The 144,179-nt window shown below is 41.0% G+C and overlaps 6 protein-coding genes across 14 annotated transcripts in view; 4 read left to right on the top strand and 2 right to left on the bottom strand.

Annotated features, from left to right (window-relative positions):
- ankrd50l (ankyrin repeat domain 50-like) overlaps positions 1 to 17,997 on the top strand; it is an 18,593-nt gene extending 596 nt beyond the window's left edge. The window contains exons 1-4 of one of the 7 annotated variants that reach the window (XM_036139014.1): positions 4,962 to 5,343; positions 5,435 to 6,157; positions 12,985 to 13,206; positions 13,672 to 13,813. In XM_036139014.1, coding sequence (XP_035994907.1) covers positions 5,709 to 6,157; positions 12,985 to 13,206; positions 13,672 to 13,723 — 723 coding nt within the window. In that variant the 5' untranslated portion in view covers positions 4,962 to 5,343; positions 5,435 to 5,708 and the 3' untranslated portion in view covers positions 13,724 to 13,813. Of the gene's footprint in view, positions 1 to 4,961; positions 5,344 to 5,434; positions 6,158 to 12,984; positions 13,207 to 13,671 lie in introns of those variants that run through there. The other 6 variants (XM_021319475.2, XM_036139013.1, XM_012868527.3 and 3 more) reach the window with 6 other exon arrangements.
- A 9,572-nt stretch (positions 17,998 to 27,569) lies between these two features.
- On the bottom strand, positions 27,570 to 34,957 carry LOC105930332. 2 transcript variants are annotated; one of them, XM_036139010.1, is made up of 3 exons: positions 34,879 to 34,957; positions 28,599 to 30,576; positions 27,570 to 28,525 (listed from the first exon to the last, which is right to left on the bottom strand). In XM_036139010.1, the coding sequence occupies exon 2, from the start codon at positions 30,544 to 30,546 to the stop codon at positions 29,503 to 29,505; it is 1,044 nt and encodes a 347-aa protein (XP_035994903.1). In that variant the 5' UTR covers positions 30,547 to 30,576; positions 34,879 to 34,957; the 3' UTR covers positions 27,570 to 28,525; positions 28,599 to 29,502. The 2 variants fall into 2 exon arrangements, with proteins under 2 accessions (XP_035994903.1, XP_012723959.3); XM_012868505.3 differs by lacking the exon at positions 34,879 to 34,957 and having other exon boundaries at positions 28,599 to 31,056.
- Positions 34,958 to 37,240: 2,283 nt separating this feature from the next.
- On the bottom strand, positions 37,241 to 66,723 carry fam160a2 (family with sequence similarity 160 member A2). 2 transcript variants are annotated; one of them, XM_036139008.1, is made up of 13 exons: positions 66,382 to 66,723; positions 59,767 to 60,301; positions 55,077 to 55,481; positions 54,734 to 54,964; positions 50,775 to 51,020; positions 50,636 to 50,662; positions 50,270 to 50,437; positions 49,649 to 49,728; positions 48,755 to 48,924; positions 47,113 to 48,465; positions 44,105 to 44,283; positions 43,571 to 43,733; positions 37,241 to 42,088 (listed from the first exon to the last, which is right to left on the bottom strand). In XM_036139008.1, the coding sequence occupies exons 2-13, from the start codon at positions 59,890 to 59,892 to the stop codon at positions 41,784 to 41,786; spliced, it is 3,453 nt and encodes a 1,150-aa protein (XP_035994901.1). In that variant the 5' UTR covers positions 59,893 to 60,301; positions 66,382 to 66,723; the 3' UTR covers positions 37,241 to 41,783. The 2 variants fall into 2 exon arrangements, with proteins under 2 accessions (XP_035994901.1, XP_035994902.1); XM_036139009.1 differs by lacking the exon at positions 50,636 to 50,662.
- Positions 66,724 to 70,220: 3,497 nt separating this feature from the next.
- On the top strand, positions 70,221 to 79,580 carry cnga4 (cyclic nucleotide gated channel subunit alpha 4). The gene is made up of 7 exons (XM_012868464.3): positions 70,221 to 70,487; positions 72,117 to 72,218; positions 72,321 to 72,427; positions 73,354 to 73,937; positions 75,473 to 75,718; positions 77,612 to 77,777; positions 78,506 to 79,580. Exons 1-7 carry the CDS (start codon positions 70,339 to 70,341, stop codon positions 79,288 to 79,290), a joined length of 2,139 nt encoding a protein of 712 aa, XP_012723918.3. The 5' UTR covers positions 70,221 to 70,338; the 3' UTR covers positions 79,291 to 79,580.
- A 1,225-nt stretch (positions 79,581 to 80,805) lies between these two features.
- trappc10 (trafficking protein particle complex 10) lies at positions 80,806 to 113,484 on the top strand. The gene is made up of 23 exons (XM_012868522.3): positions 80,806 to 80,866; positions 88,204 to 88,285; positions 90,759 to 90,894; positions 97,354 to 97,553; positions 99,342 to 99,537; positions 99,627 to 99,738; positions 99,864 to 100,111; positions 100,206 to 100,352; positions 100,881 to 100,995; positions 101,845 to 101,921; positions 102,101 to 102,192; positions 103,738 to 103,878; positions 104,175 to 104,284; positions 105,359 to 105,891; positions 106,023 to 106,164; positions 106,506 to 106,664; positions 106,849 to 107,078; positions 108,494 to 108,594; positions 108,758 to 108,881; positions 109,060 to 109,224; positions 109,334 to 109,514; positions 111,363 to 111,557; positions 111,754 to 113,484. The coding sequence occupies exons 1-23, from the start codon at positions 80,806 to 80,808 to the stop codon at positions 111,999 to 112,001; spliced, it is 3,795 nt and encodes a 1,264-aa protein (XP_012723976.2). The 3' UTR covers positions 112,002 to 113,484.
- Positions 113,485 to 116,139: 2,655 nt separating this feature from the next.
- On the top strand, positions 116,140 to 120,033 carry gdf3 (growth differentiation factor 3). The gene is made up of 2 exons (XM_012868466.3): positions 116,140 to 116,526; positions 119,002 to 120,033. Exons 1-2 carry the CDS (start codon positions 116,163 to 116,165, stop codon positions 119,853 to 119,855), a joined length of 1,218 nt encoding a protein of 405 aa, XP_012723920.2. The 5' UTR covers positions 116,140 to 116,162; the 3' UTR covers positions 119,856 to 120,033.
- The last annotated feature ends 24,146 nt before the right edge of the window (positions 120,034 to 144,179 follow it).

Below are 144,179 nucleotides of genomic sequence, written 5' to 3'. Positions count from 1 at the left end.
AATAACGCTGGGGTAAATGAACAGAAGGGGACATGCTTGCTGATTATAGAGCCTTCTGCACAGACTGCCTATTAAAATTCCAATATTTCCATAAACATGCATTAAAAAAAATGAATAGTTCCAGTGCTGTTTAAAATATGCTCAGTTTCTATATTCGTAGTTTTTGCTATGACAACAGGAGTCTGGAAATAGTTTCTGGTATGTTTTCAACAAACAACCATAAAAAAAAATCAAAAATTCTTTTGTTGTTTTAATTTAATTACCCAGTATAACTGTTGACATATTATGTAATAAATGCTTCTTTTAAAATGTTGTTTGTCTAAAGCAAATGTTTACCAGCGAGCTTTAGCTCTGTTGGGTGTAACTTTAGACAGAGTCACTGGCTGACTTCCTGCATCACCGTCGGCTGATCCTGGTTTGAGGTCCAAGGCAGAGGGGGTCTGAGGGTCTGAGGGCCCTCCACTTCCCTTTTTGTTGCTATTTTCTAAACAATATTTGTTTCAAACCTATTTGGCTGACTCAGTGTGATTGCTTGATTCACTTTTTGTTTAACTGAAATTCTATAAAAATATATATATATATCCATAATAGTTTCCTAACCTGTATTATACAAATGTCATTATTGCGGTGTACAATGCTATTTTAGCAGGTATTACATTTCTGCACTTTCACAAAAGATTGTTAAGTTTGTCGCTGTTTTCCCAGCTAAAAAAGATGTCCATGTTTTAACTCACAGCATAAACCTTCAGAGTTAAACCTTTGGGTTTTGCATCAAACTGTCATTTGTGCAACAGCATAGAAGGTGATCGGTTCCTGTCTATATTCGATGCACCTTAAAATTTCCTTTTTACCTTTACATTTTCTGCAACTTCATAGGTTAAATGTGGGTAAGGCAATTATCACAGATAATTTATTCTCAGGAACTCACTTTTAAAAATTGAAACTATCCCTTTAAGAGCATTGAGATCTCAGCCTACTTGATCACGGTGGATGCTTGTTGTCTCAGGGAGTTTATAGAGTGGACTGAAACTGATAAATTGTTTGATTTGAAGCTTGACAGGAAATGTGTCCTGTGTACATAGGTTCTGTGTAATGAAATTGTAATTTAGATAATTACCTTATTAAAGGTGCTATAACATTTCCTCATAATTGAGTGTCACAGAGATTACTGCTTTTAAATGCACTTCCTGTTTGACAAGTTGTTTTAAGATAATCAAACCACATTCCTTTCTCTAACCTTTACTTGGAGAAAACCAAGTCATTTATGAGTATGCGTTAATCCATATTGACGCCCGATTAAATACATGGTGAAAGTTAGTAAAATATGTTCCACAACATGCTTAAAAAGGCATTAGCCATAACAGGCGACTAACAAACCGTTTTGACATTGATGCGGACGTTGATGAAGAGCCATGATGAGATGAGGAGATTTGTTAAAGAAAACTGAAAGTTGCAAAATACGGAGGAAGCACAGGAGCCATGAAGGAATCAGGAACAATGGAGAACAATGGGGCGTAACGCAAAGAATCTAGAGGAACTGTAGTTATGTGTCGAGGAAGCTATATCTTTAGACACAAAAGGTTGTCTAGCAAAAAAAACATTTTAGACCTAAATATCTGCCATGGACAGGGGGGAAAAAACAAGCAACGTTTATACATATAGAGTTGATTTTATTAAAGGATGGGACCTGGGAATTGGCATCAGCAAACTGTGATTCTTTAATCAGCTGGATCAGTATGTGGTACAGAAAAAAAAATTGTGATTGGAACATCCCTGGTCAAATTTTAGCTCTACTGCTTGTTTGCGTAGCAGCAACTTAGTATAAGTTAAATTTCATGGTTTATGTGGGTGTTTGGTGTTAAGTAATGCTCAATAAGACATTGCATTATCTTTGCTGGTTGCCTAGCAATGTGATTTATTTACACGGACTTATAGTTTAATTGTTCCGTTTTGTAAGCCAGTTTCTTTGATGTCACTTGGCTGAAAAACAAGGTTTCTCCATTAAGAAGTTTTAGTTTCCAGGCACATTGCCAGTGTTCCTGTTTCTTTACAATCTGCACATATATATTTATAATATATATATATATATATATATATATATATATATATATATATATATATATATATATATATATATATATATATATATATATATACACGTTAAACAAACATAAAGTGTTACATGATGCCTCACTGTCCGTCACTGCAGTTGGTACACATATATTCACGTCCCAACTGAAAGTGAGGCAAATAATTTGACTATATTTAACTTCCGCATTGACAGCATGTCAGTGAAAATGTTGGCTTGTTTTTCATAGAGGCTGCATGCAAGCTTTACAAGGCTTTAACACAAGCTATGACAAGAATGTAGACATCTTCACAGCGTGGTGCCAGTTCGCCTCAGTACTGTCATCAGTTTCCTGCTAGAACACATTTCTTTTTTTCTTTTTTTTTTTTTTTCTTGGGAATTATCAGGAATTTGCTCTTGCAATCTGACAGCAGAAGTGTCCAACATATGTGCGTCATCTTTCTCTGACAGGGTGTGCTTGGCTGTACAAGCGGCTGTTGTTAACTTACTTAGCACTTTTCAATCAAATTGACGCCCGGCTGTCATTTTGTGCCTCACATGGCCAGCAGTGTGTTTGTTTTTCCTGTGCAGTTTTATCAAGTGTGAAATCATGGCTGTAAGGTGACAGATTTAGCTCAGCACTGCTGATTTCTGATCAGTCGGTGACTTGAAATGAGGTCCAGTGTGCATTCCCATCGGTGTGTTAATGCTGCCACATAGACCTTAAACATTCTTTGACTGGATTCTTTAAATTCTAGTCATGTTGTCTGTAGTTTACTGTGCCATACCATTACAGAGGTATCTCTAGAATTTAGCGGAAGTTACCTTGCAATTCATACGTCTGCAAATTTATAATTTACAAGCTGCTGTTCTCTCAAGTTAAGAAAAGATTAAAGTATTTAATCAACCATGAATGCAAGTTATCAGACACTCTTTGTGACCCTATTCATCTAAAGCTGCAGTAGAACTGTGGAGTTTTAATATCAGCTCTTGCTGATTGTGAATGTGTTATGTGCATCGAGCTTCAATAATCCTGTGAGATGTGCTTACAGAACAGTTTGTAGCTCATTGTATAAAAAATAGTATGTGTTAAAATCCCCAGAGACTGAGCCTTGCAAAAGTATTCATATCCATTATGCAAGCACATGCTAAAGAGCATACAGAACTTTTTTTAACAATGTTTATTTCAAGCATGATAACGTCACTCAAGGTATACGGTTTATTCATTCAACAGTAGTATCGGTATCGGGTATAGACTGATACGCTTACCTCAGGTATCGGTATCGGATCGGAAAAAAGCTCAAGATTGCCAAAGTGCTGCAACTGTGCTTTCTTTCATTCCTTATCCTTTTTCCATTTGAGCTGACTGACTTCTAGAACTTAAAAATAAGGTAAGGGGAGAGCTTGAAAAGCCCGTCTGACCCATATTACCTGTTTTAAGTGTAAAGGAACAAAATAGGCAGTTAAAGTTCTTTAAATAGCTGATTTAAGACTACCACATACTTGTGCGTACTGTACACTTACTGTGAATCACAAAGACTGCCAGTGGACGTTTTATACTTCGTTGTCGAGCGTACCCGTTGTCTGATATGAACGTCTTCTTTCTCCCGAGCAGTTTATAGTGTGACACCAATAATGCAGTCGTAAAAATTGAGCTCTGCGCGTACCCATCCGCACGGAGTCCGCCTCGAGTCTGTGCAGACTTCGCATGGATATCCTCGGACTCAGTTCCGAGCAAGTATGTGGGAGCTTTTAGTGTCACTTAAGCTGTGCTTATTGCCTATTTTATATGTAAAGGAACAGACAACGCAGTTAAAGCTCATTAAAAAGCTAAATGTGGCCTAAGCCATGCTCAATGGCTATTTTAACTGTAAGAAACTGAAAATGTAGTTTTGTGAATGGAATGATTCGGTGAATGAATCTTTTGAACAAATCATTTTTATGAACTGACTAGTGACTCAGTACACTCAAAAGAACTGCAGTTCCCATCAAAATGTGACGAAAGGCTCCACTATGGGTAAGGAGATGTGGAGGAGGGACTGTAGCACAGCAGAGAGCAGGGGGTGGGGGGGACTGGTAATGTGTGCTTGTTCAGATTTTCAGGCCAAATCCATGGATTTCTCAGAACTCCCGATAGCAACTTTAAAGTAGATAGTCGATTTCTGTCGGATGGATTTATGTCAGGACTTTGACTGGGCCTTTCTAAAAAATTGATATGCTTCGATCTAAACCCTTCCAAAGTAGCTTTGGCTTTGTGTTTTGGGTCGTTTTCAAGTCGGAAGGTGAACCTCTGCCCCAGTCTCAAGAGTTTTGCCATCTCTAATTGTTTTTTCTTCCAGGATTGACACTTATATAGCAAGTTCATTCTTTAAATCAACTCCTTATTATATATTCTATTCTGTTCTAATATCCCGCTGAGGAAAAATGTGCCCACGGCATGATGCTGCCATTGCCATATTTCACTGCAGGGATGGTGTGCTTAAGGTGATGCACGGTGTTAGTTCTCTACAGGAGAAAGAAAAACAACACATCTGGTAACATCAACAGCATCTACCAAGAATAGTCTGTGTTTGAAAAAAAATAAGACATGATGTCATTATTATATTGTTCTGTGGCTTTGTGTGCATATTTCTACATTGATGAAATGTTGTTCTCAAGTTTTCTTTTTGAGTCGCAGCAGGATGCTTTAAACATCAGACGCTTCTTGCGTTTTTGTTTGGCACATTATCACAAATCCATTTCTCTGACTTATATGACGCCAAACTTGTGAAAAGAATCCCTTCCTTTTAAAAAAAAAAGCTTTAACTTTGAAATTCCCAGACAAAAACACAGCTCCGCCTAATATGGGCTTTGCATAAATGTGACACAAAAAAAGCATGGAGTAAAGTGTGGAGTAATATTGTCCTTGACTGAACCTTGACCCCAGGTAACTCCTCCCTCCTGTCAGCTGCAGAGAGAGCTCGCTGCCACAAGAGTCCTCCTCCCTCACTTCTTCTCCCCCTCAGAGGCTTCTCCTGTGCGTGTCTGAACATGCCGAGACACACCGGGAGAGGGTGGAGACAAAAAAGCAAAAAAAAAAGAAAACAAGAAAAACCAGAGAGCCTGAGAGCCAGAGAGACAGAGGGAGAGAGAAGGGAGGAGAAAGAGTGGAGGGGGTGAGAAAGCAAAAAGGAAATTACCTGCAGAAGCTGACAGGAAGGTTCGATGTTTAAAGGACAAGAGCTGAAGGAAGAGGGTAAAAAGTGGCTTTAATTTGGAAACAGAAGACAACACAGGTTGGGTGAGATACAGTGTGTGATAAAAAGTGTGAAAAACGCTTGTTCGGTTTACTGAGCCTTTTCTTTCTCTTTCTGATTTCTGCCTCAGCAGCTCCTCTGCCTTCTAGGGAGGCGTGATGAACGCCTGTGAGCACGCCGTTCGGCACCCGGCAGGAAAAAGATCAGAATGAACGCAGAGGATGATGAGCCGCGACTGAAGCTCACTCGTAGTATTGCTTTCCTATCCGTGCGACCCATCGAGACCTGCAGGAAGGATATCCAGCGGTAGAATTCCCCTGATGCAACACACTTCCTGAAAGTCAGAGTGAAAACGTTGAAGCAAGCATGGGATGTGAAGCTGAGAGCACCGACTTGTCTCCTGGATGTCAGAAGCCCGGGAGCAAATGAGCGGCTCAGCACACGGATGCAGCAGCAGCCTGCTCCGGGGCCGGCGGTTCTACTGCCGGGAATGGGCCCTGGACAAGCTGAGGCGCTGCCTGGACGCCCGCCCGGCGTCTGGCCAAGCGCCGGGGCTGCTGGTGACCGGGGGGCCCGGCGCTGGGAAGACCGCCCTGTGCACTGAACTGGTGTGGCCCACCTCCCAGGCAGGCCTGGCTGCGGGGCTTTGGCAGCGCTGCCTGGCTTCCCACTTCTGCCTCAGGGAGGACCAAAGGAGTACGGTGCTGTGGAGGTTCGTCCTGGGCTTGGTGGAACAGTTGAGGGCCTCCCCTCTTCTTCCTCCTGGGTATGAGGAGATCCTCAAAAGTCCATCTGTTTCCTCTGCTTTGGAGCCTCTCAACTGTCAAAAAGACCCCGAGGCCACCTTCAAGAGGTTTGTATTACTTTACCGTAATTAATGATGACCCTTTGATGTCGCATACATGATATATAGCAAAGCAGCGCTTGTTTAACCCCAGCTCTTGAGAAATTTCCCATAGATTTAAACCTGTCAAATAAAAAGGGGGCCGGTAAGTTGCTGGAAGGTGCACCAACACTCCTGAAACAGAAGCTAAGCGTGCAACAGCATGCGCGTGGCTTGTTTTTTTCAGCCCTGCACAGCATAAATTATGTGTTATCGCCACTCATTCTGATGGAGCCGCTGATGATGCCAACACGTGTCCCAGAGAAAAACGGCTTATCTGATTCAACCCTGGGAAACAAAACCTGTTCCGCAACTTCTGTGTACGTGCCCCGTTCGAGTGGTCCGATTGTTTTTACCTCAAACTTTGTTACACCCTCCTCTCACTTAAACCAGACAACCTTTCATTTAATATCAGAGATGTATTGACTTTGGTTATAGACTTTTTTTGCTGCCTGATATGGATGTGTTGAGGTTTGATCTGTAGCCTGGTACTCAGCAGACTACTGCATGACCCTGTTATCACCAGCGTTACATTTTTTATATTTATATATATATATATATATATATATATATATATATATATATATATATATACCACCTGGATTTATTCGATTTTATGGCTGTGGTGAGTTAGTGCTCCTTCCACTTTTCAAAGGCAACTTAAACTGTTAGTATCTGGTGGTTATTTAGTGTTGCTATGAGTTTAAAAGCTAAGGAAAGATCACACTCTTTAAGCCAAAAAAGAAATTGCAAAAAAAACAACAATCTATTGTCTGGCTTATTGCAATGTTTGCCACGCAACCTGAAAGAAGCACAAGCTATTATCAGCACATACTCTGTTCTGATTGGTTAATATGTTCACCTATATCTGCATGGTATACCTTAATCAATCACTCTTTTTTTGTGTGTGTGTGTGAAACACACAGCAACAGCTTTTGCTGCAAAAAAAGATCCATAATATTTTTTATTTCTATTTTCTCTTCCAAACAGAACTGACTCTTTGAGTGTTTTAATTGCCAGTGGTCTCACAGCATGTAAACGTGAAAGCTTTTGACCGTGGGTAATAGAAGGCAGGACAGTCGCGGGAAAAGAAAAGAGCGCAGTAGCCATTCTTTCCCCGGACTTATATTTATTTCATGTCCCATAATGCAGCCTATTCACAGCGCCCACAATGGCCCTCCAGTATGAATGAATGCCGCAGTGTTATTTACGACGCCACATCCTTCCAGTGAGAGTCGGGGGGGGGACAAAGAGGTGAAAAATGCTTCCCCTACCCCAGTGGCCATCTCGGCACCAGTCGGCGAGGTCACCCTCCTCTCGGGGACTTTTCAGCTCTCTCTCCCCCGGTGTGTTTGTTCTGCGCTCAGTCCGAGCCCTTTCATGCTCCCGTTGGTGTTTGCTCTCCTCTGGTGTGAAGTACCGAACTGGATTCCACATTCCCCCACAGACTGGCTCGCAGCCAGCAGCTGGTTTGTGTTTGGAGCCCACAGAAAGTGGCTCTGGGCATTAAGAGGAAAACAAAAACCTGCACTGTTTGAGGACAGCCATCAATAAACTGATGAGATGGGGGGGGGCTTAAATTTGCTGCAAGGAAGCAAACACCGCGTGGGACATGTGTCTTAAAGCAGCAGGTAGCTCTCTGCAGCCAGCGGGCCATAAACGCGGCTCAGACCGAACGCTCCCTCTGCGTTAAACTCTGCAGACCTCAAGTTCAATGAGTTCGCCTCTTTTGTGTGAAACAAAGTCAGAGCCATAGAGGCAGCAGGATGTCGACTCTTACTGTCAGCAGTTTCAAAAACACATTTAAAGGCGCAAACATAGCATATAGGTCATGTAGACTAACAAGATAGTCATTAAACAACAAAGCATGCTCCTCTGTTACATCCTAGCTTTGGGGAAATAGGAGTTTTAAAAAGTTAGTCTCACACATTTCAGATCTTTATATGTAGTGCCGAAAGGTGTTATGCTTCTTAAACTTTTCAACGTGTCACATTATAAGATTTCATTGTATTTTAGTAGGGTTTTATTTGATAAACTAACACGAGGTAGTGCATAATTGAGAACGGTAGGAAAATGATGTATGGTCCTTGAAAAAGAATGACAGAAAATCAACAAAAATAAATCAAAATAGTTTGGGGTAGATTTGTATTTAGCTTCTGGATCAATGAAACACCATTCTTCTTTGCAGAATAACTTAAGTGCAATAAGAAAGGGTAGTTTGAACGTCAGGCTTCAAGTCTTGCCACAGATTCTCAATTGGATTCAGGTTTGGACTTTGACTGGGCCTTTTGAAAAACATGAAAATGCTTTGATCCAAACCGCTGCGTTGTACCTCCGACTGTATGTTTAGGCTTGTGTTCCTGTTGGAAGCAGGTGAACTTCCAATCCAGTGTCAAGCACTTTTTTAGAGGTTGCAAAAGGCTAATGCTGCCACCACTTTTAACCGAGGCCAAACATTTTAGACTCATGTACTGTGTCAGTTAACTTTTTCTTTTTAGAGAAAACTGGGAATTTTTTGGTGGGGATTTTAATATTTTTTCTAAGCACTGTAAAGAGCTTCTGCAGAATATCTCTACTCGGGGCAAGGCCATTTCTTTTTCAACTCTCTGTCAGTTCTAGATATGCAGATTCATCAAGGAGCAACGGGACTAATGCTAAAATCTCAAATATGCGATTCAACCCCATGACCCACTTTGCTTTTCCATTAGAAGTTTCAGTAATGTTTAATTCTGATCTTGCAAAATGTTCTTTAATCTAGTAGGACATCCGTTAATAGTTAATACCGCACGTCATCCTGAAATATTATGAACTTTCTAACTGAGCTTGGTGCAGAGGGGCCATACGTATTCTCCCAAGGGAGCTCAAAATGTTTAAAAATCCGTCCAACAAGTAGGCGGGATCCACCAGAGACCTGAATAACAGTCATTTTCTTGCGCTGGTGGTCTTGTTGCAGTTTAAGAGCAGTCACTAATTAAGATCTCATTCTAATTATAGTTACAAAAAAACAATACCTGCAGCCCTGCGAGCTCAGGAATGCAGTTTACTAGGGGTCTGAACACACATGAAGTGATTTACACCCTGCCTTCGTAAGTGCATCTGTCACCAACTCTGCCCTCTAATTACCGCAGGTGTCACACTGACACGCGCCCCTTCAATAAGGCCCATTATATCACCGCTTCAAAGTTCACCCACAGATCTGTGTCCAGCGCCGGTCTAACCTGAATGAGGTGGAAAAACATTAGCAGCTATAAAAGGTTAATTGCACTTCCTGCTCCGTTCGTGTGTGCATGCGCTCGGTCGGGGAGTGTTGCTTTGCTCAGATGACTAAAGAGCATGGCGGCTTGATAAGCTCGTCGGGAACTTAGATGTGGCAGGATGGGGTTTAAAAATCTACTTTTAATTGCAGGATATGGCCAATAATAAAAGAGGTAGTCGGATGAGTCAAACGCTTAGGCAGTCTGTAATACTGTTGAGATCTCTCTTGTGAAATGTCGCCCTTGTTAATCAGAGAAATTAGGACAAGAACACTGATAAACATTTTATAAGCTAAACGAAACTATAGTCAGCTTCAAGGATGACAAATAATTTGATCTGAGCTGTTTTCTATCGATCAGCTCAATTTCATGTAGCAAACTTGTATCAAAAGCACATGATAACATAAGTGAGGGCTCTGTTTGAAATTATTAACAGACTATAAACGAGTATATTGGGGCTTTTCTTTCATCTTTTCAGTCCATGAAGTGCAACAAAAGTGAAAGTGCAAAAAGAAAAAGCTTCTTCCCAGCAGTCATCAGTGTCAATCTCCTTGTCTGCTTTGGCTTCGTTTTCTGTCAGTAGGCAAGGCAAGGTTATGTGTAAAGCACAGGAAGTATGGCAGCCAGACACTTCAAAATGCTTTACATGAAAACATGAGTACATTGCAGTGGTTTACTAAAGGAAAGGAAAGAAAAGTTGGACTACAGTGGGTGGCTCCATTAATTTTTACATGTAGCTTGTGGCTGCATCATAGATTTTGCAGCTGATATATATATTAAAAAAAAAACAGCTGACATAGGTGAATTTTTGGGCTATACTAATTTGGGAATCACAAATAAACAATAGTCTAAATTGTTTCAGACCAACTTTCATGTTTGTTGCCAGGCTTTCTTTTCCCCGATAGAGGCTTGAAGTTGTCCTCTTGGCTGCTGGGGACTTGGTTGTCTTTTTTTACAATTTGAACCAGTCTGTCTAAGTGAGCAAACAGTTTTAAAAACCCATTAATGAAATATTGGTTGAGTGATCATGAGAAGATGTAGACGCAATACAAAAGTGATGTTCTTTCATTCATATGTTTCCAGTCACCAAACTTATTTTAGTATCAGACAGATATAACCACACAAGAAGCAGTTTTGAAATGATACAGTTTCATTAAGAGGAATAAAAATCTCTCCTAAGCAGCATTACCCTAATTAAATATGGTAATTGCACCACTTTTTAAGTCAAATATTAACTGTGGCTAAACCACATTTCTGGGACATTTGATTTCACTAACTCACACCTGGATTCGAATACTTGCACACTTGTAGAATCAAGAAATCCCTTTAAAAAAACAGTCTGACTGCATGAACTTGGTTAAAAAAATATCTAAAAGGCACCATGATTTGAAGCACACCAGGAAGTCCATCTTTAAATGGCACAAAAAAAGAATTGAGGTTTTGGAGCGGCCTGCGTACCTGTGTTAATGTGCTGAGACAAAGCCAATAATGACTCATTTGTTTGATGTTGAAATGCCTCACATCAGGGTTTGCTCACCTCAATGTCATCCTTTAACAATCTGTCTGTCGTTAGTTGCTTATTCTCTCGGGTTGATTAACACTTTGGATGTCCCCTTACAATAACTATATGAATACGTCTGAGGCTTTTTTTCCTTCTTGCATTATTATGCTTAGTCTTGACTGTTGGATTAATCTCTCAATAAGCCGTTTCAGACTAACTGAAACATATGCCGAAGATCTTGGGAAAAGCCTTTGTTGTTTTTTTAGAATGTTTTCATTGAATCAGCTGTAAAGAAAATCACTTTGATAACTGAAGATTAGTGGACCTTGTAGGCCTACTTAAACACAGACATTAAGGCTAATAACAGCACGCAGACACAAGCACACACCCTGTATTTGTGGCTGAATAAACTCCCTGAGCTTAGCCTCATTGTGACCTGTCTAAATCAGGCTGGTGTCCTGGTTTAATTGCTGATTGTTCGCCTCTCAGACATGTGAGAACGTGTATTGTTCCAAGTCAGATCTGTAACTTTCATTACAGTTTATTCACTGGTTATTAAGACATTTTGTCTGAATCAAAGATGTAGGAGATGAATACATCTACATTTACTGGAACGTAAATGTGGCGTTGCCACGCAAATCTATGGGTGATGATCCTGAAGTGGGCATCATTGGCTATTACACGTTAGGACACTAATCCAGTAACTACCGTTTATCTCCCTACTCTAGAGGGGGAGGAATCACATATCTCGCTGTTCCCTGCTTTGTTGCAACACCATGAATGTGATATGTCTAAAGCCAACACATGTAAAATAACTACTATTATTTTGTACTAACAGTTGCATGCGCTTAGCCTCAGTAGTGATCTAAATGAGCAGTTTTCTCCTCCAGACTCCCTGCATACTTAATTCAGCTTGCGATTTTAGTTGTTACTATTGATAAGTCAATCTGCTGATCAATATGTTATTTGTTTCTAATGTACAAAACTCTTGCTGTAATTTTGAAGAGAGGAAAATGTGTTAATGCAACACGGCTCTTTAACCCGAAAAAAGTAATTTCCCTCTGGGATTATTAAGCAATTTCCTTCTGGGATTATTAAGCAATTTCCCTCTGGGATTATTAAAGTATGTCTGATTCTGATTCTGAAAAGGTTTGCTGCAGCTTCCTGGATTGGGAAATCCATGCAGGTGAAGAGCCGCTAACGACTGAAACCATTCTGTGCACGTCCTTTTGACATGCCCATATAGTGATCTGCTTGTGTGTGAGTGCGCCCGGGGCAGAGCAAGAAAAAAGTAAAAAATCCCCCGGAGTTCCACATACCTGAGTCACCTCCAGCCCAAGGCAGGGTGTGGGTGTTGACTGTGCTCCTTGAAGGCCAAATCCTCTTTTGGTTTTTGCCAAGTTTTGAATTGTTTTACAGCTCTGTGAGTTGTTCCGTCTTAATTACTGTAGAGTATAAAGTACTTTCTTTGTAGAAATGACTGTCTCAAATAAACGTTCAATGCAACTCATGTTAGCTAGTTATTGTTGTTCAACTATTTGAAAGAAACAACTCTCAATGAGGGATTGAGTTTTGAAGTTAGAATTCATTAATCAAAGGATTTTATTTATTTAAAACAACCATGACTTTAAAAGTTCCATAACTATGGTTAGATGATACTAATGTAAGATACAGTGTATTAATATTAATGTAAGACATAGAAAACAAAGAGACCTCAGTAAAATTCAGTAAAACATTTTGCAGCCTTAAACAGAAATTTTAATGGAGCATAAGATAGTGCGGTCCTCACTTTGTACTTTACACAAGAATGCGTGTGTGTGTGTGTGTGTGTGTGTGTGTGTGTGTGTGTGTGTGTGTGTGTGTGTGTGTGTGTGTGTGTGTGTGTGTGTGTGTGTGTGAATGTATGTAACAAAATTCTCACATTTCTTCTGTTCCTTTTTTACTCTCTTCTCCGCCCACAGTTCCTGCTGTTTTTACATTGCTTTCTTGTCATTCATCTTTTCTCTCTCTCTGTTGTCTTACCGGTCCTCGTGCTCCCTTAGAGCGGTGTTGGAGCCGCTGTTGAACCTCCCTCCTCCTGCCCAGACTCTGATGGTAGTGGTCGATGCCCTGGATGTTCACTGGATGCCAGGGGGAAGAGTTGACAAGAGTGGCTCGATTGCAGAACTCTTGTCTACCAATCGGCATCTCCTGCCCAACTGGCTGCTGTTGGTGTGCTCTATCCGCCGTAATAACAAAGATGTGTGCAAGATGTTCTCAAGTAGGTACATATTCATGTTGTTTTTGTCACTAGACTGTATGTTAGAAAATTGTGAGACTGGTGTCCCTGCCGCACTAATAGATTATTGGTTCCTAAAAGGTCAAGATAGTTATAGAACAGAACCCATATGCCATATACAAAGCTGTAAAGATGTTTGCCCCTTTTAGTTCTTTTGTGTCTCGTTAGATGAGTATTTTAGGCACTCTTGGAGTAATTTTGGTAGGTCAGCCACTCCTGGGAAGGGTTCACCATTGTTCCATGTTTTCTCCCATTCGTGGCTCTCATTGTGAAATGACTTGTGTGATAAAAACCCAAAAATAGAAGAAAGTCTATAAAAGGGAAAATACTTTTTTCCAGGCACTGGATTGACTATGATTATCATAGGTGTGTATATTACTCAATGTAATGAAACTAGGATTAAACAAAAACAAAACTGTTGAAGTTATAATCAACAATTAATTTTTTTTAGGCTTTCGCAGACTCTGCCTGGACGATTTACGAAAGCCACCAACAGTCCGTGACGTTCAGCAATACATCCTCTGTCGTCTGGATGAAGATTCTGCGCTACGGCGTCAGCTCACCCCCGACACTGCCGATATGCTCAATCTCCTGCACATCAAGAGTGGAGGCTGCTTTCTCTTTCTTGAGCGAGTGTTGGATGGTGTGGCAGCTGGGCTCGTGGGTCTGCGAGAGATCCGAGACATCCCTGGGACACTCAATGGACTCTATCTCTGGCTCTGCCAGAGACTTTTCCCTCGACGCCTCTTTGTCTTTGTCAGACCTCTCCTCAATGTGCTTTTGGCTGCTCCAACTCCACTCACAACTCAGCAGCTATTTACAGCAGCCTGGACTCAGGACACCACACTTAGCTCACAGGACTTCCAGAGCAAACTCCGTACACTGTCTCCCCTCTTGATTGACGGCCCTGAGAGCACCAAACTACTTTTTCATGCCAGCTTTACAGAATGGCTGACCGACGTTAAGTACTGCACACAGAAGTACCTCTGTAACAGGACTGAGGGTCATAGCATGCTCGCCATGTCTTTGACTCTACAAGGACCCCACCTGGACCCAGAGGGCACGTGTCAATTAGCTACACACTTAGTTTGCTCAGGTCACCATAAAGAAAACCCTTCATTGTTGGCACTCTGGATGCTGTGGACAGGGCTTCCTCCTCTTACTTACAACTGCCGTGAAACTCTCTCCAAATCCTTAGCACAGCTTCCTCCTCTGGTCAGTCAGGAAGTCCCACAGCTGTTAATGAAAAGTGGACTTCTTTCGCCAGGCTGTTTTTCCAACAAGGATGACACTGCTGCAATGCACCGCACCGCTGAGCAAGGAGACACATTACACATGCTGGAGATGGAAGTGTCTATAAAGAAGCTGCTAGAAAGTGGGCGCTCTGTAAACCAGCCTGAATGTTCTGGACAGACCTTGCTTGCTAAAGCGGCTCATGAGGGTTCTGCAAATGTTGCTAAATGTCTCCTAGCACACGAGGCCGATCCACTCATAAGTGACCATCACGGTCAGACTCCTCTGACTTTGGCATCCAGACAGGGTCATGTAAAAGTGCTATCTGTCTTACTAGAATGGACTAAAAGCCAGAGCAAAGAGACTGCAGTGGCAATGATGGAGCACGTTGACAATGAAGGTTGGACCGCGCTGCGTTCTGCCGCTTGGGGAGGACACTGTGAGGCTGTCCGCTTACTCCTGGATGCAGGGGCAGATGTAAATGGATGCGACAGCGAGGGCCGTACTGCCCTCAGAGCTGCCGCATGGGGCGGTCATGAGGAAATCATCCTCACCCTGCTGGACTATGGAGCAAACATTAATAAAGCTGACAGCAGGGGTCAAACACCGCTTATTGCAGCTGCCTACATGGGGCATCATGAAACCGTGGAAATATTGCTCAACCATAATGCAGAAGTTGATCTAGCCGATGGCGATGGACGAACTGCTCTTTCAGTTGCTGCTCTGTGTGTCCCAACAGCAGCGGCGATTAAAGGTTATGGAGCTGTAGCAAGTCTGTTACTTGAACGTGGAGCAGATCCAGGCCACAGAGACAATGATGGAATGACACCACTGCTTCTTGCAGCCTATGAAGGCAATGAAGATGTAGTTGAGCTTTTGCTGGAAGCTGGTGCTGATGTAGACGAATCCGCGGGCCCTGATGGAAGCATTTCTGCTGCAGCTGCTGTTACCCCCTTGTTGGCATCTGCAGCCATGGGTCACATGAAAACAGTGTCCAGGCTGCTCTTCTGGGGGGCAGATGTGGATGCCATTGACTGCGAAGGCAGGACAGCACTCTGCCTAGCAGCAGCAAGGGGCAGCTTGGAAGTAGTCCGTGCCCTACTGGATCGAGGGCTGGATGAGAACCACAAGGACGACCTTGGCTGGACCCCACTGCATGCTGCTGCCTGTGAAGGCCACCGTGCCGTGTGTGCTGCTTTGACAGATCAAGGCAGCATGGCACGTGTAGGAGAGATGGACATTGAAGGACGCACACCTCTTATACTGGCGGCCCAAGAAGGTCACCTGAGCACCGTCAAACTACTACTCGACAGGCGTTCTCCAATCGATCACAGGGCATACGATGGACACTCTGCATTGAGTGCCGCTTTTCTGGAGGGCCATACTGAGGTTGCAGAACTTCTCATGAAGAGAGGGGCAGATACTGATGTGCGTGATGCTGAAGGACGGCCCCTGCTTTACCTCCTGGTGCTTGAAGGTCGTCTTAATATGGCGACTCTTGTCATAGAAAAAGGAGGTGTGCCACTGGAGTCCCGAGACCCTGAGGGCCGCACAGCTCTTCATGTGGCTTCCTGGCAGGGTTGTGTGGAGATTGTAGATTTACTTTTAAAACATGGGGCAAACCCCAATGCACAAGACACTGAAGGGAGACCACCAGTGCATTCTGTTGCCTGGACAGGACATCGAAAAGTAGGACATCGTCTCCTGGCAGCAAATAGTGTAAATATAGACCTGGCTTGCCATCAAGGAGCAACAGCTCTGAGCATCGCAGCTCAAGAAGGACATGTTGACATTGTGAAAATGCTTCTAGAAAAAGGTGCAAATCCTAATCATATAGATAAATATGGACGGAGTCCAGTCAAAGTGGCTGGAAAACATGGGCATGTTACAATCGTACAACTCTTGGAGAACTATGGAGCTAAGCCATACCTGGGCCCATTGCCTATTTCTAGCACTGTATCCCCTTCGAAACCCAATAAGATCCTCTCATTGTTGGAGAGTAATGTAGTCGAAGTGACAGCCGCTACCACCTCCTCTTCACTATCTTCTCCCGGCTCCACTGGAGAACGGTTTCACTCCATGCAAAGCTCCCAGACCTCATCTACCTGCCACTCATTTGCCACTGTACAGACAGTGCCAGCTGACAGCCTTAGTTTTATCCAGCAGATCCAACAGCATTCACTTCCTCGCAGCCGGAGTCGACACTCCACCCTCCCTCCACCGGGGAGCTCAGTAATCGGAAGCCTCCATGGAAGTAGCCAAAGGCCTCCAAAATGCATCCCTTCTCCTACTGTTTGCACAGTTAGGGCTATGGTACACAACTATGAACCCCCTCAGAAAGGTTTGTCTTCTGGGCTTGAATACCACGACAACAAGAACAACAAACAAAGCTCAAACATGATTAAAGCAGAAAGGGTTGCAGGTGGTAAATGGAAGTCAGTCATGGCTTCTCTTGGTATAATGCCAAGCCAGGACAGCCCTCTGAGTGCCAAAAACAGAGAGATTCCTTCGTTGGACTACCCATACAGGCTACAGAGTCCATCTCAAGTGGAAGCTTGGGATTCCCTAACCCAGAACATTTTATCACCTGTTTGTTACAGTTTTACCCCCACCCCACCTTGCAGTGCCTTGACAGATGATCTTATGGTCACTACAGACCCACATCTTAATCTAAAACAGGCCATCAAACTACAATTTGAGGGCCCCACCAGTGCAGCCTTACACAAGAGGGAGACACCCCTGTAAAAAGGCAGCGAGGAAGGCTACTCAAGCTTGGTCTTTTTCCAAAAATCTTTAGGATTTCATCTATTTAAGTAAGGGCTCAACAGTTGAAAGGATAGCTAAACGCATTTCAGGTGAGGATCTTTTGTGGTTCAAAGAGAAGAAATCTGAACTTTTATAATTCAAAGACAAGTGTATGGAATACCCTATTTTCACCTCCTTCACAAAACTTGGAAAAGACCAAGTACAATAAACACATATCTGCATATTTTTTGCTAGCTTTGGTTGCTAAGTAAAGCTTGTTTTTTGTCATACTGTCATGACTGTGGATGTTTTTTGTTTTTTTTACCTGGAAGACATTTGGCCATTTTAGTTTAATTTATTTTCTTCTTCAGATCCAAGAACCATTCCACTCATTTCATAGCCGTCAGAAGAAAAGTCTATTCTTTTAAAAACCAAATGGCGTCTGGTCCTGATTTTTCTTTGACGTAGTTGATATTTTTAAGAACCTGGTCTACATCCTTCATTATTACAATGAAAATGGCGAAAGCATACCTGCCAAAGCCTGCCCTTGTGTGGGCTTCTGATTCAGAACCCATGCAGGCAAATCCACAGACTACAACCTGGCCTGCCCACAGTTTGTCTGTGAGCACGCAGGAAGGATGGCTAAATTTGGATCAATACAACTAGGTTGTAACGTGGGAGGATTGTTGTGAAATTTGTATGTTGCTTAAAGAATTTTTTTGTTTTGATCTTTTTCTAACTCTGTTAATATTCATTACACCCCAACAATTAAAATTGCAACCAGTGCTTTAAAGTTTTATGCATGTGCCTAGTGTGGTTATTTTTTGCTTGTTTTGTGTGGACTGTAACTGTGTTCGCCACTCAAACTAAATGTCAAAGGAAACTTCTGAAGTGGTAGCGTCATGCAGAGATGAAAGTCTGGCAGGGGGCAGATGGCGCCCACCCGGGAAAACAAAACCAAAAGGTTTCTGAACCGTTTTGATTCTGGAGAAGGGCGCTTTTCACACACAGGGATGTTTTTAGTTCATCGAAGAATAGCAATGAGAGTTGTATTTCTGAAAAAAACATTTTGATGAGATCTTTGCCACACAGGCTGCACAGTCACATTGCTGCAAGAAGTTAAAATCCCGGCCTGGGGCTTTCTGTACGGAGTTTGCATGTTCTCCCTGTGCATGCGTGGGTTCTCTCCGGGTACTCCAGCTTCCTCCCACAGTCCAAAAACATGACTGTTGGGGTAACTGGTCTCTCTAAATTTCCCTTAGGTGTGTGTGTGTGTGTGTGTGTGTGTGTGTGTGTGTGTGTGTGTGTGTGTGTGTGTGTGTGTATGTGTGTGTGTGTGTGTGTGTGTGTCCAGGGTGTACCTCACCTCTCACCCAATGACCGCTGGAGATAGGCACCAGCCCCATCTGCAACCCTGCATGGATATGGGAGTAGACAGTGGGTGGATGGATAGTTCTTTGCCATTTTAAGTTTATCTTCAATATCTACAAATCTAGTTCTATGTATGTCCGTATGTGCAAAACTTTCTATTTTTGAAACAGCGTTTAGAATCCTTGCACCGTTCCACATGTAAACTACCACAATGCTGGTATCATCAACCTCTTTTATTATGATTTATTATAATCATAATTATTTCAGTTCTAACCGCTAATGAAAACTCAAAATTAATTTTCTGAGAAAATCTTTATGTTATTTAAAACCCACAATAACATTTTTTATTAATACAGAAATATTATGGCCTACACATTCAAAAAAACTGCTGACTTGACACGTTTGACAGCCTCCACAATCAAGGTAAGCTACAAAAGGTCATTGCTGGCTGGTCAAAAGAGCTGTATCAAAACATATCAACAGAAAGTGGAGTGCAAGGAAAACTTGTATAACATAAGCACTAGAAACATCAGAAACAGGTTTATAGGCCACATTTGTGCATACAAGCAAGGACTTTGATTTCAGAGACAATGTCACAAGCATCTTACCTGGGCGAAGGAGAAAAGAACAGGATTGTTGCTTAAAGCCCTTTTCTCAATTGGAAATCAAATCCCCATATTCTATTATGGAAGAAGAGTAAAAGGCAAGGAATCCAAGCTACTTGTGGTCTGGTTTGAAGTTTTCAAAGTCAGAGATTTGAGCATCCGTGTCAGCTTCTAGACTTGGTCCACTGTTGCTCTACCAGGATGCTTCCTTCTGCAAGCAAAATGTATGGAGATGCTGATTTCATTTCCCAGTAGTACTGGGTCCTGACCAAACTGTCAAAAGTACCAATATCCACCTTGCCCATCGTATTGTTGTGCTTCATAGCAAGGAAACTGGCCTTGAACTAAATACCTTAGATCTATGGGCTATTGTCAAAACCAAGATAAGAGATTTCTGACCCACCGATTTAGAAGAGCTGCTGGCCATCATTAAAGCAACCTGGACTTCCTTACAATCCAACTTCTCAATAACATTTTAACAATTAACTTTCAGTTTGTCCCTGTATAAACGCTGAGTGTTGCTTGCTAAACCTCATTTTTACACACAATGATACCCAACTTGATGTTTGTGTCTTTTATTACTATGGTGAACCGGTTTCTTTTGGTGTTTGGTTTGAAGTGTACCAGGATATTTGGAGAACAGTCCTTTTAAAAAAGATTTATTAGACATTTCACATGCTCATAGGTTCTTATGTTTTCTTGTATTTTTCCAGATTCGTTTGTTTTGTTGATCACTAGCACACAAAGTGTAAGGTTCTCAAAGGCCAAGAAAATCATTCTAATCCTCTTATTGAAGCACTTGAAATTGGCCTTTGTTCTCAAGAGCATCTAGGAGAGCCGCCAATAATTCATGATGCAATAAACCAATCCCGTCTCATCACATATGGTGCTTTATCAGAAAACATGTCTCATAGATCAAAACCAGTGTTCATGTTGTTGTCAAAAAATATTTAGTTATTTTTTTTGTGCTAGCAATATCTCTTTTTCTGGATAAAAGAAAATTAGAAAACTAAATTAAACTGCAGAATCAGGATAACTATGACAAAAGATATTTTATTAATATATATTAAAAAAAGACAAAATATTGTAGGGAATTTACATCAAATCTAATTTAAGTAATGTTGAAGGAAAAAGAAAAGCAAAGGAGACTTTGAATAGTGTGCACAAACTGGAATGAAGAGCGTAGAGTATACGGATTTCCACTCTGAATGGGATATGGTACGTTTGCATTTCATTTGAATTTCTTTATTCCTAATTCATGGATTAAATGTATATCTTATTGATTTAAGTTCAATGCTATAAATCCAGTTGAGAATCTGTAGCAAAACCTAAATGTTGACGTTCAAACATGCTCCCCATTCAGTCTGACTGAGTTTGAGCTATTTTGCAAAGTGGTTTGGGATCATTTTTAGTTTCTTGTAGTGTAACCCTGGTGGAGACATACCAAAACACTTGCAAACCTATTTGCAGCAAAAGGTGGTTTTACATATATCTCCTTGTCCACAGGCTCTTCTCCATGTGAATACAGATGTATGCTTATGCTATTTAGGTTTTCATTTAAGAACATTTAATCAAAAAATTAAATCATGTACCGTGTTTTTCCACTTTACAATCATGTTCTAATTCCTGGTAACAATCTCAAAAAAAAAAATACAGCTTGGTTTGTAGCTATAATGTGACACAATGAAAAGGGATAGGTTTTTAAACACTTACTCAAGACCCAATGACAATCTTAAACAAGATAATGTATCAACAACTGTACTGTTGTTCCTTTAATGTATTCTCCAAGAATGGAGGAGTTATAGAAATGAGTCAGCTCTTGTGTACATGACAGCAACATAAAATGATTGTTAAACACATCAATACAGTATAAAAAATTTACCTTTTTCCCAGTGTAGCTTTTATTTGATCTAAGTCCAAAATATTCCTGACAGCTTGAATCTAGATAGACTCTGTACACAATCAATAACACCCATTCATCCGCTGTCCACACACTCTTATACATACAGGGTCATGGGTGGCACAGGTTCCCATCCCCAGCAGTCATTGGATAAGAGGCAAAATCCACCCTTGAAAGACAGCACAAGGCCACACATTACAGTTAAATATAAGGAAGTTTTGTCCCAGAGGTATGAATATTTGGCAAGTCAGTGGATGATTGGGTTGCAGTTAATACGACACATTCTTTTAAAGTCATTGCATCTTTTCCTGCGTATCGTTATTGTCTACTTTGTTCCCTGTGTTTCTGGAGCTGCGGTGAGTCATGGTCCGACACCGCTGCACTGTAAATAAAACATAACAAGCTGACTGCAGAGTTTGGTAAGGAAAATGAGCGGGCCAAGAGAGGAACAGGAAAGCTCGATGACAAGACGAACAACAGGGTCTGGAATCAGGGAGGCTGGTGACTGCAGAACAATGGAGGAACAGGATAGATCATCAGTTCGGAAGCAGCTGAGAGGGAAATAGGTGGAGCTGGAGGGTGGGGGTGGTGGGGGGGCAGGAAGAGTCAATCTTCAGAGACAGAGATGCAGCTTAAACAGAACGGACAGGAAATTTGAATCTGCACATATCCCTCTTTAGTAGCATCTAGTGGCAATGGCAATAAAGCATAAATCTACACCATAACCATCTGCAATTTAGCTTCGAACTCATGTAGCTGGATCCATTTTTCCTTCTTGCTTATAATACATAACAAAATGCCTTTATTGGGAAAAGTCTTTGTGGTGAACTATTGTTTAGCTAAAACGAGCAATTCAGGATTCTGTATATGTTTAGCTCACCATTGTGTTTTTACCATTCTATATATGAAATCATTTTATTGGTAAAAAGAATAAAATGGCACCATGAGTCTCCTACCTATCATAGTAAAGCTAACTAGTCCTGCCTAAAGGTAATTGTGCACTAATAAAACAAACTGTTAGAACTGAAAGAAGAAAGCTCTTAACAATTTGCTTTCATTTTGCTCGGGTTGCATTTGATCAATATTTGTCAGTAAAAATGATGTGGCGGCAAAAAGAAATCCACACAAATTAGTTTAATTTCTATTAATTTCTAAAGCGCATTTACTAAATAGCGTTACGCCCTAACCAATTTTTAGATAGTTTGTCGAAAATTAGTCAATTTATTGAAGGAGTTATATTCTACCTGTTCTGTGTTATATAGTGACTTAAACGTTAGACACAAACTGCAATATGTGTAAGTTATATCTTACAAATGTATGTATTAATATTAAAGGTTCTAGGATTTTTGCAGATTTCTGCCCCCTCTGGTGACAAGTTGAAATGACACGAGTGTTTTGCATGTGCATGGAAGAAGAGGAAAAGCATCTGCCGCTGCAACTGCACAGGTTTTTTGTTTAGAGGTGGAATCTTTGCTGAGGTAAAGAAAAAGCTATATATATTGAAGTTAGCTTGTGTTCTCTTGCTAATGCATCGATTTCGTCAGGGCCTCAACAAAGTAACCAGGTGAATGAGAGAGCGCAGCATGTCACACCCACACCCAGAGGATTCGGCCTGAATCCCGACTGCGGGATAAGTCATTTTACACATATGGCAATTGTAAAGGCATGTATTGGAAAGAAAATAAATAACATTTAACTTTAAAACTTCACAATGCACCTTTAATATTATTATAAGGTTCTATGTAATCATTTCCTTGTACAACCCCGGCTAAATCTACAGCTAAGTGGCAATACCTGCCTCAACTCAGAAGCTCAGCTTCTAAACAGTCTGACTTGCTGACACTTGCTAGCAGGTACACTCTTTCTGTCTTTTATGGAGTGGATGTGAATACAAACGTATATTTTTGCTTGAACACGAAGGCTCTTTTTGATCGCAAGTCTTTTGATGGTTCTCAACAGACACTCCTTCGCAGGAGTGGTCGGTAACCAAAAGTACTCACAGAGCACATCACCAACTTATTCAGGTCACAAAAGAACCCAGAACAACATCTGACACACTGCAGGCCTCACTTAGTTAAAGGCAGCGTTGGATCAACAATCAGAAAAAGACTGGGGCAAAAAAAATGCATCCAAGGAAGACTTCCACAGCCTAAAACCCCTACTGACCAAAAAGAACAAAATAAAATTTTCACACCTGACAAAAAATACATTGATGATGCCAGAAACGGATGGGAAAATATTCTGTGGCCTGATGACAAAAAAAATTAAACAAAACTTCAGGAAAAGATCCTCATACAGCCAAACATGGTGGTGGAGTGGTGATCTTTGGATGCTTTGATGTTAGACACAGGGGAAGATCTGAAGCACACTGGCAAATACGCCTCCGAATGGCTCTTAAGACAACAAAGCAAGGTTTTGAGATAGCCAAATAAACGTCTGGATTTAAATCTGATTTAAATGCTGTGAGCAAGAGCGTAAAACAAGCAGACCAAAGTTCCTCCACAGTGCAGCACACTGCAAAAACGGAACTAAAAATAAATAAATATTTCTTAAAATGAGTGTATCTGTCCTTGGTTTGAGCAGGTAAATAAGATTACCTGTCCATGGTGTTAGAGCTAACACCATGGAGTTTTGCACTTAAAATAGGAACAACTCATCTCTATCATCTTATCTCAAGTGCAGTATGTCTAATTATCTTATTTTAGGGGTCAAAATATTATTTACCTGCTCAAATCAAGGACAAAAACACAAATTTTAATAACATTTTATTTATTTTTAGATCCATTTTTGCAGTGCAACTACAAAACTAGTGACGGGTCGCACAGAGGATGCCAGAAATCCACACTTCAGGTGGCAACAACTTGGACCACATTTTGTGTGTCCTTCATACTTGTTCGTACACCAACCAGAGGAAGTAATTTCAAGGTAGGCTACTATTAAACTATTGTCTGTGTCTGTGGAAAGTGCAGACATTGATTTAGAAAATCAGTAACCCTATAATTATATAGTGAGAGTACTATATTTATTATTTTTAATAAATTAATAAAGATTTTCATGGGCTGGGGCCTAATCCTGTTCTCAAGAAAGAATGTAAACCAGACACAAGAAACTCACTCCTAATGTCCATTTAGATTAACTTAACATGTATGTAGTTGTACCACAAGAGGAAGTACCTGGAGAAAACCTACTTATGTAGCACGTGAAGATGTAAACTGGACACATTTGAAGTGAGGACCTTCAGGCTGAGAGGGGGCAGCCCTCACCCCCACATCACCCTGTGAGGAAGCAGATAAGCCGTTCGACAAAATATCTGATCATTTTACTTCAAAGTACGACTCTTCCTCAAAACATTTTTTTGACAAATACATCCTTGCCACTGCGCTGCATAATTTTTGAACACTTTGTCAGCATTTGAGCACACACAAAAAAAAATTGCTTTGTTTTGTTGAGAGTACGGAGATATAGCTTGGTACTTTAAATCAAAAGGGGGGCTGAAATGTTTAGAACATTTGAAATTAATGTTGAGTACAGGTTTTTACATAAGCACACTGTTTGGTGTTCTGTGCAGCTAAATGTGGCAGCAGTGACCCTGTTTTCAACGAAGATGTGTGAGCTTCTCTTTATAGGGCCAGGTTGGCCTGGATAGCTGTTTTTCCCCCTAATAAATGAAATCTTCACTGGAAAGCTGCTTTTTGTATTTATTTAGGTTATCTTTGTCTGATTCCAAAATGTGTTTGGAGATCTGAAACATTAAATGCGATAGAGAAGTATACTTTAGACCAACGCATGTGACCCTTGAAAATGATGCAATAGGGATATGGAAGTCCTCCTGAATGAAATAACTCAGTGATAAAGTGCAGAGAGTGAAGATTCAGCTGATTCATGATAGCAGCCTCTGACCATAGCCAAAGCCTTACCTAATACCCCGATCATACCTCATTAGTCCTTCCTTATAACGGTGACACCTTTGTGACTCTTTCCAGTGTGACCAAAAACTGAAAAAAACTGTGAAACCGGGGAAAAAAAATGCGTCCTCTCAAAATCATATTTTGTTCACAGGGTTTTGCAGCACATACTGTTAGGAGCAGATATGCAGTCAGAAGACATTCACAGACTGTGACCAGAGACTGCTTAACTACCGATGAACAGCTGGCAGGGAATAAGGAGGTGTTTGATGTGTGGAGAGGTTTCTGTGTGGTGTGATTCTCTCAGATTTGCAGAAAATTTACTTAAAATGCAAATAAAGTCCTCATGTTACACATCACTTGGCAACGGATTCAAGTGAGTGGGAGTCGGACCGAAGCGGTTCTTGAGCAAGTTCATTCTCTGGTTTTCATTTATCACACTACCAATGTAAAAATAGGATCATTGTTAGTCTACTGCGGGATTTAACTTTGTTTTTTGTTTTTTCAGTTTAGAACAATGAGATGTTCTCATTTGAACTTGCGTTTTAGATATATTTAAATTCAAATGTTTAGACAAAAAGAAAACAGATTTCAAACATAGTTGTACTGAAAGAAATATTCACCATATTGAAAACCAAACTATGTTTTAACCACTTTAATATTATAAATCCAGTTTCATCTTTTAACACTTACAGTTGTTGGTTGTGATGATAAGATCTGATCATGTCTGGACAAACTAGACTCATGATGTGATATTTAGTAAAGCAAGGCCTTGGATCAGAAAACAATACAACAAAGAGAATATTTTTCATGACGTTTTTTATTAGTTTTAGGATGAAAGACATATAAGCTGTAGATGTTTCCAAAAAGCTTAGTGTGCACAATTATTGATTTACGTTTCTTAAAATAAATGCATCTTTTGTTAAAGCCTGTGAGCTGAGCTGAAGAGAACAAAAATCTCAAAGTGGCAATTCCCCCAACCCACTGAATAAATGTTTACATGTTAGAAGTTTGAGTTCTAAGATTGAGATTAGTGCAATAAAACATTGAGTCATAGATCGATTGAAGCCTTATTTCAACAAAAATGATAACCTATGGAAGTTTTGTTATTAAGTCAACATCTTCCAAGCTAATGTGTCTGTCTTAATGACCAAATACATGACACTGAAGGTCTGAAAAGGTTTTTATGGTATAGAACAGGGATCCTCAATTTCAGTCCTCGAAGTTCGGTGTCCTTCAACTTTTATGTGTGTCCCTGCTCCAACACACCTGAGTCAAATAACCAAGTCATTAGCAGGACTATGGAGAACTTGACTGAATGTGATATGAAATGAATGATTACACAAAATTGAGTGGTCTTTTTTTTTTTTTTAGATTAACACAGCTATGAGACACCTTGTCATCCTTACACTTCCTGAAAGAGAGTAAAGTTGAAACGCACCAAACCGTCCGATCTATCTGATCAGACTTAAAATTGTGTCGTAGTAATTAGACCTGGTTGAAGTGAAATGGGCCAAAACAGATCAGTTTGTGGTTTTCTGCAGCCGTCCTGCGTCGCTCCGGCCAAGGTAGACCCCTGCTCTATCTTGTTTGGAGTTACACAGCAATTTGATGGGAAAGCCATGAATAAGACAGGAAAAGGGGCACTTTAGCAAGGTATAAATTGGAACAAAATCTTTAAATTATCTATTTTTGGCCAGTTTAAGTGCTGATTCACTGTTTTTGATTTCATTTTTGAACTTTTTTTTTTTTTTTTTTGTATTTTAAAACACTTGTAATCTTTACAGTGGCAGCTTGTTAAAAGAGGGTGCAAAGACCTCGCCCTCATCGAAACTGCAGGAAGAAATGTAGACAGAACACGTAAATTCCAAAATAAAAAGTAGTAAACATCTGTTCCCTCGTAAAATGTTTTCTGATATTTGATTTTCAGGTAGCTCATTCCATTTTCAGTTGAGGTAACTTTTTTTGTGTAAGTCTAATTACATTCCTTCTATGACTAGGGGCACCGGCCAAGTAAGTGTGTATGTATGTTCTTAAACTAGTGGCTTCCATGTGACTTTATCTCTAATTGATGTGACGCCACCTGTCAATCAATCTTGTAGGCTTGTCAGTAACTGACCAATTAGCTATCTCAATTTGTCCCAAAGTGAAAGGCCCTTTACCTGCAGAACAGGTACCGAGCAGACATAAACTTCCAGCAGCAGGAAAGTGACAGTGGACCAAATCATGTTCATGTAGAGTTTGTTGAGTTGTAATCCCTGTAATTGTGTGCCTTCCAAACAAATAATTTGTATTACCAACTGCCACTGAATCCTAACAAAACATTACAATTACACACATTGCAATTACACACATTGCAAACCCCAACTCTAAAATCTACAGCACAAACAGACAGCAGACATGCTTGATAAGCAAAAACAAACTGAAATACTACAAAACAATAGGGCAGAGTAGATTAACTCTAAACAGTGGTTTGTATCTTAGGTTTACATTGCTTCTTTTTTAAGGACACCCTTGGCCTTATCAAAGTAGACACAGGAGTCTTATAATAATAATAATAATAATAATAATAATAATAATAATAATAATAATAATAATAATTTTTCAGTAAACACCTAATTATACTGTATCATCCGTCAAACTGTACAGGCACAGTTTCATCCTTACAGATGCATCCAACTCTACTCGCATGTCCACAGTAACATGAACCAAACTGTAATTCTTACTAAACACACTTTTTAGATGTAATTGTTCAACCACACAGTTTGCTAAACCCACTTTTAAAATGTCAACAAAGCTGATTTAGTCATGTGACCCTTTATACTTGTAAATCTTAATGCAGTGATGCATGCTGTCTGACACGGCCAGTTGCCCGTCCGGTAGCAAGGTCAAGCCACGTGGACTACTCAAGCCCTGGTTCACAATGGGCCAGCCGACGCCCTGAGTGGGGTACAACACAATTCTGTGCTGCTCTCCCCAGTCTGCAACTAAGATATTGCTGTCTTTATCTATGCATATGCCCCAGGGACATGTAAGGACTGGTCCCATACCAGCACATACACCAAGAACTCTCACTGTGTTCCACCCTGGCTCCAGCACTTTGATGCAAGGCACGCGTCCTGTTTCGTTGCCCCTTTCAGACACGACTACCATGCCTGAGTTTAAACAGGCTGCCACTAAGTAAGGCCTGTGGAATCCGGTCACCACTGTACGTTCCAGCCTGGAGCCTGTTTTTGGATCAAGCTTCAGAGCAATGAGTGTACCTTTTCTTATATCTGCAACCAAAAATTCATCTAGTCTGGTTACAGTCACCCCTCTGGGAGCTTCCAGTTCATCTTTCGCAGAGGCCAACCCTGATCCCCCAAAGGTCTGAAGCAGACGACCGTGTCGGCTGAACACAAGCAAAGCTCTTTCTGCGGCACAGCTTAAGGCAATCAGACCCTTGGCATTGACAGCAATGTCAAAGTAGTTTCGACATCGTCTGGAGGAGCCGCTGATGTTCGGAGAGGTCACTTGCTGAAGGACGTTTCCTTGAGGATCAGTCACCTGTTTGAAAGTTTAAATTTAGTTTAATGTTCAATAGTAGTTATTTTTAAAATACGAGAAAAATAATACAAACCTGGACACGTGCATTTCCACAGTCAACTATAAAGAGTTGCCCTTGTGGTGTGGCATGGATACCACTTGGCAGAGTAAGGTCAGCCCGGCCTGAACCCTGCCTCCCAAACTGCCGAGTGAGATGAACACCGCTCGCGTTGAACTCCATAAACAATGGATCAACCTCTTCCTCTAACTCCACCAGGGTAGGTTCTCCTAATTCCCCCCTACCTCTCTTTTGCTCTTGAGAGGAACCATCTATGACTGACAAGGACAGTGACCTAACTACAGAGCCTTGTTTCAGTCCAGTTGTTGTGGCGTTTTTCTTTGACTGTGGCAGGACGTTACGGCCTACGTCGTTAGGGTATGAGAGGATCTGACTCCTTTCAAAAACCCTGAATCCTCTACTCGGAGCTGGGGAAGCTGAGGTGGAGCTCATCATGGAGCTGAGGTTACCACTCTTTACTCTGCACAATTCTTGCTTATTTGTAGCGCTACTAATCAACGGCCTTGTCTTATGTGTTAAGTCTACTGCCGACTTGGATAGGTGAAAACTATGTTTCAAAGAGCCTTTGTTCAAACTGAGGTCATTTGATGGGCTTACAATAAAAGTATAGGTTGAGTCAAGGCTATCTGCTGGAGATGGTGCACGGCCAGAATCCCCCAGCGTCCCTAAAGAGTGTTCATCAGAAGACTGGCTGAGACGGGAGTGAGATCTCACTTTTGAGGTGACATCTAGACAGCTTTGACTGACCAAATGATCTCTTGAAGTCATCTTTGGAGATGTTAGGGTACTGCTACCATATTGCAAAGGTCTACTACTGGAATCAAGACTCCCTTTTCCTTTAGGTCCACCCCAGCTTTCTAGACTCAAGCAATGACTCATCTTAGCAGACTCTTGTCTTCGTTCAGGAGATGATTTTCTACTAGTGGCCACAGAAAGCATTTTTCTCTGATTTAATGGGAGAGCAATGATCCCCATCAATGTTCATCCTGGATACTGTGTCCTTTGCTTTGATGTCCCTACTTTTAAGAGCAGAAGGGACAGCCAGAAATACGTCTTCACCTTGTAACTCAAAGCAACTTGTATCCATCTTATCAACTTGGGAAGTTTCCCAGTCAAACTCTTCACATTTAGGGAGCCAGTGATGTATCTTTGTAGAAGAGAGATTCTGGCCTTCCTCTGACTCTAGAGCATTTTGGTTTAAGAGGTTGATTCTTCTGACCACCCTGCCTGTTGGGGATGTCCAGCCCTGTCCTCGTGTGCCGTTTTCTTCTCTACAACTTTGATCGTTTGTGTCTTCGCAATGTATCTCCTTTGAATGTAGAGCACACAGCTTTCCATGAGGCCCACAGCCTCCAACATTCAGACACAGATTTTGCTCTTGCACTCGAATGTCTCCAAAGGTTACGGCATTAGGTTGGGAGCTCGGCTTGAAATTCACTTTCTTAAGTGAAACAGAGATTTCCCAAGGTTGTAGAAAGTCTGAAATTTCATTTAGTAAGGGGTTTTTGCTTGTTCCATTTTTAGATAGAACAGACTGACCCACTGTCTGGAGTCGTTGTTGAAGCTGAACCATTTTCTCAAGCCGTTGCTCCAAAAGAGACTGGCTGACCCTTGCAGCTGCTATATTCTCCCTCTGGACTTGCTCCAAGCGTTGCTGAGTGTCTCGATGGTCCTGCTCCACCCTCTCCAGTAGGCGCCGCTCCTCTCTACGTGCTCCAAGGATTGCTCGTTCCACACCTCGATTAACTGTTTCAATCTCGGTTGCATGACGGACCTGAATCTGACGTAACTCTTCCTTGGCCTGGGCGAGATCACTATGTGCCTGGGTTGCCCAGCAGGGAAGTGAATGATGTGGAAGAGAAGATGAAGGACAATCTGACTCAGAAACTGGACTTTTAGGCTCTGGACTGTTTGCTTGGATGGGAGAGGGTGAACTGCTATCATGAGGTGTTCCCATAAACATCTTGAAAGAATGGATCTTTGTTCTCAGTATCTAGGAAAAATCAAAACAAAGAAGTTTAGGGGATTCATAGGTATACAGTAACTTTATTGTACTTGGGCCCCATTCTTTGGATTTGTATCATTCTTTGGTGGATCATCAACTTGACATCCTTCATTTATATGTTTTAAAGATCATGAGGGAAACCTTCGGTCAAGTGTCTCTCAAATGTAAACAAAAAAAAAATCATAGTATATAATAAACAGGCACAATATTATGACCTATGGACCAGCTAGCTGGTCTCTAGCTATCCAGACTCACATACACAACAAACTGCAACGCACTGTGGCTTCTGACAGTTTTCTATCAACACCAGCATGAAGTTTTAAAATACTAATGATTTCTTTGTCTTTTATTTGCAACCAAGCAAAAAATCGCTTGTAAATCTTTAATAAAGTAATTTGCAATCATTGGAAAAAGTCCTTTATATTCAATATATTCCTTTATATTCAAGGATTGTTATCCATTTTGTATGTAACTCCTATTTGTAGGGTGTTTTGAATTGTTTGCTTACTTTTGTTCTTTGTTTAATAAGCAGCATTGTTGAATTTGCCGTTGGGTTTTGTACACTTTAATTTCATACTTCACAACCCTGCTATGGAGACAGGGTGTTTATTTATACTTTTTACCATGACTGCTGAAGTTCTGGGGGGCAAAAACACAGAACATGGACAAGAAACAGTTTTGCATCTAACATTGAAGATTTTAATTGTTTTTAAAGCAGTGATAGACAAGAAAAATAATTCAGAGAGAGGGCAAGAGTAGGAGGTACTGACTGTCAACACCACTTCTCAGCTCCTCAGGGGTGAGAGTAGATTTTCGTTTGATATTTTATTTATGAGTGAACAAAATTATGTAGAGGAACAGTGGTCAAAGAAGTTAGTCCTCTATAATAAAAACACAAGAACATTTCTACCTAGGAAGGCTTATGAAAAGTTTCAGAAATATTTTAATATTTAAAGTGTAACTCACCACACAATTAACTGTTTTTTTTTTTTTTTTGCAGGTAGCCTATAAACTGGGCCTAAGGGTCCAACTTAAATGTTACTGTGCAGTTCTTTACAGTTTCACGTGAACTTGATTAGTTTTGCGTCTTAAAAGCGTGTTGGTGCTGCCCTCTTGGGGTGGAACAGTGGCTTTTGCAGTTAAATTTTCCTATTGGTTCAAACAGTACATGCTTCCGTCATCATAGCTGCTTGGGTATGAAGCATCTCAATCAGGGGGTTATTGACAGCGCTTCAGTGACAGGCTTTGTGGGAGGTGACGGCGCGCTCTGATCCTCTGTAAAGCCAACAGCAGCACATCTAGGTCACTTAATAGCTCTTGTTGCACCCAACTTTTTTCCTCATTCATGAAATGCTAAAATCGGGGGCATTTGCGGGGACAGCTTTTGCTAGGGACAGGTCATCCAAAGCGGAGACTGTCCCCGGGAATCAGGGATGTCTGGTCACTCTACCGAAAATTTGTCTCAGGGCGGGGTTTTGCTTTTACATTAATCTGCACATTCACACTGAATCCAATACCAGTGTTATGCTCAAACATAACAACTTTCAGAGAAAATGACTACATTACAACTACTCAACAATATAAGCTTAGAAGAAATTATACATCAGTTAATCTCCTCCTCCTGTTGTCTTGATATCCTACCTACAACCTTCCATTAAAAAGTTCAGCCAATCATTGCATCTGACTTGATTCAAATAAATTAATCTCTTTCATCGCCTGTTTTCCCTAGATTTTAAAAACAGCGGTTACTAAACTATTGATAAAAAAGAGCAATCTAGACAAATCACATCTGCAGAATTACAGGCTAGTCTCCAACCTCCCATTTATCACTAAAATATTTGAAAAAGCTGCTTCAGCAGCTAAATAGCTTCCTTACAATGATCAACCCTTTGATGTTTTTCAGTCCGGTTTCCGTGCTCACCACAGTACTGAGGCCGCCCTAGTCAAAGTGTTCAATGACATCCACATAAATACAGACTGTAGAGTCTACAGTGTGCTAGTTCTGTTGGATCTCAGTGCAGCATTTGACACGGTTGACCATGATATATTATTAAAGCAACTGGAGAGCCGGGTCGGACTCTCTGGTACAGCACTCAATTGGTTCAAATCCTGCCTAACGAACAGGGACTTATTTTTGTCAATAGGTAACTTCTCATCAGAGCAGACAAAAGTCTCATGTGGGGTACTCCTAGGTTCAATCTTGGGACCCCTTCTAATTAGTATCTATATGCTTCCACTAGCTGAGGTTACAACAAGAAACAAGATTAGTTACCATAACTATGCAGATGATACACAGCTCTACATCACAATGTCATCAGGTGACTCTGAATCCATGTGCTGAACAGATGCTTAGAACAAATCAATGCATGAATGTGCCAAAACTTTCTCCAGCTGAACAGAAACAAAACTAAAGTTATCTTTGTACATGAAGAGAAACAAACTAGAGTCAGCACGCGACTTCCAGAAAACTGCAAAAACGCTGAAATACTGAGTTCCTTTAAATCAAGACTGAAAACCTTCCTGTTTAGAGTTGCTCCTGACCCATAATAACAGGAACATTGACCATCAAATGTGACGTGTATTGATTTTTTCACTTGATAAAAATAAATGTTTGTGACCATTTCGATGTTTATGATGTGTTTATGTTGTAAAGCACTTTGAACCGCCTTGCTGATGAAATGTGCTATACAAATAAACTTGACTTTGCTACATTGGGGTGAGTTACACTTTGCGCTGTTGTCGCACCTTATCGTATTTTGCCGTGTATTTTGGCATATGATAAACATGCTACATTGGTCTAAATGTGAGGGTATGAGGTGCTTTTTGTGGAACATCAAGCTTTTATCATCTCTTCAAAAATAGGTCTCCTTTGAGTCACCCCCACTGTGTATCGTGTATATGTTTTGGGATAAATGGTGTAGAATAGACAATGTTCAGGATGAGTTACGATACTTTTCCTCTGACAACACCATCTTGTTTTTCCATTAAAAGATCAACCAACACTATGAGCTACACCCAGTGGTCTAAAAATGATTACCCTAATTATTCAGAAAACAGGTCATGCTGCTTGTAGAGGTAAGTAAATCTATATCTCTGCAACTGAACGTCTGCATGGCATATCCTGAGCTTAATAAAAATTTTAGGGGGTCATTGCTGGGAGATTTGCATTGAACCTACATACATTTTGTTGCAGTGAGCATACCTTTGTGCAAGATGTATTGCAAATCTGTAAAAGATTTGTTATGCTCATGTACACATTTTTTTTTCTTGTCCAAAAAATCTCTAGCAGCCTGGTTTAGCTGGAGATGTTATTGTGCATGCTGCAATTAGAAATGCTTAGAAGACGATGATATAGTTTGTTTGACTTAAAGCTGCACATCTTCCCACAGCTTTGAAATAAAAGGCAGATATGCCACAGTGTGAGGGAGGTATGAGTGGAAATAGGCTGTTATAGCATGTAACAAAACTGTACAGTAGTATATTAACGGTATACTATGAATAATTTTGTGGAATTCTCCAAGAAGTTCAAAAGAAATAGACTTTAAAATCAAATAAGAATACACAAGATTTTAATCAGGATCTTACATTTTTATTTTCTTAGTTGATTTCTGGTTAACCTTGCAGAGCTGATAACTTTTTAAGAGATTCAGCAGTGTGCAAATCTTTTCATGATGTGAGAAAGGTAAGAAACATTAACAAGATTTAACTTATTCAGCTTATAGAGCCATCGATGAGTATTAAATGAACATTGTGACAGCATCAATTTTCAAAAAGCTTTTAATGATGTATGTTTTGAAAAAAAGGTTTGACATGGCCAATTAAAATATTCCATCTTTGCCTTGTACTGCTGTATATTGGACATCGGTAATGAGAGGACGAATTTTGTTATTCCATCAGTGGCACAAGTTACTTGTAAATTATGTATGTTGGACAGTGACAGGAGTAACTGAGGCACTGGGTCAGTACTGGCCCTTTGTTTTCATGTTCCTGCTCGTGTTACAGAACTACATTATACATGACAGAGGTCCAGTTTCTCATCTCGTGACCCACATATGAACGAGCTAAAAAGATACTGCTATTAAGACAAAACAGAAAAGTCAAATGTAATAAGATTTTAATTTAGCTGTGTTCCAAAATGAAATGGACTGCAACTTAGTGGAACAATTCTACCCGAAGACATTGAATCGTAAAAACTTACAAAAATATCAAGAAACTTTAAAGTACGTGTATATTTTTTTTTTAAAAGAAGAAAAAAACAACTTAAAAACCAAATCTATCATTTTGTCTTACCTGTTGTCCTGTCAAGGTGCTGCGGTGACTGTTCGCTCTGCTTCACCACATCTCTCACCCTCTTCACTTTCACCATCGAACACCCCCCCCCCACCCCAAGCTGTTTTGGCTGTTGCTAGGATACCGCCAAGCTGACTCCGGTTTCCTCCGTGTGCATACTCTGAACCGTGAGCATTCAATATTCACATTTATGTTGCTCTTAACAGCTGTATACTTTTTGATTTACTCTGTCGGTAATGTTTTAGCCATGCATTTAGATTGAAGCATGGGGATTAACTTTAGCCATTTACATTAGGATGATGTTAAGGGGCCAAGACGTACACCTTGAGTTTTTCGGACAATGGTTTGAGTCTGTGATCCTTCTTTCTGCATTTAATTAATATACACTCAGGTGGGACCCAAAGGTAGCTGTAAATAATTGCTAATATCCATTCATCCATTTTCCAACACGCTTATCCCTGCTGGGGTCGCGATGGGTGCTGGTTCCTATCTGCAGCTGTCAATGGGTCAGAGGCGGGATTCACCCTGGACAGGTCCCCAGTCTATGGCAGGGCAACACAGAGACAAACAATCATACACACACTCTTACACCAAAGGAGAATTAAGAGAGGCCAATTAACCTAACAGTCATGTTTTTGGACTGTGGGAGGAAGCCGGGAGAACATGCAAACTCCATGCAGAAAGATGCAAGGGACTCAAATCCAGGACCTTCGTGCAACAGCGCTACCCACTGCGCCACTGTGCAGCATCGCATCAAAAAATACTCTGAACTCCACACTAAAATCAGGAATTCTGTTGAAAAGTTTGAACTCCTGCTAATTCCTTTACAACTGGCTGTCAGTAAGGCAAACTTACCTATAACGTCTTCATATTTTTTGTTTGGATGATGTCTGTCTTTTTTTTCTGCCTGACCATGACAGCATATTGTACGGTTTAAGACTTAAAAAGAAAAACAAAAACAGAAAAGTGGAGGAAAAAAATGTGTGTTTCAGGCCTACACAACTATCTACAACATCTGACCAAGTTATGAAAGCCTTATTTTTAGGAAAAGGAAAAAATATACTTATAAAGTAGAAATACTTCTGGGTATTTAAAATAGATTTGGTCAAAGAAATGGGAACAATCTTGATCTTTGTGGTAGGTTTCTATTAATAGTGTTTAATTTAAAACTTTTTCCCCAGCTTATTTTATGAGACAACACTGGTGAGTGCTGGTCCTTTTCCTTATTTATCCAGTTGAGCTGCTGTTTTGGTTGTTTCATTCTTGACCTTTGTCTGGGTACTTCATACCATCCATGCCTCAAATACTGAGAAATTTCCTACTTGCTTTGACCCCTGAATAAAAAAAAACAAACACTTTTTTATAATTTACTCATTCTACTGTGACGAAATGCAGCTACATGGCTGCAATAAATAATATCTAAGAAGGAGGTTGTTCTGCCTTATTCTTGGATTAATCTGGGGTCAGAAGCTCCTTTTTCATAAGAATTAAGTGGAATAAAAAGGCACTGGAACAAGAACCAGTGGAAAAAGGGTGTGTTATAAAACCTGGGGAAAACAACAGATACATTTAGTAACCTTGAGAGTTGGGAATTTTTGTTTATTTATAATCAATTAAACATTTAAGGTTCAAAATAGAGATAAGGTGGGATAATACAGCTGTATGGAAGAGACCCACAGCGCAGCTGGTTAACCCTTTGAGTTTATGGAGCCTATCTCTATGGATGATTCATACCTAGCTTTAAGAAAAAAAAAAAAAAAAAAAAAACTCAATAGTCAAGTAGAGCTGAGGAAATATCAACCTAACCCAAAAGATTACAAGAAAGTCATTGGAAACAATAGATTTCTGAATCAGAATCAATCTGAAATGTCTTCAATGACTTCCTAGTAGTCTGATGTAAATTAGACACTTTCTATAAAAAAAAACTTAATATAACTTGTAAAATGGTTGCAATGTGCTCCTTTCTTCTGAAAGCAGGCTAGTTCCTCCATAAGTAAAAAACAAAATGCTAGACTGTCCATAAGGTGGCAAAGGCCCTCAGATGAAGTCAGGATATATCTGAAGTGCTAAGCAGCCTCCACATATTTATCATTTCCTGTAAAAGCAGAAGCTGTAAAGGCTGAACCCACTTCCTAAAACACAAGGTCCAATCTGCTCTGAATGGTCCAAGTCCAGCTACCGGACCAGAAAGCATGCTCACGCTGCTGCAGTTGTTCTAAAATAATCAGAATAATCAGGAAAAATAAACTAAAAAACTATGAGACTACTTCACAGCTGTGTGATTAATGTAGGATGTACATGTTTGCATTGAAGAATAATTTATTTCAAAAGTCAACAAAAAGAAATGACACCAACACGAATGTGATATTGCTAAGCAATGAATTTATAAATTAATAAAAACTTCCCTTTGTAGTGTTCTTCTGACAGCTTTCCCACTATGATTTTTTTGTTTGTTTTTTTTATTTCTCCTAGCGATTTCCCGTTATAAAAAAGTATTTACGACAACATTCATCATTACATCATTTAAAAACAATTTCCATTCTGTCCCAATGTTTAACACATCTCATTTAGACCGACTGATCTGATTGAGCTATTCTTTTTTTTTTTTTAAACACAGTATTTACACGTTAAATTCTTTCCACGTCATCATTCAGCTATAAAAGCAGGGATACCAGAGCGACTGTTGCATAGATTGCACAGGAGATGAAAAGTTGGATCAAGAAAGGATACAGAAGACAGTGGACATCCCATGATGGAAAAATCAAACATGGTACAGTACGAGCAGACCATAAAACAAATACACTTCAGGTACATTTTCCATCTGCTAGAAACGAACAATCTAAATAGAAGTGAAGCTAAAATTCAACCAGACAGGAAAAGCTTGCATGTTTGCAGAGAAGCCAAAATGTTCTAAATTTAGACTAAACTCCAGAAACTGTGATGAACAGATCATCTGTAGTGTATAAATGTGTAACAATCTGCAACATGGCACGTAATGTGCTGATCGCTAACTTTGAGTTCACTAATCATCATCATCTTTGTCAGTTAATCAAAAGGAAAAAAAAAATCTGATAAAATAAACAAAAAAAAACAGATAAAGCTTCTTATTTAAATCTTTGAAGTCTAAATGTGGGGAAAGAAGTCCACAAAAACCTAAGAACCTTCAGCTAAATGAGGGAAAGGCTCAGCTGGAGTGGTCAGAGTTCTGCACTCTCTGCAGTGAGTATTTGACCCCTAAAATAAGATAATCAGCTAAACAGCACATCAAATAAGATGGAGATGAATTGTTCCTATTTTAAGTGCGAAGATCTTATGCCATTGGTAGATCATCTTATTTACCTGCTCAAATCAAGGGCAAATAAACTAATTTCAAGAAATATTTCACTTATTTTTAGTTCCCTTTTTGCGGCGCTCCACTACCAATGCGAGTTCACAATATTGGGCTTTTCTATTTTTACACACTGATAGCTGGGAGTCCTTAGAATGAGAGGCAATGATTGGAAATCTGAATAATGAATCACAGGAACAATGAAGCTTTGATTAAATTTGCCATTTCTTATTTCTACTTTGTTCTGCTTGAGTTTTTCATAGGCTAGTTAAAATAAAAAAAAAAAAAAAAACAGATCCAGATTAGGAAGACATCAAAGTCCCTGATGGGATTTATCCTTTTATCAAAGGTCTCCTTTATAAACCAACATCTTTATTTTATAACTAGTTTAAACAAAAAATAAAGTAAAAAGAGGGATTTGACTCTGGGAGTGTATACAAAACTCAAAAAGGTAACTTAAAGAAAATCATACATGATTGGCGGTCTGGTTTATTTTATACCTGAAAACTTAAAATTGGCACTTTCTTTAAAAAAAAAAAAAAAAAAAAAAAAAAAAAAAAGAGGTTAACGTAAAAGTTGAATTATTCCTGCATGGAAAATCTTGATTACAGTGTATGGATTCAACCGTCTGAGGGTAGACGTGGGGGGGCTGTGGGTTTCAGGCGATTGTCTTTGGTGTCCATGAATGCATCAAAGAGAAACAGATCGTCGATGGTAAATAGGCGCTCGGTCGACATCGAGCCTGATCCAGTGACACTACGGCGAGTCCACTGAGAATCTTTACAATCATATTTACAATCGGGTCAATGTGGTAAAAAAAAAGTCAGTTAAAAAAAAAAAAACACAATCTTGAGTGCAAATGGAGGAACCTGATGAGGGCCGACGGCGCTGGCCGCAGAGCAGAACCAATGAAGCGATGGGCGGACGGGTGGCAGTGGGTAAACTTTCTACGTGAAGAGAAACATTCAGAGTAAAAACCTGCCTGTGTTCTCTCCGCCCACTTCCGCGGGTAAAGGGATGGACCTCCATCACAGAAGCTCGTTGTTACTGCACAAACACGGATTAACTTACATTTCTCTAAACCAGGCCGAGTGGCATGCAGAAACTTTTTTAGTATCAGTTCGATAAAAAACTAAGAGCTGGTGTGAAATGGACCTAGAAAGTCAGTAGAAAAGTGGCGTAACGATGTATCAAATTTACAAACATAATAAAAGACGTGGCTTTATCGAGCTGAAAAAGCCTCCGTTTTAGGGTAAAGATGAAAGATGAATTCAGAGAAAAAGACTTTACAGAACATTAGGCAGTTTCTCTGCTGCTAGGAGTTTAGAGAAAGAGAACGCTAGTATGTGCAAAGAAACATGTTCCACGGTAAAAAGTTGAGACAAATGATCGTGTCACTCTGTTCTCTAAAGGCAATTTAAAATAAATCGATAATTTAAAATAGAGATGCACCGGGAATATTTGGCCATTTTCAGAATCAGTGGGGCGTTGAACACTAACGTAGAGAAGCAGAGAGTTTTAAGAAGCTACGATGCTAAATCAAAACACAGACATGCCTGTGGTGTTCATTCAGGCTGCAGGAGAGCACAAGATGTAACCAAAAAAAAACAGGAAGGCTTAACGGATTATGCTAAGTTGCTCCGTTATTATTCACTTGAGCCTTCAGCTTCAGAATGAAACATTTTGGATTTGAAAATATTTTCAGCATTTCAGAAATCTCAGTTTCTAAGGCTCTACATCCACAAACGTATAAACACAGTGACGGCAGTTTTAGCCATGCTAAACATGCTAGCTGCTAAAATAGGACGCGGAAAACATTTAAAATGTCAGGTTTTCTTTTGGAGGCGATTAGAAAATATTAGTAAAATGCTGCTGTACAGCATCTGCTCTGTTACGCCATGTGACGCCGCCTCGGCAACTATCTTTTTCTATAATTAACACCTATTCGATAGGAACAAAATTGATGGATAGGCTTCACAAAAACCAGAGGTCAAAAATTAGCCAAAAAGTTCAGATAGGTGCATCTCTATTTAAAAAAACAAAAAAACAATGTATCATTTTCTTAATAAAAGTGCAAAAAACACCAGATATTTAATAAAAAACAACCGAGAAATTAACAGATTTTGGGTAAATGTAGGGAAAACTTGGCAAAAGCTTTTAACACTGAAAACCTGCAACTTAATTCAACCTTGGATGTCTCATGAAAAAAAATAGATGCTGATCACTCGTGGCTACAGCAATTCAACATCCTTACATGCACATTTATATCTGGTACCTAACAACAAACCAAAGAAACAGTAGCTATGACACGAATTAAACCAATGTTAGTGTTGAAATTAAACATATATAGCAGCATGTTAATTTTCAAGACAAAACCTTCAATCAGTCCAGCCTTTTTAACAAGAAACACAAAGAAAAAAAAAAGTTAAAAATGAATAGAGATGGCTTCTTCAAACCTTAATTTGCAGCTCGCTTATAAAAAAAAAAAAAAAAAAATAAAAAAAAACACTGAGAACGTTGAATGCCTCAAGAGATTTTTTTAACCAATTCCAAGTGGATTGAAAATATGCCCAGCTTCCTTAGAAAATAAACAATGCTAACTGGCAGATCTCTTAAAAATTAAGGAAAAAAATTGACTTCACACAGTGCCGTCTTTTTTTCCGTCCCAGCTTCTTTTATGGCTACGGCCTGATGACTCACTAATAGCCCCAAGAACTGGCGTCCCCCTTTGGAAAGGAGGCCTTCATTAAAATAAACTTACACAATGGCACATGCCTACGCCCACATGCTGCTGATATGTCAAGTAAATGGTGCAAATTAGAAGAAAAAAAAAAACAAAAAAAAAAACATTACAAAAATTTTAAAATGGCATTAATTATCTAATACTTTCCAGTACATTTTGTAATTCCGTTACAGAAAAGAAATCTCTTCCAATCTTTGTTTTTCCAGTTTATAATTTTGCTTTTCAAAACCACGGACTGACTTTTTTCCACAAAGACGGACCTGGCCTTTTGTTGGCCCGGTCCTAAATAAAAAGATAAAAACAAAAAGGATGAAAGCTAAGACGAGCTTGACGCACGGATGTCGACTCTCATTTACCTTCAATGCTTCCCCGGGCCAAGAAATATTTGGTGTCGTCTTGTTTGAGGAGGTGACCTTCGTGTCGGTGCTACCTGAGAGCACCCTTACAAACCAAAACACGAGGAGTATGAACTAGCACCAATGTGTGCACCTACTCTTTTTAATCTGTGGTCTACTGACACCACGGCATGGTATGTGTATTTACAAGCTCCCAAGTGTTTACTGAGACTTCCTGTGTACAGAATGTAAATACATGATATGCACAAGGTCTTCAGGTAAAGGACTGGAATAGCTGATTCAGTATCTTCTAATCATTTTGGTAGAAAAATGCCACTGCTTCCCTCCTGTTTTCCTGCCTACGCCGTTGACAGATGATTATTTCAGCGACTGAAAGTCTGATGAGGGGGGAGAAACACATTTTACAGCTTCAAAAAAAAAAAAGAAAGAAAAAAAAGTGGAAGCCAGAGCCAGGTTTCAAGGGTTTGCGTTTAGCCATCTATTCCTCCGCCTTCTGGCTCCGAGGGAAAGGTAAAGTGACGGCGTGCTCTTGAGCCATGGCTGCCAGCTCTTTGAGGAACTCGCAGAAAATCACCGCGCAGTAGACGGCGTTTTTCACCCGCAGCGCCTCGGCCTGCTTCTCCAGCCCGGACGAGCCGCCGCCACCCCGGAACAGAGCGCTGTGCAGTGATTGGCCGCCGTCCCGGACGTGGGCCAGCGCCAGCTGAGCCGCGTGCCGCGCCCGGGTGGGACTGTTGGTGTGTCGGAGGATCAGGTCTCCAAGAGACGGCTTTCGGCTTTTTACTGGAATGTAAAAACGTGAGAGAGGAACCGTCATGAACCAAATTTTAAAGCGTTCATAAACCTTTAGCAATTACTTTTACCTGAAACTTTCTCTCTAGGTTCCTCGTATCACAAAACAAGACTGAAAACCTTTTTCTATTTTAACAGTGGGGTAAAAACTCATTTCACTGCTATTTTTAGCATTTGAACATTATATTCATTTTAAAAAAAGAAATCTATTTAAGTAAGCTTTCATTTCATGCTGTCTTAGCCTGTAACACGTTGAGGTTTGTCTTGTTTTTGAATAAATGAAAAACCTATTTAACACCTTGTCCTTAACCACAGACAATGTTCACAGTTTGTTTTGTTGCCGTTTTACAAGTCGCCGATTCATACGTGGCATTTAGCAAATAATTACTTTAAAGGTGCGTTCACATTGAGCAGTATTGCAATTTTGGCAATTAAAGCGAAGCCAGAATGAAACAAAGCCTGTGAGGGATATGAAGAGAGTTGCTGGAGTTGAAAAATCTGAACTTTTGTTTCTTGTCGCGCCGCAACAACCAATCAGGAACTGGATGTGGCTGTGACGTGTGACTGTGGCGCAGATGCTGCAATTTTCATTCAACACAGAAGGAAAGCTGATAACGGCGGTCTGCGGTCAGCCTGAGCTCTGTGGCTCAACCAATTATTACTACTGAGACAAGTCCAGAAAGGAGCAATTTGCAATCATCTATATTGGGGATGGGCCAAAACAATAGGATTAAGGTTGTGTTCATTTTATTATTAAATGATTGAAATCAAAGTCCTGATACCTGTTTTTGGTGTACCATCTCTGGTTTTATATCTGCCACATCCCTAGCGAGCCATGCGGCATCAATTTTTCAGTTAATTTTATTTTTGATTTTTGACAAGTCGTATCAAAACAGAGAATGAACTTGCTAGCATTAGCCAAACACTCCAACCTGCTCTGCAGCAGGAGCAAATATGCGATTATAGAGGGTAGCTGAATACGTCCAATCAGACGTGTCTTTAGAAACAGGAGGAAAATATCTGTCACTATTGAGGAAAAACCGAAACTGCAGCGTCCTGACTGTCACTGGTGAGTTACATGAGGAAAGTTCAGATAAATACCATGACAAACTGATGAAATGTTTGCTTTACTGCAACTTAGAGTTACTCAGATTTCAAGCATATAAATCCCACTGATTTTATTAAATGTAATTTAGTTTCAGACTTGCTCTTGGCTTTGGCAAATCTATATTCTTAAATGATTTGCACCGATATCGGGGACTAAAACGACAGAGCATGATGTTAACCTTGACATGCGTGTTTGAAATAAATTATTAATAACAAAAAAGGTTTTAGACCAAATCTGCTTTTTTCAGATGCATTACATTAATCTAAACAGCGATGACTGGTTCAGCCCCTGAAAGTGAACAAATCTGTTGAAAAGAGATGGATAATAAAAGAGATGGATAATAAAATTGATTAGGTCAAACTCACTCAGCGAATCAGAGCGCCGCAGCGGGGGAACTGCTGCAGACATGTCCGTCCAGTCCACTTTCCCTCGAGCCACCAGGTACTGCTGGGCTTTCCTCAGCATGGCGGGGAAGTCTTCGTGAGAAGCTGCAAACGCCTCAATGCGGTTCTTCACAGAACCTAAAACCTGAGGCCAGGAACAGAACAAAGGGTTTGTTTTGAAATGGATCCTTTAAAGTCAGTTTGGCAGATTACGTTTGTTTGGTCAGTGACTTTCCACCTGAAGTCTGCCAATAGCTAATGTTTACAGATGTCAGCTAAGATTGGAGTTTGAGTCCAATTAAAGTTGCAACGAGGAGAACCACTTTGAATACTTTAGTAAACTGAATGTTTTTAAAAATCTGGCTTCAAAGAGAACAAGGTAGGAGTTGGAAAACAAGGTCTCTTGAGAACAAACAGAACCGGTCCTTCAATCAGCCAGGACTAAGCAGACCCAGGGCCCAATTCAGGCCATAGTGGGCCCTCAAGGCGTTTCAGGTGTTGTCGGAATCGGTGTACCTGGATCAGTGACTTGACGCTGGGCTGGAAGACCATGTTGGTGTTGAGCAGGAAGGAGCGGAGGAGGGGTTGAGGATAACAGGCCAGCTGGGCTACGATGCCAGTGAGCAGGATGTTGACGTACAAAGAGTTTTGGAGCATGTTTTCAAGCTTGGCAAACAGAACCACCATAAACGGGCCTGCAGAGAGAAGAACGGGAACACTGCCGATTGGAAAGATGGAACGCAGGGAAGCAACTTGAAAAACAAACAATTTTATTTTTTCTTTCACATTAGTTTTCCAGTTTTTGTTTCTCAATATAAAATACAAACTAGAGGTTCCTTCATTCAGGTGAACATCTTAAGACCTAACAGGCTGTTATAATGTGTCCCTGCCGGATGTCCAAGTCCTTAAGGAGAGGATTATGTGTAATCTGTTGGCTTCTGTAGCTAGGCAACCCTATAAGAAACTGGCAGACATGAGCCTATCTCGATGTATATTCAGTTTTCTATTAGTAGCCTGTTCTGCCTCTGAAGGATGTGGGGATGCTTTTCATCGGCAGAGACAGAGAAGCCGGTCAGCATTGATGTGAAGATGGGGAGAGGCTGTAGAAGAGTTGAGACTGAGGCTGAAGTTCACCTTCCAGCAGGACAACACAAACCAACACAAGCAGAGCTACACTAGAACCGTTTAGATCAGAGTCCATTCATATATCACAGCAGCCCAGTCAAAGTCACAACATACGTCCAATCGGTACATTGGCCTCACGGATATACTGAAACAGATGTTCACAGATTTGCAGCTTGAGCTACTCTGTCAAAAATAATAAAATAAATAAAAGTCTGTTCCTCTTAGGGTGCGTTTCTAAAGGGTTCCAGTTCAAACCCTTCAGACACACACACCCTAAAGGCCTTACAGCTGTGACTGCAGCAAAAGGCGGTTTAACAAAAAACTGAGGAGGCTGAATACAAATATATGCCACAAATTCAGATTTGTGTTTGTACAATTTTTACAAAGCTGTTGTTAGATATTACATGAAGCGACAGGTTGTTAGCGCTGTTGAAAGCAGTTATTGGGAAAATACCAGATGACTCCTACAGACACTCAGATAAGACACAGATAGATATGGACAAAGGGATTGATAAAGAGAGTGACTAGTCATCTCGGGGAAGCATGGTCCCTTAGACAGTCTTAGACACAATAATCTAGCAGATAAAACCCAAATGGTGAACAGTTTCTACTGACGACAATGGGGAGGAGCCTGGAGCAACTGCTTGGCTTTATAGAAGCTAATTCGCTCTTTCTCATCCCTTTTTCCACATGTCAATACCCGTCAAGAGCCTTAGTGCTGATCTGTCACCATTTCGCTGTCTTGTTTAGAATAAAAGTGTTAAAATAGAGTTTCTGTTATGAATCATTCCTTCAAAAGAAGTTGTTCTATGTGTGATTGCTGCTCCGGGGTAAAGAATGGAAAAGGGTGCAGAGGCCTCTAATCGCCGACAGGGGGCAGTAGCTTTTAGAGACGAGAGAAGGAGGAGACGGTTTGAGGTCTAACCTGCAGTGCTTCAGGTATTCTGGTCTGTTTTAGCTGAAGAAAGAGCCAAGCAAAGAAATAAGCTCCCAATTTAACGGTCTATGTTCTGCCCCCCACCTACGGTCATGAGATATGGATCCTGAACGAAATAAGATCCCAGATAGAAGCGGGTGAAATGAGCTTCCTCTGCTGAATGACCCCACTGACACTCTGAGACAGCTGCTGCTCCTCCCATACACTCTGACCAGCTTTCCTGTCCCTTCCCTCCATGTCCTGCTCAAGAGAGGCATACATGATGCCATCGTCACTATGTCTCTTCCATAAGACCAGATTTGATGAGCGCACAACTAGAAGCTGTCCTGCAGACAACTCTGCAGCTTTTCCTGAGCCTCCCTGACTGATGCTCTCCTTGGCCTGCCAGTCCATACCAAGTCTTGGTAGGTTTGAAGCTGTACTATTTTTTAAATAATTTCCAGAGGAGGGAATGAACTGTGCTCTGAGAGCTGTTTGAAGCTTGGAAAAGTGTTTCAAGGTTTCCCCCTGCGTATTATAAGCCACCAGGCTTAACTGGCCCCTCCGCCAGGCTAAGCGTCATCTGTTTATTTTAAATGCGTCGGTGTTTGAGAGCGACATAAAACTGTGAGTAAAGTTCCCGTCCAGGAGAAAACCCCCCGGCCGAAATAGCGAACACACCAGCTGTTATTAGCGTAGGGTTAGCCCATTATCTGGGAGAAACCCTGTGTTTTATGCACTGCAAAAACGGATCTAAAAATAAGTAAAATGTTCTTAAAATTAGTGTATTTATCCTTGATTTGAGCAGGTAAATAAGATTATCTGCCAATGGAATGAGTATTTTGATCCCTAAAATAAGATAATTAGACATACGGCACTTGAAATAAGATGATGGAGATGAATTGTTCCTATTTTAAGTGCAAAATTCTTATTCCATTGGCAAATCATCTTATTTACCTGCTCAAATCAAGGACAAATACACAGATTTTAAGAACATTTTACTTATTTCTAGTTCCGTTTTTGCAGTGTGGACACCATTTACCATTAGTTGACTTCTGAAGACTCTGGTCTCAAGAGTAAAAAAAATAAAACCTTTGTAAAACATGGATCATTTTCTATCCACTTCATAATTTTGCACTACTATCAGTGTCATAAAATCTTATGTGATGCTTTTTGCAATGGGACAAACTTGTGTGAATACCTTTGCAAAGCACTGGAAAGGCCTCCTAAATACTACTTCTCTTTGTTTTTGCCATTTATTACTTTATAGTCATGGCTCTAACACAACATAATTAAACATACCAGATTCAGGAAGTGGACGCAGACGTAGGAAGATGAACAACAACAAATCAGATGCAATATTGCTAGAGGGGATAAAGCCTTTTCTGGTGATATGGACAACTAAGACAAGACTCAGGGTGGTATGAATCAAAAATACAACCACAGAGCATAGAAAAATGCCTCCGCCGACAGAATAACTCACCTGTGTATGGTTGCGAGGCAGGCTGGTTAAGCGATCTGGCAGGACTACAGACTCCCACCTCAGATCCCTCCCCCTTGACGTCACCGGCTAGTTTTGCATTGAGGGTTGCGGATAGCTGCTCCTCCTCCTGTTGCTCCGCGGACAGGGAGTCGGTAGCTGCGTCGGACTGCTGGCAGGCGGCTTGGCTCCGCTCCTTCACCCGGTCTTCAAGCTCCCTCAGCTCCTGGGTGAAGGCCTCGATGCTGATGCCCTGACCGTTGGCATCGGCGGGGAGCTGGGGGTCGTCCGGAGCCTGTTCCAGCAGCTCTTCGATGAGCCGCTCCACCGATTTCTGTGACTGGGTGGTTTCTGGAAGATCTGAGGATGTGCTGTGTGGGCCTGAGGTGTTGTTGGTCAGCTGTTTGGTGTCAGGGGTGGAGGCCTGGGCAGGAAACTGGAGAGATTTCACGTCGCCGCTGTTCCTGGTGCTGAAAATAGACTGGGGGGCGGGGTAGGGGACGGGAGATCCGTTTTGATTGGCGTTCTCGTCTAAGAGCTGCTGCTCCCCCAAGTCTCTTTTGACTTTCTTCACTTCTAGCCCTCGATCCCGGCTGTCTGAACAGCCGTCCCCCTGCCTGATTGTTCCATTGTACAGCGGCTGGTAGCTCACAGTGATGTTGGACGTGGAAATGTGCTGACTTGGGGAAGAGGCGGAGTGTGAAGCTGACAAAGAGGAGGCCGCAGATGAGGACGGGACAAGAGGGGGCACGGATTTAGGAAGGAGCTCCTCCGTCTGGAGGGTGCGCTTCTTGGAGCGTGGCGTGAGGCTGATGCAGCTGTTCTTGCCTATCGTGACGTCCCACTCGCCGCTGTCCCGGTCCGAACTGCTCCATTCGGACCGCGCTGCCGCCACGATGGCAGCCCTCTGCTGGGCGGGAGGAGTGCTACTGCTTCCGCCGTGCTGGAAAGAAAAGTGCTCAGGGAACATTGCCATGGAGGGGTTGGAGGTGGGAGGAGGCGGAGGCGGAGGGGCTGTGCTCGGGGAGGGGTTTTCCCCATCGTAAGGTGCGGACCAATCGCGGCAGGCCCAGGAGCAATGCTCGATACCCCGACGCGCATCCTTGAGGTACTCCAGGTAGCCCGCGTCCCACTCCAGACAGTCTGTGTGGGTGTGCTGCTGGTGCATGGGACTGTCGGGGGACAAAGGGTGGGAGGCGGAGGGACCCGAGTGCAACGGGTCCGTGGTGGTGGGGTTAGAGGAGCCCCCTCCTCCTGGTCCCCCACCGCTGCTCTGCTGCCGCATGAAGAACGATAAGCGGGAAGGGGTGCTAGGTCTGGCTGGAGCTGGAGCTTCAGTGCTCGGATTGCTCAGTACTGTGGAAAACACAGGAAACCCCCCCCAAAAAATAACATCAAATAAAAAATATTATTTAAAAAAATGCATTAAAATGAGGCAGAATCTGATACTAGAGTTTGGGTGTCCAGGCTAGTTTTTTGCAATATTGTTCACCGGATGTCATCAATGTGTAAACAAACTAAATACAACATTCTTAACCTATAAATGTTTCATTATTCAAGAAAAGTCAATCCATATGAGAGAGTTTGAAATCGTTTTCCTGCTGATGTGTGACCCTTTCCTGTCCCCCGGGTGTTTGGTGCTCACCTTTGCCCCAGAATGGATTGTCGTCGTCCCGGTCGGCGGAGCTCGCTGCATTCAGGCGACAGCACTCGGGGATCAGCGACAGGAACTTGTTCGCCGACTTCCCGTACATGTCTGTCTCCCTGATAGCCCGACGCTGACTCAGCATTACATGGGTACAGGGCAGAAGATACCTGCGAGCAAAACAGACACAGAGCTTGTAATGATTTTTTTTTTTTTTTTTGTAGTTCTTGATCCATACAATAAAAATATACAGCACATATACACGGCATATATGGTGCCTTCCCAAAGTCTTCACAGCCCTTTGCTTTTTACCCATTGTGTTACATTCCCCACAATAAGCTTTACGCTCCATAGAGCTGCGCTTTATGGAGGAGTGGCCAAAAAAAAGCCACTACTTGGTGTTAACAATAAGAAGGCACGTTTTCATTTTGCCAAAAGGCACATGGGCGACTTTAACCTTTGGCCACCAAGAAAAATGCTATATGTGGTGCAAACCCAACACATTCCATCACCCCAATAACACCATTCCCACAGTGAAAGATGGTGGAGGCAGCATCATGCTGTGGGGATGTCTTTTAGCAGAAGGGGCTGGGAAAACTGATCTGAGACCAGAAAAAGGGGGAAATACGAGGGTTTTCTTGAGCAAAACCTATGATTTGAAGTCAAACATGGACTGGATTTTCTACGCTGATAACAGATCCTTTAAAAACACTGTTTTTAATTTGTGAAACATTTATTTTTTCGTGTTTGTATAAAAGAGAATTCTTAGTTCTCTTAAAACTACTAAAAATCTCATCTTGTCTTAGAGAACCCAATATCACACATCCTCTCATCTAATGAGCTGAAGGCGTCAATGTTCCCCTTACATTAATGCTTAGGAAAACTCAGATATACCTGAGAACGAGCTGCAGCATGATGTCTTCACAATGCAGGGACAGGAGAGTCCTGAAGAGACTCAATGAGACCATGCAGAGCTACAAAAAATAAGGAAACCGATGAGCACAGAGTCATAAACGGAGATCATCTACATACACAGGTCCGTTTACTTTGGTCTTAAGGAACAACAGCAGAAAAATAAAACACAATCACGACTAAAAAGCTTCAAATAAAGTTAATCATTTCTGTTTATCTATTGTTGACCTCTCAAGACATCTAACCAACTTTAACTTCCAAATTATTAACTGTGAAGATAATAAAGTATGATAAAATTACATCCCTTTATTATCTTCCTAAACATCCCGTCAATCTTGATCTTTTTCTATTTTTACATAGATTACATGCTAGGAGCAGACATCTCAACCGAGACCTATATTTCTGAATTTAAACAAGACCCAGCACAAAAGTAGGTTGTTGCCGCAGACGTGGAGAGATTTAGTTTTCGTTTTTGTTCCTAGAAACCAGAAGCCTCGCTTTTCTACTTTCAGATTTTGCCCTCAGCCCACTCGCCACCCACACAACTGTGCTCATTTTAAAGCCTCCGGGCTCCTTCAGACGCATAAACGCATGCATACAGACCCTTGAATTGCTGCTGATGCGCGTGAGCAGCGTGTCCAGGATGGTGTCATTGTCATGGCGATGCAGCAGGATGAAGCGCAGGAAGGTTTTGAGGAGCGATGTTTCCGTTACGCTGCGCAAGAAAAGGTCCAGGTAGGCGGTGCTGGCTATCATCTCGTCCACCGACGACTACGAAACACACACACACACACACACACACACACACACACACACACACACACACAAATGTTGCTGCGAGAACAATGTGACAAATCTAACGACAGTTTCTTCAGTGTGAAATAATTGCTGACTCATCCTCTGATTCATCAACACCAAGCAAAACAAAGAAAATTCAATTCTAAACTTCCACGTCTTTTGCCAGTTCACCTCAAACACGAGAGCATCAGCGCGTAGCTGAAGAGAAGTAAAAAAACAAAAACAAAGGTGCTTTCATTTATTCCCGTTCAAATATTCTGCGCTCTGGCAAACGGACTTTAAAACAGGACCACGGGTTGGCCTTTCTGACCTTGTGCAGGGCGGGGCCCATGACGGGGACGAGGAAGCCGTTGTGGAGGTAATCCAGGAGCTGAGAGCGGACCATGGGATGTGCAACCTGCACCACGGCGTTGCAGAACTCCAAGGAGTTCATGAAAAGCACGAGAGACGACACGCCCATCCAGTCCTCCCGTCGCAGGGAATGCCAGTCATCTCCTCGGACTTCGATCTTCCTGGGCAGAGAGGAGTAGAGGGCGCTGAGCCCCGTCGCCAACACCTGGGGAAAAAGCAAAGATTTGGCAACAATTCAGTAAAACAGGGTACATAGAAAAGAAAATGGGGCTTCAAATTTGTATCATTCCTATAGAAATGAAATGACATTACTGATTAAAATACTACCATTTGAATTAAAGTTACGTAAAAATAAATGAGATATTAGAATTTTAACTGAAGAGAAGAAAAAAAGTTCAAAATGTCCTTCAGAGTTTGACCAATTATGTGTAAGAACACAAAATAAATCAACATAAGCCAAAGAGTTTCTCAAAAGAATTTGGGAATAATATTGAGTGTTCAATGAAATGATTATTTCACAGGTAGGAACATCCAGATCCATTCCAAAGTATTAAAACTGAGATCATAATCGCTGCGCTTTTAATACTTTGAAGTCAGAGTCTCCTACTAAACTCGATGTGTAATAACGGTCGTACAGTCATTTTATGTCTGCCAACAAGGGGCTGATTTTAGCTCGGCTAATCTTTAAAAACGATCGCCTTCCTTCCAAAAATGTATTATAGACCATGTACCTTTTTGCTCATCTATAGAATCTGGGTTTTTCCAGTCAGTCAAGGTTTTTCTTTCACCCTTTACAATGAGGTTGATGATGAAAAGGAGACCGTTTTGGCTGCTGCAGCTCCAGGCTTCTCTGTGTCATAGACATGTGCTCTGATGTCTCCAGGCAGCTGTAGCCATGATTAATAGCAACTGCACTGCAATAATAATTATTACTGAAAATGGTGCAGCACAATCCTAAATTATTATTTTCCCTGTAATATCAATGAGTCCAAATTATCCATCACAAAGGACTGCTTGGATGTTATTTTTGGCCTATAACACTTTAAAACTCTGCTTGCCACTTGGATGAGCTTTCGCTGTCCACACCTGATCCAGAGCCTGGGGACCACTATAGCTCAGGGAGAGTGTTTTTTATAGTAGGGAGGAAGATCCGGATTAATCTTTGCAAATATCATCATCGGAACACTGAGCTGTTTATGTATTGCAATGTTTTCCTAAAACTGCAAAGAACACTACGACACCCAGAATGAGAATCTGCTTTTTACGTTAGCTTTGTGCACAATAGCAAAGAATATGAATTCAGTTCCATGTAGAGCCCATTTTACAAACGTTTAAAATTAATATATTAACCCCAGAGGAGATCAAAATGTTTACATTTCTGTTGTCAAAAACTGTTTTCTGCCTTACAGATTTCTTCTGGTTTTTTTTTTTTTTTTGTGCTTTCCTTTGTCACACACAAAAAAGAAGCAAAGGCTTTCATTCAAATGATGATTTCATTCATTAAGGGACAAGTGTATCCAAACCAGCTAGGCCTTCTGGGAAAAACATATTTACAATAAATGAAATCACAAGATAATTATGATTAAACTACTTTTTTTTTTTTTAAACAAAGCTCAGTCTAAATCTAGGCCTGCTAATTACCCAACATGTGGACATAAAACAGTACAAAAACAAAGTCTTTGATATTTATCGGTCTGGAAAGCATTGAAGACCCATTTCTAAGACCAAAGTGACCAGCGACCCAAAGTGAGAGCCATAGAATGTGTGAAATCCTAAATGAAAAATAGTTTGTTGTATTTGTTCAGGCTATCTTTAATTAATGTTAAAACATATTCAATGAGCTAAAATATTGAAGTATATGATTTAATTCATTTACTTTCTCCCTGAGGACCATGTTGGTTTGGATCAGCCTTTTCCCCTAATCAATGAAATCATTTGAAAACTGCTTTTTTAAAGAGTTACAAAAAAAAAAAAAAAAAAAAAAAGCAAAGACATAAAAAATCTGTAAGAGGGAGAAAAGTCATTTCAGCTCAGTTCTGTGTTGCACCGTACTTGTTGGAAGAAATAAAACATAAAAAAACAAATGTTAAACCTGCATGTGAAGACGTTGGTGGTTCTGGATCATTTATCGTTTTAACCAATGATATTCTAAAACTAGCCTATGATGGACAGAGAAAAACAATGTGTCTAGAAAACAATGCTTTAGTTTGAGTAATGAGGAACATGTTCTTCAAAGGCCAGTAATGGGGGGGGGGGGGCACTTCTCATAAACGAGGCTTTGCAAATGCTCAGTAATCAACAGCTCCTTTTAAAATGTCATGAAAAGCGGAACGTAATGGGTCAGCATGCAAAGACAGAGAAACGGCGTGAGTCGGACGTTTGGCACTCAATGCCACCTCCAGTGGACCTTTTCAGCACCAAGTAGGTCAGAATCAATCTGCTGGGAGGAGAATGAGCAAAAATAGCTGCACAGCTCACTGCCAAAACGGAAATATTGATCACTACACCAAAATGAACATATAAGCACCACATCGACTGATTCTACAGAAATGTTTACGCCCACGGCGGTTCACCAGGAAATGCATATGAACGCATACAAACTCTCACTGCAGAAAAACATTTAGAGCCTAGAATTCAATAAAAAAAAAAAATGTGCAAAATTTTCTTTAGTAACTCTTTATTCTCATCTGGTGGCTGCTAAAGGGAATTGCAAGAAGGGATGCAGATGTTTTGTTAAGTGACTCTTACATACTAAAGCTTTAAATAAAGAATGGCTGAATCTGACATTTTTAAGGCAAACATCCTTTAGCAATGACTGTCCAGTTACAAATCACTGGATAAACTGAAGAGTCCACTGGAAAAGGTTGATAATAATAAACATGGAAATGGAACAAACTGGTATGCACACCATAAAGGCCCATATTTGTAATAAAAAGGGATCTAAAACGTGGTTGGAGACTTTCCTCTCCCGTTTCGTTGACTACGGATGTCAGTTTCTGAGATGGTCACAGGAAACTATCTGATAGGATGTAGATAAGGATGGCCGATCTGTCAGAGTGCATAGTCATCTTCCTCTGCGTCCATTACCGCGCACAAGCACTAATGCATTACGGTTGCACCGCACACATCCTCTTCTTTCTTAAGAGCAAGAGTCAGAAAGCAAGCCAGGGTCCCACTATTTAAGCTGTCCTCAGCTGCATTATTACGGACGAGCTCAGATTCTTCCCAGTTTAGATCATTTTGAGCCAAGAGCCAAAATGGCTCCTTTAGATTTCTGTTTATTAGGATACAGTATTACACAGCAGTAGGTCAGCATAACTCACCCTCTTAGATGACACTTATAGAAAGGATAAAGAGGAAATTACCCGTCAAAGTCAGTCTCTACTGTTTAGTTCAAAATCCTGGTTTTTCATCAGGCCATGAAATTAAAATTTACCTTGTCCATTTATGAGGTTGTAATTGTAACCTTGATCTTTCTATATTGTTTGGTAAAAAAAAAAAAGATAATAATAATGATTAGTGTTGCGCCAATGCCATTTTTTGGACCCGATACCTGGCTGTGCAGTATTGGCCGATACCGATACCATCTGTTTGAAATTGATGTGTGTGTGTATATATGAAGAACAGCTTACTACTTGGATGTAAAATAATTGTCATCATGGCTTTGTCAAGCTGCTACCTTTGTAAAACAGGAAAAAGACTAATACAAAGTGAATACAGTAGAAGTAGTGAGTGTCTGGAGAGAGAAGGCTGCGTTCAAGTGACATACAAACATCAAAATGGTATCTGTGCCCTATTTGTTGGTACTCGCTGATACTGATATCACCATTTTAGTGCTGGATCGGGGCCCCTGTACGATACTGGTATCGGTGCAACACTAATAATAATGGCACGAGACAAAAAAAAGTTGAAGTTTACCGGGCAGAAATAGGAGTTTTCAGCGATGTACCGCGCCACCGCCTGGTTACTGGCCGAGGCCGCCATCACCAGCAGCAGCGCGTCTCGTGCCTGCTGTCCGATGGCTCCGTCCCGGTGGATGAACGGCACGAGGAGGGAGAAGATCAGCAGGTTAGTGGAGCCCTGCTTGGCAGGCGCAGCCTGGAACAGCATCTCCAGGACCACCGGCTGCCGAGCCATGGACACGCAAACCTGTCGGAAACCAGCCTCAATTATTAACGCGACACAGAAACCCTGGAAAATTAATACCTCACCAGACATGCAGAAACGCTCTGATGAAGTATCCCAGAGTAGTTTTGCACACCTGATTAAGCAGCAGCACCAGGCTGTTCTCCAAGGCCGGGGGACAGCCGAGTTCTGGGTCAGCGCACGCTCCCAGCAGCCTCAGCAGGGGGTGAAGAACGGCCGTGTGCTGCAGCAGAGGCTGCTGGGACTGGCCGATGAGCATCTCGAACAACTTGAGCAGAGCGCCCTGACTGTCCGGGTCCAGGCCTCGCCGGAGGTGCCACTGAACCAGGCGCTCCAGGATGTTCTCGGTGACGACCAGCTCCAGTATGGGGCCCATGGGCGCCGCGCACGGGCCGCCCTCCGGGCTCTCGGCGGGCCGCTCCTCGGCCAGCAGACATAACATCTGGTCGGTGTTGTTTCGCACCGCCGTCAGGTCGTCGCTGGAGGAGGATGCCTCTCGCTGATCCAAGACCCAAGAGACCTGGAGGGAAACACACAGCCCAGATTCTTTCCCTCAGACGCACAAAAGAAGCAGGCGATAAAATGAGCAAAGTTAAGTTTAGGGCCTGCATGAAAAAGACAGATAATCCCAACAGATTCACTTAGAGATGAGCTCAACATAAACATGCACCTGAATGAAGACGTAGAAAAAAAGGTGCAAAATGGAATAATTTCCTACTCGTCTGCATGTCCAGATTCAGTCCAACATGCCTCAGTGGACGACTCTTTATTGGAAAACCAAAAAATTAAGATAAAGAACAGTCCAGCTGAGGGTGAATCATTTAGGCCGTCTCAGATAATAATGTCCACTTACACACGCTTCAGCTACTCTGAGGTCTTTGCTTTGACAGTCGTACATATTATACGTCTTTTGTTTTGGCCAAAGTCAAGTCCTTTCTCAGTCGGCAGGATCTCGAGAAGGCAACCCATGCCTTCATCAGTTCAAGACTGGACTCCTGCAATGCCCTCTACTTTGGCCTCAGTCAGTCATCAATTTCTCGTCTCCAACTTGTACACAACGCTGCTGCCCGATTTTTAACAAGCACGTCTAGACGTGAACACATTACCCCTGTGCTGTCGTCTCTCCACTGGCTTCCAGTCCGTTTTAGAATTGATTTTAAACTCCTGCTGTTTGTCTTTAACGCCATTTATGGCTTTGGCCCCCTCTTACTTGTCTGAGATTTTAACTTTTTGCAATTGTGGCAGAGCCTTGCGCTCATCGGCTAAAGACTTAAACAAGGGGGCAATTGCTCTTTTGCCGTCGCTGCTCCCAGACTGTGGAACAAAACTACCCCCTGACATCCGCAACACTACTGACCTCAGCCTTTTTAAAACGAAGCCCACTTTTTTAAATTAGCATTTAATTCTGACCTTTGTAATACGGTCTAATAGGTGTTCCTCCTTCTGTCTGCTCCTTTCTATACATTTTTGGAAGGCTTTTAACATTGAGCAGTGCTGTACCACTACAGCACCTTTTTAATGTATCTGTATGTTTGGTATGTCTTATGTATTGTTTTATGGCTCTATTGTAAACCACTTTGGGTACCGTTCGGCTATTGTAAAGGGTTATACAAATAAACTTGATTGATTGATTGATATTGCAAAGCTTTTCTCACATACCGTAGGCAAGGCAAGGCAAGGCAGATTTATTTATATAGCACAATTCAGTACAGAGACAATGCTTGAAGTGCTTTACATGATTAAAATACAGGAAAATAAAACAGAATATAAGCAAGTAGGAATAAAATATAGAAACAAAAAAAGAACATCTATAAACAGCTGGACTAAAAAAGTTGAACTAATGCTGTTTCAGTAGAACAGTTTAACTAGAACAGTCAAAAACAGTCCTAAACAAATGTGTTTTTAATCTTTCCGTAGTTCTGTAAAATCGGCTGCTGTCTGTCCTCTAGTATGGTATCTGAAAATGCTGTTTCATCAGTAATTACGCAGTATTAGATTTTTTCCCTTTCTGATAACTTCATTCTCTTTTGATTTAGAACTTGACTTTAAATTAACTTGTTATTCATATTACAAATCTAGTGGGAAACCATCGTTTTTGGTCACCGTCACACCGGAGAAACAGAAGTGAAGCATCACCAAACTGATGGCGGCTGCAGCTAAGGCCGGCTAAAGTTTTTTTTGTTCAAGGCTGGTGTTTATTCAAAAAAGTTTGGATTAAGTCTGCATGTATTAAAATAACATGGTATCCATAACATTGCTGTAATCATCCAAATAGTATGTTTTTTTTTAGCAGCAGCAGGAATAAGTATTGCTTCTCTGCTTTTTAAAGGAATTAGATACTGGTAAAAAATGTGTGTTTTAAATCATTGAGCAAATAACATAAATCTTTAACATTGTGACATAATCTCATTATCCTACAAAAATCTCACAGCTCCTAAAACCTAAAGCAGGGATCACAAACATGGCATCCAGGACCTCAACCCTGTTCATAAAATAGCACAACCCTCCAGTGAGCTGCATCTTACATGTCGTTTTATTTAGTTGCTCTTCCTTTTTAAATCATACTTGTACTTACATAGATTTAAAATTAATAAAAAAAAAATAAAAACATGTTTATATTACATAAAGTTAAGGTGAGCACTGACTCTTCTAGTTCTAAGGTCAGTAACCCTTTGTATGACAGCAATGAAGAAGTAGCTCTCAGTTTCTAAATGGTTGGTAACCCCTGACCTAAGGGTTATTTTATTAAAATATATTTAAAAAATAAAGTTTAGATGTGTTGAAAACCTACTAACATCTTCAATCGGAGGAACTTCGCATCTAAGACGGAACCTAAAACAGCATTTGAAGCGTTAAATTTGAGAAAAGGTTTCATAACCTTATCTTAACCAAGTGTGATGTGTAGTCACGATGAGTTGACAGGATGACTGGGCTAAGCTTAGCCAGAATGACGAGTCAGAATAACTGCACATGCTGCGATGAAGCTGCAGATGTGCAGGAACCGGTGCAGAAGGCGAGCTGGGTCGCCACGCAGCAAAATGTTTGGAACATGTATGCAGCTCGATCATTTTCAACTGGACTCTATTCATGTCGCGCAATCTGACAGCATTTACGTGAGGATTTATGTTTTTGGCAGCAAGCACAACGGTTTTCTGTGAAGAGTGACTGGCACCGACAGCACTTTAACAAACCACTGCTTCTGAGCCTGTTAGATAGTGTTTGCTTTGTCACGCAGGAAAAGAGATAAACATTGTATTAAATGCATTTTAGGAAGTTGCAACATCAGTACCACAGCTACTGCTGTAAATGATGTTACATCGAACAAAGAGCATCCAGTTGAAAGCGCACACGTCCGTCTACCGCGGCCTCCGAGCCGTTCTAACCCTTAAGAGGAGGCCGAGCTTTAATCTAGAAAAAAAAACGATTATTCGGCGACTGGACAGGAGCCAGTCTGGCTGCTAAAGTATACCGGCTACTTGAGCTGGCAGGGACGGCGTCAGCCTAAATGTGTGAATGCTACACGCTACGCTTCCTCCAGGGGCAGATCCATTAAAGCAGTGACAGACGGCGAAGCCTTCTGGCCTCTATTCTGTCTGTAGTTAAACGAAAACCCAGACAGGTTCAGCAGCTGGAGGTGCAGAGCGCGCTGCCAGCGTCGGATTTAGCAAACAGTGTAATTGAGACGGCACGAAACGAATCGATTCTGACGTGAGAAACATGGGAGAGTCCTTCACTGCTGTGATGCAGGTTCGGGTGCCAAGGTAAAACCGAGTTTGAAAAACTTTGCGTTTCAAAGCCGTTAAGCTTTCAGGGCGTTCCTTTCCTCCAGGTTGGTCTTCTTAAAAGAGCTTCCCAGGAAAACTAACGGAGTGACCAGAGCGTTTGCCACCCTAGATTAAAACACCAGAATAACATTTCCCCACATGTTGCTGCGTACTGACGGTCAGCTGGCTGAAAAATAACCGCCTGCAACGTTTTTAACCCCACACAAAGACAAATTCTGCCGTTTGGAAACATTTCCTGTCCCAAATGACAAATCAGATAAAATGAGCTTGTTAAAATTGTGACGTATATTTTTTTATTTTAAACAACGGTAACTAACGACCTATTTTTAACCTAAGCAAAAACTTCGAATGGTTTAGCAAACGAAAAGAGAATCAGCGAGATAAAACTGACTTATATAAGAGTGTAAGCCTTTTTCTAAACTCTGACATTAATTTAAACTTTTGATTCCTTGCAAATTTGCCTTGGTAAAAAAGATTCAGGGCACCGTCATTCATTTATCTGTTACACAAACTATCCCCTAGCTTTTTATTAACAATCTTTTGGATTTTTTTTTTCTAAAAAAATTAAATAAAAACTGTTCCCAATTAGGCGAGCAAAACTAGTGCATAAATTAAACTAGTCCCAACCACAACTGTAGCCATACGTAACCTGATGGGGAAGCCAGATTAACTGTTCAATGCGACATAAACGTTCTGCTTTTAGCTCTCTCTTCATTATTTCCATTTACAAATAAATAAACATTCACCAAACGGAGCAGTTTGCAGCTGCATTACTGCAACCTTAGAATAAAATATTTAAAATATTGCAAATAGGAAATAAACGGCAGCTGTCTAATGGCCATCGGTAGACGCACCAACATTTTGTGAGAAGAGACGCCGCAGCTAAGCTTTTCAAAAATGTTCTCCAGCAAAGGAAACAAACAGGATGTGGGAAAACGAAAAAAAAAAAAAAGAATGCTTCGAGAAGCAATTGTGTGTCTGCAAAGTTTCACAGAGAGAGTGTTGTCTGCAGCAGCGCACCTGTCTCCAGTGGTTCTCAAACACCATGAGGCAGGTCTCTGGGTCGGCGGTGCACGGGCCGGAGGGGGCGGCGGAGGGGACGGCGCTGCGGCCAGACCGGGGGTTCAACCTGCTAAGCCAGCTCATTCCGATCCCGGCGGGAGGCAGGTGAAAGGTCTCGCTGACTCAAAGACCAGTGGGGAGGGAGAGGGGGGGGGGGAAAGGAGGGGATGTCGGAGTACAGAGAGGAATCGGCCAGAGAACAGAGAGAGAGAGAGAGAGAGAGAGAGAGAGAGAAAGAGAGAGAGAGAGTCCAGGAGGGGAAGGAAAGGGCAAGACGTGGACGGAGGAGGAGAGGGAGAGCGAGGAGAGGGGAGGCGATCCCAGTCGGAGGAGAAGAGACGACGCTTGAACGAGCTGTCGCTGCCGTTCAGCGGACGCCAAAGGGACGAGGGCTGCTGACTTCAAAACTTTGTGTTCCTGTCCTCCCTGCGGACCCTGTCATCCAGTCTGAAGCCAACACCACTCCATAGCCGGGCGGGACGATTACGGCACTCTGCGGAGACAAGAAAAAACTAAAAGTTTTCTGACGATGCACAAAGAGTCACCACAACCAGGGCGATGCAACAGTTGATTCATGCTGACGGCATCATAACTAGAGCCAACAACAGCTTTTATTCACTCACAGGCTACGTGGAGGCAAAGCGACAAGATTAAGCACATGACCAACACGTTTAGCTTTTTTTAGATTTTCATATTTAATCAGCATTTATTTAGGCTGCCCTTTAGAAGAAACAAAAAAATGACAAAAATTATCCAACTATGTAGAAATCACTTGTGCAGTATGCCGTTACCAGGGAAACCTTCTCCGTCCTCCAGCAGGGGAAACTACATCAAGTCCTCCTTCTGTTCACCGAGGACCTTAAAGTCTTTTAGCAAGGAAAGCAAGATGCAGACAAGTGTCCTTGCGCTAAATGTCAAAGTCAGATTGTTTCGGCGCGTCTTTTCACAAGCTTACGCCTAAACAAAAGGACGATTCTACATATTTTATAACGAATTTCTCATACAAAAAGTAAACATGTTACTTGTAAAAGCTAAAGCTATTACATTCGACACCAAACGTGTGATGTTATACTCCAAGTTTAACTGTGTAAAGAGTACAAAATGTATAGAAAGGTAGGAATACTCCATCTCACACACTGAACCACAAGCTCCTTTTCAGTCACTTTAGGAGGAAACTTACTCAATGATAGAGAACTTGGCAAACAAGTCTTTATTGTTTAAAAGCAAAGAAAAGTTGAAACCAGGAAACGACAACGTCCTCCGTCTTTGTTTGATGTGCAAGATTTGTTTGTGCGGTGAAAACAAAAAGATCAATTCACTGCGGTCTACTGCTATATAAAGGAAACTTTTACACTATTCAAAGTGTTTTGTCACAAGATGCTATTGATCGGAGGTGCCATAGATCTGCATCTATATTGTTAATTAGAAAAATGTGGCAATAGCAGAAAAAAAAAAAAAAAAAAAAAAAACAGGATATATTTGTCATGAAGCTGTCATCTTTGTTCATATTTAATCAGCAGTACTAACAGCTCAGACTTAAAGAAAAATTAAATAAAATCTCTTTCAAGAAAAGATGGAGACGGGTTTCTGGGGGGGGAATAAAGATAAAAAGAAGGCATAATAAAATCAAAGACTATAAAGTGGAAGGAAAATTCTGCATGGCATTTATTATTATTTTTAGATAGAAATATTTGAGGTGTGCATTTTTATTCAGCTCCCATGCGTCACTATAACACCTTTGTAAGCACGGTTCGCTGCAACGGCAGCAGCTTTGGGCCGGACTTTGACTAGGCCATTCAAACATGAATGTGCTCTGATCTACTCGTTCCCATTGCAGCTGTGGAACTGCGCTGAACGTTGTTGTCCTCTTAGAGTGAGAAACTCAACGTCAGTCTTTTGCAGCCGCCGACAACCTTTCTCCCAGATGGGCTCTGAGTCCAGCTCCCTCCTGTTTCAACGCCGAGCAGCCCCCCCCCCCCCCCTGCTGATGCAGAGCTGACCCACAGCGTGATGCTGCCGCCGCCACACGTCACCGCGGAGACGATGTGTTGGCTTTACTCTAAACGCTCTCCCTTTGAGTCCAGATTTGTGGAGTGCATAACTAAGAGCGGCCCTGTTGACTGACTCTCCCACCGCGGGGTGGGACCTCTGCAGAGACACCACAGCCACACCTGATGAATCTTCTCTTTCCCTGACACTTTAGACGGCCTATCGTGTCTTGGTAGGTTTACAGTGGTGAATACCTCTGCATCTGAACATTTAGGCCTAAAAAACCCCATCCTCGCTACGATGTCCGAACCGTGCTGTTAGGAACCCATTTTGCCGTGTGCCTGAATAGAACGATGCATTATGGGAACCTCCCTGATGACTCAGGCGGGGATACAGTGAGCTAATGCGCTGGGTGTTACAGGGAGAAAAGCAAACATTAAAATAGATCTGCAACATATTTCTGATTGCTTGTTGCAACACGCTGCGGACGAAATGACTCACGGTTTCCCCCGTGGTCGGACGCGAGACCAGCTCACATCCAGGGTTTGCTTTATTTTCTCAGCGACACACAAACGGTTCTGAAATAAGCCAGGCCACTATTTCCTCCTCCGTTTTTCCTTTTAATGATTAACCTCTCCTTATTTTAATAAGCCCAACTTATGAGTTCACGCAGCGATCTCTATAGATACGAATGGAAAAAATAAATAAAATAAAGATCCCAGAAATACAGTTGGGCTAAGATTTACCCTATTTATGGAAATTCAGTCAAGAGTAAGTGAAGACCTTTGGAGAAAATATTCTGAACTCGACATGCAGATTTCAGGAAGGCAGCACACAAAGTGTCTTTTGCTTTCAGGTCACACAAGCAAACAGCATCATAAAACCACTCGTAAAACGAGTTCAAAGTGCAGCGACAGGTTCCACTGAAGGAAGGCAGCGTTCTTAAAGACCCGAGTCAAACATCGCGATCGAGCACCGCAAGTATTTCAGCCTCCGGCCATAAAGGTCAAACTCTCGGGATATACCAAAAATGGGAAGTCTTTTTTTTTTTGTTCGGTTTTCCCAGAGTTTCTGTGATTTCATGTAACGGACGAACCGAAACCAACACCGCCTTTAGCCAGAAACTTTAAATGATCCCAAAAGTCACGTCTTCCCGTCACATTCTTCTCCTTTTGTACCTCTAACCTCTCTTTGTCTGCTTCTAACGTCACAGATAACATCGCAGTCAGCTGTGACAGGGCCGATGAGCTGAGACAAGAGGAATGTGGCCAAGAGTCACCGACAGATGCAATTACACCGAATTCACCCATTTATAAAACAACATTTCATTCATTACCAAAGAGCTCCACTTCAGCAAATAAGGCAGCTGAGCGCATGAAACACATCACCTGCCAGAGGATCCTTTTCCCAGACTGACACCCATTTGTGTACATCTGACAGCCAGATTTCCAGTTTTCTAGTAAATAAAAACAAGGCTATGAGCTGTTTTCGCTGCACAAAACACCATCTTCACACATATATATAAAAAAAATATTATCTAGCGAAAGATAAATGCACCAGTAAGTTTGTCTCAATACACAGCAGCAGCTATATCAGAGCAAAGCCTGGGTCAGATACTGGTATCAAGCTTTACCAAGGTCTTAAAATGTTATGGTTTAAAAACCATCCTGTTCTATGGATTTTTTATTTTTATTATCATTATTATCATTATTATTATTATTATTATTATTATTATTATTATTATACAATTTAAACAGTATATAAGATCCAATTTACAAAAGAGACCTGTTGTAATAAAACGACTACAAAAAAAGCTACAAAGACATTAATATTACAACTAATGAAAACATCTGACTCAAATGAAATAAGATAATAAAATATGACCTAAACACAAGGGCAGGTTTGTAGGACGATTTCTCTCTCCTTAAAATACATTTAATCTATCCCAGAGGAATCAACCTATCCTGTAACGTGTGCCAAGCTGGCGAGGAAAAATAAGAAAAAGCTTTTTTTCCCCCCCAAGTTCTGATCGTAATAACGGGTCGATGAAAAAGTCATGAGAACAAATTCTGTGGCTGGGCTGTGGAGCTGACAACGTTCGAGGATGAATAAGGCAAGAGGAGTCCAAGGATAGCTTTATAAATAAAAACGTACCAATGCACGAGTCTACGGGTTCAATGAGGGCCAGCTGACCCAAGAATATAAAGCGTAATGATGAGTGAGAGAGTAATACTCCATTAGGAACCATAACGCTCCATGATAGACAGAATCCAACACGCAGGGAGGCGGCAGGTGTGATCATAGTGACAACATCCCAGTAATCTCAGATGAAGCAAGTCAGACTGAGCAACATCGTATCGTCAAGCTAATAACAGCTAGCATTAGCTCATGTTGGTTTACAACTGTGCTGATGCACGTTCAAGAGCTTTACTCGCCTTTATTTGTTGCTCTCAAACATCTGTCGTACTGTTAGCATAACACGTAACACCATTACGCTCATTTAACGTTCCGATTTCAGCGTAATTTTGGCTACTTTCAGCGTAGCGGGCCGTTACGCTGAAATACAGTGGCGAGAGCCCTGACTTAACACAGTGGTTCCCAAAATTTTCTGCCTGCCAGCCCCCAAAATAACAGCACCAGAGATTGGTGAACCCGTTTTGGTGGGTGGCATTATTTTTGTTTTTGCAGGTAGGAAATTCTGAGAATAAAGTTGTAAAATTACGAGAATAAAGTATTATTTTTATAAGAACTCCTACAAAAAAGAGCAGCTTTCCCCATGTGTTAAAATGAGAATAAGTATAAATCACCTCACGACCCCCCCCAAGAGGTGTGTCGCGGCCCCCAGGGGGGGTCCCAACCCCTACTTTGGGAGCCCCTGATTTAGCATAAGCTAACAATAGACTACTGATTTCCCTGAGTCCATTTAGAAACTTGTCATTCAGAAACCACTCACTGCATCTTTGCTGATCGAGCAGGAGGCTCCACTTCTTCTGCTTCTGTGTCTGACTCGCGGTCAAAGATGTACGGTTATATCATTGTGCATCTGTTTGCAGACACTGTCATGTGTATAAATTATGAGTGTAAGCACTGACATGCAGGGGGCGTGGCCTGCAACAGCTTATTTGCATAAAAGTGACAAAGCCCTAAAAACAGCTCATTCTGAAAATAGCTCAAAATAGGCGGAACTGAGGAAGTGAAATCTGACTATCTAAGAATGACTTTGTGCAACAAAGAAAATGTAATGAACATGTTTTGCATAGTTATAGACCTATCCTAACTTGTTTAAAGGAAACGTAACAGGTCCTCGTTAAGTATTCTGACGACAGACCACTGTGTTGCACACATTGTCTCCGATTTGACAGATAACTAGAAAACCAACGCGCAACATTATCAGATAAACCACAATCAGAAAGCATAGATGGAGTACTATACAGCAATATAACGTTATTAGACCTGTATTAACCTATATGTATTTTTTTAGAGCTTCAAAATAAATTTACTCACAACCATCATTGCAGCATCAACTAGTCACAATCGCAAACTAATGCCTCGACGCCATTCACTTTATCATTATACCTAATCAGAGATAAATGGCAGGAAACACAGCTCAGCATCCTTTTTTTTTTTGTCAGTCAGCTACACTTTGAACAGCAAAGTTATGGCAAACACTTTTTACACACTCACAGTCCCTCCAAAAGGTGACATAACATATAAAACAGTTTCACCTAAAAAGCAAATGTCAAAATAAGCCATCAAAGACAAACCTATGCAGGTCTCTGCGTTTATTTATTTTATTTTTTGCATTCTGCACAACAACTACCTGATTAGAAAAAGGTAAACAGCTTATATAAGGGGTGAACTGTGTGTAAAAACAGCTAAAAATCATGAAAGGTATCAAACTTTTAGGAGCAAGGTAGGATTCATGTTTGAGTTCTAGAGAAATAGAGGCCAAAAGTCTAAAAAAAAAAAGATTTAAAAAAAAGTGTGAATGCTAGGAAGAGTTTTGAGCTGAGATTGTATAAAGGAGACTCTGTGATAATCCTGATTTTACACACATGACAGCTGGATCCTCGAAACGTGCATTTCTGTCTACCTTTACTTGTAATAACTCTGAAACCTGAAAAGCCAACAAAGCTCCACTTTCCTTTCTGTCCAACCTGGACTTGTCAGCAGAGACAGCATTGAACAGTTACTGTTTAGCTCCAGAGTTGAGAGATAAGAGCCAGGGAGGAATGCGTGTCAGGATCAGTAATTAAACTAAGGAGGTAGGAGTTCACAAGCCGCATCTTGCCCAATGCCTTCAGATCATATGCGCACGTCAGTCAGTGTCTGTCAGCAACTTATCGCAGCCTTTTCTAATGAACCGTCCCGTTGTTTTGTTAACTTACGTCTGGTATAATTTCAGCTTTATTTGCCCCTAAAGGCTCCGCCGGGAAACAACAACGAATGCAAATCAATTTCAAAATGAGGCAGCAGCCTATAACATTATTAACTTATTCTATTACACAAGATCCATTTTAAGCATATCTAGCTACGAAAATAATGACGCGTTTGTTTAAATCGGGTAAAACCAAGAGTACGTACCTTGTTGTTGTTTTTCTTTTACTTTATTTTTTTTATATATATTTTTGCAGGAGATGGGGCAGATTTCCTCGGCTAGCTAGCTAGCTAGCTGCTAGCTGCCTGCTAACGCCTAGCTACTGCTGCTGCTGCTGCTGAATTCCACAATGTCAGAGCAATGAGCGGCGGACGGACCCAAACCCGGCGCACAAACAGCCGGCCAAGTGCTCCGCGGTGACCCGGCGACGCTAACCAATTAACCACTCCCTCTTCGGGCCAGCTGTGCATCCTGTTAGCGACAGATAAACATCCCATTTGATGATTTCTCAAACACTCTCCCCTCTCCCGCAGCCATCTTAACTTTAAACTCCTCCCACACACGGCTTCGCTGAAGTCACGGCGACGGCGGAGGGCTTTTTTTTAATTATTATTATTACGCGGGTCAGAACCGGACCGGTTCTGTTAAACGTACAACGTGTACTAACGACTCTGGAGGAGCAAACAAGTCATTTTTTCGAGTTAACAAGCCTTTTGTTCCAACAATACCTATTTTTAAAATCAGTACTCTCATATTTTCATGAATATTACATTGCATAACAACAAAACACATTTATTTCTTCATTTCTGTCAGCGACATGGCTTGGGCTGATTACTGAAGGATTTGGTCTAACAAACTTGTGTTTGGTTTACCTGGGTTCATCCCAGCAGTCAATCCTTGACAAGGATCAAATGATTTGTGAGCATATATTCCCATATATCAAAAAATAATTTATATCATAATTTCAGGTTTCAGCTGTAAGGCTTTATTTGAAAGAGAATTAAAAACAAACGTCCTTGTATCAAGGCAAAATATGAAGGCAAAATATTCTGAGTCTCATTTATAATCTTAAAAATATATTCTAAAGTAGTCTACAAAATGTGACCGTTTTAGCTGAATGAAAGGGTTACTCCAAGTCAGCCTTTATTCTAACCACCATAGCCACTAACTAGGCAATAAATATGTGGAAAAATTTACAAATATAAAAATGTTATATTCCAACATTAAAAGCACATTGTAAGAACCATAAAGATTACAAAGCAAAATTTGTCGATTGCTTTGGTGGCAGCACTTTGCTTTCATATTTCTCTGTGTTTTAAACAAAATAAGCAAATGAGCAATCATGTTGATGTCACGTTCTGGAAGCTGGTACCCCCCTGCAGACAGGAACTCGGGAGCATGTTGAGTTGAGACTCTTTATTATTAATAGCACAAACAAACTCACCGAGAGGAGCAGAACATGGAGAATGAACAAGGACCTGATGAAAAACCCTGAGGTGAGGAACCACCAAATGAGAAGAGGAGACCAGACAGCTTCTATACAGAGGGAATGAGGAGAGAAGGCATGGAGAGCTGGAGGAAGTGGTCAGATGATAATGGGCGACAGCCGAGACAAAGCCAAGAGCTGAGGGGAAGGGAGGATAATTGATAGGGCAGACATGGAGTAAACAAAGGAATCTAACAGAACATGACACAAAAAGGATTTTAGAATGAACTAAGAGCCAAGTTCATTAATTCATCTACCAGAGTGCAAATAAAACAAATGCTAAAGGAGTCAATTTAAAGAAACCACAATCAAGGAAAACTTAACCAGCGCAAAATCAAAAAACACATCCCTGGGGATAGTGACACTTAAAGCTTAATTTGTCAAACACCGTTATTTCTCAAAAGCTCTTTTTTCAGAACATATTTGTAACTGTTCCACACACTCTATTAAATTAATTTTACAAGCGGATAATTTCTATATGCAGAAACCTTCTGAGTTTTGTATCTGAAGCTGCTCTTGTTTACAGGCTATAGAAAGCCGAGTCATGCTATTTGTCTGTTTTAACCTGTGTTTCTAGACGGTAACAGCCATATCAGTTTTCTTATTTGCATACATTTAAAGTCACATAGATTACAGTTACCCATGCAAATCTGAAAAGAAGATAGACTCATGAACTGAATGGCATTTTGCTTTCCTTAAATGTCTAAAATAAAAGCCACAGTGCCATAGGGCGACTGTGGCTTGATGGATTGAGTAGTTGTCTGGCAACCAGAAGGTTGTGGGTTTGATTCTTGCTTCCCCTTGCCACATGTCGATGTGCCCTAGGGCAAGGCACTTAAACCCAAGTTGCCTACCGAGCTGCGTCTCAGTGTATAAATGTGAGAGCGATTGGGTGAATGTGGCTATAGTGTACAGCGCTTTGGGTGGTCAGCATGACTGGAAAAGCCCTATATAAGTTCAGTCTATTTACCATAGAACGAGGTTTTGACTACTGCACTTTTTTTTTTGTTTTAGGTCAGCAAGGGCCAACCAATATTTCCATATAACGGTCTTTCCCCATAATGTTCTCTATTTTGTGTGGCACCCCAATTCTGCCTGCAACAAAAGACCCCACAATCTTTTGCTGTCATCTGAATTTTTAACAGTTGGGTTGTTACAATGTTTTTAACTTTCCTTTTTTCCTTCAAATGTAACAATAGTTATCATGGAGCTTAAGCGGGATTTCAGTCTGAAGAAACTCTATTGCCTACCTCCATCCAATCAGAGACTCAGCCGCCTTCGTCACAAGCCTAACAGCTTTGAACTGCTCCTCCTCGAAGCCAATCAGCATCCTGGGTTCATCTTAAAAGAACTTCACATCCACGTCTCGGCCTTCTGCCCAGCGGCCAAACGGTGGCTCCTTCAACCTCGCCCCCATCAGAGTGTAATTCCTCCCGGACTCTTATGGATTTCCCGGTCATTCCTTAAAACGGTCCGGCAGAAGACCGCCATGTTGAGCCTGGTTCTGCCAGAGGTTTCTTCCTAAAGGGGAGTTTTTTCTCTCCATAGTCGCTTCATGCTTGCTCATCATGGACAGTTCATGCAAACCTGTGTTTATCCAAGTTGGACATCTAGCTCAAACAGATCATCATATGGACTGAACAAAACTTTGTTTATCTCCACTCCATCAACACTTTCAAGCCTGTGGGGAAATATCCCTGTTCTCATGCGCCTGCTTATGCATATTGAAGTATAATTCAGCGTTAATGTTTCCTGCCGAGGTCTAAGCGCCAAAGTCTTAAAATATTGTGTCAATAAAATTCTTCTAATTGTCTTTTCTATCCGTGTGAGTTTTTCAGATTGAAATGGCCAAACAATTCAAATTTAGTTTAACGTTCTCTCCATTAAGGTTTTTGTTCTTGTGTTTATCTGCAAACTGTAATCTGCCGTAACGGCTTCTATGTTCACTAAGAGGCCTTTCGGCCCATGTGGGCACGGGACTTGTTTCACTGTGGATCATGATACTCTGCAGCTTCTGCTTGGATCTCCGCAACATCTGCTGCTTTTGTTTCAGGTTCGATTTGCACATTGTCACACCAAAACACGCTCAACTCTTGGAAACAGAACCTGTCACATCACCCTCTATTGATTGATGCGGACCTAGAGCACCTTACAAGCTAAAACTTTGGAGATGCTCTGACCCGCTTGTCCAGCCGTCATTGTAAATCGTTCTCTAGTCGTGCCCTTTTGCTGTTTTTACTGCTTCTAACGTTTACTTTAAGGAGAAAATGTTCATAAATGAAGAAGTAATCTGTGTCGTTCATTTCACATTGGTGTCACCTTTCATAATGTTGTGCGTGATCAGTATATTTTTGGATGGTCATTGGTCGGCACATGCGGTTTTACCCCCATGCCCCACTCAGTGTTTGTTGCGTCCCAGCAGCTGAAAAAGAAGAGACAAAAGACCTCCCTGGTTTTCTATGGGGAGGCAAGAATTCCCTGAGTACCAATGACATCTGTTGTTGTTTCCTTCCATAGAGACCGGCATCACTAAGCACTGCTCAGGCAGACCTTGTTTGTTATCGGGTCAGCTAGAAACACTTCTGCCCGATGCATAGCGGCCACCTCTAAACAGCTGAGAAACATTTGTTTGTAAAGCGAAGATCACAACAACAACAAAAAAAAAAAGATTCTGTAAATGGATAATTTAGGTAACGTTAGTGTCAAGTCGAACCGATGGCGTAGACTGCTCAGGTGGCATGGACAAAAGATGAATGAGGAGGGCAAAGATGGAGGCAAGGATGGAGAGAAAAAAAACTCCTTTTGGAACAAGAAGTTTAACTTCAAGTGAGTAACTTATAATCTGACTCAAAGGCAAAAAAAAAAGAAAAAAGGTTTTGATTGCAATTAAAGATTCTCATGTTACCTGGGGTATTACCAAAGTAATACGAAACTATGAGAAAGCTTTTACTTCTTTTAAGTGTATATTTTCAGGCTTCATTTCTTCAAGAATCAATGAAGAGTTAAGATTGTGATTTCATTTTTTTTAAACTTCGTGGAAATATTATGTCTTGTTGTGTCTGTGTGTTTTATGCAAACTGGGTGCTTTCTGAGCCGCTTTCTGTCTCAAACAAATTCACCACAGTAATACATGGTAACGATGAAGATTGCTGACACTATAGAGTGATTGTTATCGAAACTAACTGGAAGTTTTTTTCTGTTATTCAGATTTTTAAAACTCTTAGAAATCCTGGGCTATGCAAAATATTTCCAACTCCTTGATTTTTTGTTTTATTTTATTTTTCATTTTTTCATTTTGTCATGTTACAACTACAAACATCAATGTATTTGTTTAGAATTTTCAGTGATAAACCCACACAAAGTCGTACTTAATTGTGGAGTAAGGCTAAAATTATTAACGATTTCCAAACTGTGTACAAAAAGAGAAAAGAGAGTAGTAAAAGTAAAGCCCTTCACAATTGTTTTAATAATGTCTTGCATGTCTATTTGCTCCAGTTTTTAACCCCCTGAGTCAATCTTTGTAGAACCACATGCCTCCAAATACAGCAGCAGATCCTTTGTTTCTTCTGGCTTCACACATCTAGAAACTAAATGTTCGTCTTTGCAAAATAGCTGAAGGGTTGTTTGGATGGAGAGCATTTGCTAGAAACAATTTTTAAGTCCTGCCACTCATTCTAAATCGGCTTTTGGTCTGAACTTTGGCTGGGCCAGTTTTCATATGCTTTGTATCTTAATTGTTGGGTTTAGTGTCAGTCCATCTTCACATCAAGTCTGACCAGCTTCTCGGCCCCTAAGGAAGAAAAGCATCCCTAAAGCATGATGCTTCCACAATGTGTCGTCTTGAGGATTGTGTTTACAGGCTGATGTGTAGTGTTAGTTTTTTGAGACACGATGTTTTGTATGAAGGCCAGAACGCTCAACTTTGACCTCATATGACCAGTTCCTTTTTCCACATGGTCGATGGGTTCCCTACACAGCTTGTGGTAAACTTTAAATCAGGACTTCTTCAGCAATGGCTTTTTTATTGCCAGATTAGAGGCCTATGTAACTAATAGTTCCCCTGTTGAAAGATTCTCCCGTCTGAGCTATGGATCTCTGCAGCTCCCTCAGAGTTACCATGGACCCCCTTGGTGCTTCCAAGGGGGTCCATGGACTTAATATAAAATGCATGGCACACTTTTCAAACTACCAGCTTTAAAATGTAAGTTGTACTCTTTACCGCCTGCTTCACATGTTTGCTTATCTCTATATTAGTCTGTCACATTAAATCCTGAAAGAATAGATTAAAGTTTGTCGTTGTAATGTGGAACAAAGTCAGAAAGGAGGAGTACCTTTGCAAAGCACAATATATTTAGAACGTATTTGATTTTTTTGGTCATACAAGTCATCATGGATTGTAGACATATAAATCCTTTTTTCTGTCTGTTTCTTTCTTCCACATCATGTCCCTCTCAGTTGGAGAGAGTGGACTATTGATCCTGCAGAGCATTTTTACTACATCTGGTTACAAGTGATGATAGTGCCCATTGTCTACAACTGGGTAATCATCATCTTAAGGTAAATATTGTCAGTGTGACAACTATCATGCTTTCATCATATTATAACTTGCAATGAACAGACATCCTGTGAGACCAAGTCTTGCTGGTTTTATTTTCTCAGGACCTGCTTCACAACGATTGGGCTGAACTATCTTCCTGTGTGGCTCACGCTGGACTATGTGTCAGACCTCATGTATGCCGCTGATATGACCGTCACTCTTCATACTGGTAAATACACTTCTTCTGATTTGATTTTAACTCTGCCTCCAAAAATAAATATAAGCAAACACTACAAATGCTACAAGGAAGAGCCTCACAAAAGCACTGGAACAATCAGACACAGTAATCTGCATTTATGTTTCGTTGCCAAAGACAACATCTGAAAATCTCTAAGCCACTATCAAAAGAGCAAGGCTTCACTTTCGTAAACATGTGGGCTACTCTCGAGCAAGTGTTTTTTAGATCTCCCTTTTAGGAATTAAACTGATTGCAGTGGGACACTACTTTAACCTACATGCCAGATTCGGCCTCCTTTACTAAGTTCAGTGAAGTTACAACATTAAAAACATAACATAAACCCAAATACCAACCTCTAAATCGTGTACAAAGAAATTTTAAAATGGAACAAAAACAATAATCAAACAGATGAGGTGTTAATTAATTGACGCTTAATTTACTGTTTTAGTTGTTTAACTCTGATTACTGCATGCAAATTATTAATCTAGCAAGCCAGATTGATAGTATGTAGCACTCTACGTTCTGCACATTATCAATCTGGGTCTGCTCCCATCTAATCTGTTCGTGGAAAGGAGGTACGTTCAGCAGAACTTGGGTGAACCGTTTTTGGTTCGGGCCCAAACAATTGGCATGGGAGCGGAACAAAATGTATTCTCGGGTGTTTGTGAATGCACAAATACTACAAGAACCCGGTTTGTAGGCAAGGTTAGTAAATCATTTCATGAATCTGAATTTTGCACAGTTACTGGCAGTTCTGGTAAATATGTCTAAAAAGCCATGCAAAAAAAACAACAACTTTGCAGCAGGAAAAATCAATATATAGCATGTATCCATGCTCTTGAGATACACTGGGAGAAAAACAGGGTAATGTGGTAAGTTCCTCCTTCCTGACATCCTTCCTTGTCACTTATCTGCAGGCTTCCTGGATCAAGGAATCCTCATCACGAACCTGACTCGCTTGAGGAAGCGCTACCTGCACTCCAAACAGTTCCTGTGGGACTTTGTTTCCCTGCTGCCCACTGACTTCCTCTACTTTGCCTTTGGCATTGAAACTCCCTTAGTGAGGATCAACCGCCTTCTGCGTATTCCACGGCTCAGTGAGGCCTTAGATCGCATGGAGACAAGAACCTCCTACCCCAACACTTTCCGCATCACAAAGCTCATGATCTACATCTTTGTGCTGATTCACTGGAATGCCTGCCTCTACTTTGCACTGTCTAATTACATTGGCTTTGGAAGTGATCGCTGGGTCTACCCCAACATCTCCAACCCGACGTTTGCCTCCATGCGGCGCCAGTACTTTTATTGCTTCTGGTTCTCGGCCCAGATTTTCACCACCGTAGGGGACACCCCTCTGCCAAGCAGGGAGGAGGAGTACTTATTCATGATTGCAGACCTGCTTATAGCTGTGCTGGTGTTCGCATCCATCGTTGGGAATGTTGGGAATGTCATCACGAGCTTGAGGGACAGAGACAATGTCTTTTTCCCCAACCATGAGTTGGTGAGTTACAGTGGGTAATACACTATTTGTCCCCTTGTAGATTTACTCTGTTATTCTTTTGTTTTTTTTTTTGTCAAACAAAGTCACTGACATCTGTCAGTCTATAAAACATTTCAACACAATTTCTAAGGCTTTTGGCAGACCACAGGGAGAAACAATATCCAGAAAAGGGAGGACATATGAAAGGGTGCTGAACGTTCCCTGGATTTGTCCACCAACCATAATTACTCCAAGAGTGTATCAAACACTCATCCAAGAGGTCACAAAAGAACCCATAAAAATGTTTAAAGTACTGCAGGAGGCATTACCTCTGTCATGTTAGAGTTCACAATTCAACAAATCATGGGCATGACATTTCCTCCATAGGACAGTATTGTTTTAACTGACAAGACAAAAGTGGGCAATTTTAATGTTGTGCACAATGTAACATCTGAACGAAGACAGAATATTATTTTGGACAAACATAATCTGATAGTCAAATATTAATTTGTATGATTTGATCCAATTTATGAGAACTATAAGCTATGCCCTCTAACAGAAAACCCTAAAAGATGCCCAGCCTTACCTTTGTGACTTTAAAGGAACTATACCTGAATTTATTTTTGTCTGGTTAAGAAAAATAGTTTTTTTGCAATGTATTAGTTAAAATATGTAATTTGATAGTAACCATTCACTAACTGATTCCGTGATCGAGCGAGTCCAGGCTTTTTTTTGTTGTTGAAATAAGCAACGAACTGGGGACAACCTGGGACAACTTTCATTCAGGAGACTGATAACTAAATGAGACTGATAAACTAAATGATATTCACATAAGTGAATATCATTTACTATAATTTATTTAAAAGAAAACAGAGAAAAATTCTGTTTGTGCACAAGCTTTAGTTTTGTGCGTGTTAAGGGTTTCAGTTGGTTCAGACCTAACTGTTCTCTTCACTCACAGTTTAAATTTGTGCAGAATCAGGTATAGTTTCTTTAAGGCCAACCACACTTGGGTTGTGCAGCAGGACAATGATCCAAAGTAGACCAGTAGGTCCACCAATTGATGGCTCAAACAAAACAAACAAATGGTAGGTATTGAACGGGCAAAAACTAGACTGAAATTCAATTGATAGTCTATGCCCTTAAACAGGCTGTTAATGCTTAAAATGTTTTAAATTTGGCTGTATTAAAACAGTTCTGGAAGGAAGTATGGACCAAATGTCCTCCACAGTGTCATAAAAGACTCATTGCCAGTTATCGCAAACACTTGATGCTTCAAGAATGGCACAAGCAGTAAGCATTAGGGGTATATTACTTATTAAATTGGGCCAGGTTTGTTTTGCTTTTCCATCCAAATAAATATATCAGAAATCCTTCATTGGAAAACTATTTTTTTTATTTACTCAGCTTGTATGACTTTAAAATGTATTTCATGATCTGAAATAAATTTGTAAAAAGGCAAAATCAGAAGAAATCTGAAAGGGAGCCAATACTTCTCCCTGAGAACATTCTAGTTCAGGTTTATAAAATATAAACTTCCTTAATTTCCCTTTCAGGTAAAAGCGTACCTGCGTAGCCACCACATTAGCAAGGAACTTCGCCAGCGCATCGACAACTGGTATCAGCATCTTCACATCAACAAGAAGATCATGCGGGAGAATGAAATCCTGCAACAGCTGCCGTTACACATGAGAACAGAGATCGCCGTCAGCGTCCACCTTCCAACACTTACTAAAGTTACCATCTTCCAGAACTGTGAGACGAGTCTGCTGGAGGAGCTGGTCCTTAAACTCACACCTCAGGTTGGGGGAGGCTAACACATAGAAGTCAACAGGGATTCAGATTGTGCCTTATGAATTAGTAACATAGTGACAAAAATCTATGAGAAAGACTGGGAATGATTTTAAAAGACAGATTTTTGTTTGAAGTTTGGTTTTCGTCATTAAACACAGAAATGAGCAAATGTTATGGCGCCTCCATACATTTTTTCATTTTGGTGCTAGAATACAGCTAGCAGCATTTGTTTAACATTATTACAACAGATTCTGCTACAAATTGGCTGGTCATTGGAATAACACAGTTTTACTCTCAGTAATCCGTGAGTGGTAATGGGTGGTAAGAAGGTTAAAAAAAAATCAAATTTTGACTTTCGTTCAGTGATGGCACCATGCCTAAGTGCTTCCAAGTTGTAATCACAACACCATCCAGTGTAGAAGCTGATACTGGGAGACAGAAACTTGAATTTAGCTATTTTCAATATCATCATAATCAATAACAACAACAACAACAAATTTATTTAGAAAGCGCTTTAACAGCAGCCACAGCTGACATAAAGTGCTGAACATCAAAAGCAATAAAATTACATTAGACTCTCTCGATTTGATCTTAAATGTCTTTGCTATGACATCTCTGTTTCTAACAGCACATTTAAAACACATTATCTCTTGTTGCACATCAGGTTTGGGAACTTCTTGTATTTCACACAGTTTACTTTTTCTCTCCATGGTAAGAGTTTGCTAGCATATAGCTTTAGCCTTACTATAGCTTCCTCACCTATCCTTCTGTTAGCTTCTCCAGCTCTGTCTAAGTCTCCCCCTCTCTCCTGCTCTCTCTTTCTGATGTGGCTCTACGCTCTTACAGGAGGAGTGAATGCTGCTTGTCAAGCCTCAATGCAGTCTGCTGGGTTTCCTTAGATAGGAAACTTTTTGACTAATCTGTCTGTATGATTTGATTGAATTTGTCTTTTGCCTTGAGATTACATGTGTTGTGAATTGCCGCTATATAACTAAAATTGAATAGAATTGAATTGAAAATAGAAAACTAAGCACACAATAATACATTAAGAAACTTGCTACTAAACACAATGAAACAATGCAAAAACAGATAAAAACAATACCAGTACAAATTAAGTGAAATCAAATCTCAGTTGGGTTCAAGGCCACTAAGTAAAAGTATGTTTTCAAATGAGTTTTAAAAATATCAGTGAAGTGTTTAAAAATTAAGCAAGAAAAGAGCACAGAAAGTGTGAGAGGCTTTGTTTCATGTATTCATCTAAGCATTTTGGCTTTTCTTTCAGAATGCTGATTAAACTTAGGAGGACACATCAGCAAATATCAGAAGGATGATCATTTCTGTTGTAGGATTCTCAAGAGTCGAGTTTGGTCAAGGAACATGCAGGATTAGGACATACTGGTTTTCCAGATATTTCAGGCGATGATGTTTCCTGTAGGTAGTCCTAACAGTGCTAATTGCTCATCTAAGGCCATAAAGAGGGTTTAAAATGTAAATTATGTAATAATTTTGTCTTTTTTTTTTTTGCTGTAAATAGTTTGATTTTGTTTTTAGTAAACACTTTGGCATCATAACTTTATTTTCGAGTAAATATTTGAGATGATAACTACCGTTTAATTTCTCCAGAAAGTACAGGAAGTTTTCGTTTTTAATGTTAGTTATAGTGCTTAAACAGGAGGCATAATTGGTCAAAATCTGCCAAAGAATCTCTGATCAATGCAACAATAATGAAATGAATTATATTTTTCTTCTTTAAATGTGGGTTCCTTTTGACTAAATGGTTGACAACAGCCTTGCTTCCCTAATCTGAAATACTCTGACCCTTAACCCCTGACCTACCTAATCTTGCTAATATTGCATTACCTTTTAAGACTTGGTATCTCGTGCCTTTTTTTGTCTTGCAGGTGTTCAGCCCAGGAGAATATGTTTGCAGGAAGGGAGATGTGGGTCATGAAATGTACATCATCAAAGAAGGGAAACTGGCAGTTGTGGCAGATGATGGTGTCACAGAATTTGCCGTGCTGGGTGCGGGAAATTTCTTTGGAGAAATTAGTATCCTAAACATCAAAGGTAGGATAAAGGCCCTGCGCAGTTTCTTGTGGCATTTGATATACATACATGATTCAATGTACATATAAAGAAGAACACATTTTCTTTCTATAAAGTGCAACAACAAAAAAAAATGTTGGTCAAGCATACAATCAAACAAATAAACATAAAAATGTGTGACTTGAAATCCAAAGAATAATGATGAGTTATATATGTATATGTATATATGATATAATGATATAAATATAACTATATATATATATATATATATATATATATATATATATATATATATATATATATATATATATATATATATATATGAAAATACATAAACCATTAAGATAACCACTAGGGGGTGCTATGGTGTCATGAAACAGAAAGTCTTGTGTTAAGTGACACAAGATGTATTTTGTGTAATTTTGGCCAATAAATGCTGTGTCCTACAACAACATACATAGTAATAACAATAAAAGTTACACAAACCACTTTATATTTTTAACCCAAATGTAAAATTAATTTGATCAGAGTCAGCCTTAGGAGTTGAGTTGGAATGTGAAGATATTTATAGCAAGAATGTGGAACATGACCTCTGCAACCAAACCTAAAGAGATTTTATCTCTCTTTCCCTCTGTGTGTGACAATAACAGAAATAGATGATAATTTGCGAGAACATTGGAATTCTGGAATTTGTTTGCCCTGGTATGAAAACACTTGAATAAATAAATGCTCCTTTTGCCTTCATCAAGGTAACAAGTTGGGTAACCGTCGCACTGCCAACATCAAAAGCATCGGCCACTCTGACCTGTTCAGCCTGTCCAAAGAGGACTTGACTGATGTGCTGTCTGAGTTTCCTGCAGCCAAGCGTCACCTGGAGGAGAAAGGCCGGCAGATCCTTGTCAAGATGGGCATGTTGGAAGAAAGGACTGACGTGGTGGAGCCGGAGGCCGAAAAAGTTGAAACAAAGATAAAAAGGCTGGAGAGCATCCTGGAAGAACTGCAGACCAAACTAGCTCGTCTCATGGTGGAGTTGGAGTCAAGCAACAGGAAGATGAGGGCCAGAGTGGAGCAGCTGGAGCTGCGGGTTGCAATGCTGGATACTCAGCTGCCACATGATGGACAAGGAGGAGAGGGATCACTGGGAAGAGAAGAGGGTGTTGGAGGAGAAGCTGACTGGGTGCGAGAGGAGGCAGAGGGAGAGGAGGAGAAGGATGTAGATGAAAAGGGGAAAACACATGATGATGATGATGACGTGACTAAGGAAGGGGACGGCGAGAGCACTAAAAGTGCAAAGGACGAAGGTGACAGAGTAATGGAGGGAAATAAATTTGTCATGAAGGATGCAAACAGTCTGAAAGATAATATACATGATGGAAAGAAAATCAGAGAAAAAGCAGACGACAGGCCTGGGAAAGGTGACGGAGCTGAGATTGAATCAAATACTGAAAAAGGAGACACATCTGGTGAAGGAGAAGATGAGGAGAGCACAACAAAGACCAAAAGAGAATCGGATGAAAAATCAACACAGGACTGAGATTAAAACTATATATATATATATTTTTATATATATATATATACACACACACACACACGTTTGCAGAGGGCAGTGTGCATGAAACGTTTGTGAAGGACCACGGAGAGGAATATTCTAAATATATCGTGGAGGCTTTTTCACCTCACTAAAAATACCGCTGCAATACATCAACCATCCGCTAGATGACAGCATTGAATTTCCCCGCAATTTCCCGCAAGACAAATTTAACACCTTAACTTATTGTAACATTCTGTCGTGTTTCTCGGTGCGTCACAAAAATCCCATATGTGTGTGTGCATATACATATATATCTTGTGTGTGTGTGTGTGTGTGTGTGTGTGTGTGTGTGTTTAATGTACTTGTACAGAAAACTGTATTGCAAATATTTACATGATATCAGTGTTCTTTTTTGTCATGTGTTATGTAACGTAATCTATGCATAATTTTCATATCTTTTATGTAATCTTTGTAAAAATGTGATCAATTTGACCTGTGTTTTTTTTCTCTTCCAAAGTTAGAGTTTGTGCTATCAGCTTAAATAAAACTAAATTAGATCAAATTAAACCAAACGACACGAGTACTGTCTTCTGGAGTGGTTTTTCATCAATATTGCTTGAAATTCAAATTGTCGATTTGTCTTTTTTTTTTTTTTTTTTTTTTTTTTACTTTTTTTTTGACGAAGATAAAAAATACAACACAATTCTAGCCAACACACTCTATTCTGGTTCAGCTTTTATTACTTCCCATATTATATGATTATCTATTTATTCTAGACCAGGGGTTCCCAAACTTTTCACCCTAAAACCCCCGAAATAGCAGCGCCAGAGACTGGTGGTGACCCCAATTTTTTGTTCATTTTGAGAATAAAGTCATAATATCCCGAGAATAAAGTCGTAAAATGAGAATAAAGCATAAAGTCACCCGGGGCTCCGACCCTCACTTTGGGAATCCCTAAACTACACTGTGCATCTCAAATCCCAGTAAGAAGTTGTTGGGTTTTTTGGTGATTATTATTATTTAATTTTTTTTTTATGAAATGAAATGAAATTGAACCAAACCACCTATCTTCCGAACTGCAGTTATCTAATTGTATACTTGGATTTATTTAGGTTTTGATAAATAAATGTCATACCACCCACCTGTCTTCTGCAGTGCATTTGGTTTTGGCTTAGGCTACTAAATTCCTCTTCAGTAAATCTTTATATTTTGAAGGGTCATTTTATGCAAAATTACAACTACAGCATATCACTAATGATATACATCTTAAAGAGCCATTTTTGCTCATATCCTTCCACCTAAAGTAATGCTTAATCTAAATAATTTCCTCGGGTTGTCTTCTGCAAAAAAAATAAAAAATGACAGACTGGCCCTTTAATGACGCAGGGCTTACGCACTTCCCGGAGGTGCAGTGGGGACGCAGGCCCCACCGATTCAACAGAGCTGCTCAGAGAGGCACTTCCTAATAACAAAGCCCGGTTTGGACGTTATTTTCATGGAGTACTACACCTAAAACATATGGAGAGTCAAGAGGAAACGCCAATCATCTACACCATGGAAAACAAGCCGATTGTAACATGTAAGCGATTGATAAAACGAGGCTGCTAGCTTCACTTTTCCTTCTCCTGACAGTTAGCCTGCTAGCTACAAGCATTAGCTCCTTTTAGCTGAGCTGGCTGTCACCCTCAGCTTGGCTACGCTGCCTATGTGGCGACTTCATTTCTCGCCGACCCATTGTAGTACGCGCATAATAAGCTTTCGGCTGTTGTCACCAAACTGTGTCGTCAAAACGCGGTGTTTCCTTTAGGCAGCTTAAAGCGTCGCTGTTTGAACAGGCCGAGCTAACGACAGAACGTCACGTCTAATTTCTGCGGCTCTGGGAAGGATAGCGTCCGGTTCACCGCCATCCCTGCGGCTGTTTTCCCCTTGCTCGCAGCCGGGACGCCGTTCCCCCCCGCATGACGTTTGAGACCGGGTCGCCATTCATAAATCCCCCGGGTGTCTACTGCAGGCTTGTTAGGGAGGTTATTTTAGGAGGGCACGTCAGCTGCACCTCTCACCGCAGACTGCTCCATTTTTAGCACCTCTCCCCGGTGCAGGAGGGCACAGAAAGTCTGGGTATTAAACTTAAGGAAGTTGATAAGTCAATTTGGCAGCAGGCTATTGGGATCTGGCGTGCAGATGGGAGGTGTAAAGCACGCGGTGCCCGTGGGCATTCAAGTAAACACTCGGTGGTCCTCCTGAATCACGTTTTGACCCAGCAGTACAGTTTTAGTCCATAACACTGTCAGATATCAGAATCTGATTCCAGTTTCTTTGGTGATGAGATGTCAAATACTGAAACTTTGATAAGCACTCCTAACTGTTTTTTTTTTTTTCTCTACAAACTCAACCAACTTTTTTTAGGTTTAAATTACATAAAGGTATTAGGCTTGTCAATGCATAAATCCCCTATAGTGTTCCGCTACCCTTATTCATGGATCTGCATGATTATTGTTGCTGTTGTTATTATCATTATTAATAATAATAATAAAGACGGACAAAATAAATAAAAATGTACTGGAAAATCTTGCCACTGTCAATTGTGGAGATTTTGTGCCAGTAAACCTACCAGTCTAAGCATTAAAAGAAAGGAGTTAGGAAAATAAAGAAAGTGATCGTTAATCCCATCACTTCTGAAAAGTGTTTTAGAACTTTACTTATTTTTTGCTTTTTACTCTTATTTTTAAGCTGAAATGGATTTAAAATGTGTACTTTTAAAATACCAAGTAAACCTGTTTTCCATTGCGTGACACAAGTCTACCTAGACCATGTTAGCTGGCTAGTGAAGCTAATCTGTTCAACCCGCAGTTGGCTGCTTACAGACATAGTCAGAGTGATGGTTTCCCTCTTTCAGCGCAGCTAACCAGATGTGCGCAGAAGCAGGTTGGGGAGGGGCAGCGCCGTGGTACTCTGAGCTTCATTCAACAGGAGAAAACGCCGGTTGTTCCGTCACTTTTCCTGGCATCTCTTTGAAAGGACCTCTGTGGTGTTGTGTTGGTGATGCGAACTGGTCTGAGGACCTCGGAAAACATGCATGCCCATTAGCCTGCCTGCGCCTAATGTGGAATGCACCAGAAACTAAGACTAATGACGGTGGGTGAGAACTAGAATATACAACAAAAAAAAAAAAAAAATCAAAGACCTTAGGATCTCTGGGATATGTCTCGTTAGTTTTGGATCATTTTGTGTTTCTGTTTTTGTAATTTAGGCCCTTCCTAAATTAGTCTGTAGTGCACCTAACGGTATGGGAGCGAGGTCAGGGTCACAGTTGTCATATGCCGATCTGGCCTGGCGATCTGCGGCGGTTCAGGATTAATGGACGGCTTAGATATGTCTTCCCAAATCTTGTGCAGTAAAAACCCAATCTTGTAATTCTGCATTAAAGACTTGGCATTAGAGTGTGCATCTAAATCAGTTTTTTGGGGGGACAAATCCACTTGGACTTGGATCTCAAACATGATTTGGCCTTATCTGATTGTGTTTGACTCTGGCTGCTGGAGGCTGTTCAAAGTTCAGTTTTGGTCTGAGTGCCCCGAAGCTTCAGGAGCCTTTTTTAAAAGAAAAGCGACAAATCACCTTACACATGCTGCCGGTCACCAGTGTTTCTAGTCGGGTAGCTTTCTGATTTACGCTATCAGATTTCGCCGACTCGTACCGCACTGTGAGCAAAGACCACCAGATGGTCGTTTCTCCTCCAGGTAGAAATATAAGGCATTCTGCCGGTCGGCACGTTTTATAATTTCGTAGTTTGGTTGCTAGCGATGCGCGGTGTACCAACGTTCATCTTTTATTCATTAAAAGAAAGGAACATTTACCGCCGCAGAGGCGTTTAGTCAAGCTTTGTCAACACACAAAGTCACATATGTTGGCATTTCTTTTATTTCCGCAATGAGGAAATAATAGATCGGATCATGTTCCTTTTTTCTGTTCCCGGGTGATCCGAGATGCAACTCTGTAGCCTCCACAGCTGATTTCATTCACTGAAAACAATTGTATCTTCAGATCAGGATTTTTTTTTTTTGTGCCACAGATACCAATAGGAGTCAGTAAAGAATAGGATCTTGCCAAAACGGATTCCAAGTTTTAATTATCATGATAATCACTTCAATGTGCAGTAAAAAAACAATCAATCTTCCATCGGTGTTAAAGGTTCTGCAGTAGTACGGGGATTGTGCCGTTCTTCGCCGTTTGTCCTCTCAGCAGCAGATATTTTGTCCCCATCAGAGTGTCTGCAGGTCAGCCTTAGTATGCTGCTACGACAAGGGTTGAAATCTGGTAGAAAGGCTATTATAATGCTCTGAAAACACACTTCGCCTGAAATGCTCAGCGCTCGGTTATTTTGTTTGCCGTGGATCTGGCTCTCCAGCTGCGATCTTCAGTCAACTCCAGTTTGATGCTGTTTCTGTGCAGAGCGGTTTGTTGAAGTGGTACGCTAAAATTAGCTTGTTGGTGCCGGAGTTTGACGGAGCATGTCGATCACTGTTGTTCCAGTTTGTGCACAAATCTTTCAGAAAAAGCTTCGCTCAGCCAGGTTGAGCTGGATAAATATGGGCAAAACGCTCAGAACAGGTCACTCAAACACACAGAGATGCTGCTGTCACTCCTTCCTATCTGCATCCTCATGACCAGAGTCCGAAACTAACACTCGCCAGATGCCAGAAGCGAGCAAATTTTCTGTTTAGCAAGTACATTTTCAGAGGGCTAGCTGCTCACATGGTGAGTAAATGTTTGTACCAAATTTTTCAGTCATCATTTGGGTGGATGCTTCCCTATGTTCCTCTGCTGTCAGCTCGCATGACAACAAAGGCGCACGTACACAAACACTCGCACATGTGACGCGAGAACGACACCAACTTCGTCACGTCCGTTTGCTAACAACTAGCGTTTAGCTCAGGTTGATTACGTAGCGGGATTATGTGGAGATATTCAGCAGGAGTCAGTCACAATTAATATTTAGCCGGTGAATCAGGAAGTTAATTTGGGACACTGCTCAGGAGGACAGGTGAGAACTTTTCCCTGGATTAATTATGTCCTTGGTTTTAGGAGAATTGGCTGTTTTAAAGCGGCGCCGCATGGCTTGCTGACACATACTCACAGATAGTGCAGCTACAGGCAGAGATTTTACTAAAGAGTTTGATACCAATCATTTGAGAAAGCTCTGATTGCCTACTTTTCCTCATACAGGTCCATTAATATTGAGCTTTATCTGTAAAAAAAAAACAAAAAAAACAAGCTGGGCCATAAATCGATTTTATAGATTAATCTGAATTAGCAACTGATGGAAATTTAATCTTTCCCAAATCGAGATTCTTTTGGCCGATACGCTCTCTTGGGCTTCCATGAAACTATCAGTCTCGACTCGAAAAGGGTATATTGTTTTGTTAATGGCATGCAATGTTAAATATGTGTTTAGGAAAATATATTGTACAGAGGAAACCGTTTTATTCTAAGGTGGGGCTCTTTAGTTGAGTCATTAACCTATTTCAACGTTAGTTTGAAGGTATACAAGTGAAGTGAGGCCCGTTTTTAGATGTGTGATTCCACCAGCAGCAAACATTTTGTCATATTTTCAGTGTTCACTGTGGCTGGTCATTTGGTTTTAGTCGCACTTTGAATTCAGGTCAACTTCCAGAGGACATGATTGGAATAAAAGTAACATATTAAAAATAATTTCAGTAATTCGTTTCATGAAATGACTGTCGTGTGAACCATCTGGCCACATTTTTAGAGTCTAGGTCTGTTATGAGTAATATGTCCATTAACACAACACTTTTTCCCACCTGTTTAGATGTGAACTGGAGCAAATGAGCACGTGTAGCCATTCTGGTTTAATGGTGTTTTAATGCTGTTTATTTGGCTTAGAGGATTGAAGTCTGCATGACAGACGCATCAGGTGCCCGGCGCATGCATGTCACAACCTGAGGGCTTTTATATCTGCATTGTTCCAGATATGTTTGATGACTCTGTTAATAGGAAGGGAGGCCCTACCTGCCAGGTATGTGAAACCGTTGTGTTCAAAGGTTGGGCCGCTTTCTTTACTACACACCGTTTAAAACCTTCAGAGCTTTGTATAGCACTTACTTCACGAGCAAGTCGATCTGTCTTATACTGTCTTATAAGTATTCATCATGAACTGCTTGTATCATTGGGGATTTGAGGGGTCAGCACATGGAAGAGGAAACTGGTCAAAATGATCATTATTGCAGCATCACTGTCTGCATATTTATGCATTTTTGCAAAGGATCGCCTGGACGGCAATAAGCGATCATTGGTTATGAAGGTAGGAGGCATTCTGGCTCTCGCTGCCTGTGAAATATCTGGTGATACTTGTTGTGTAATCCAGCAGACAAAGTTCAGGAAGGTAAAGACCAAGAGGTTGTGAGGGGGGGCCAGGCCACGTGTTCTGGGGGAGCAGTGATGGGGTGAGGGAGTTGGGCCGTCTCCTATAGCAGCTAGCCAGTCAGCAGAGTGCTGTGGTGATGGTGTATGGTTTGAAAAGCAGGATTTAAAAGTGTTAACTTGGGCTGGACGATATGGACAAAAATTATATCACGATATATTTCTTAATTTCTCTCGATACAATAAACGGTAATTACGATATCGAAATAAGCAAAATAAAAGCCTCAGACTGCCAAGAATGCTCAAAACAGATACCTGCACAAACTTTTTGACAATTATTTTGCCCTGTTTAAAAAAAACTCCACTGCCGGTTCTATTTTTGTAAAATATAAAGACGCCGCCTCGACTTGTGATTTATGTTCTCTGTTCCCGACAGCTTTAAGGCTAAGTTGAAGACACAAATATAGATTTATGCAAATAGTTTAATTTCTCAGATGATATATCCGTCCACTTTAAACGGATCAGAAAGGAGTTCCTCAGACGGTCCGCTTGCACTGCAAAAACCAAACTAAAAATAAGTAAAATTTTCTGAAAATGAGTGTATATGTCCTTGATTTGAGCAGGTAAATAAGATGATCTGCAAATAGAATAAGATTTTGGCACTTAAAATAGGAACAATTCATCTCCATCTTATTTCAAGTGCAGGATGTCTAATGATCTTAATTTAGAAGTCAAAATACTCATCCCATTGGCAGATGATCTTATTTACCTGCTCAAATCAAGGACAAAAACACAATGTTTAAGAACATTTTGCTTATTTTTGGATCTGTTTTTGCAGTGTGGTGCAGGCTGGTGTCAAAGCTCTTCTAAACTCCGGTGCGAACCAAACGGTAGATTTCTGCGTTTCCTGAAACAACCAGTCATGAAACGAGCGATCCGTAGACAGGAAGGGAGCAAAGAGGGGGTGGGCAGTAGGAGTTAGGGAAAAACGTATGTGCTGTAAAGCGTTTAAAACCTTGCTCAGTGTCTGTGTCCCCCAGGAGCACGTCATGGTGCGTCGCTGTCACTTTCTGTACTGACGCTTCCATCTCAGTCCAAACTGGTCGGCTTTCTGAAAGGCTGTAGGACCCAAACCAGATAAAGGTGGAAACTTTGTTTGCCCTCCCAGTCAAACCAAGTCTCCCACACTATCCGGGTATAAAAATGTCTGTAATCATTGTCCAACTTTTATTATTTTTCCCTAAAACTCAGCAATGCTTTAAACCGCCACGGAGTTTGAAAACAGAAGAACATCTTTGTTTTTATCCAGATGAGTTTTTGCCTAAACAAACAAACATTATGGTTCTGTCTATTTTCATTATTAAGGCCGGAGCACACTACAAGAGTTTTAACCACATTTGACCCACCTCTCCCAGTTTGAACTGAAATCCTTTTTTGTGTGTGTGAAAAGGGTTAAAAAAACAAGCAGCATTTTTTTTTTTATTTCTATCAATTTAAAGGAACACAACAACTAAGCTTACATGAAATCAAGAAACATTTTCTATACAATAAAGTAAAAAAACTAAAGAATTTAATTTGGAAATGAACGTTCACAGGAAAGAAGGGAAGGAGTTGACTGAAAATGGCGGCGCATTTTGAGAATATGGAAGGTTTATCTTTTCGGAATCATGTGCTCCGTGTAGCGACACCTGAGGGAACTGATGATGTTCATTTCTTCTGACTCTCAAAGTTTTATTGGCGGTCGGCAAAAAAGCCAATCGGTGCATTTCTACGACGGCCTCATCTGTCCGTTTGCCCTTTAAACTGTTTAAATACTTAGACAAACTTTATTGTCATTTTGTATGCACAGAGTGCGTACAGAACGAAATTTCGTTTGCACACAGCTTAAGAATTTCAGTGAATTGCAGTAGATTTCAAAATAAAGTAACTTTCCAGGATAATAAAATAACAAAATAACTTTGCAGGATAATAAAATAACAAAATAACTTTGCAGGATAAAAAAAAGTAACTTTGCAGGACAGTTCCAGGATAAAGTGCACAGTGATTTCCCAGTACAGCCATTGAGATGTAAACAATGCAGGATAAAGTGCACAGTGACTTAGACAACTTTATTTGTCGTTCTGTACGCACAGAGTGCATTGTGTCGTGGTTTCATCCGTTCAGGTTTCTTTTGCTCCAGGCGTGATTAAGCGCGTCGTCGGTGATATAGAAACCGGTGTTGGCGTGTACTCAGTCGGGTTTAAACGGGCAAAGACCGCAGTGTCCCCAAATGTGTGTTGTGCTGTAGGCTGTAAAGGGATCATCTGCTGCTGAACCAGATCCTGAGCTTTGGGAAGTAACAACATTTCTTGTTTACCATGTTTGCATGCTCCACTCGCGCGCTGCTGCAGCTTTGCTCTGGAGATGTTCTCCTGCCGGTTCTGTTTTAATCTTAGAAATGATTCTTTAAGTCATGCTGTAAATGACCCGTTTCTGTCCTGATCTCACCTTTTTTTTTTTTTTTTTTTTAAACGTTCTCGTCTCTTTTCATCCCAGGTGCTGGAGATCAGAGCTTGTTCACGTCCCTTTATACCTCATTGGCTCAGCAGCTTCCCAGGGAGCCAATGGAGTGGAGGAGGTGAGTTTTGATCTTTTTAAATCCACGAGAGGAAAGAAATAGAAACATCGCAAACGATCAGGAGATGCTAAGAGAATACGAAGAGCATCTAAATGCATCGTTTGTCCGAGGCAGGAATAAGAGTCGGTGTTTTAAGATAGAAGTGAATCAAATCTGGAGAAACCTCTGGTAAAGGCGGAATGAAACGGCTCAACGGTGGAAAAAAACCTGATGCAAGTGAGGTCAGAGGTCGTCTCCGCTCCTTTGTTTCTGTCTGACAGACGTTTATTATTGATGTTATGGGAGGATCAGTTATGTTGGACGACTCTTCCTCTCACAGAGATGTGCTTTACAAGCTTTTTGTTCCGAAACACTGCAGACTGAACACCAGGTAGACTTGCATGTAGGAAGAGTGGTCAAAAAAAGGTCAGAGTTGTTCAGGAGGCTAGACCACCGCTGCTGTTTGGGTCTTCTTCTGCTTTATTAGCTGGATCCAGCCATTTAGATTACTAATAACCTTAGAGCTGCATTTCAGCTCCAGAACAGGGCACATTAGGTGCTCAGTTGATTTAAATGCCATTATGGTCTCAATAGCTGCTGAGGTTCAATTAGGCGCAGGTTGAGCCTGGCAGGGCGCTGGAAGCATTGCTCACTGAGGAGATCTTTTCTGGATGGGAACAGATAATCGCTCGCTACGCCAGTAAGCAAGTAGAAATGAGAGCAGCTGGTACCAAGCCCACAGTGAGTCCAGAAACAGCAGTACTAGATGGAGTTATTTAACCTGAGCATCTGTAGAGAAGCGTATACACTGCATACGCAGAAAAGAAATTCTGTTTAGTTCACTTTGATTGGGTGCAAGGAATGGCTAAAAATACGCACAAAGTATTATTAGAAGTGGAAGATACTAATGTAGTTTCTGCTGCAGAATTATTTTATAGGCATTATTTTGATTAGTGGTATATTTTTGGTGATTTCCCTTTAACGTCACAACAAACACTACATTGTCAGTTTTTTACAAATAAAGTTTTGCCTAGAGGAGAATGAGAGCCTTTGTCTCAGCGAAATAACCAGGATAAAGGTGCAATTAAAAGAAATGACTGAAAGCTGTGGAGACACATCATCACTATGCCTTCATTAGACAGTATTAGAAATTCCAATAAGAAAGTCAGACTTACAGTATATCGCAAGTTAGATTTGTGCAAAAAAAATCTAATTTTCAGCAGTAAAATTCATACAAGGAGTCCCACATAGTAAATGAACTAATATATAACTTTATATTATAGGTCGCTGTAAACAAAGCTAACAATCAGACAGCGGCGCATAACTGACTGATGTGACAGACAATCCACGGCATTCAGACAGAAAACGTCCTGGAAGCTGTTTCTGTTGGCTTTTATGTATGCTCTTATTGTGAAGGCTAGGAGGAAGTTGTCTCTGTGTATCTGAAGGTGGCGGTGCAGCGCTGGTAGCCTCTCTGCTAGAGAAACGTCGCCTCGGTTTAGTGGGAAACTACGAGACGTGATTACAAGCCGCCGCATCGGCTGGGTCACGTTGGAATAAAAGCGGTGAAACCGGGTTCAGATTTCAAAGCTGTAATAACCAAACGCATTGTTCATTGATGCGTGGATTTCCAGTTCTCTGACGGCAGCAGATATTGTCTCAGCAGTTTTCTAGCCCGACCGTTTCATTCGTGAACTTTGCATGGCGCGGACTGCGTAAATGTTTTATTGAAGGGATTTATGTTTCAGTGGGGAAAACATGCTTCAGCCCCGTCATGGTTAATGTGCTAAGAAGGAGAGTTTTAACCACTGGTAGCATTTGTTTGTCGGTACATGATAAATGTAAAGATATTAAGGTGGATGAATATACATAGGTTCATACTAACAATCAGGATTTATTTTGTTTCGTCTCAGATTCCAGTCCAAGCCCTTTAAGAATATGGATTTGCTCATGCTGAGTCCCAGTCTAATATTTTAAAAACTAATATATTACAAGAGTTGATCTGTTTAGCTGAGTTTTTCTCCCAGGTGAAGCCACCAATGGAGCTGCTACAGCCATTATTATTATTATTATTATTATTATTTTTTTACAGATAGAAAACCTTTAACCCATTTAAATAATAAGCTGAACTCCACGGCGTTGTCCGATTGCTAGGAATAGCTGGAATGCGTGTAGTTGACTTGGAATCTGTCCGTATGGTTGGATTGAATTTACCTTTTTTTTTTTTATTGTAAAGTGCCTTGAAACGATGTGCTGAGAATTGTATGTATAGAAATAAACTGAATTGAATTTAGCTGCACAGAGAAAAACAGGTCAACAAAAACCCTTCAAACATTTAACAAGTAATTTGTATGATAAAGCTGCCGATCCAGTGACAGAGTGAAGATGTTTAGCTTCAGTAGATATAATAACATCGTCATGAGGCAGGCATGTCATTCTTATCACCGCTGCTGTGAAGCGAGGCCTCAGACTTTCTGCTTTTTGTGCCGCGCAGGACTTACGGCCGCGCACCGAAAATGATCCACCTTGAAGCTAACTTCGTCCAGTTTAAGGAGGAGCTCCTGCCGAAGGAGGGCAACAAGGCTCTTCTCACGTTCCCCTTCCTCCACATCTACTGGACCGACTGCTGTGTGAGTATAGCCAAACACACACACACACACACACACACACACACACACACACACACACACACACACACACACACACACAATGACCGCTCAGGTTAACTGCAGGAGCTGTAATTGCCTTCGTTTTCCTTCCAGGGTTTGCAGATCATTTAAAGGTCTTTAACACTGTAATAAAAAAAAAACAAAACAACAGAAATATTTGTTCTCTTTATATTTTTGCATAATAAAGATGCATAAAATGATTATTGACTCCACAGGCAGCACACACACCCATCCACACACACACACCCTGTAGACCTATTATAGAAAGAGGCAAGACGAGACAAACGCTTTGGATTTTTGCAGAATTTAAACCAAAACCTGGTATTTTTAGTCGTTTTCAGCAGCTGAGCCGTAATGGTCTGTATTACTTTGTGGGTGGGAGGAATGAGACGGCTGCTCAGGCTCCAGCTTAGGTCCACTACACACCAGCTGGACGGAGAAGGTCAGACACCTCTGTATGCAGCAATTCAGTCGATATTTCAGGACTGCACCACGACTCTGTGGGGCTTTGTGAAGGGAATCATTTTCTCTATCAAATGCGTCTCATAGATGATTTAAGCACTTGTTAACTTGAATAATATTGAGAGAGACACGTTTTGAACTCTGTGCCATTGAGTTGATCCTCTCGCGGCAGCCTGCGTTCATCAGGAAGCTGCTGCTGCTGCCTGAGCCGCTGGTTTAGTTAAGGAAGTGCTGTCAGCCGTGTGACTCATGACGTTTCCCAACAGCTATGCTTGTTAGGGTTGGACCAATAAACCTAACCTAAATCCACCCGCACCTTAGCAGTAACCCACTTTAAAGCCTGTAAGAAGCGGACGTTCACCTCCCAAAATGCCCTGACAAACCATTCAGGTTCTGTAACTCTGGTAGACGTCTAATTATGCTCAGATTATGAGGATGAATCTCTACCTGTTCACAGCTGCAATTTCCAGCAAATTAAACATAAATCGCTTTATTTTACAGTTCTTTGCTAAAGCATTCACACCCCTTGAACATTTTGTGAGTTTTTGCGTACCTGTTTTTGTTGTTGTTGGTATACCGACACAAAGTAATGCATGGCTTTAAGGCAGAAGAAAGTGAGAACCTGAAAAGTGTAGCGGGCATTTGTATTTTAAAAGCCTCTCTTACTCCCATGGCCCTGAAACAAAATCCTGCCTGCAGAGTCCACCTGCATGTGCGCTTTTCTCTCTATAAATCCAGCTGTCGTGTGTAGGCCTCAGTTGGAGCACAGACAGCGTTGTGAAGACCAAGGAACACAACAGACAGCTCGGGGATGAACATCTGCCCACGCAAGGTCTAATGCGTCTCTATAAAACTATAAAATAACTACAACTTACCAAGACGTGGCCGTGCACCTAAGATGATCGATCAGGCAAGCAGCAGACGGGCCTGTGGTAACTCTGGAGGAGCTGCAGAGAGTCACAGCTGTGCTGTGGGGAGGCTGTTATTTAGCAAGGACGGCCAAGTTGGTCAGAGTTGATGGGAAGATGAAGGGAGCTTAATGCTTGGACATCCTGGTAGAAAACATCTTAGAGGGTGCAGATTGCCGGATGCTGGAAGTCAGAGCAGCAATAGAAAAGTTCAGCTTAAGCGTATTCATCTGTTAGAATGTCACACCTAAATCCAATAGAAAATCTGTAGGAAGACTTGAAATTTGATTTTACACACTCTCCATCCAGTCTGACTCGACCTCAGCTTAACATCCAAAGAATGGGTAAAAACGTCGACTCTATAGCTGTACAAGGCAGGTAGAGACATGGTTACATGAGGATTACAGCTGGAATTACTGTGAAATAATAGACTCAGTGAGTCTGCATCCACTTATTTGGGGGTTTTATTTATAAAAAAGTTGAAAGCAATGGAAGATTTTCCTTCTATCTAATAATTATGCCATTTTTTTGTGTTGGTCTGTCATTTAATCCCAAAAAAATACATAGAATGTGAGGGAGATGCAGCTGCAATGCAGCAAGAATGTGAAAAGGTTCAAGGTGTGTGAATACTTTTGCAAGATACTGAGTGATGGCTTTCTTTGTGCCCTAGCATGAAGGCTGGCCAGGGACGCTTTTGCAACAAATGTGCTCAACTTTTTTTAATGCCATGCTCTGAAAGAGATAAAAAGCAGAAAATTTGATTTGATTTTCGCACTATTCCAGGATTTTTTCAACAAAATCAAGCGCTTTCACGTTGAAGATGAAGCCCAGTTTGAGCTCCCTGCATGCCATGGGGCGATAGGCACAGATGTTTTGTGTGGCGAACTGAACTGTGGACAGAGCAAGCTTCAAAACGACACATTTTAACTCGATCAGAAGCTTCTCCATCTGTGTGATGCGGGCATCGGCTTCTAGGCTGACCAGGGAGAAACAAAATCACGAGATTCAGTCACAGGAAAGTCAGGCGGATTTAATCACAGTTCATTAATTAAAGTCTCCTGCCGGTTTCCATGCCTACAGAAATAAAAATGTTTGTTGCAGGATTAACTTTACGCAGCGTCTTATTGTGATTGCCACTAACAATTGTTAGCAAGTAATAAAATGATTCTACAGACCGCAGCTGCTTGTTTCAGTTTCAGAACGCTGTACCTGCAGGACGCTGATGTCTTCCTCCTTATCGATGGTTACGTAATAAGTGACTCATATCCAACCCCTCGACACTTTCAAGCAATTTAGAAGAAACGCTGCCAAGCCACGGGACTCGATGCAGGAAGTCCCAGTCAAAACATTAACATCAGTCATTTACAGAGGGCCAGATTTGGTTCAGAGAAACTGCGAACTTGCTGGGCGGCATTGTTTTGTTGCTTCCGCTGTTCAGTAAGCTTTCCTTATTTCATGCCAAAATGTAATTATGGTATGACCCAGCTAGAGCTAAACTATATGAACTTTAAATTTTATCAGAATGTACTGTGATAACGATAAGTGATGATAAAAGTCTAGCTACAGCTGTGACTGCATGTCAATTACAGCCCAATAAACACAAATACTGTCCTTAAAAGCATATTTAATAGTGTAATATAGAACAAAATAAACCAAAATTTTAAATACGTTTTACCAGAACATTAAATACAGTAAAGCAGGATTTTTATCAGCAAACTGCACACAGTAATTTTTTTGAATGCATTGATTTTTATTTATTGCTCTAGAGCAGGGGTGTCAAACTCATTTCTATATTGGGCCACATTGGCATCATGAAGTCATTAAAAGGGCCGGTTGTGCCTGGTTTGATTCAGAATTTTATTCCAGTTTGCATTAAAATGTAAATTTTATGTTTTCTAATTTTATGTTACTGCGTCACAGTAACATAAAATTAGCACCATGGGCCCATTTGAACAGTTTATCTGTAAAAAAAAAAAAAAAAAAAAAAAAAAAAAAAAAAAAAAAAAAAAAAAAAAAAAAAAAAAAAAGTCTATATTGTGAAGAGTTACACTTTAAACTCTCCTTATTCCGCGTCACTTTTTCTCATTTTGGACATTTCTGGGTTGTCTCAATAAGTTGTAGTAAAACTGACATCTAGTGGCTGGATGCTGTTACTACAGAGTTTTAAAAAAATCACCATTCGCCACAGGAGGCACAGTTTTAGCCACTTTATGCAATTTAAAAGGATATATGCCTCTACTTCATGACACGATATGCCTTTATTGGCTCTAGAGGGCCGGTTTATTGCCTTGACGGGCCGGATTTGGCCCGCGGGCCTTGAGTTTGACACACGTGCTCTAAAGAGACCAGTAGTGGAGAAAAGGGCATAAATGATGATCCTGGCAGTTTTGGGGGTTTTCAGATGCCACTAATTAGAATTTACCCAAATTCCTATCAGAAATGTTTCACAATATTGATAAAACGATCAATAAAGCCTTAGACCCAGCTACAGAAAACACATCTATGAAAGTAAATGGCCCGAAACATGTAATAGTTTACCTGTAATAGTTTTGGCTGCTATAGAGGTATTATCTTTGTGCCCTAACCCCTGCAGAGGAGTTAAAAGATGTCCAGTTTATACCAGGTTTTAATATCCTATTTAAGATTAGGAGACGGGCATTGGGTTTTAAACATTTAGTGTCTTGTGTTACATTACAATTAAGTCAGAAAGAAGATTAGCATGTAAGGTTCTTGGCATCATGGCATCTAGCTGTCTGCGTGTGTTGCAGGACACCTTTCTCTGAATGACTTAGTTCTTGATTTCTTGTCCATTATTACTTTTATTTGGAAGTGCGATACTGTTAACAATATGGTGTAACGCACTATTCAAAGCATATGAAGTTCTTTAGGTAAATTACACAAGGATTCAAATGCAGCAATCTAACCATCTGATCTTTTCACTGAAACAACTATGAGCAGACATCAAGAGTTTTTTGTCTCCAATGCTGATCCAGTCAAGATTAGACGTTTTACAGCAACTGTAGTAGCTGATACTGCATTAAAGTTGCTCAACTTTAAGCCGTGATTGTCAACTCAGTGACTTAACAGGTACATCTCAAAAAAGTTAAATATTTTCAGTCACTGTTTTCAGAAAGAAACACTCATTTGTTGTATAGATTTATTACGCATAGAATGAATGATTCAAAACTTAATTTTGTCATTCTGAGGATTATGGTTCACAGATCAGCTTGTTGTTCATGGAGTTCTATATCCAAGCATATTTCTAGAAAGTTGAGTGGAAGGAAAAGATGCAGATGCAACAGGGAGAAGTTCAGCCTTGAGAGGATTATCATTCAAAATCCATTCAGGCTGAGGCTTGGTTCAGCCGATCAAAAGCCTTTATGCAGAGAAGAGTCCTTCATATTGGCTGCAAATGCTGCATTCCTCATCACCAGACACTCTTGAATAGAGACAACCTCAGAAGCGTCCTACCTGGGCCAAGGGGAAAACGAACGGTAAAGTTGCTCAGTGGTCCTCTTTGAATATAAAAGTAAATTCTGCATTTCATTTGGAAAATAATAAAGGTCCCAGAGAGAAGCATGGACAGGCAAATAATCCACGATTTCTGGAGTCCAGTGTGAAGTTTCCACAGTCAGTGATGGTTTGGGGTTCCATATCATCTGCTGGTGTTGGACTGCTGGGTTTTCTGAAGTCCACAGTCAATGCAGCCGTCTTGCAAGATGCTTTAGAGCACCTCATCTGGCTTTCACCCAGAAAATAGGGTCATGCGGGCGGTGGTTGTCGTGGTGGGTTGTGGGAGGAGCGTAGAATCACAAGCTTTGTGTGATGCAACTCGAAGGAGGGGTGCAGCCTACACTGCAAAAATTGATCTAAAAATAAGTAAAATGTTCATAAAGTTAGTGTATTTGTCCTTGATTTGAGCAGGTAAATAAGATTATCTGCCAATGGAATGAGTATTTTGACCCCTAAAATAAGATATTTAGACATCCTGCATTTGAAATAAGATGATGGAGATTAATTGTTCCCATTTTAAGTGCAAAAATCTTATTCCATTGGCAAATAGTCTTATTTACCTGCTCAAATCAAGGACAAATACATTCATATTAAGAACATTTTACTTATTTCTAGTTCTGTTTTTGCAGTGTATTAACCAGGTAACGTAACAGCTAGCGTTAGCTGACATTGATCCCCCAGATGGGATCTTTACTGACTGTTTTGTTGCTCTCAAACATCGGGGCATTTAAAATAAACAAAGGTCAGATAAATAAATAATAAATAAACCCTGCTTCATGCTTCCCTCTGCAGACGAGCTGTATGGAGATGATTTTATTTTCCAGCAGGACTTGGTAGCGGCCCACACTGCCCAAGGTACCAGAAGCTGATTCAATGACCGCGGTGTTCCTGCTCTTTATTGGCCAGCAAACCTCCACTGACCTGAACCCCATAGAGAACCTATGGAGCATTGTCAGAAAGAAGATGAGAGAAAATACTGAACTTTTTAATGGTATTCTAATTTTTTGTATAACAAAAACAGGATTAGACTAACAAAATAAGTAAAACGTTTTGCAAGGGAAAGACGATCACCTCAAAACGCAACTGAATGGCTGGCCAGCTGTCGGTACGGTTGAGCCGGACATAAAATCACAAACCCGGAACAGTTATCAGGACTTGACTTAACTCCGGCGTTGGACTCTGATGCAGATAAAGTAGGGTATGCTGACCGTCATAGTACCCATAGATGTGTCTGTCTTTCCGGCAGGAGAGATCAGCATCTGTTTAACATGTTAGGTAAAACCAAATACATGCATTATATTAAAAGAGCTAAAGTGACGAGTTTATGACCATGGCCCCATTCTTAAATTCTCAGCAACCATCATTGCACATGTAATCAATCCAACATCTTCTTCAAGCAGCGTAAATACTTGCTGCCTAACGTGTTCTATCCGGTGTCAGATGTCGTTGTTTTTCTTCTCATTTTTTGTGGGTTGATGAGTGTAAGTAAATATCCATTAAACACCTGACTAATGCAATGTTTTTTGTTTGTTTGTAGGACACAGAAACGTACAAGAGCTCAGTGAAGGAGGACATGATGCGCTGGCAAAACACCCTGCGGAGTCACAGCTCAGCGGACTGGGTCATTATCGTCGTCGAAACCAACGACACCAAGAAGAACAAGAAGACCAACATCCTGCCTCGTTCGTCCATCGTGGACAAGATCCGCAGCGACTTCTGCAACAAGCAGAACGACAGGTTCGGAAAGCTTCTCCTTTTCAAACAAGTTGGTTCAGATGAAAAGTGTCAGAGAACGGGAAACGGTAACACTTGGACTTCCCTCAGAGCGCATCGTCCGTCCACACTTCCCTGTTTTGTTAAACGAACAGTTTGAGCTGCTGCCTCTGTTTCTACAAGGTAGGGCTGGACCATGTGGCTTAAAAATAAAACCTTTGACTTTATTATATCAAAAAAACTAATGCGTTTTAAAAAAATATTCTCACCTTCATTTCATAAAAGCAAACAAATTTTTTTAAAACTTGCTTTTTCTCAATCTTGTTGGTCTAATTCAAAGTGCAACTAAATCAGGGTTCCCGCGGATCCTTAAAAAGTCTTAAAAGGCATTGTATTCTGTAATATAAAACTAAGGCCTTAACTGGCATTAAAATGTCTTAAATCAGTCTTTCTTAGGTCTTAAAATTGTTACCAGGTCATAAATAGGATTTAGTTTTTGTAATCCTTACCAAACAGTAAAATAATTGACACAATTAGATATATTTTTAATTTACCGAATGGCTCAATGTAACCATTATTGTTTCCGTCCCAATAGCGGAACCAATAAAAACTGTTGCGGCCGAACCATAGCTGCGAAAAAGAGTTGGCACTGGTTATGTTGTGGTTTTTAAACTGATTTATAGTTTATTTTAGTAGGGAACAAAACAAAGTTTGTGCATCGAGTTCAGTAGTTGTTAAAAATATATCTGTAATTTGTGTGTTTTTTAGCTTTATTCCTATATGGAATGTTTTTCAAAATTTTAAACATGTCTACTGGGCCAGAAAGTAATGGTTTATGTTAAAATAAACATTTGGGTGAAGTTGTCGCAACGAGGCTTATCTTGTTTATCGTGAAGTTGGTCTTAACTTTTTATTTCAAGTGGCATTAAAAAGTCTTAAAAAGTCATGAATTTAACTTCCCTTATGCTGTAGGAACCCTGTAAATACAACCTGTACAAGGTGGCATGTAAAGTGTATTAGAAATAAATCTATTTTTATAATAATGATGATGACGATAATGATAACGACAATAATAATTTATCACTATTATTATAATTAAATAAATGCCTCATCTTGGGGTAAAAAAAGTTTCTTCTAGAGTTTTTTGACAACATATTTTCTTGAACATCTATTCAACATTGCATGCTATCGCTAAAACTATTACCCCTTTCAGGACTGATATAGTGATACGGATGAAGTTTCAAGAGTGCCCAAGGGATGAATTGGCAAAAGAAATGTTCATTTTCCAAAAAATTAATCGTCATAAATTGCAAAATCGAATTAATCGATAAAATCGATTTATCGCCCAGCCCTGCTACAAGGTAATAAAAAATGTGGACAAATGCAGCCAGAGCTGGATGATACTTCATCCTCGTTACCAGACTGGATCTGGCATGATGTTATTATAATAATAATAATAATAATAATAATAATAATAATAATAATAATAATAATAATAATAATTATAATTATAATTATAATTATTATTATTATTATTATTATTATTATTATTATTATTATTATTATTATTATTTATGTTTCGTCCTTTTAAACTGTTTGATCAAAGACAGACAGGAAGATGAAAGCATGTATTTGGAAGTTGTCTTGCAAACAACGCTAGAAGCATTTGTTGCTCTTTTTTTACATTTCTAGAGTCATTGAATCAGATTAAAACCAGAAGGTTATTCAGCTGTGATGAAAATGGGGTTAAATTAGTTCAGATCATTTTCCTTTGACGTGAAAATATTTCACTCTTATCACTTTTTGTTCCAGGTGTGTGGTTCTGTCGGACCCTCTGAAGGACTCGTCCCGGTCCCTGGACTCCTGGAATGCCCTGCTGCTGAAGCTGCGCACTCTCCTCCTCATGTCGTTCACCAAAAACCTCGGGCGGTTCGAAGACGACATGCGCACCCTGCGGGAGAAGCGCACTCAGCCCGGCTGGAGCTTCTGTGAATACTTCATGGTCCAGGTACCCGGGTCCATTAAGTCACTTTGATCTGGTGAGAAGGAGTTCTGTTCTGCCGAGCGCGTCGAGTCACGCCTCTTCACTGCCTGCAGGAGGAGCTGGCCTTTGTTTTTGAGATGCTGCAGCAGTTTGAGGACGCCCTGGTCCAGTATGACGAGCTAGACGCTCTCTTTACTCAGTATGTCCTGAACTTTGGTGCCGGGGGTAAGTTGGCTCCAGCAGCCGGTGGCTCTCAGTTTGCATGTTTTCTTATTGAGATTTAAGCATGTTGTTTTCCAGCCAGAAGCACGGCGTAGTTTTAGTTTTGACCAGCTTGTGTTTGCCCACAGATACGGCTAACTGGCTCGGCTCGTTCTGCGCCCCGGTACGTAACTGGAGCGGCCTGCTGCTCCGGCGGCCCATCGACATGGAGAAGAGGGACAGCATCCAGCGCGGAGAGGCCAGCCTGTTGGACCTGAGGAGCTACCTGTTCTCTCGCCAATGCACTTTACTCATCTTCCTCCAGAGACCCTGGGAGGTGACTCAGAGAGCCTTAGAGCTGCTTCACAACTGTGTGCAGGAGCTACGCCTTCTGGAGGTAAACCGCGCTCTGTGTCCCCCCCTCATAGCTCACACCATATAGCGTGTGACTGCTCCTAAAAAGCTCGTGTCTTTTTTTTTGTCCTGTGAAGGTCTCTGTGATTGACGGGGCGCTGGACTGCTGGGTGTTTCTGAGCTGTTTGGAGGTTCTGCACAGGATCGAGGGCTGCTGCGACCAGGCACAGTTAGCTGCAAACTGCTCTCATACTGTCGGACTCTGGGCCTATGCTACAGACAAGGTAAAACACAATACCAGATACCTACATAGTCATATAAACACTTTAATTCATCATAATGATTCTCCTATTTATCTACGCAAATTATCTTAAAAACAATTTGTTAGTAATTATTAAAGGACTGATAGATGGTAATAAAATCTTCAGTACGGGTGCAGCGATGCCGGGTTAGAGGTGACCTAGATGTTGTGGATTTGATGAGAAAACGCTTCTGTGTTTGGAGACTCGAGGCTTGACTCTGAATTAGGTTGAAAAACTTGAGACCTGACTTGGACTTGGGAAAATGACTCGTTAACATCTATTTTCTCCACTAACAATATATAATTATTTCCCAAATTCCATCTTAGATCTTCCTCAGATTTAGCCTGCTCCTCTTTTATCGCTATCTGCATAGTATTGCAAATAACTTAAACATTTATTTTTATTATTTGATTAAAAAAATCTTAGCTTTTAAACATATCTACCAAAGTATATCTTTAGAGATAGTAAATTTCTCCCTTTTATTTTTTTTTTGCTCCTGCTTTTCTGTAGCTGAAAAGTTTGGGTGAACTCTGCGGCCTGGTGTCAAAGAATGGGTCAACGTCTGAGGACCTGAACCGGACCGTGGATCTGCTGGCTGGACTCGGGGATGAGAGGCCAGAAACTAGTGAGTGTGTAGCTGTAGGTCAGGGCTGTGCATAAAAATCAAAGATTCATATTGTTTTTAAAAACGATTTAATATCGATATTCTGGCTTTCAATATCGATATACCTCCCCACCCCTAGGGGGCGCTATTACAGCACACCATTACTGTTCACAGTGAGGAAGTGCAAGTGAGACGAATTTGTGGAATGGCCGACGGGATTTTAGAAGCGCCTTCATTCCTAAAATCAGACGTTTGGGCACATTTTTGGTTTCTGTGATGCATTAAATGCAGTGAACTAAATGCACTTTATTTTCCTGTTAATATGTCAGTGTTAAATAAATTGAACATAATTATAATATTTTGCAGTTTTTTTTTTTTGTTTTTTTTTTGATTGATTGATTGAGCAATAATTTGACAGTAATAAATATTGATTTTGGAGTCAAATCAAGCTGAGCTATATCAAGAATCGTATGGTATCGTGAGCTACGTATCGAGAATCATATCGGATCGGCTCATCCTAGATGATACCCAGACCTACTGTAGGTTGTTACTAAAAAAATGTTGAGTGTATTTTTCTCTGTCATTTATCTCTTTACAGCAGCCTGACAAAGAGTCTGACTGATTCAAGTTTAAACTGGAACTTTGCTCCTGTCCATCTCTCAGCTCCTTGATTTTTCTTCTAATTTTCATAGCACTAGGTTACATTGAAAAGCAACTTCACGGCAAAGATAGAAATAAGCCATTGCCCTGTAGGACAAAAATTATACCTGGTTAAAGAAAAATAAGCAGCTTAAACGAAAACCTGGTTAAATGGGGTTTAAATTGAAATAAAAAAAACAACAACACTGTTTTAAATGTCTTTGTTTACAGTCAACAGTTTGCAGAGTCCTTACAAAAAGCTGAAGGAAGCCTTGTCGTCTGTAGAAGCCTTCGAAAAGCACTATCTTGTAAGTCCCACTCGCTCTGAGCTCTTGGTGTCGCATTTCAGCAGAAACTCTCACTCCTGTTGTTCAGTCAGTACATTTCCTGATGTAATGCCCTTGAAACATTGGATAAAATGTTCCTTCCTCTTTTCTTCTTCACCCTCTTCCTCCAACACCGCCTCGTTGGCTCTCTGTTGCATCAGGAACTTTCTCATGCTGCTATGGAAATGTACCAAGCCATCGGCCGGCTGCGGTCCGCCCGGCTGGTGGGGAAAAGCCTGGCCGAGTTCTACATGTGAGTGAGGCCGAGCTCCTGTCCCACCTCGGATGTTTGGGGTCCCCATCTCTCTGAATGTCTCTCTGAACACATCTGGTGGTCGACTCATAAGCCACACACATACGGCTCATTAATCTACTGACAGCTCTGAAATACAGTGACCAGACGGTTTACATTTTGTGCAAGAACTTTTGGGGTACTCTATTGTGATATATGTAGGTTAATGCTAACAAACTAGAAACAAGGAAATGAAGCTGGGTTAAGTGTGATCTGTGGCGGCTGAAGTGCTGCACAAATATGCATTTAAAGTACAGAAAATTATTTTACCCAGGTCTCTACATATGGAGGTTAAAGTTTCATATGTGTACAAGAATTTTCTATCACTGCGTACACATTAATGTAAGGCTGCATTATGATATTTATACCGGGGTTTCTATTGAGTGTGTAAAATTAAGCAAGTGCAAATATTTTAAAGTTTGGAAAGTGTGTTTTTTTTTTTTCAGACTTTATTTGCTGTGCAGTTTAAAAAAAAAAGTGCCACAATCTGCTAACCTGACTCTCGCCAGATGGATGTAGCTCCACACGGCTCCACACATCCATCTGGACTCGCTGCCATTGGGAGGGGTTTCAATAGCACATAAAATGGATGAGCCAATCAGGATCGCCGGACAGGATTTTTGTAGATGTAACGTATCAGAAAAGCTCCTGTTTGGATTCAGACAACTATGGCGGCTCGCAGCGAGGAAGCAAGCCCAATTTGGTTGACCTGTCCCCAGAAAAAGCTGTCCCAGAAATGTCCCGATTTCAGCGCATCGTGATGGATCAAAAAGGTTTAACGTAGCAAGAGGTTTTTACCCGGTCCTGCCGCTGTCCTGACGTAGTAGAATGGCCCGAAAGATTGAGATTGGGCAAAACAATCCAACCCCCCGACAGAGACTCTACGCCTGTTTAGCAAAATTTGAGACTTCCCCGGTTTTCATAAGAGAAATCCGGTCACCCGGTAACATTGATGCTGCTATTTCATCAGAGATGTCCAATCTACCGAATATTCATTCTTTGAAAGAACACCAGGGAATAGCTTTGAAGGCTTATGTTAGTGGAAATAGTGGTTTCGGTTTCGATGTGAGTAATTGAAGTAGCACATCAGTAAAGATAACGCACAGGTGGTTTATCCAATCATATGCAAGGATTTTTGATAAGGCCCCTCCTTCTGAAATACATCTCCAGTGGAGCGATCCCAGATGGATGTGTGGAGCTCTGCAGAATGAAATCTGGGCAGAGTCAGGTTAACAATCCGTCCCCTTCCAGTCCATCCATGTTTTTGCACCTTCCATATTTTAACCTTGTCTGCAGTAGAAATCTTTGGTATAGATTAATGGTGACCTTTGTATTGATGCTCTCTTTGAAATTGACTGACACATATAAATATTTGAGTCTGGGAAAGTGGAAAATTTTGTCAGGGAAGTTGTGAAGGAATCCCTGATAGGAACAAGCTATCAGGGATTCCTTCCTTTTATTAAGGAAAATATCTGTTTTATTACATGTTTTAATGTGTATTGGCAGGGCGAAGGGGGACCCTGAGAGGGCAGAAACCTTCCTGCAGGAGGCTTTGAAGTCTTACGTATCGGAGGGCTGGAGCCTTCCTGTGACGCACACCAGGAGGCAGATTGCCGAGTGTCAGAAGCTGCTGGGCAGAACTGAAGAGTATCCTTGTCTAACGACACAACTTCAGTCTTAGCATTTGGATAGGGGGTGGTAACAAATACTATTTCCTATTTACCTGTAGAGGTAAAACTGCCTTCGACTATGTTTGATGATTTCACGTCCAAATACTAGTTAGAACAAAGATGTGTGCAAATCTAGTTAATAAAATACAAGCAGATAATAAATACTAACAAACTTTTTAACTGTTTTTAAGTACTGTTCATGATTAGATGTAAAAAGATGGCCTTTTTAAAGGAGGTGTTTTCATTATTTGGTTTCCTTGACAACAAATTCAGCTACTTGCAAACCAGTGCCTTGTTGGCCGGTGATGGGAATCTCTCCACAGAGGAGAGGAAGCACTTTTGTCAGGAAATTCTCTCCTTTGCTGGCAAGTCGGAGAACCACTGTAAGTAATCAAGTCAGGATTCACGGATAAGGAAAAAAAAAACATTGGGTAGGGAAACGTACTGCTTCTCCTTGGTTGGTTTTTAATCGGTTTGTGTTAATAGGTCGGGTCCTTTTTACTTGAATGTCTGTTTTTGCTTTGTATTAACCTGGATTCTAATGAAATGTGTCGGGTAACCATTCTGTTTTAGTTTTAATTGCCGTACACAGCAACAGGCTTTACAGCCTCAGGAGCACAAAGGCAAAGATAAGCAGTCGAAACACAAAAGTAGTGATAAATATAGTAGTTACGGCAGATGTATGGAGGACCAAGTCTTCCATATTTAAAAATAAATACAGAAATAAATAAATGCTCAATAAATAAATATGCATACAATTATGTGCCACCAAAAATACAATGTACAAATAAATATAGATAGAAAATAAGTTATACAGTGAGACAAAATGTATATATCTCCTTTAATTAACCACTTTATTTATTAATTACTTATTTTTTAAATATTTATTTATGTGCATGTTATAATATTTTTGTCTGTTTTATTCTTTCTTTGTATTTTTTTGCCCTATTTTTTTTCTCCGATGCTATTTATTTCTGCCTGTCCTTTTTACATTTTTTACAAAAAGGACAGACAGAAACGTAAAAAGGACAGGCAGAAATAAATAGCATCGGAGAAATAAATAGGGCAAAAAAAATACAAAGCAAGAATAAAACAGACAAAAATATTATAACATGCACATAAATACTTAAAAAATAAGTAATTAATAAATAAAGTGGCTAATTAAAGGAGATATATACATTTTGTCTCACTGTATAATTTATTTTCTATCTACGTTTATTTGTGCATTGTATTTTTGGTGGCACATAATTGTATGCATATTTATTTATTGAGCATTTATTTATTTCTGTATTTATTTTTAAATATGGAAGACTTGGTCCTCCATACAGATGGAGGGATTACCGACCTGACAAAATGCATCTGAAAACATTTCAGTTTAGTACCTTTTTTGAGTTTGTAAAGTGATTGAAAATGCAAAAGCGGCTCCTTCTCAACGGCGTGTTTTCTCTCTTCCACAGCTCACAAAGTGACTCTCAGCATGAATGTTTTTGCCCAGCTGACCCGACTACAGTTCCACCCAGCGACCGCGTCGGTGCACTCCGGCGCCGTGCTGCAGGTGGAGCTCACTCTTAGGTGTTTGATGCCTGTTTCAGTGCGCATTCAGCAGCTGGCTGCTAGCATTCACTTTGACATTGATCACGGAGGGACACACGGGAGGTCCAAGGGAACGCTGAGGCGCACAAACCGAGGGACAGTGGAGTTCAAACAGGGCAACTCGTCAGCAGGCCCGCCCTCCTCCGCGGCTGCTGGTCCGACGCTAGAAATGGACGAGATTCAGGACAGGAGTCCCTCGGACAATTCCCTCGCCTCCGTGGGAGTGGTCTGTAAAAACACTCACCTGGTCATGCGTCGGCGTGAAAACGGTTCCCCTCCGGAGACGCCCAACTGTGTCAGCCCCCCTACTGTCGCCATGAAGGAAGGAGGACAGATGCTGAAGGTGCAGGATGTCAAGTTGGAGCCCGGAAACAACAGCATCACCTTCACAGCACCCGTAAGGAGCTTTCAGAATAATTTAAAAAATGAGCTCAAAAGAGGAGATGTTTTCATTTCTACTGACTTTGACCAGAGCGACTTCCACATTTCGGCCATTCATTCCCAGCTCTGCTTTGCTTTGCCTCACAGAGCGGACAGCCAGGGACTTACACGCTACGGCAGCTGTGTGCCACCGTGGGCGAAGTGCAGTTCGTCCTGTCTCATATCTACCCATCGGTCCGATATGAAGTTTATTCTCAGGAGCCCCAGCTCACCGTGGAGCCTCTTTCAGGTTTGGATCTTCTGTTTCATGAGAAAAAAAACGTAAATCAACAATTAAATCTTGATAAAAGCTGTTATGGATTTAATTATAGAAAAATAAAGATAAACTGATTATCCACTTTTAGCTGGTTCTGATCTCTCTTTAAGAGTCATAACACCAAGATATTTTTTTTTTCACCTCTCAGAGTGATTTGATATTTGGCTTAGCAACAATATTTTCACAGTGAAATCATTTTCTTCAAACAGCCCAGAGGACATCAGACCAAATAACTTTTCCTTGTGGCCTTTTGGTTCTACTAAGCCCAAAAGACTGTTTAGTTGTGGTTTTTCTCACTCCGTTTGTGTCTTTAGAGCCTCTCCTGGCGGGTATGCCTCAGCTGGTGAAGTTTACTCTGCTGACGGGTCACTACACTGTGAAGAAAGGAGATGCTCTGCAGCTCAGCAACACGGAGACCATGCCCATCCTGCCCTCCTCCAGCTGCACGGCCCGCATCAGCAGCCCCGATGCTGGTCAGTCTCATTTGAACAATAGGCGGTTATCGATTTGCAGGCGATGCATTTTGATTAAACCTTAGTAGCTTAAATCTCATGCCTCCCTATGGGCCGTCTTTCTGTTATCTTTTATGAAGCCGTGTTTTTCATGTATAGCCTCTCTTCCTCCAACCTTGCGTCGTTTTCGTTTTTTATCTACCAGAGCTGGTTGGCGAAAGCGTCCTGTCCATCCAGTCGTCGGAAAAGGTGACCAGCATCAGCCTACCTCCCACCCCTCCCTACCACGCCCTGGAGTTCCAGCTCGAGGTTTTGTGTCTCATCCCGTCCGGGTCCGACCGGCCAGCCAACGAGAGGCTGACCAACGGGGAGGTGCGCCATCGACCCCGCAGCTACAGCCATCCTGACACGCCCATGACCGCCATTGACCAAAGGGTGAGCGAGGACACTTTTATTTAGCTTATATTTAGGAAAACATTTTAGTTTTGTTTGAGGATGTGGTCAGACAGAATGGAAATTATTATGTAAATCAATATATATGCAATGATATGAAACATTTATTTACATGGATTCCTGACAGATAAACTAAGTTTGCAGAATCACACACTAGAGACCACATGAGGACAATGTTAGCCATCCTAAAATGACCTAAAAAATAAATAAATCATATCCTGGTGGAAGAGAGCAACATGTTTGGAAAATGGAAGTAAAACACAGGGGAGTGGGGTTTTCGAAGGACATCTCTGCATTTGTTTGTCTAAGAAAGTCTAAGTCTAAGTCAAGTATCTACCGGCATGTCGATATCAACAGCCGCCATCTTTTCTGGAAAATGCGAAGCAGAAGGACTGCGGCGAGGTGACGTCACATCCGGTTTAGCTTTTCTTTCTGGGTCACTGAAAATAGGCCAGTGTTTCAGATTTTCTTATGTAAGTGGCCATATGTTTAAAAAAAAAAAAATAGGCTAGGTTTTTAATTTGTAAATATTACTGACACGCGAATATTTTTAATGTTTCAGTAAAATAATAATAATAAAAACCAGTTGGGACCGTTTTAAGCAGCATAACATTCAGCAAAAAAGACTGACAAGCTCACCATAAGAATGAAAAATATGAATTAGAAAGTATAATCTAAAAATGTCCATACGTATTTTTACATCCTATAGCCACACAATAGTGGTAGTTGTACAGCAGACATAAAAAATGGTGATAAATGTAATATGTAAATGTTGCACTGTGCAATTGAATTAATATTGAATTAATAATTACACGGTTTTAATAATACTCTCCTGGATACCGTGAATAACACACTGTCTATTTCCCCTGCATTGTCTACATCGTTAGATTGTTTTACATTGTTTACATTTCAATTGTTTACCTAAATCGCTGCTGCATCTTTACCCTGAAAATTAGTGCAATTTACTGCGATTTTTCAAGCTGTATGCAAACGAAATTTCGTTCTGTACGCACTTTGTGCATACAAAATGACAAATAGAGCTGTCTATGTTTGCAGCTGCTGCTATGGCCTCCCTCAGCTGTTTCAGATGCAGAAACTGAAAGCAATGTGCTAAACTAACTAAAAAAGACACGCTTGAACCACATTTTACACTTGTAAAGGGCCTTGAGACTGACTTGAATGTAATCTAGACGGGTGCTTTGGGCCATCAGTACCAGAGTTTAGAGTCGTGTGGGTTGTTTTCTGATTTCCGGTACTGTTTTAGAGTTTAGTCAGGCAATCTCTGTGATTCTGAGAACGAGTTGGCTGCTGTTGACTGAAATAGAGACGGTGACAAATGAGGGTCTGACATAGACTGAAACTGGAGGAGTTTTTTAGAGTACGGTTTCTGTCCACAGATGTCTATCGACTGTCCGTGGTCGATCTACTCCACTCTGCTCGCCCTTACCTTCTACATCCCCTTCAAGACCAAACACTCACTGCTTTCTTCTGGTAACCGGTGAGTCTGCATGATCACATGAAAGTGTTTAGATGATTATAATGTCCACATCTAACAAGTTGAATCGAGTAAATGCGCTGAATAAATTGTATAGGACTGTGTTGTCCATCGGTTTTCCTGCACTCACCTGTGCATCCTTCCCCCCCGTGACCCGACTCCACAGAAAGTACATCCAGGTGTGCGTGCAGAACGTGTCGGATATGAGCTTCACGCTGGCAGACGTGAAGCTGACGGAGAAGCAACACGAATCTTTGGAGCTGCAGTCCTTTAACACTAAAACAAATCAGGTGAGGAAATAAAAGAAAAGATGAAAAAGACGTTCAGTGCACCTTTTTTTTATTTAAAGTGATTTGCTGGCATGTAAAAAGTATTTTCAAAGATGATCCCTCAATAAGAGGATGAGGATCTGGACGTGATGGATGGCGTCCATCTGTTGATGGTGCTGTGTTTTGCGTGTATCTGCAGCTCCTGTGCAGTAAGCACAGCGTGTTCTGCTTGTGGGAGGCGAGGTGGAAGGACGACCTGCCGTCCTGTCTGCAGTGTGTCTTCTCCGCCAACTTCTGTCCGCTGAACCAAGAAAGCTGTGCCTTCAAGCCGTTCCACTACCAGTTTCAGCTCGAGAGAGTCACTGTGAGTCGCTTGTTCCTCTGGCCTGAGTAACCCTGTCACTGTCCTATTGCAAATAAAGCCAGGTTTAAAAAGAGCCAACTATTGTCCGACTTGTGTTTCCTGCTGTCAGACACTGTACAGCGTGAAAGCAGAGATCTTCCCCCCTGCGGGCGAACCGCACTGCCGCTCTGGTCTGGTCTGTGGACTCGAGGTGTCTATAACGCGACTGATTGAGCCCTCGGACGGAGAGATGGCCGAGGACAGCAAGACTGACACTGATGGACTCAAAACCACCAAGCTGATGTATGAAGGTATGCTAGCACCTGGCTTTCCTCAACGAGAATTCAAACTCAAACTCAATTAGTTTGGATTTACCTGGAGGGGTAAAGATTAACCTCTTCTGCATTTATTTATTTTTATTTATTCTTATCATATTGGCATAAAGGCTCTAAGCTTATTCAGCTCAAACACAGCTTAAACATATCTGCTTTACAGTTATAGTGATTGTGAAAATGTGCAGACCCCTTCGTCACATTTAGGGTGGTTAAAATATCAGTCAGTGTAATTTAATAGGAGTTTATGTAATCAATTAGCACAAAATAGCATATAATGGGGAGGTGGAAGGGAAAGGGTGGGTAATAAAACAACGTCTCAACCTGTGAACATCCCTCAGAGCTCTGTTCAATCCATCATCTGCACAACTGTCATCCTAGCAGGTTTTTTTTTCACCTAAACAGAGCAGGCAAGGAAAGCGTTAATCAGGGAATGTTGTGGATCTCTGCGGCTCTTCCATGTAGGGCAAAGTACTCTGGCCTCATAGGAACAAAACTATTCAACCTACATGCAGGCCGCTGTGTGGGAAGAAGACGTAACAATTCAAAGCACCTTGAACGCACCGTCCCCACAGTAAAACGTGATGCCTGCAGCGTAACGCTGCGGGATGCGTTTGCATAGGAGGAAGGTGGTCAGAGGTGATGGGAGTATGTTGGTGGAGATTCTCACTCATCCAGGTCATGATCAAACCCAAAAAAGGTTAAAAATAACACAACTGACTTCTGTTCTGAAGCTGAAGACGTTTCACTTCCCATCCAGGAAGCTTTCTCAATTCAAAATGTCTGGAGTAGTGTGGAGTTTAAAGCTTTATAGACCTGCAGGAAAGGCCTTGTTGGAGCTTAGATTCACATGTAGATTCACCTGGAAACACAACATGGAGAGTCGTTAGGCTCATTGTTCGCCTGGTTTACAGGAGAAATGTTGTGGTCACATGCATGGAAGTGTGAACTGGGGAGAAACTTGGCAGGAATCAAACCTGTTGCTGTGTTGTAAGTTTTTGAAAGTTAAAACCTGAGTCCTCCTCTTCTGTTGTTTTTTTCTCACTTTACGTAAATGGCTTCCTTTACCCCTCTCTCAAACCATCTCTGTCCAAAATGTGAAAATTCTGGTCCTCAAAAGAGTGTCCTTTGTCCTTGAGGTGCAGGTGGACGGCTGAGTCTTGTCCTGAGGAGGTAGCTCTCCTGTGTTGAGCCATGCGTCTGTGGAGAGGTTGTTTGGTTTCTCCAACATAAAGATCAGAACATTCTTCACTGCACTGACCTGCATACACCACTCTGCTCATCTAGGTTTGAGGGTTTTGTCTTTAGGATGGACCAGCCTCTGTCTGAGCGTCCTGTGGGGTTTGAAATGTACGGGGATCTTTTGTTTAAAGAAAATCCTCCTTGGTTTTTCAGCGACTTCAGCAACATATGGGAGGATAATGTTTCTTCGCTTGATGGGATGCTGAGCTAAACACAGGGCATGAGACACTTTTCAGTTTTTAACTCACCCACCTTGGGTGGCTCCTAAAAAAATTAAGAGCCACGTATGATTCTCACTTGGTGCTGGTCTGTCACATAATATCCCAATAAAATATACTGCAAGTCATGACAAAATGTGAAAAACTATCCTCTGAAAAGCTCTTTTAAGCCACTAGGTTTCAAGATTTTTTTTTTTATTGTACTTTATTACACAGACGATACGATTAGTCAAACTTTAAACTTAAATGGACAGACCTACCACTATTTACACCGTACACTACTCATTTAGAAATGTGTGCCTGTCCTGGCAAAGACCCAACGAAGCCTGACTGCGGCGAGGCTTACTTTGTGTGTTTGTGTCCCCAGTGGCCGACAGCAGCAGTAACTGGGCTGTGTGTGGCAAGAGTTCAGGGATGGTGGTGATGCCTCTGAAGGCCAACGCCACGCACAAGCTGCAGATCGAGGTGATGCCCCTGTTCGCAGGTCACCTGCCCTTCCCCAAAATCAAGGTCCTCAAGTACCTCCCTCACAACGCCGCAGCGGCCATTCAGCCAGACCCTGGTAAGACTCACTGAAAGGATCGTATACGATTGTATTTTGTGACGGATTTAGCAGGACGGACGTAGTTCTGCTGCAGTGTTTGGCAGTACGTACTGCCCCCAGACCTCAGCGATGGCGCTGCGAGACGTGTGCTGACCTGTCTTCACGCCGTGTCCAATCAGTGTCTTTAATGTCTTCTCCTTCTCGCCACCCACAGACAGCTGCGTAGAGAACGACAGCCTGTCCCTGCTGGACAAGACGCTGGACGACCAGGGGGACACGGCGAGCATCCGCAGCCGAGGCAGCATCCACTCGGTGGGCAGCAGCGACCAGCAGCAGAGGGGCGTGGCCATGCCTCGCCTCGAAGCCTTCAGCCAGGGACAGGTGTTCAACAACAGCCACTCGCAGCAGGTGCTGGTGCTGCCCACCGCCGACGACCACATCATGGAGGTCAACGCCACATGACCCTGGGGGTGAAGCAGTCCCCACTCCCCAGATTGCGGGACTTCCTCCCAGTCGCTGTGGATGAACTCCTTTGAGCCTCCGGAGCTCGTCCGGACCGGGTCTGCGTCAAAGACTGCCGCGGGTCGCCGACACGGACTCACCCGTCTACGCATGAAACGCTCTAATCACTGCAAACACGACGGACTACACAGTGAAGAGCCGACAACATCCGAGGATACATTTAAATAACTTGCCATACTTTGTAAATAGCTCATTGAATGGATTTATAGATATAAATATATAAATATATATATGAACTGAAGAATCAAATCTGCGCCTGTCGTGCTATTTTGAACTGAAGAAAAAAAAAAACACTCCTGATTGTCTCATGTTGCACCAAAGCTCTCCATGTTTGTACGCCATGATCTGCTAATGAAGTGTACTGTAACTCTGGGTGGGTGTGGCCTGCTTGTAAGCGACGTTCTGGGCCTCTTTTTGGTTTTACACATTTTGAGATATTTGCCTGGACAGTAACAAAGAAGTGAAAAACGCTTTTTCTCATCGTCTCAGTCCCTTCTGCTCTGCTACTCCCAAATATTACTTTATGATGTACCTTAAAGTTTCAGATTAGATTTCAGAGCTGTGATTGTGGACAGTGAGGAGATGGCGTCTCAAACTGAATATCAAAATGAAAAAAAAAAAAAAAAAAGCATAAAGGAGGTTATACAGTTAAAATTGGGTCCATTTTGAACAACCCCTGCTGTATTTCTGGCTATTGTTGGTCCATCCTGGGTTTTAAAATGAATAATTTCATCAACAGCTGTGAAGGACTAAAACTGGGTAAAAGAATCATCAAATATTTAATTGTAAGAGGTGAGAGAAAAAGCACAGGCTCACTTTTAAAAAGTAAAAACAAAAAACAAGCTATTTGTGTTTTTATTTCAAAGTTTTCATATTTAATGGTGAAAAAGTCTGTCGAGGATATGGCTTTAAATGTTCCTGAGAACTTGGTAACTAACTTTTTTTTTTTTTTTTTTTAATGAATTTCTTTGTTATGTAAAAATCCAAAACTCTAGAATATAAAGCCAGTGAGAAAATAGGCTCAGACTTATTAGACGTTGTTTTTTTTTTTTTGTTTTTTTTTTCCCTTCTTTGCTGGGGTTCTGTGTCTCTGTCTGAGTGCGTGTGATCAGGGCAGACTTCTACGGCGGGATCTGCGGACCGCTCATATGCGGCGCTTCGCGTGCATATTTATTTATTTATGTGCACACGCGTGTCGCTGAACCTGTGTCCGAGCTATGCACACATGCTGCTGATCTGGAAAGGTTGGATGAAAGAAATAAGGAACTCTTCGATTTCATTGTTTTTGTTTGTTTTTGGGTTTTCTGAAAGGAGGAATGTCAGTAACGTCTCCCCGGCCCCTTCGACCTCCTGCTGTATTCTGACCTCTGTACATACTGATCTGTAAATAATGATTGAAATTAAAAAGGATCTTTGATGCCAACTGTATTAAGAAGACTCGGATGCAGCCGGTTGGGTGTATGGTAGTGAAAACATCATAAGAGGTGTTGGTTCTTACTGATGGTTGCTCCTCTCACCATCCTCTGCAGGGCCTTTTGTCTATTTTACCTTCTGCACCACACTAAGTTTAGAACCAGCGCAGACAAAACGGGTTACAAAAAGGGAAACCCTAGAGATGGAGAAAATCTAAGTGTAGGAGTATAAGTATAGAAAGCGGCAGGCAATTTACCCTAAGTCGAGGAAAGGTTTCAGGATGAGAGACAAAAACCGCAACAAAGTAAAGCAAAATAAGTGTTATAATGTTTTCTGTATTGAACGGTTTAGATATTTATTACAGCATCCATCCATCCATTTTCTGACCCGCTTATTTCCTCATAGGGTTGCCACCAAAAACCTAATGCACAATTCCCTTAAGTATTGTGGAACAGTAAGGTGAACTGAAATGTTTATCCTGATTAATGGGAAGTACAGTAGGCTTACTTGTCTCAAAGTCATTAAACAGGCAGAAGTTTAGAACACACACGCAAAAAAAAAACATTTTTTCCCATTTTTGTTTTACCCTTTATGGGTTGTTAGAGAAGTACCCTCACTGTGCACCAGGTGGTGCAATAAACTCACTACAGGAGCACATGAAGTGTGATGTGTTCAGCTGTGTCCTGACAGTAGACAAGGCAGGTGACAGTCTGGATAAAACCGCATGTTGTGTGTGTGTGTGTGTGTGTGTGTGTGTGTGTGTGTGTCTACATCCAATCTGAACAGCACAGGCTGAAGGTAGTGTAAGGCCCAAAGTGGAGTTTCGTTTTTACCCAAACCAATTCCATCACAGTAATTATGCATTTCTGGCTCTTGAAGAGTCTAAGGCGCCTTAGCACATGATGACAACCCGTTTAAAGAATATATTATTTTTGTTTCTGTCAACACAACTATATTAACAATGTTTTAATTGCGATCTTCGTACACAACACACTAGTAAAAATGGCAAAAAAACTGTGAAACTTCCCTGCCACGCCACCAGTAGGCGGTATGTTATTTGAAATTCAATGTGTGTGCGTATACCCCTGCTTAAAAAGGCGCTGGCCCCACTACATAATAAACTTTCCGAATGGCAGGGACTCAAAAGTTTCTATGGAAAAACAAGGTTCAGCTTTTGCTTCATATGACTGAATTATTTTTCCCCTGCCAACAGGGACAGGAGCAAACGCACTCTGTGATGTACACTAACGGCAGAAACACAACCAAACAAAAGAAAACTCAAGTGGATGTGGCCTAAAGCAAAGTTTCATATGCAGTCCACAAACAATGATATGAAAAACAGCTCTATGCATCCATTTACTAACAGTAACAGTGAACATGAAATCATATAATTAGCATTAAAATGGGACTGGTTAAGACCTTTAAAGGGGACCTATCATCCTTTTCAGTTCTTCCTTTTCACATTGCAATCATTCAAGTGGTCTATATTCAGTGGAACTGCGATGCTTTGGTCTGAATTCCTTGTTAATTTATCCCCTTTTTACCCCTGTTCTAAAGTGCACCTGACAGCAAATCGTTTTGGTGCTGTCTCTTTAAATCTAAAGGAAAAAACTAAATTTGCCCTCCTCCAAGTCACAAAGAGTTCCTCTTGCCATCTTTCAGCCATTTTTGTAGGATCCTGAGGGAAGGTGTGATGAACAATGGAGACTTTTCCACTCATAGCTTCTGCTTCTTTCAGCAGGGACTACAAAATCACTCTGAGAAATAAAAATGGTGAATATGTGAGACTGGTAAGCTGGAAGTCCATGAGATTGTTTAGTAGCTCTGCAACAAAAACTGATGAAGTATTTAAAAAATAGAGAACAGAGAAGAAAAATAAAGACAGATAAAGAATATAAACATATCTACGCAGCACCTGGTCAGACTACATTCACATTGTCTGCACTCCTAGAGACTCCAAGTACACAACACAATGTATTTAAGGGCTAAAAAAAAGTGGTTTTGCAAGATATGTCCCTTATCAACTTTATAGTTTGTTTACAGCTGATGCATTCGTGAGCATGTCATGTTAAAGTACTCTTAGGGCCCTTAAGAGTTTCATTTACACATCAGGCTGGCTCTGAGAAATGTTTTGATTCCAGAATAGTCTGATGGGAACCACATATAAACACGTGTTTAGAAAACTACTGACTATCCTTTTAGATATTTTCTTTCAAATGTTACGCAGGGAATGTAAAGGTGATGAGATATTCTTGACTTGACGCTAACCCTATTCTTAGCTTATCTGCTGTAATTAGGTTTCATATACCCACTGAGGTAAAATACATGTTTAACATACAGTACATAAGAAAAAGGCAGTATTTTGACGGCTAATGGGAGAAAAAGATGAGATCAAGTACAATTACTCCGAATTAAATGGGGAAAAATTAATAATCCTACAAAAAAAACAACAGAATTACCAGCATTATGAAGTAAAACCTAGCTGTCTTTATATGTTTTATATATTACGTTTCAAATTTTTCCTTCAGTGTAAATAAACTTGGAATAAACTGAATAAAGAAGTGGTGAGATTTGACGGACAGTGCCAGACCCTTGATGTTATTTCTGGGGGCCCCCCGCTGATATGAGATCGCTCCTCTTATCTGGCCCCTGGCTGTGGCCCCTTCCGCCCCGCTCCTCATTAACATAATGACGCAGCTGCTCACCGGGGAGGCCCCGGGCGCTCCAGGTGAAGATCCACAGAGCTCCCACTTAGACCCGGGACCAAACATGGCTCCTCTGCTGCTGCTGTTGGCGGCGTGGCTGCTGGGTGCGCGGGCCCTCTCGGACGCGGAGGACGCAAACCCCCGGGAGCGGCTCTTCCTGCGCTCCCTCGGTCTTCCTGAGCGGCCGCGGCCCGCGGGGGGCCCCCAGCCGCCCCGCCGCCCCGTCCCCTCCCAGCTTTGGAGGATGTTCCGCAGGTCGGAGAACGCGCAGGCCCGGGAGAGCGACCTCTGCACGGTGTCCGAGTACGGAGTCCGCGGCAACATCATCCGCTACGTGCAGGACCAAGGTGGGTGAAGTTAGGAGACCCCCAGGGGGGTCCGCAGCCCTGCGGGTCATTAAACCCCAATTTTTAGTCCAGGTGTAATCATCTGAAGTTATGATACGCAAAAAACTAAATGCTCCCAATGCTTAGGGCTAGACTCGTCATACTGTGCGAGGTTTTTATCGAGCCTCACATTACCAAACCGAAATGTGCGAGTTGTTTTTAAACCCTTTTATTCTTTACAGCTTAACTTTATGAACAACATGGTTTGTGTATGCGATCCCATTAGTTTGCTTTAAGTCTGCCACGAGCTTCAATGTATTTCTCTGGCACTTTCTGTAAAAGATCAACACAAAGAGGCGTGTACCTGTGAAGTGGAAGGAGAATATGTGGTTTTTGAACAAAAAAAAAAAGTTCACAAATAAAGATATGGAAACTATACGCTTTCTATTCAGCTCCCCCGAGTCAGTAGATTTGCTGCGTTACAGCTGCAGGTCTTTTGCGTAGGTCTCTCCCAGCTTTGAACATCCAGAGCAAAATGTGTGCCTCTTCTTCTTCTTCTTTAAACTCTGACTGGTTGGATGTAGAACCTCCATAAACATCAGTTTTTGAGTCAAGAAGCAGATCCTCCACTGGATTTCTGTCTGGACCGGTCCATTCAAACACATGAATATGTTTTGTGCTAAAGCAGACGTCTAAAGTGCAGCCCCCAGGGGGCCATTGGGGACCCATGTACTGATTTTGTGTGGGTGCCCCAACTGCATTTCAAGGGAAATTTGTCCCACCAGCATAGGTGGCTGATGCGCATGGAAACTAATGTATTATTTATTTATAATTAAGGCAAACTTATTGCAGACGAGATGAAATCAATAAACTTAAAATGTTAGGTATTTGTCTTTTAATAACCCCACTTTTTACGTTCGGTTTAATTTCATGGTAAATAAGACCCCATATAGCCAATGACTTTTGCTCAAATGTCGACTTTGGTGCATTAAAATCTGCTTTGAGTTTATTTATCAAGATTGGCTTGGTGCAGCAAGTGCTTTCAAAGAAATGCTGACCCAAATCCTCTCCTGATATACCTAGAGCAAAAATAATTTTTTTTTCAATCAAGCCGAAAGTAATTTGTAAACTGGGTGACCATTTTTTAATTCGGCAAATGAGCAAAACCCTTTTTTAACTTGTGGATCTACAATGATTTACACAGACCTTTCCTACAGTAAATATTTTTGGGGTGTAATTATTATTATTATTTTTAGTATTATTATTATTTGGCCCTACAGTACTTTTGTCTTGACAATCTTAGCCCATATTCCTATAGGTTTGGACACCCCTGAGCCAAAGCATTCCCTTGTAGTGCTGGCTGTGTTTAGGGTGAAACTCAAAGCCTGTAATTGCAGCATGTAATTTTTATTTTTTTAATTGTAATAATTTCTCTGTTCTTATCGCCACCCATTTTCTAGCTATCCCCTCCATACTGAAGAAATGCATCCTACAGCATGATTCTGCCACCGCCATGTTTTACCATGGCAGCCCCACCTTCTTACACATGCATGCTGGGATGTCTTATAGGTTTCTTTACAAAGCTGACTTTCTGTTTCCCACTCTTCCATAGAAGCCAGATTCATCAACAGACCCCCCCCCCCCTCCTTAGTTGTGTTTTTGTCCCCTACCAAACATCTGAGGCCTTCACACAACAGCTGGGTTTGTACTGGGATTAAATGACACATGGACCCCATTTACTAATCGCGTCTGGAGATAACTGGTTGTAGTAGATTTTGTTGAAGGGTTTCAGAGTAAATACACATGCGCATACCACACTTTTCATATTTTCCTGTAAAAAGCGGTGGAAACCACTTTTAAATCTCCTTTTTATTTCCCAATTCTGTGTTGCGTCGTGTTGGTCTGTTACATAAAACCTGAAGTAATGCATTAAAGCTTGGAGCTGTGTTATGAATAAAGGAGAAAATGTTGAACACATTTGGACGCTTTTGCAAGGGACCGTGAACGGCATTCCACAGTTTAACACGTAGAACAAATGGTTCTCTCGAAAACTTTGAAACGCGCGGCTAGGTTAAAAAGGATAAATTGCTCACCTGCGTCTGGTCAGCTATGCAGGAGAGCAGATTAATGACCGGGATTTGCATAATGATGCCGTGTGAGACGCGGTGTTTTTATTTCATTCATCACAGTGTTGTTCAGTAATGAGGCAGAGTAAACCAAACGCGTCAGATAGGCTTTTAGAACAGGGCTTTTATCCTGAGGTCCTGTCTTTAAATCACTGCGGAGCGCTGCTTCAGCAAAACTCTGTAATTTTAGCAGCAGTGCAGAGTCCAGGCACGCTGCGTTTTCCACGGAGAAATAAAGAGCCCTGGAATTTCACTGTTATTTACGTGGTCATGCGTTTTTTTTCTTTTTCTTTTCTTTTTTTTTTTCTCAAAACCCCCCCCCCACAAAACCTTGTTAAAGCGCCGCTCTTTCCCTGCTGGTGTTTTGCAGGCCGGCTGGTTTCGGGTTGGAGCAGCAGCTGTCAGGCTTGTCTGGAGAAGCGGCTTTTCTTCAACATGACGGTCCTGCAGCCGGTGGAGCTGCTGTCTCTGGCTCAGCTGGAGATCAAGCTCCCCTGGAAGCCTCTGAGGCCCGCGGAGCTGCTGCAGGGCCCGCGAGCCGTCAGCATGTCGCTCTACAAAGTGATCCGAGCCACGCTGAGGGGAGCCGACCCTCAGGCCAACCGCAGGCTCCTGCTGTCCCAGTCGGTCCAGCTGCGGCCGGAGCCAGCCGCCATCACCATGGACCTGACGGCGCTGGCGGAGGGCTGGCGCAAGCCGGGTCACAACTACGGCTTGGTGGTGGAGCTGAGTCCGCTCGGCGCGCACCCGGACGAGTTTCTTCCCTTTTTACCGGGCAACACTTTCCCGCGGGAAGCAGCCCTAACCTTTCCTCTGATCGAGGCCTCCCTGGTGGTCGTGTCCCTGAACCCTCACCAGTGCCGCTCCCGGCAAAGGAGGAGCGCCGTCCACCTCCCCGTCACGCCCAGCAACGTGTGCAAGGCCCGCCGCCTCTACATCGACTTCAAGGACGTGGGCTGGCAGGACTGGATCATCGCCCCGCAGGGCTACATGGCCAACTACTGCCACGGCGAGTGTCCGTTCCCGCTCAGCGAGAGCCTGAACGGCACCAACCACGCCATCCTGCAGACCCTGGTCCACTCCCTGGACCCGCAGGGCACGCCCCAGCCCTGCTGCGTTCCCATCCGCCTCTCCCCGATCTCCATGCTCTACTACGACAACAACGACAACGTGGTGCTCCGACACTACCAGGACATGGTGGTGGACGAGTGCGGCTGTCGGTGACCAACAGCAACTGGTCCGATTTTAAGTTTTGCTGTTTTTCTTTTTTTTTTAACTGATGATAATGAGATTCCTCTGTTCTTATTACTTCTAGCTGTCAATAGAACTTTTTTATAAGTATATAATGATTTTTTTTTTTTTTTAGCTGGTGATTGCAAACAAGGTAATATTTGTGTTTGTCCAACAAATAAATAAAGAGAAATTTTTATTAAAAATTAGTGCAGTATTTTGATATACCTGTTTGGGCTTTAGTTTATAATTTAATGGATTGTAGAGTTTATTTAAAAACACTGTTGAAATCAGATATTTAAACGAAACGATTTAGAAAAAGACACAATAAGTTAGACTAAATGTTTAATTGTTTGAGGTCAGTTAGAGGGTAACCAAATCATTTCTTTTTGTTACGTGCTAGAAGATTCAGAGGGATTTTTATCTAACTTCTAAGTCAGATGTTTACACACATTTCTGTTGTAGTTGGTAAGATTGCCTTTTAAACTGTATGACTATATCTTACGAACGCTGACCATGTGAGGTTTGCAGTTCTTTATTGTTTTGGGACCTCCTGGAGTAGTCGTCAATGCGCTCTTGGAGCCATTTTGGTAGACCGGTGACTCGTGGGATGGTTCACGACTGTTAATGTTGGCTCCGTTTTTAGATGTCGTCTCTCACACTGGTTCTGTGGATAGTCTACGCCTCAAAATGGCTGATAGATTTCCTTGACTTTGTCATCTATTGTTGAGTTTCTTCAGGTCGGGGCATGATGTGTTCCTTTTTAGAGATCCTTAAGTTTAGCCTACTTCATGTTGTCAGACAGGCTCTATTTAGGGGATCTCTTGGTTCTATTGGTCTGACTGTAATCAGGCCTGGGTGGGGTGCGTGAAGCTGAAACCGAAAGGTGTGCTAAATCACAATTAATTCATGATTTAAGAGTTATTTTTACACATGGGGCCAGGAACCTTTGGGGCCCTTTTTACCCATAAATATAATAATAGTTTGAGGGCGGCAGAAACACAGAATTGCACTCTAACTAGGAAGGTAATGAAAAAACAAGTTGATCTAAAGATAGTTTTAAAGCAACAGAGAATGAATACATGCCTCTTTGAGCGCTGAAATTGGAAGTGGCATAGTGGAGCAATTCGGAGGAGATGCCTCATGTGCTGTGTGGAATTGTACCATTGATTCACAGTATAAACCCGATCTACTGCCGTTACCTTTTTTACAGGGACGAATGAACATATGCATATGATTATATTTATTCACTATGATTTCCTCTATGCCTGTGGACCCCATTGCTGCTTCTTGTTTACTCATTGCGCGAATGCTCAATATCTTACTTCCGGTCACGTCATCTTGGTATTGTAAATATACACAAAACACAGGAATAAAATCTAATAAGCAGGGCTTGATAAATTAATCGAAAAACCTTTGTATGCAACCAGAAAGTCAAAAGACGTGACTAGGCCCCTTTTACATTAATTTAGACTGAGAGTACAGACCCAGAAAGATGCTCTGCTCTAACATTTGCATCATTAAGCCTACAATAAATTCACAGCTGACTTTTTGGACAATCCCAATGCGTCCTAGAGAGACATTTATGATCAGGTGAGGCAATGACGGAGCTATTTGGCCACAGGGACTACATGTTTTGGGTGAAAACAATGCTTTTTTTTCTTTTCTTTTTTTTTTTTGCATTGATGTGGTGGGAATAATGAAGGGCTGCCTTCAAATTCCCCAAGATTCCTAGGGCATGAAGACAAAAATATAACAGCGATACTTGAAGCTGATTGGCTCAGGGCGATCGGGAGGATTATTTTGGACAGAATAGACGAAGGAAAGCCATCGCCACCTTACTGTGGAAGACTAAATATTTGTCTTAAAGATAAATAAGTCCCATCACTGCTAAAAAAAAAAAAAAAAAAAACTGTGTTGGGCTAATTTTGAACCTTCATACAGAATCCTGATTGCTGGCTTCTCTACTACTGCTTTAAAAGAAAAAAAAACAGAACAATGAGGATCAGGGACCACAATCAGTGCGCTTTCATCTTTTAAACGAAGAGTTAAACTCTCTTATCTCACCTTCCTGCGTGATAACACCCCACCCCCTCCATCACCAAACAAGACAAACCACTGGGGGTTGCCATGACGACCGCCAGTCTCTGCAGCAGCCGGCCGGGGGAGGCTGGCGCGTTGTCGTGAGTGCTTCACAGAGAGACTCTGTGGTGTGAAAGCGACCAGGTGAGGAGAATGTAGCTCCCACAGAGTCCCTGCAATGTCTGGCCACACGTGAAAAAAAACAAAAAAAAAACAAAACGGATTTGCTCCTTCTCTGCAACGCTGAAATGTTTCAGATCACCAAATCATTTTAATCGAGCAAACATAGAGTAAATCCATGTCGTTTTCAAACGATTGCATTTACTAAGATAAAAAAAGATATCCAAACCAACCTGACTTCATGATAAATAAGTAATCCTCCAGGAATTTTGTGAGGTGGCAACAACTGCCCCCCCCCCCCCCCCCCCCCCCCCCCCCCATTGTGTCTGATAAATGACAATGAGTTATATGCATCACCCTGGTGGAAGTTGGGCCCACTTCTCTGAGGAACCATGTGGATTCTGTGAGATTGAAGGTTTTTCAAGCATAAACAGCAAGTTTAGGGTCATGCCACAGGATTTCAATCAGATTTAAGTCAGGTCTTTGACTAGGCCACTAAGGTCACAAAGGGATGGCTTGGCATTCTGCTTCAGCATTTTCTGGTAGAGAGCAGAATTCATGGTTTCATCAGTTAAATAAGATCATCCAGTCCAAAGCAACCAAGCTTTGGACTGGATGTCACCATATGTCACCATAACATTCACATTTTTAGCGTCGTACTTGGGTGAAGCGCCTGTCTAGTAAACAGGAGATCCTTGGTTCCAATCCGGTGCCTTTTCATACAAGATACAGACACGATTTATGCAGCTTAACCCATCCCCTTGGGGAGCAGTGGGCTGCCACTGTGCGGTGCCTGGGGAGCAATTGGGTGTTAAGGGTCTTGCTCAGAATGGCATCTTGTGGGAGTTGAACTCAGAACCTCTGGAACCGAAACTCTGTGCTCTAACCACTAGGCCACCACTCCCCCATTTCCCAATTAGTCTTGGGGATCACCATGATTCATTTATTTATTTTTGAGCAAAGGTGGTCTTCACTTTGGGACTGTCCTACGGTGGTAAGTGGACAAATTGTTTCTCCCAGCATTCGGTGTTGCATTATAGAATGTATTGAAGTAAGACATATATTTATTTATTATATCTAGCATACATCACTTTTGTTGATTTGCATATTTTAAATATCCCTGTTAATTTTTATTACGCATCTCCGAAATAAAGCTTTGATGCAGATTAAATACGATTATATTACCCAGTCATCTGCTTGCCAGAAGAGCATAATGATGCTATGAGAAACATCTTGAGTCCTGTAATGACTGGGCAGCCTTTTAACATTACACATCTGTCCAAATTGTCCTCTGTCTTAACCTTTAACTTTAAAATTACCCAGATTTATTTTTCTCATTTGAGTACAGTTGCTCCAATACCACTCCCTACAGTCCTAACAAGAAAAAGGATTGTCACTGTTCTGCTACCAATAAAAAGAAATACCACATAGATCTCTGGGCCTGTAATGGGGAAGGGATTGAAGATTAGAATACTAAGTTTTATGGCAGGCTTCATAGCATGTTGCATTATTACTGAAAGACAATGTAGGCTGGCCCTGTTGGGTGGAAAAAAGACACCTAATTTATAGATTTCATCTCAGGAAGTGTTGTTTGGCCTTCCACTGTATACTGTGTGGCGCATGTGCTTGAGAGGATGTCGATATCTTGTGCACGAGGGAGGACAAAGACACCTGTGCTTCTGTTTTGACGGAGTCCACCAAAGTCCAAAGGAGGTAAGTCTAATGTCTGAAGTGCTATTAAAAGCAGTTTGATAAAACCCTCGTTGCAGAAAAGTCATTATGAAAATGTTTTATAATGGTTTCATAAAAAGAGGGCAAGCCAAAGAGTGGAGGTAAGGTCAGGGAGACGCTGACATTTAGAGTAATAGAACCTCAGGTAAGCACCCTGTATTGGACTTTTACCGGTGTAATAAAATCCGAGCCCTTTGACATTTACTATTTTAAAGACGGCCGTCTTTTGTAGGCTGTTGTGCTATTACTGTGTTTGGACATTTTTATGGAAAAGACCTTACATCTGTTCTTTGGCGGTACGCCGTTCGGATTCAGGAGGAGGGATCAGAGCCGGAGATAAGCCTCATCCATTTTACATCCACCCGGAGTGGAACGTGCTTTCTAAGTTGAGATAATGACTGAAATCTAAATAAGAAGGCACGCATGTTGAATTATATCACTATCTCATTTTAGCAGATACAGGTTTGCTCTTTGTGAAAAATAAAAAAATAAAAAATCTGCTTGAGTCGAGGGTCAGAATTTTGGGGTTGAGGTTGTGTTTGCAAACCACTATACATGAGGTTAAAATGCAATGCGGAGAAGAGAATGTGTTGCATAACTTGCCTGGTTACAAGATATATTTGACTGTAAATAAAGAAAAAAACGTTTTAGACTTTAGCATTGTAGCCTTTATACGTCAGTCATAAGCAGTCACAGCTAGAAACTAGATACCACTCAATGGTACAGATCACTGACCTGCTTTGCTGGTTAATTTTGCAGGAGTTTATCTCATCATGATCATTAAATGTGTGGATGACGCCACAGTAGAGGGACTGATGGTGGTGAATGAATGACACATCTGTGTACAGGGAGGTGGTCAAAATGTTAGAAGGCTTGTTGCCAGACAGCAGCCTGGAGCTCAGTATGGACAAAGTGACGGGAATGACCAACTCTCAAACGAAGTGGAGTCGAGTGGATAGCATTATATTGTTCTACAGATCAGTGATGGACTCACCTAGAAGAGCACGTCCAGCAGAAACTGTACTTTCTCAGGAAACCGAAACAAACTCCTAATCCCCACCAATAAACCAATTACACAGTTGTGGTTCAGAGGGTGTTAATGTACTCATTTATCACCACAGAACTCAATCCGCCATAAGGCAGGTTAAACAGCCCTGCAGAGGACAGCAAGGGGAGCTGAGACGGTCATCGGAGTGTGCCAGGATCTGTTGCAGGAACAGGGCTCTGAACATTGTCATTTAGACTTCTCATGAAAACGGAAACACATGTTTTATGAATTTTATTAGATACAATGAGATGTACATCGTCATTAAACTGATTTGATTGACTGATTGTTGTAATTGCGCTGGAACTTTCAGCAGGATTGAAATGAAAAAAAAAAAAAACAACAACAAGGGTTTGACTCAAATGGCACATGTTTTTGCTGTCTAGGTTTTCTAATTGAATTTTAATTGTTTTATATTCAATCAGACAAAGTAATATGTTTCCAGTCACATCGGAACAATATTGTTCCTTTTCCCAGAGTAACGTTGCCGGACAGACACAGAAGATGGATGAAAGTGAGAGTGAGCAGAGCGGCGGGTGTGTGTGTGTGTGTGTGTGTGTGTGTGTGTGGAGGGGGTGGGGGTGCAGGAAAAGGAAGGAGCCTCGAGCACTTCAACAGCTCTTTTTCTGTCAAAGACAAAGTCATTTCCACTTCGCCCTCTGGGAGCAGCACTACACGCTCTATCTCTAATAGTCAGACTCTCAGCAGTGTTTTGCTTCCCGCCTCTAAAGCTGAAGCGCTACCTCTGTCTCCTACTCCCAAATGAAGCTTCAGTTAGTGATAGATGAGCAACAGAACTAATTCATTCATTGTTTTACATCAGCGGGTTTCTCTCGGAGCCACGAAGACGATGGAAGTTTGGTATAACTTTTAGTAGTTAAACAGCCATTAAATAGGCCATTATTAAACACCTTAAAATCCTGATTTTGACGAAGTAACATTGATGTTCTAAATAAATAACATAACACACACTCAGCCAAATCAGCGTTTCTTAGTAAAGAGACTCAATGATCATCATAGACGATCATAATTTTGTAAAAACAATATCTGGTATTTTATTTGTAAAACTATAAAATGCAGAAGATGAGGCACCATTATTTTTTTTAATGTTGAAGTATCACAAAATAAATGATTACATCAGTAAGCTTTTGGGATCCCTGAAGGTTCTAGATCTCAATTAGTATATATATTTTCAAATAACTGAAGGTTTTTCAAGTCTACTTCAACACAAAGTACAAGTTGTTTTCTGCTCATTCTTTATTTTGAATGTCTGTCATGGTTTATTGTATCACCACAAAAACGCATTATGTTGAACAATTTAATGTGGAGAAGTGACAGTAAGAGACTTAGCCCACTTAAGCTCCTTCCGTGCTAATGTATAGCCTATAATTCCACATTTTGGCTGCTAAGACCAGCTCCTCCTTTGTTGTACGGTTTTTCCCTCCTAACTAACTGAGCTGGTTAAGTCTTGCAACAATGTGTGCTTACAGACATTAGGCCACTGATCCAGTGGTGCTAATGCCACCTCCACTGATTTCACTGTGGGGAAAAGTGGTTGATAATCACGTTTAACGGTGATGCTTTTAAATTATACTAGCAAATGTCAGAACACCATCGTAAAGATGACTATACATGTCAACAAGTAGGTTTTAACATTGGAACAGTGGGTTCTCAAACCCTTTACAACAAGTACCACTTGTTGTAAAGGGTACAAGATTTTATTGTTTACAAGCACAAGATTTTCCAAGTTCTGTCTTATGTTGCAAAAAAAGCTTTGCTCTTTAGATGCTGCCTCAGAACAGGCTAAAGCAAAGATCAAATGCCCAATGGCCGAGTCAGATGTTGCATTCCATTCGAAAATAGGAGCTGGGAATGGGATAAGCCATAGATATCCATAATAAAGGCCTTTATTATGGATATCTATGGGATAAACCCTGGTAAAAAGCGTTCTGGTTAACACAGTCAGGGAAGTCAGGATTAAAAAATAAAAACAGTAAACAAAAGATTAGGATTACAATATGGTGAAGGCCAGGAAAGCTGCTGTGTTGTTCATAGTACTTTTTACAAACGTCCTTCAATGCTGCACTTTCCACATGCAAACACCACTTTTAATTTGTTTCAGAGTTGCAGCCGCTACATGTAACACTGAATTTAGACACACTCTTACAGCTGTGTCTTGTAAAATAAATGTGTTTCGTCACAGTTTACGGTTGTTGATGCGAGGAGCTGCCATGTTGTATCCGACAATCGGCCTTAAAAAATGTCTCCGACTTTCTGAAGGGAAAGTTCAACTATACTGCTGCAGTTGATTTTTCTGGTCGGGAGCCTGGATTTCCGAATTCCGATTTCAAATGCAATGCAACAAGGGATTTCTTACTAAACCCCACCTCAAATCCGATATGGCTGTCAAAGAGGCCTCATTAAAAGCTGTTGGTCTGCCCTTTAAAGGATTTCTAATCAAATCTTTCGCTCACAACTCACTGCACAACCTCTTCCGATGATCATGTAGCTTTGTAGATGTACAAAATATGGAGAAATGACAGGGTTTCAACCAGAAAATGGGGTAATCCTGGCGGTTGTTGCCGTGGTGGGTTGCAGTGAGTGAGCGTGGAACCACGGAGAAAGGGGGCATGGGGGATTGGAAGCGTGAGGAGTGTTTTTAGAACAGTTGCATCAACGTTTCACCAGATAACTGTCAGCTTGTCGGTACGTTTTCGTTGGCATTTATCTTAGCATATTTTAAAAAGAGAAAGAGTTTGGTTTTAATCATAAACATCTCTAAAAGCAATTTATAAGCCAACTTCTAGCCTAATATGCCTGCAACTATCCAGTTTTGGTCTATTAAAATTCTGAAGAACCAAACTGAATGGTGAGTTGCAGCACATAACAGCTTGACTTTTAGTTTTTTTCCCGCGTCCTGTGGTGTAAATCTCCCACATGACCACAGTCAACCAGAAATGAATAATCAATTCCAGTCAAGAAGAAGCCTGTGGAGCCAGTATTACTCAGCCTCATCCGCAGCATGGTGCCGTTTCCTTACTGTATTTCTGTCTCCAGTCTCTTCATCAGTTTCAACCTGACGGATACAGCTTGTGTAACTGTATGACAGCAAGTTATAAAAGTTGAAAAAGTAGAAATTATTTTCTGAACTTAAAAATCAACTAAATATTTATACTTATATTCCCATAAGCAAAAGAACAAACATTTTACAAATGACGTGTGTTTTAGATATAAATTGAGCATGAAATACATGCGCAAGATACAATATCCAATGCTAATCAGAGAGATTTAGTTAAAATGGATGCAACCGACCTCATTCATTTCCTCTTTTAGTCAAAAATCTGTGGTGGATGTATATTATGTTGCGTGTTAAAAGAAGACCTAACACTTCAGTGAAATCTTTCTGTGAGGAACGCGTAAATTGAGCTTTGTTTCAATCAACAACAGGAGTCCATCGTTTAACAAAGCCACTATTTCTCTAATTTGCAAGAAGCACTTATGTTCCTTAAAGAAGTAGTAACCCTTATCTGACCCTGTCTGACACTAAAGGGGGTATTTCCATACCAACCAGCAGGGGGCAGTGTGGCTTCAGCTGAAAGTGTGAATATGCAGTGTCTGCCTCTGGACTAGTGTGTGTGAATTCTCACAGCATGGGGCAGCTGGTTAGTGGTTAGAAGCTGAGCAGACCACTGCAGAGCCCACGAGCCATGAATCTCAGCGAGAAGTAGATGTGGGAGTTTCTGTGGGTTGGCTTCAAGCCATTTCCTTTCTTTATTTCAGTCTAATTTTGCTAGTGATAAAACAAAACAAAACAGCAACCTTTGAAATCATGCTAAAACACCAATTAGTTATATTCACCAGCTCGGTGCTATTAGAATAAAGACCACGTGCTTTAACATTTAAACACTTTTAAAGTAACGTTTGCACATTTGTGGGTTGAATGTTTTCCTATAATCACAGTACTTACAACCAAATGCTCAATCTGAGCTCTTTAGTTTGTTGATTCATACCATCGTAAAAATAACACAAATAAATGTAAATAAGACATCATATGCCCATTCCTATTTCTTTTTGTATTTTTTTTGTATCCTTTTTGGATCCATTGTATATATGAAGATTCACTGTATATAACTGAATGCACCTTTCCTACTCTGCACCTTCTTGTATGAACCGATGTGGCAAGTGAATTTCTCCATTGTGAGATCAATAAAGCCTATCTTATCTTATCTTAAGTCACGAGATCAGCACAGTACAGTAAGCGTGTTACTGCACAAGAGTTTAATACTTACAGCTCATTAAAAATGCAAACGGGGTGCCTTACAGGAAGACATGTTATTGATGTATGATTGCTTCTTAATAGACTATGCAGGGCACACGTGAAATTAAAATAGATGGAGCAGGATAATTTGACCATAATGTGTTTATTTCCTCACACGTGATTCGAAAGTGAGACGAAAAACACGTGAGACTTGGTTTTACTGTTAAAAAAAATCTATCCGTCTCAGTTCAGCTGTCGGGAGCCATGTTTAGGGTCCGACCGAGCACGGTTCCCTTCACAGATAGTCTCTTCTGTCGCCCACTTCCTTGTGAAGCTTGCAATTATATATTGAGCTCTCATTGTAAGCAAAGCTTTTGTCATTTTTATTTTTTTTTATTCTGGTTTCCTGTAACACGCTTTGGATTGCCCTGCGTATGAATGAAGCTTTACCAATAAACCTGCCTTATCTTGCAAGTTACACAGCATCTCTGGAAAGCCGATGTAACCTAGAAGGGCTTTTTAATCAGTTATCTTTGTTCTGTCCACAAAATATTCCAACTTTCTAGGCGTTTCCACCAGTAACCTCTGCGTGTCTCTGGTTTGACTTCCTGCTTCCTGATCAAAAACAGAAAAACGGGAGAAAAATCAGTTGTTTTCAACTGAAATAGTCACTGGGTAATTGTTTTATTTCCTCCTGCCTCTCTAGAACTCTACAGAGTTGGATGGTGTTTTTAAGCTGGTAATTTAGTACGACATGCAGTGTGCAGCAAAAGCATCCATTCACTCTGAGGTTTCCATGTTACAAGACAGACTGAATAATGGCAGTATAAAAGCTGGTCAGCCGATCCATTTTCTTTATGCGGATGATGAGGATGATGATGATGATGATGATGATGATGAGGATGGAACGTTTGAAGAAGGAGGGAACCTCGCACAGCTCCTGACATTTGTTGGAGATCTGAGTGAAGATTGGGCCCAGTTGGTCAGCGTGGGGTTTCAGGCATTGGGGGTGGGGGTCCATCCGGTTCTTGGACTTTTCTGGACTTCTGATGCTGAAAGACCTTAATGACCTCTTCCTCTGTGATCTTTAGGTGCATGTAGAGTGTTGCTTTAGCAGGATGCTTCGGGTCATTGTCCTGCTGGGAGGTGACCTTCTGCCACAGTGTCAAATCACAGTCAGACAGGGTTTGCGTATTTAGCACCGTCCAGCTTTCCATCAACCCACCCTGCACCCCAGCATGGTGCTGCCACCACCATGTTTCACTGTGTGTCTGGTGTTCTTGGCGTGTCTTGGGTTTGCGCTAGACAACGCATTGTTTCTTGTTGGCTGATAAGCTCAAAGTATGCCTTCCTCATTTTAACACTGAGTATATTTATTTTCCTGGCCAGTCTTCCATGAAGCCCAGCTCTATGGAGTATATGACTTATTGTGCTCCTATAGACAGATCCTTCAGTCTCTGCAGCTCCTTCAGGGTTAGCTTTGGTCTCTGTGCTGCCTCTCTGATTAATGCACCCCCAGCCTGGTCTGTGGGTCTTGGTGGCCTCTTGCTTAGTGGTGTTGCAGCCTCTGGGGCCTTCCAGAAAAGGTGTGTTTATAATGACAGGTCATGTGACACTTAGACTGCAGACAGGTTGACATCATCTCACCAATTGTGTGACTTTTGAAGATAATTGGTTGTCCCAGAGCTTTTTAGCTTCATAGCAGAGGGGGTGGATAAATACTTAGGTGTTCATCTTTAGTAGTTGCAGTCATTGTCCCATTGATCTCCATGCTTACTGCAGTCTGCCACTAGACGCTGACTGGCCAACGTCTAAGCATGACATACAAAGGCTCTACTTGGCTCTGATATTCCTAATCCTTTTACAGTGCGTGTGTCACACTGACACACATTAAGCCCACACATTCCGTCAGCTAATCAATGATAATGGAATCGCTGTGTAACCTGCCTGGCAACACCAGCCCTTGCATCATTTACATGCTAACCTACAGTTTCGGTCACCCCCAAACACATTTGCATGTCAGGACACGGACATGCCTGTCGCGCCGCTGCAACAACCCCCCAAGGGTTAGGGGATAATTAATGAAATTAATGAAATTTCAAGCTTAATATGTGGCAGTTCCTAACATATCAACAGTGCAACTAAGCATTTTTGCTAACCCTGCCTGTTTCTTTCCCTTTTTCGCCACCTTCCCAGTAAATGTGAAGCATAAGGGAGTTAAGGCAGCTTTAAGTGATTGAATAGATGCCAAATGGAGTACCTTTCTAGCTTAATGAAAACATTTAATTTTTTTATTTTGAAGGGTCTTTTGTATGTGAAACAACTTCAACAAACCATGATTACCATGTCACAGATGACTGACAATTGAAATTTATAAAAGATTTAGCTGCATTGACATGTGGATTTCTAAAATTCCCCAGTCTTTGTTGCCAAATTATTCTGTGAGCATTGTCCACCATGCATCAAAAAGTAATGACAGAAAGGTAACTTTGATAGAAATGATTATTACCGAAATCAGTCAGAAACTATTCTCTATAAAGTATTTACAGTGCATTACGGCCACAAACATCAACATATTTTAGTGGGATTGTTTCCAATAGATAAACACAAATCAGTGCACAATTGCAAATGGAAAGGATTTCAAAATATTTTCCAAAAACAACATATTTACCCCGAAATGAGTTTATTTCCTAACCAGCTGCAGGAACTTTGTGAGTCTCTACCAGCTTTTAACGTACAGAGACTAAAATTGTTGCCAATTCTCCTTTGCGAAACAAGTCAGATTAAATGAAGAACTTCATTTTTAAGTCTTGCCACAGATTCTCCAAAGACTGAATTTAGGTCTGTGCATGTACTGGATATTTTATACTCATGCGAACACTTTGATTAAAGCCATTTCCTCATAGCTCCGGCTTTATGGTCAGCGGGTTTGTAGTGCTGGAATGTAATCTCCCGCCTGACGATTGCTATCTATTTAGCTTCATCAGTCATCCCATAAACTCTGCCAACCTTCCCTATCCTTGCTGAAGCAAATGAGCTCCACAGCATGATGCAACCACCACAAATCACCATGTTGATGTGATTGGCAGTGTGATGTTTTCACCAGATATACTGTTGCCCACACCTAAATGCTCAGTTTTGGGCTCTTCTCTGCCAAAGCATCTTCTCTCATAAACATGCAGAAAATAGGTATATGACTTGTGGCATAATTGAAATGGGACTTATTTTGACTTTATGCCTCTCTTCCACAAATACCAGATTTGTTGAATGCACAACTGGTAGTTGTCTGTAAACACAAACCATCTCAGCTTTGAATCTCTGCAGCTCCTCCAGAGTTACCACAAGCCTCTTCATTATTTTCCTTAACTTTGGTTGTTATTCTGTGCCTGCGCCGCTTGCACTAAACTGACATGAAACCTAGTTATTAAGAGGAGCTTTGGATCCCATTGCTGAGACATGGTGGGGGACGTGTTTGTTTACATTTTCAGGCGAGAGCGTCTACTTTTCCTTCATGATACTCAAGATCTGTGTCAGGTTTCAGCAGCCACAAGTTTTTCCTCCATTGCCTGGTACAAGTTGATTCCAAAAAAAAAAGTCTTTGCTCTGAACTTTTAGTGAAGTAGAACCCTTTAATTTAGCTGCTGGATGTCAGCATGAGCTGTGGCCGGCGGTGTCCTGTAATGAGGTGACAGCTGGGTTCCACCAACACACACCTCTACACCTCAAATGGACACACACAGCAGACAGTGGTGACACCATTACCACTGACCCTTTAGCTCAAATTTGCCCAGGTATGTGTGTGTGTGTGTGTGTGTGTGTGTGTGTGTGTGTGTGCGTGCGTGCGTGTCGACATGTGGCAGTTGGAGTGTTTAATTAGAAATCATACGGCTGAGCTCCTTCTTCACACTGATGCCCTTCAGCGCATTCACATTGACTTGTAAACAAATGGTGCTTTAATGAGCATCAAGCAAAAATGTAAGATATTCACACTTGTTAAAGCTACAGCCCTTCAGCAAGATAAGATTCATATTTATAAAGCGGGATTTTCAGCCAAATGACTCCATGACAGGTGGAAAGTCTGACCTCCATTTGTTCAATTCCCAAACAACGATTTGACTCAGGTTTTCTAAACTAGGTTTAGAAATCTACAAAATGAATATTTTAGATTTGTCAGTGTATGGGATAAAACATATACTAAGGCCATACATTTTAAGTCAGTCTTAAAGTCTTAGTTTTTTCCACTACACCATTCCTAAAGCTTATAGTGTTTTTACTAGGATGCCCAACCTGTTGCTGCACACTGCCATTCAGATGGCTAAAACTAGTCTACTGCATTCTTCTTTGATACGGAAAGGAGCAAAAAGGCAAATTTCATTATTTTAGATAAAAGTAACTAAAAATAGTTTTGTGAAGCACTAAAGGTATCTTTTTAGATGTAATATGGTATGACGTCACACACCATCTCTCAGTGTTTTTCTCCAGTCTCTTGTTTCACAAAGCTGGGCCGATTGCGCATACATGTATGTGCATGTGAACAGCTGCCCCTCAGGGATTAGCCCCGCCACCACTGTAAAATGGCAATACTGCATTCACCTGCAGATGATCAGGAACCGTTATTACCGCAAAAAAAACAAACGACGTTCTTTAGTAAAGAAGTTGTCAGACTCACATTTCCAGGGTTCCCTATGTAAAGGTGCAACACAGGACCAATGCGATGCAAAGCGATGCAACAGAAACATTTCTAGTGATGCAAAAGGCACAATTTGTGGCAATTAAAGCGAAGCCAGAGCGACACAACACCTGCGATGGATGCAAAGTGACAGTTGCTGGAATGGAAAAATCTGAACGTTTGTGTCTTGTTGCGTCGCGACAACCAGTAACTGGGTGTGGCTGTGACGTGGGGTAAAGGACTGTGGTGGAGACAAAGCTGTTTTCATCCAACATGTCAGACAAGCTAATAGTGGTGGTCTGCGGGTGGCCTGAGTTGTATGACTCAACCAATTATTCCTACTGAGACAAGTCCGGAAAGGACCAAGCCTGGAGAATACTTGGTGAGGAAACTAGAATTGCAGGTAAGTAAAAACGCTGTATTTCTAGCCTGTTGCCTGCTGTGACAACATGCAAAAGTGGCAACTTTGTTGCCAAAATCGAGTTTGGTGTGAACACACCTTTAGACTTGTGTTGCCATGTTGATTTAATTCAATGTAACGGCACAATTGTGACATGTGGGTTAATTGTTGGAGTTTGAACAGCCAGGTATTACTGTTATATGAGGCGAGTAGCTGGTCAAAGTTCAACTCTGTTCAACTTTGACTGCTGCTTGCGCGGAGTTCACAAAGCGAAGCGTTGCGCTTTGCTCTTGCGGGGTGCAAGCCAAAAATAAAGTAATCAGTTTCACAGCGCAGTGGTGCATCTTTCACGTCCTGTGTGAAAGGCCCTTTACAGTGAAACACAATTCCCAGATCGATAATGTGAAGAACGTAAAGCGCTACACATTACCAATCTGGCTCGCAAGGTTATAAATATAAACAGTTAAGCCCAAAATCATTTGTACTCCTCAAATATTTTTATTTTTTATTATTTCTATTTAACCAAGAACCTTGTTTCCGATTGTAAATGACACAGGCCTTCCCATTGGTCGATTTGCCGTGGATTAAATAAATAAAAATTTATGTAAATCGTGATTTCTAATGTTTTTTTTTATTTTTTCATCTGAAATTGTTTCGTAAAATACAAAAGGGAACAATTTTAAGCACTACATATATTGGGTTTAAATTTGTAGACATCAAAGATTATCAAAAAAGATCAGAAATTATATATATTTATATACAAGCAAACCTTATACATTTTATATATAAGGTTTAGTCAGAAACAAACACACACACACACACACACACACACACACACACACACACACACACACACACACACACATGTATATATATATATATATATATATATATATATATATATATATATATATATATATGTGTGTGTGTGTGTATGTATGTATATGTGTGTGTGTGTGAATATATGTATATTTTTTTTTTTTTACAAATGTACTATTGCAATTGTATTTTTTTGACCTCCATCAGTTTATTATAATTCCTGAGAGAGTATGGATGACATCCCACCTACACTGCGAACAAGATTAAAATCAATGGTCAGCACATGAAAAATTAAACTCTAGAGAAATAAATCCTGTCTCAATGAGGGTTTAATCTGTCTAAGTCTGAGGGAAGGAGGTGTGCCATTGCCAGGAAACAACCCGAGCCCTGAAACAAGGATCTGGATACAAGACAGCCTTTTATTTTGATCTCAGTGTTGTTCCTTTTACTAATTCTACTTTAGTTTTTCTATTATAACAAAGCTTGGTTTTGTTTTGTTTTTTCATAATATGATTATCAGGCCAGAAACCAGCTGGATTTACAATGTATTGATTAAATTAGCATTTTATTGACAGCTTAACTCAACAAGTACACACATCATGGTTATGCAAGTAAACAAACCAATTCCTAATTTTACATGCCCACCTGCATGTAAGCACCACTCACTGTAGAAGTGTGAATATTTTTATCAGAATGTGTTTGACACGACAAGGAACCTTTTGATTAGTTTGTCAGTAAAAAAGTTAAAGACAGAAGAAAAGAATCATCTGTCAAACCCTGTTCACACGAACTACAAAAGCTTTTACAGAACTGCTGTGCCATACTTGGGCAGATAACTGTCCATCTTTCTTTAAAACGAGGTTTTAAAGAAAACGAGGTACACAAATGGAAGACATAAATTCATTGAAATTGTTAAAATATTTTTTACAGTGTCACCACACAGAGTTGCAGTATCTCTATGAGCTTACTTCCTTTGTTAGCAGAAAACCTTACCTGGCCAGCCAGAATAATAATGTGTAGCACTCTACGTTCTGCACGTTCTGCACGTTACCAAACAGTTTGGGGAAAGGAGGGACATTCAGCAGAACTCTACGAGCTGATTGGGTGAAGTGACCCCTAGTGCCCCCCTACCAAATGTTGGTTTTGGCCAATCACGGTATCAAAGGAAAGTCTTGTAAGCAGCAGGCACCTTGAGAAACCACAACAAGTTACACTGGTCATGGCACTTCTTGTCGTTCTTGTTTCAAAGAAGAAACCATCGATTCTGACTAAACAGTGATAGCAGCAGCTACGCGTGCGTCCTCCTGCCATGGTTATTTTGATTCAGCTGTGAGCTCAGCAGCTCTTGCCTTCATCACAGCTGGTATGTACCGCCTTAAACCATAATACTGCAACATGATTGGCTCGCACCTTTTTCTGTTCGGTCCCCAGCGGTTGAGGCGGCAGCGGTACAAGATTGATTCTTGTGTGTTTGTGAACGCACAAATACCGCGAGAATTCAGCTTGCGGGCAAAGTTACAGAAAACCCTTCCCTTAGTTAATTTCTTAAGGAAACTAGCAGTTAGAAAAAGAAACATGACTGTCAGGAGTTGATTGTTCTCTTGTCAATTTCCTTTCTCTTTAGTCAATGAGATGTGTGAAAAAAACAGATTTTTTTCAACCTTGTGTAAACCGCTGTCTTTGATAAGCTGGACTTTTTTTGGCCTTGGCTGCATTCAAATGCAACCAATAAACTTTTTTTTTTCTTTTAAAAATTGTCAGCGCCAACCGTATGGGAGGACTAATCCTGTCATGGTTAAGAATAAATACATAAATAAATAAATAAATATCTTGATGAATAAATTACTTGACCAACAATTAGTTTACCAAATAATTTCTTTAAATAAATGCAACAAAATTAAATTGGAAGGTTCATTCAATAACATATCAATAAATCAGATAGAAATTGATTTGTATTTCTATCTTTAGGTGTTATAGTTAATATTTTTTCTCTTATTCTCTTTTTTTTGACAGGCTTTTTGGATTCATAAATTTTGGTAGCCTTTTCATTCTATTAATATTTATTACCTGACAAATGTGTTTCCAACAACAATGTTCTCAAAAATCTTCATTTTTTAGATTAATTTTATGTCCTTCAAGTTCTTAAACATAGATTTATATTCTTCTCTAATGCATCCTTTTAATGTCTCCCCTGTTGTAAAACATCTCCTCGGTACCTGTTAAGGTCACAATAGACAGCATGTATAAATCTTGTTTCTCCCATAACTCTCTCTACACGTTCTCCTTACTGATGCAAGCCCTTTTTTTTGGACTTTGCCTCTACAGGGACAAGGGCTGTATTAGTTTAATAAAATTCTAAAGACACATCTTATGGAGCTTTTATATTAAAATTTCTAAGGAAATATGAGTTAGAAACCAAGCTCTAAATGAGGACAGAAATCTTCTTTGAGGAGGCATCAGGCTTTTCCAAAGACTGCACCCGTCTGACTTTGTCCCACCACCTCAGTTTTACATTCCCAGATGCAAATTGAGACCGGAAAGACATATTGATAGAGTGACCTATGAACGTAAAAACGAGAGATGAGATTAATTGGGCTCAGGAAAATCTGTTGGGGAAAAATACAAGGATACAAAAATGAGAAGATGAGCAAAGAGGTAAATTATAATAGCAAAAGATTTAAATGAAAAATGTCTATTCATGTTTGATTTATTGATCAGTGGTTGATCAAACCGCTTCTTTAATTTGTTGCATTTAATATCGCTGTGTTTATCTATCTATTAGGTACCCATCCATCCATCCATCCATCCATCCATGGGGTTATTAAAGGTCAAGTGTGATTCTGTTCAAGGTGTTGTGCCTGGTTTGAAGTTATGTCTGTTATTTTGTTTTAAACGGAAATGGAAAGACAATGAAACATGTGAAAGAAAGAAATAACCTCATTGATTATAGGTCCACATGAAGACCTGCAGAGTGATTCTTGATTGCACGCACGGAAGACCAAAGCCTACCAGGAACCATAGCAACCAGTAGCCTAAAGTACAGTGTTTTTCACTTTATAAAAGGGAAGCAGGTCAAATAAAAGTGCCGACTTCCATTGTAGGACTCCTTCTGCACATGACAAAGGCCTTGGTAATAAGATTTACCCAGGTGTAGGGGCCCACAGGCAACCAGGGGGTTGCCTCAAAGCCCTTGAAATAGCACACAGAATATGGATCTTAAAATGTCAAATGCATGCATAAATGCATGCATAAGTGAATAATCACAGATGGGAAATTGAAAATAGATGTTAGTGATGCACGTTCTTGTTATTAAAAAATGTGATGTTGAAAAAGGTTTTCTCCTCCTTACTTTTGACTGTACCCTTATCCATTGTTACATGGCGCAATGAAGAGTCTATTTTCATCATCAAGCATAACAAATTCTTACATTTTTTTAATGAAAAAAGGTTGGACTGTGTAGTTCTTGTGGTATGCATTGGCTTGGCGTTTCATCAGTTTAGTGTCCCTGAGTTCCCAGTCACCTGCCAAAGCCACTTTACTTGTTACTAGCTCCTAAACAAACTGCATTATATATTTATTCCTGGTTGTATAAGTTGATATAAACACACCCAATTTAACAGCCACTCTCTGGCTTGTGGTTGAGAGTCCTCCATTTTATTCTCTTTGCACAAACTAAAAGAAGCATGACTGAAAAAGCTAAGTGCAATTTGCCTGGGGAGTTTGCATTTGCTGCAAGAAAGCTCTGCTGTTTATTTAAACTATTCACTGAATAAACATAAAGTGGCACTTATGTTGCATTTGTGGCATTTAATTTTAATTGTTCAGTCACTGCTTCCATTTTAAACTCTGAGTAAAGCATAAATTAATGAATTCTCAGTTGGCTTGTTCACAGAAAATGCCTTTTTTTCTGATGGTCACTGGTGGAAATGTCCTGTAGCCTCTGTTAGGCAAACAAATCAATGGATAGATGAGGAGAGCTTCAGAGCACCATGTAAAGATTGTCTTATTTCGGCATACTTCTGCAAAGTAAAAGTAATAAAATAAAATCAGTTAAGTCGCTTAATCACAGTTTTATTAGTACACGTGACTACGGTTTGCCAAAGCGAGTCCTTTAATCATTAAGACTTTACAGAAAAGGAATCCAGTGGATAGCTGGAGTTTCTGTCAGTTCTGGTACTCAGGAATGTTACATTTCTTTGTTTCAAGCACAGCTTTTTCAAAGACTCAAAAAATATTCATTATTTTGTTTACTTCTAATAATTAAAACTTCCCTGTGATGGACTGGCGACTGGTCCAGGGTGTACCCAGCCTTTTACTCAATGACCGCTGGAGATGGGTAGCAGCAACTCCTGGCGACCCTGTATGAATAAGATGGTGTAGTTAATCTATGGAAGGATGGATGGATAATCAAAGTATTTCCACTTTTAAAGTTGAGAATAGTGACAAAAAATGTTTAAAAGCAAACTTTCACAATCACCTTTTTAACAATGATCAGCCGCTTTGACTTTTCCAGTCAGGTTTCTATGCTTACCACAGTACAGAGACCACCCCTTGTCAATGACATCTATATAAATGCAGACTGTGGAAGAACTACAGTGCTGGTATTGGACTTGAGTGCAGCATTGAACACTGTTGATCACTCCATTCTATTAGAGAGTGTCTGGAAAACTGGGTTGGCTTTTCTTGTCGGTCTACACACCAAGAGGAATCCTACCTAATCTGGAGGGACAGTCTATTGCTGTAAAACAAGACCCTTCGCAGAGTTAGAGCAGCATATCTTTCATCATTAATTGAGGAGAACAAAAATAATCCTAAATTTCTCTTCAGTACAGCTGCCAAACTTACACAGAGTCATAGCTCTGTTGATCCATCCATTCCCTTAGCTCTTAGCAATAATGAATTTATGGGATTCTTCATAAATAAAATTGATTCCATTAAAAATAAAATAATTGCCATCCTCCCAAACATCATTACCTCATCCTCAGTAAGTGAGGCAGCGTTGGAGGAATCTTTAGAACCTGCGCAGTGTCTGAACTGTTTAGACGCAGTAGAGCTTTCTGAGCTATCTAAAATTTTAGCTTCATCTAAACCTTCTACCTGTATGTTAGACCCAATCCCAACCAAGTTGTTTAAAGAGATATTCCCTCTGATCAGTAGCACTATTTTAGACATGATTAATCTATCCTTAGTAAATGGATATGTACCACAGGCCTTTAAGGTAGCTGTTATTAAACCTTTACTTAAGAAACCATCTCTTGATCAAGATGACTGAATAAATTACAGACCTATATCTAATCTTCTTTTCTTATCTAAAATTCTTGAGAAAGTAGTTACTAATCAACTTTGTGAACATTTACTAAGTAATGGTCCACTTTTGGAGTTTCAGTCAGGCTTCAGAGCTCATCATAGCACAGTAACTGCTCTGGTGAAGGTCACCAATGATATTCTCATGTCCTCAGACAATGGACTTGGGTCTGTACTTGTCCTGTTAGATCTGAGTGCTGCATTTGACATAGTTGATCACAATACTCTCCTACAAAGACTTGAGCATACTGTAGGGATTAAGGGAAAAGCATTAGGCTGGTTTAAATCTTATCGGTCGGACAGATTCCAGTTTGTTCATGTTAATAATAAATCTTCCTCAAACTCTAGGGTCACCTGTGGAGTACCACAGGGTTCAGTCCTTGGACCAATTCTCTTCACTATATATATGCTTCCGATCGGCAAAATTATTAGACAGCATGGGATTAATTTCCACTGTTATGCTGATGACACTCAGCTATATTTATCCATAAATCCTGATGAATCCAATCAATTACTTCGACTGCAGTCATGTCTTGATTACATCAAAAGCTGGATGACTTTAAATTTCCTGCACTTAAATTCTGACAAGACAGAAGTTGTAAACTTTGGACCAGAGTCCTCAAAAAATAAATTTCTTAATCAATCACTTAATCTGGATGGCATTAACTTGGCCTCTGGTAATAAAGTAAAAAATATTGGTGTTATTTTTGACCAAGACATGTCATTTAAATCCCATATTAAAAAGGTTTCCAGAGTTTCCTTTTTTCACCTCAGGAATATCGCCAAAATTAGAAACATTCTGTCCAGGAGTGATGGTGAAAAACTAGTTCATGCATTTTCTTCAAGACTGGACTATTGTAATTCTTTACTATCAGGAAGTCCACAAAATGCAGTTGAAAGCCTTCAGCTAATCCAAAATACTGCAGCAAGAGTTCTGATGAAAAACAGGGATCATATTTCTCCAATTTTAGCTTTCCTTCATTGGCTTCCTGTTAAATCAAGAATAGAATGTAAAATTCTTCTTCTAACGTATAAAGCCCTTAACAATCAAGCTCCATCATATATCAGAGCTCTGATTACCCCGTATGTTCCTAACAGAGCACTTCGCTCTCAGACTGCAGGTCTGCTGGTGGTTCCTAGATCTGGTGGTTCCTAGGTCTCTAAAAGTAGAATGGGAGGCAGATCCTTTAGCTATCAGGCTCCTCTCCTGTGGAACCACCTCCCAGATTTTGTCCGTGAGGCAGACACCCTGTCTACTTTTAGGACTAATCTTAAAACTTTCCTTTTTGACAAAGCTTATAGTTAGAGTGGCTCATGTTACCCTGAGCTACCTCTATAGTTATGCTGCTATAGGCTTAGGCAACTGGAGGACATCAGGGCCTATTTTTCTCACTCTACTGATTTCTACTGTTCTCCAGTCTACTGTTCTCCAGTTTTGCATTGCATTGAAATGACTGTTGTCATTTCAGCTTTTAACTTTTTGCTCTCTCTTTTTTCTTCATAACAGGTACACCTGGTCTGGCGTTCTGTTAACTGTGACATCATCCAGGGAAGACAGATCACCCGCTATTACCATCTAATGTAGAACAGATTACTGGATCAATGTGTGCTTCTGTGCTGTTTGTCTCTCTTGTGTCTCTGCTCTGTATTCTCTAACCCCCAGTCGGTCGAGGCAGATGACCGTTCATACTGAGCCCGGTTCTGCTGGAGGTTTTTCCTTCCCGTTAATGGGGAGTTTTTCTTTCCGCTGTCGCTTCATGCTTGCTCAGTATGAGGGATTGCTGCAAAGTCATGGACAATGCAGACGACTCTCCCTGTAGCTCTACGCTTCTTCTGGAGTGAATGCTGCTTGTCAGGACTTTGATGCAATCAACTGGTTCACTTATATAGGACATTTTTGACCAATCTATATAATATGATTGAATTTGACTTTGTAAAGTGCCTCAAGATGACATGTTTCATGAATTGGCGCTATATAAATAAAATTGAAATTGAAAATTGAAATTGTCCAACACTTGTTGGTTTAAATCCTACTTAAAGGACAGGGATTGTTTTGTGCCAGTAGGTAACTTTACATCAGAAACCACAAAAATCACATGTGGGGTTCCCCAAGGGTCCATCCTGGGTCCCCTCCTATTCAATATCTACATGTTCCCTCTGGCTCAGATCATTAAAACAAACAACACAAGCTACATGCCTGTGCAACTTCTCAGTTATCTGGGTCATTGCAATGGCAAACAGGCTTAAATCAGAGGCAACCGGACTTTCGCTCAGTTTTTCTGAAAATGTTACGACACCTATCCAGGAGTCTTTGCCATTTCTGGTGGCTCTGACTTGAGCAACCTGCAGTTGGTGCGATGCTGTTTTTAAACACATGAAGGCCAATCCTCCTTGGCAATTTGAGATGCAAATCAATGACTCATCCGTCACTGTCCTGGGTTGTTAGAAGCTATTGCTTGGTGTGATTGGAGTACATAAGCCCGTTTACACTACACTTTTTTAACCGAGCCGAGACTAGTCCGAGCTCGGTAACCGAGATAACTCTTGTGTGTAAACGGTCAGCAGACTGAACCAGACCGCGCTAACGATAACCGGACCGCGCTAACTGCAGACCAGTTCCCCACCAGGTCTCGGACTGGTTTTTTTTAGCCCGGTTCCCTGATAACGAGGAGCGCATGAGCAGACCGCGTCATCCCCTTACAGTCAGCTGACTGTCAGCGGGTTTCCTGGCGTGTCTGGCTGCACGTCCCGATTCACGCTCCATTCAGACAAATTTCAGACATTCATAATAATACTAGCTTCCTTACCGTGCCACACAGTTTCCAGAGATGACTCTGCTTATGAACCTCAGCGTCTGTTGTTGTTTCCTGCGTCTGTAAATCCTTATTAGACGTTCATTTGTCTTATCCACGTCCCAAAAGCCGACTCTATGTCTAACCATAACATCCTGAATGTTACGGGTGCCGCCATTTTGATTTGCTCGGTCCCGCCTTCAATCCCAAAGAGCGGTAGTACCGCAGATCGCCACTAAGGCGAGGAGCAACCAAGGAACAAATAACCGAGATAACTCTTGTGTGTAAACGGCTGCATTTATCTCAGTTAACTGGACCAAGCTCGGACCGGTCTCGGCATGGCTCGGTTTTTAGGTGTAGTGTAAACGGGCCTTTAGTCACCTGAATCTTGACGAGCCAGTTTGTTCATAATGTAAGAGGTGGGATCTGCTGAGGCTGAAAACCTTCTTAATTACAAAAAATTAAACATTTCAATTCAGGGACAGGGTTGGATCATTCTTAGTTTCTTTAACCTTTTACAAAATCATCAAAAATATATTTCCATGCAAATATCTACATTTGAATCATTTGGGCACTTAATGATACAATATCTGTTTTATTGATTTGTTTTTTGTTTTACTTTTATTGCCAAATTGCCTTTATGCCACGAATTACTAATCAACTTCCATCTTTATCAAAGGGGGAAATTGTCTCCTGTTGCCTTGTTTTTGTTTCTATGCTCTGTTTAACTGCATAAATTCCTCGGACCATGTGCATCCAGGTTGTGCTCGTTTCTTAATTACTTTTCTTGAATTGCATGAATTTTCCCTGGGCGACATGAAAGTTCAAGCTCTCTGAGCTGAAATTAATTGTCCCGGGCCATCTGCTACACCTGGCAGGTTTGAGAAAACAATCAAATTCATTGTTAAACCTTCGAGCAGAATGTCACAGAGGGCCAAACAAGAACAGAGCTTATAATTAATCAGCTTTTCTCATCTTGACTTGCAGTCATATGATTCTATTCTCCTGTTAGAGCTCACAAACTGATAACGCCTCATTTGCTATCATTTAGTCCCTTCACTCTGTGCCCAGAAGCTGAAGCAGCACAAGAAAGATAAT

This window comes from Fundulus heteroclitus, chromosome 7 (assembly GCF_011125445.2).
Source record: "Fundulus heteroclitus isolate FHET01 chromosome 7, MU-UCD_Fhet_4.1, whole genome shotgun sequence".
Lineage (NCBI taxonomy): Eukaryota > Metazoa > Chordata > Actinopteri > Cyprinodontiformes > Fundulidae > Fundulus > Fundulus heteroclitus.
The sequence above is the reverse complement of the archived record's forward strand: the minus strand, read 5'-3'. Positions and strand labels throughout refer to the sequence as shown.

Bases quoted from the DNA above. Each gene is read 5' to 3' on its own strand.
- trappc10 (XM_012868522.3), top strand. From the start codon at position 80,806: ATGGAGAGTCAAGAGGAAACGCCAATCATCTACACCATGGAAAACAAG. The intron at 100,112-100,205 runs GTAAACCGCGCT...TGTCCTGTGAAG, and splicing joins AGGAGCTACGCCTTCTGGAG to GTCTCTGTGATTGACGGGGC. The intron at 111,558-111,753 runs GTAAGACTCACT...CGCCACCCACAG, and splicing joins GGCCATTCAGCCAGACCCTG to ACAGCTGCGTAGAGAACGAC.
- gdf3 (XM_012868466.3), top strand. From the start codon at position 116,163: ATGACGCAGCTGCTCACCGGGGAGGCCCCGGGCGCTCCAGGTGAAGAT. The intron at 116,527-119,001 runs GTGGGTGAAGTT...GGTGTTTTGCAG, and splicing joins CCGCTACGTGCAGGACCAAG to GCCGGCTGGTTTCGGGTTGG.
- cnga4 (XM_012868464.3), top strand. From the start codon at position 70,339: ATGGATAATTTAGGTAACGTTAGTGTCAAGTCGAACCGATGGCGTAGA. The intron at 73,938-75,472 runs GTGAGTTACAGT...TTTCCCTTTCAG, and splicing joins TTTTCCCCAACCATGAGTTG to GTAAAAGCGTACCTGCGTAG. The intron at 77,778-78,505 runs GTAGGATAAAGG...GCCTTCATCAAG, and splicing joins TAGTATCCTAAACATCAAAG to GTAACAAGTTGGGTAACCGT.
- fam160a2 (XM_036139008.1), bottom strand. From the start codon at position 59,892: ATGAGCTGGCTTAGCAGGTTGAACCCCCGGTCTGGCCGCAGCGCCGTC. The intron at 49,729-50,269 runs GTCTGTATGCAT...TATTTTTTGTAG, and splicing joins GCATCAGCAGCAATTCAAGG to CTCTGCATGGTCTCATTGAG. The intron at 42,089-43,570 runs GTGAGTTTGACC...TTTACATTCCAG, and splicing joins GCGGCGCTCTGATTCGCTGA to TAAAAAGCCGAAAGCCGTCT.
- LOC105930332 (XM_036139010.1), bottom strand. From the start codon at position 30,546: ATGTTTATGGGAACACCTCATGATAGCAGTTCACCCTCTCCCATCCAA.